The sequence below is a fragment of the Pelobates fuscus genome, chromosome 6 (assembly GCF_036172605.1).
Source record: "Pelobates fuscus isolate aPelFus1 chromosome 6, aPelFus1.pri, whole genome shotgun sequence".
NCBI lineage: Eukaryota > Metazoa > Chordata > Amphibia > Anura > Pelobatidae > Pelobates > Pelobates fuscus.
In genome coordinates this window covers 9217702-9361880 of record NC_086322.1, presented here as the reverse complement: position 1 = coordinate 9361880, position 144179 = coordinate 9217702, and positions in this window count along the sequence as shown.

Here is a 144179-nt window from a genome sequence, read left to right as displayed (position 1 = left end):
CCTTTTTTCTTTGTAAATGCACGCTATAGAGACAACAGATATGAGTGGCAATGTGCACTGGAACAGTACTGCAGAGCAGACACTGTAGGCCTGACAGAGCCGCTTGAAGGACACTGACTGGCTGCTATTAGCTTACACTGGAAACCTTTTTTCTTTGTAAAAGCACGCTATAGAGACACCAGATATGAGTGGCAATGTGCACTGGAACAGTTCTGCAGAGCACACACTGAAGTAAGGCCTGACAGAGCCGCTTGAAGGACACTGACTGGCTGCTATTAGCTTACACTGGAAACCTTTTTTCTTTGTAAAAGCACGCTACAGAGACACCAGATAACTGGCAATGTGCACTGGAACAGTTCTGCAGAGCACACGCTGAAGGAAGGCCTGACAGAGCCGCTTGAAGGACACTGACTGGCTGCTATTAGCTTACACTGGAAACCTTTTTTCTTTGTAAATGCACGCTATAGAGACACCAGATATGAGTGGCAATGTGCACTGGAACAGTTCTGCAGAGCACACACTGTAGGCCTGACAGAGCCGCTTGAAGGAAACTGACTGGCTGCTATTAGCTTACACTGGAAACCTTTTTTCTTTGTAAAAGCATGCTATAGAGACACCAGATATGAGTGGCAATGTGCACTGGAACAGTTCTGCAGAGCACACACTGTAGGCCTGACAGAGCCGCTTGAAGGACACTGACTGGCTGCTATGAGCTTACACTGAGAACCTTTTTTCTTTGTAAATGCACGCTATAGAGACACCAGATATGAGTGGCAATGTGCACTGGAACAGTTCTGCAGAGCACACACTGTAGGCCTGACAGAGCCGCTTGAAGGACACTGACTGGCTGCTATTAGCTTACACTGGAAACCTTTTTCTTTGTAAATGCACACTATAGAGACACCAGATTTGGGTGGCAATGTGCACTGGAACAGTTCTGCAGAGCACACACTGTAGGACTGACAGAGCCGCTTGAAGGACACTGACTGGCTGCTATTAGCTTACACTGGAAACCTTTGTTCTTTGTAAATGCACACTATAGAGACACCAGATATGAGTGGCAATGTGCACTGGAAATGTTCTGCAGAGCACACACTGTAGGCCTGACAGAGCCGCTTGAAGTACACTGACTGGCTGCTATTAGCTTACACTGGAAACCTTTTTTCTTTGTAAATGCACGCTATAGAGACAACAGATATGAGTGGCAATGTGCACTGGAACAGTACTGCAGAGCACACACTGTAGGCCTGACAGAGCCGCTTGAAGGACACTGACTGGCTGCTATTAGCTTACACTGGAAACCTTTTTTCTTTGTAAAAGCACGCTATAGAGACACCAGATATGAGTGGCAATGTGCACTGGAACAGTTCTGCAGAGCACACACTGAAGTAAGGCCTGACAGAGCCGCTTGAAGGACACTGACTGGCTGCTATTAGCTTACACTGGAAACCTTTTTTCTTTGTAAAAGCACGCTACAGAGACACCAGATAACTGGCAATGTGCACTGGAACAGTTCTGCAGAGCACACGCTGAAGGAAGGCCTGACAGAGCCGCTTGAAGGACACTGACTGGCTGCTATTAGCTTACACTGGAAACCTTTTTTCTTTGTAAATGCACGCTATAGAGACACCAGATATGAGTGGCAATGTGCACTGGAACAGTTCTGCAGAGCACACACTGTAGGCCTGACAGAGCTGCTTGAAGGACACTGACTGGCTGCTATTAGCTTACACTGGAAACCGTTTTTCTTTGTAAAAGCATGCTATAGAGACACCAGATATGAGTGGCAATGTGCACTGGAACAGTTCTGCAGAGCACACACTGTAGGCCTGACAGAGCCGCTTGAAGGACACTGACTGGCTGCTATGAGCTTACACTGGAAACCTTTTTTCTTTGTAAATGCACGCCATAGAGACACCAGATATGAGTGGCAATGTGCACTGGAACAGTTCTGCAGAGCACACACTGTAGGCCTGACAGAGCCGCTTGAAGGACACTGACTGACTGCTATTAGCTTACACTGGAAACCTTTTTTCTTTGTAAATGCACGCTATAGAGACACCAGATATGAGTGGCAATGTGCACTGGAACAGTTCTGCAGAGCACACGCTGAAGGAAGGCCTGACAGAGCCGCTTGAAGGACACTGACTGGCTGCTATTAGCTTACACTGGAAACCTTTTTTCTTTGTAAATGCACGCTATAGAGACACCAGATATGAGTGGCAATGTGCACTGGCACCGGTCTGCAGAGCACACACTGTAGGCCTGACAGAGCCGCTTGAAGGACACCTACTGGCTGCTTTTAGCTTACACTGGAAACCTTTTTTCCTTGTAAATGCACGCTATAGAGACACCAGATATGAGTGTCAATGTGCACTGGAACAGTTCTGCAGAGCACACACTGTAGGACTGACAGAGCCGCTTGAAGGACACTGACTGGCTGCTATTAGCTTACACTGGAAACCTTTTTTCTTTGTAAAAGCACGCTACAGAGACACCATATATGAGTGGCAATGTGCACTGGAACAGTTCTGCAGAGCACACGCTGAAGGAAGGCCTGACAGAGCCGCTTGAAGGACACTGACTGGCTGCTATTAGCTTACACTGGAAACCTTTTTTCTTTGTAAAAGCACGCTATAGAGACACCAGATATGAGTGGCAACTGTCAAAGTACGCTGGCAGGGTTGTGCAGGGCACACGCTGAAGGAAGGCCTGACAGAGCCGCTTGAAGGACACTGACTGGCTGCTATTAGCTTACACTGGAAACCTTTTTTCTTTGTAAAAGCACGCTACAGAGACACCAGATATGAGTGGCAACTGCCAAAGTACGCTAGCACAGGTCTGCAGAGCACACGCTGAAGGAGGCCTGACACCCAGACGCTTGCAGACAACTAACCGCTCTTCTATTTGTCAGGATCGGGACAGGGATCCAACACGCAGAGTACAAACAGTAGCCAGATACGTATACCGGACCTTAGAATGGCCGGACTCACGTAAGTAGTACAGTAGAGAATGGTCAAAGACAAGCCGAGGTCGAGGGTAAGAGAAGACAGGTAAGCGAGAGACAAGCCGAATCAAGGGTGACAGAGATAAGCAGAGTAGAGCAAACAAGCCGGGTCAAAACCAAAAGGAATAACTAGAATACACGAGCACTGAGTGACTAGAACAAGCTAGAACCACGACAGGGCAATGAGCTAATGAAAGCAGCACTGTTAAATGCCCTGTTCAGATAAGTAAACACACCTCCGAGGCGTCCTGATTGGTCCTGAAGCAATTGAGTGACAGGTCGTTCCGGGTTGGCGTCCTGACGTCGACTTCCGGACGTTAAGCTATAAAAGGGAGTCACTCCCTCGCGGCCGGCTTTGCATGACCGGATAGACCGCGAGGAAGGGGGAAATCACACCGTCCGGATGGATGAACGGCCAAGTCTCTACCTCTTTCGGAGGTAGAGACCTCAGGTACCCTGACAGTACCCCCCCTCTCAGATACGCCCACTGGGCGGAAGGCACCAGGACGAGAAGGGAAGCGAGAGTGAAATGCCCTGCGGAGACGGGGAGCATGAACCTCCTCCTGAGGTACCCAACTCTTCTCCTCAGGACCATATCCTTTCCAATCGACCAGATATTGTACTCTCCCCCGGGAGATCCGAGAATCGACGATGGAATTGACTTCATACTCCTCCTGACCCTCCACCTGAACAGAGCGAGGAGGGGCGATCGTGGAGGAGAATCTGTTACATACTAGTGGTTTTAGCAAGGAAACATGAAATGAGTTAGGAATGCGTAAGGCATTAGGCAAAGCTAGACGATACGCAACTGGGTTAATTTGAGTCAGTACCCTGTAAGGTCCAATATACCGAGGAGCGAACTTCATGGAAGGCACCTTTAACCGAATGTTTCTAGTACTTAACCATACTCTATCGCCTGGAACAAACACCGGTGCTGCCCTTCTACGTTTGTCAGCGTGTTTTTTAACCAGCATAGAATTGTGCAGAAGAATTTGTCGAGTCTGGTCCCATAACTTCCTTAAATTGGCAACATGGACATCCACCGACGGTACCCCTTGGGAAGAGGGCTCCGCAGGAAGAATGGAAGGATGAAAGCCATAATTCATGAAGAAGGGGCTAGAATGCGTAGAATCACAAACGAGATTGTTGTGTGCAAACTCCGCCCAAGGAATCAAACCGACCCAATCGTCCTGGTGTTCAGAAACAAAACAACGTAAATATTGTTCAATCTTTTGGTTGGTGCGTTCAGCAGCTCCATTGGACTGAGGATGGTAGGCAGAAGAGAAATTCAATTTGATGCCTAGTTGAGAGCAGAAGGATTTCCAAAAACGGGAAACAAATTGGGAACCTCTGTCAGATACAATTTGGGAAGGTATCCCATGTAAACGGAAAATCTCCCTAGCGAATATCTCCGCTAATTCGGGCGAAGATGGAAGTTTAGGTAAGGGAACGAAGTGAGCCATCTTAGTAAATCTGTCCACCACAGTGAGGATAACAGTCTGCTTTTTAGAGATAGGCAAATCAACAATGAAGTCCATAGCCAAACAGGACCATGGCTTTTCAGGAACCTCCAAAGGGTGCAGAAATCCGCATGGTAGCGAATGGGGTTGCTTGGTCTTGGTACAAACCTCACATGCCCCGATGAAATCTTTAATATCTTTACGTAACTCAGGCCACCAGAAATCTTTAGAGATCAGAGCATACGTCTTGCGAATGCCAGGATGTCCAGCCACCTTGCTGTTGTGGAAACAACGTAACACTTCTAGTTGGAGAGTGGCAGGAACGAAGTGTCGATCCCCAGGAGTCTGCTTGGGCGCAAGACGCTGAAATTTCATGATCTCGGCAAGCAACGGAGAGTGAATCCTGAGATTCGTGTTAGCGATGATATTACCCTTAGGAACTATGGAGGAAAGGACTGGCTCAGTTGTAGTGAACGGTTCATATTGACGAGACAAAGCATCGGCTTTAGAGTTCTTAGAACCAGGTCTATAAGTAAGTACATAATTAAAGTGAGTGAGGAACAAGGACCAACGAGCCTGCCTGGCGGATAAGCGCTTAGCCTCCCCAATATAAGACAAGTTCTTATGATCCGTTAAAATAGAAACAGGGTGTAATGTCCCTTCTAGTAAATGTCTCCACTCCTTTAAAGCCTTAATGACCGCTAACAGTTCCCTGTCGCCGATGTCATATCTGCTTTCAGGCCCAGATAATTTCTTAGAGAAGAACCCACAAGGGTGTAACGGTTTGTCCACCCCTAACCTTTGAGACAGAACAGCCCCAACTCCCGTCTCAGAAGCATCGACCTCGAGTAAGAACGGCAGAGTTGTATACGGGTGGACTAGAATGGGGGCAGAAGCAAAAAGTTCTTTGAGAGTCTTGAAAGCAACAAGAGCCTCCGTAGACCAGGTCCTAGTATCAGCCCCTTGTTTGGTCATATTGGTAATAGGCGCAATGATAGAAGAGTATCCCTTAATGAAGCGCTTATAGTAGTTGGAAAAACCAATAAACCTCTGAATAGCCTTGAGTCCTTTGGGCAAAGGCCAATCTAAAATAGATTGGAGTTTGTCAGGGTCCATTTTGAAACCTTCCCCAGAAATAACATAACCAAGAAAGTCTATCTGAGACTGGTCAAAGCTGCATTTCTCCAATTTACAGTATAGGCCATGTTGCAGAAGTTTGTGTAATACCTTTCTGACTTGTCTATGGTGAGTCTCAATCTCCCTAGAGTGTATCAGTATGTCGTCCAGGTAGACAATAACACAATCATGTTGAAACTCCCTAAGTACCTCATTAATCAAATCTTGAAATACTGCAGGAGCATTGCAAAGTCCAAACGGCATAACTGTGTATTCATAGTGGCCATACCGGGTATTGAACGCCGTCATCCACTCGTGTCCATGCTGGATTCTCACCAAATTATATGCCCCTCTGAGATCTAACTTGGTGAAGATTTTGGAGCCCTTAAGACGATCAAACAACTCGGTAATCAATGGGATAGGATAAGCATTTCTGATAGTTATTTTATTCAAACCTCGGTAATCAATACAAGGTCTCAGCGTGCCATCCTTTTTCTTAACGAAAAAGAACCCAGCCCCGGCAGGAGAAGAAGACCTCCTAATGAATCCTTTCTCTAAATTCTCACGAATATATTCCTCTAGAACAGAGTTCTCCTGAACAGATAAAGGATATACATTACCCCTCGGGGGCATAGTCCCAGGTAGAAGCTTAATTTTACAATCAAATGACCTGTGTGGAGGTAAAGAATCGGCATTCTTCTTGTCGAATACTGCCTTTAAGTCTTGGTACAGGAACGGTATCTGTTTCTCAGTGGACTGAGTAGGGCTACCAGATGTGTTAATATTAGCCAATGGAGAAACCTTGCGTAAACACCTCTCCTGGCAGCTCTGACCCCACGAGAGTATCTCCCCTAATTCCCAATCGATAATAGGGTTATGTCTCTTCAACCATGGATACCCCAGAACTATGGGAACAGAAGGGGACGAAATGAGCATAAGAGATAAATTCTCCACATGTAGGATACCAACATTTAAGTTAATGGGTATGGTCTCACGAAAGATAACAGGGTCCAGTAGTGGTCTACCATCTATGGCCTCAACGGCCAAAGGTGTCTCCCTTAACTGGGATGGGAAATTGTGTTTAGTGGCAAAAGCTTGATCGATAAAATTCTCAGCAGCTCCGGAATCTATCAATGCCATAGCCTTTACTACTTCCTTCTCCCACGTTAAGGAAACTGGTAGCAGAAGCCTGTGATCTTTATAATTAGGAGTAGAGGACAAAATAGAAACACCCAAGGCCTGTCCTCTAGAGAAACTTAGGTGCGAGCGTTTCCCGGGCGGTTAGAACAGTTCGAGAGTAAATGACCTCTGGCTCCACAATACATACATAACCCCTCCCTTCTCCTGTGCTGTCTCTCCTCCTCAGAGAGGCGGGTATACCCTATCTGCATAGGTTCAGGAAGCAGAGAGACCGTGGAGTCAGGGCTTGGAAATGCGGGAGCTAACCTAAAGGAAGATCTCCGGTTCCTCTCTTGAGTGTTCTGTCTCTCTCTTAAACGTTCATCTATACGAGAAATGAATGAAATTAAATCCTCTAAATCTTCAGGAAGTTCTCTAGTAGCAACCTCGTCAAGGATTACATCTGATAACCCATTCAAAAATACATCCATATACGCCTGCTCATTCCACTTGACTTCTGACGCCAGAGACCTGAACTCTAGTGCATAATCCACAAGTGTTCGGTTCTCCTGTCTCAGGCGCAACAGTGATCTGGCTGCGTTAACCTTTCTACCTGGAGGGTCAAACGTTCTTCTAAAAGCAGCTACAAATGCGTTATAGTTATATACTAACGGGTTATCTTTCTCCCATAGTGGGTTGGCCCATCTCAGAGCCTTCTCAATGAGTAAGGTGATAATAAATCCTACCTTTGCCCTATCTGTAGGATAGGAGCGAGGTTGCAATTCAAAGTGGATACTAATTTGGTTTAAAAAACCATGACATTTCTCAGGAGCCCCACCATAACGTACTGGTGGGGTAATGCGAGAAGAAGCACCTACTGTGGCTACCTCTAGGCCTGAACTTACAGGAGAGATGGGAGTAGTACGTATCTCCTCTGGTGGGTTATTGGCACGAGATAATAACGCCTGTAGCGCTAGCGCCATCTGATCCATTCTGTGATCCATGGCTTCAAACCTATGATCAGGAGAAGCAAGCTGACTGTTTGTACTTGCAGGATCCATTGGCCCTGTCGTAATGTCAGGATCGGGACAGGGATCCAACACGCAGAGTACAAACAGTAGCCAGATACGTATACCGGACCTTAGAATGGCCGGACTAACGTAAGTAGTACAGTAGAGAATGGTCAAAGACAAGCCGAGGTCGAGGGTAAGAGAAGACAGGTAAGCGAGAGACAAGCCGAATCAAGGGTGACAGAGATAAGCAGAGTAGAGCAAACAAGCCGGGTCAAAACCAAAAGGAATAACTAGAATACACGAGCACTGAGTGACTAGAACAAGCTAGAACCACGACAGGGCAATGAGCTAATGAAAGCAGCACTGTTAAATGCCCTGTTCAGATAAGTAAACACACCTCCGAGGCGTCCTGATTGGTCCTGAAGCAATTGAGTGACAGGTCGTTCCGGGTTGGCGTCCTGACGTCGACTTCCGGACGTTAAGCTATAAAAGGGAGTCACTCCCTCGCGGCCGGCTTTGCATGACCGGATAGACCGCGAGGAAGGGGGAAATCAGTCCGTCCGGATGGATGAACGGCCAAGTCTCTACCTCTTTCGGAGGTAGAGACCTCAGGTACCCTGACACTATTACAGTGAAATTTTTTTTTTTAAATCTAAAGCTTAAGCTATTGTGACAACAGATATGAGTGGTGGCACTGACTGTGCAAATGGGCAAAGCATCCACTGAGCCTGACACAGAAGCTGGCAGGCAGGAAACTGCTCTTCTATTACAGTGAATTTTTTTTTTTTTAAATCTAAAGATTAAGCTATTGTGACAACAAATATGAGTGGTGGCACTGACTGTGCAAATGGGCACAGCATACAGCCTGACACAGAAGATGGCAGGCAGGCAGGAAACTGCTCTTCTATTACAGTGATTTTTTTTTTTTTAAATCTAAAGATTAAGCTATTGTGACAACAGATATGAGTGGTGGCACTGACTGTGCAAATGGGCACAGCATACAGCCTGACACAGAAGCTGGCAGGCAGGCAACTGCAATTACATTACACAGAAAAAAAAAAGCAGACTGATGTTCTAGCCCTAAAAAGGGCTTTTTGGGGTGCTGTCCTTACAGCAGAGATCAGATGAGTCCTTCAGGATTGTAGTGGACACTGAATACCCTAGCCTAGCTATTAATTTCCCTATCTAATCAGCAGCAGCTACACTTTCCCTCCTCTCACTAAGCATGCAGCTTCAGAATGAATCGAAAATGGATGCTGGGAGGGAGGTGGGAGGGTCTGCTAGGGAGGGTGTGCTGCTGATTGGCTGGAATGTGTCTGCTGACCGAGAGGCACAGGGTCAAAGTTTGCTCAATGATGACGAATAGGGGGCGGATCGAACCGCGCATGTGTCCGCCCGCCGCGGCGAACGCGAACACGCTAAATTCGCCGAGAACTATTCGCCGGCGAACAGTTCGGTACATCACTAGACAGTAGTAGGAAGGGAGTGAAAGGATGAAAGGATTACAGATAAGACATAGGAATGAACGTCATAGGGAGAAGGGAAGAAGCAGAAAAAAATACAATAGTGCAACAGAGTACAAAATAATACATACATAATATGAAAGCGTGTGATATATATATATATGCTTACAATATTTAGAGCCTTTTGAATGGTATGACTCGGAACCTACATGTGTTTGTGTCCTTCTGGCGGCAACAATAACTCTGCTGTGAATCAAGGTCCTCCAGTAAGGTGCATGGAAAAAGTAAAATACAACGGGAGTTGTGACAAAAAGAGACTTTAATGTGTCACATGACACAAGATGCAGAGCCTCCCCCATGCTTAAATATCATTGCTGTTTGAAAATAAAGGTTGTGGCTGTTTGTACAAAGAAATAAGCTGTCTGTCTCTTTCCTTGCTGTAAATATCCAAGATCTGCTTTAATGTGAATTGTGGTGGATAAAGGAACTCCAAGCCCAGGCCCAACACTTAATATAGTGATCAGCTGTGCAAGTTAGTGGAAGTACCCACAGAGGATATTAGTCTGTATCATCACAGGAGTATATAATACGTGATATATAATACGTGTGGTTACACTTGACATTATGGTTAAACAGTCATACAGTCATATACAGCTCAAATTCTAGGTTTTGTTTTGGTCAGAACTTGTACAATTGCCTCTGTCCTTAAAAGGGCTAAAGCCCTCTACCTACACAGGCCACATTTTGTTTCACAGTGAATTAGTATACGTATAACATAGCACCAATAATATTTAATTATACATTATAAAATCGGAAAGTAAATAGTTGCATATGGATATGAGATATTTTAATCATAAGATATCGATAGCAAAATAAAATGTAGGTAATATTCCTATTCATGCTCATAAATAGGAAAATTACTATATGTGCTTATCATTCAGTGTGGGCATTATTCTTTGTGGGAAGTGGGGGGGAGGGGGTTATTCTGTGTGCAATTTTCATGTGGGCATTTGATGTGGGCTTTTCATGTGGGCTTTTCATGTGGGCTTTTTTCTGGTCACCGTAAAATACACAGGAGGCACCAGGCCTTTCCAGAACTACAGTTTCACAATCTGTTACATTTCATTTTCTTTTCTAGGCTCCAAAGTCTCGGTGCTCAAAAAGCTGTGTGCCCGGGTACCGAAAAGGGATTAGCACACATATCTGTTGTTATAACTGTTTTCAGTGTGCAGAAGGAGAAATATCCAATATATCAGGTACATGCTGTCATATTGTAATATTTTATTACTTTGAAGAATATGTGAAATAGTACATTTCTGTGGGGATAGCACTCCAGTGTCATGGAAAACAGATGCTCCCTATTATATAAATAGTAACTTCATTCAGTGTTCTTATTTATTCATCACTGTTACGGTTACCCCCAGGCTAGCTGAAGGCTGGACCGCTTGGATGTCCTGGTTTCCGAGTGTGAAGAGAGAGAAGCGCTGTTCCGGTCGGCAGACCACCAGAGTCCTGTGAACACAAAGCAATCCCACTAGCTCTAGTATAGCTAGAAAAAGCCGAGGCTGCGATTTGAGGGTCAAACACGAACTGGCTTTAATGGCACAGGGTTAGCGGTATTTATGCAAAAGCCCAGGTCCAGGGACAGCCCCTAAATAGAGAAAAAGGGGGCAGTAAGTGGGAAATAAAGTGCAAAGAACAGTGCAGGGACAGCCCCCTCTGGACCTGATGGGATACAGGGACAATACATACAGTTGACCAATGACAATACACTGCATCGTTTGAAATAGTCCCCGCCCAACTTGGAGATAATGATTCCAACGGTTATGGCAATGCAATTATCTCCAAGTGCACAGAATCCCACATGCATTTTCGACAGGTAATAACAGAATAAAATATATATTTATAACAATTTACACAATATCCCTGATATTCCACCATTCATTAGATAGCTCGGGTCTGAGCGCATTAGATAGATGAATAGCGCTCAGACCTCACGAACGGTAGGGCTAGTCTCTGTGTTATAAGTCTTTTCGTATCTCATTGTCCCAAACACGAGATGGCAGCCATCTTTTCCGCTCATGAATAGACGAGCAGGTCTCGGTTACAAAACTCCTGGAACTAACCACGGATGGCCAACGTCACGAATACCGCTCTCTGGCTGGTTGTCCCAACCCTTCGGGAACCGACCGTCGACTTCCCTGAAGGGACCAATTAGCCTGCGTTTAACCGCAGCCTCAGTGTATTAATTACGGACACACGCCGGGGTATAGGTGGGAGTTTGGATACGGTGAAAATAGTCAACGAACGAGGCCACCCTGAAGTAGTCAATTAAGGTTGTGGTTAACTGCAAACCGCAACCTCCCGGTGGTCCCCCGTTCGGTTGTTTCCGAGGTCAACAGGGTTAAGTGGCGGCATACGCCAGGGGCCGGGTGGTCCGAGTTCGTATGCACCAATTTATAATCCAAGGGGTTCGTGTGAAATGGGTAAAAACAATAGAAATACCGAAGGAACCGTCTTCGGTACTTTAACATAGGATAATCCAATAGGAGTTTGTGGAGTGTCCGTAACAGTGCTCCCTCCTAGTGGAACACTCTGGCAACACCGTCTGACCCCTCGCCGGGGCAAACTAAGGCTGACCAGACTGATGGGTAATGCTGGACTGAGATCTGTTTGTTGGGACAACCCGTCCGCATTCCCGTTCTGTTTTCCAGGTCGATACGTTATGGTGAAGTTAAATGGCTGTAAAGATAAGCTCCAACGTAAGAGTCTGCCCTTGTCTCCAGAGACTCGATTTAGCCACACCAGGGGGTTATGATCAGTTACCAATGTGAATTCTTGTCCATTTAGATAGGGAGTCAGTTTCTTTAATGCCCACACCAGGGCCAAACACTCATTTTCCACTGCGGCATAACTGACCTCGCATGGCAGGAGCTTTCGGGTGATGTAGGCAATCGGGTGCTCCCCTCCATCTTTGCCTACTTTGCTGAGGACTGCCTCCAGCCCGAACATGGAAGCGTCTGTGTGGACAATGAAACGTTTGTTAGGGGCTGGGGCAGCCAAGACAGGAGCATTCACAAGAGCAGTTTTGAGAGCTTGGAAAGCCGTTGCACAGTGGGGAGACACAGGACCTGTCGGGGAAAGTTTTTCTTAGTCAAGTCCGTCAGGGGCTTAGCTATGGTGCTGTAGTCGGGCACAAACCGCCTGTAGTATCCTGCAGAGCCCAGAAAGGCTAGCACCTGGGTCTTGGTGGTGGGGGTGGGCCAGTTGGCGACCACTTCTATTGTAGCCGGCTCGGGTCTCTTTTTCCCGCACCCCACATGGTGACCCAGGTACTGCACCTCAGCCATTCCAAAATGGCATTTCTCTGGCTTCAGAGTCAGGCCAGCGGCCGAATCTGATCCAGGACCATTCCAACATGAACTAAGTGTGGATCGCGATGTCGTCCAGGTATGCGCAGGCAAACTCCTGGAAGCCATTCAGGAGTCTATCCACCAAGTGCTGGAATGTAGCAGGGGCATTCTTCATCCCGAACGGCATTACCTTAAAGTGGTATAAACCTAACGGGGTGACGAATGCCGACTTGGGGATAGCTTCCTGAGCCAGGGGAATTTGCCAATAACCTTTACAGAGGTCAATGGTTGTTAGGTATTTTCCCCTGGCTATACGATCAAGTAGCTCATCAACTCTGGGCATCGGATAAGCGTCCGTTACCGTTTTGTCGTTGAGCCTCCGATAATCTACGCAAAATCGTGTGGTTCCATCTTTCTTAGGGACTAGAACCACCGGAGATGCCCAGGGACTGTCGGAGGGCTCAATCACCCCTAATCAATCTCAATCTCAGTTTTCATTCCAGCCCGTACGGCTTCAGGAATTCGGTAGGGTGTTTATCGTAGGGGTTGCTGCCCTGGAGTGTCTACCTGATGGGTGGTAAGGTGAGTGTATCCAGTTTCTTGGGAAAATGTAGTGCTTTTCATGTGGAGTAATTGGTTCAATTGCTCCCTCTCCTCCCCATTAAGTCTGTCTCCTATCTGGACCTGGGCCACTAAGTTGGAGTGGGGATTCCTTTCTAGTAGGTCTTGGATGGGAAGGTTGTCTGGGTCCTCGTGAGGGGGAATGCAGATGGCTGTCACTTTCTCAGGTTTCTATAGATACTCCTTGAGCATATTTATGTGAAACGTCTTTCGCAGGTTTTCCTTATGGCAACTAGCTATGATATAGGTAGTGTCCCCTTTCTTTTCCATTATCTGGTACGGTCCTTGCCAAGCAGCTTGGAGTTTGTCTGCTTTAACTGGCTTGAGTACCAGCACCTTCTGTCCTACGGTAAAACTCCTGGCTCGGGCGCCCCGGTCATACCATACTTTCTCCATTGGGCCGACTGGAGATTAGCCTGGACCGACCTGCCTAATTGTTCCATTCGGTCCCTTAGTTCCAGCACGTATGGTACAATAGGGACCCCGGCGTTCTCGGTCTCCCCCTCCCAGTGTTCTCGGATCAGGTTTAAGGGTCCCCTTACCTGGCGTCCATATAGCATTTCGAAGGGAGAGAACCCTGTCGTTTCCTGGGGCACCTCCCGGTATGCGAACAGGAGATGCGGTAGGAAACGTTCCCAGTCCCTATACTCCTGAGCGAAGGTTCTTAGCATCTGTTTAAGGGTTCCATTGAACCTCTCACAGAGCCCGTTCGTCTGAGGATGATAGGGGGTGCTGAGAAGCGATTTAACCTTGCACACATGCCAGAGCTGCTGAGTTAATTCGGCAGTAAACTGCGTGCCTCTGTCGGATAGGATTTCCTTGGGAAACCCTACCCGAGAGAATACCTGTACTAATGCGTTAGCTACAGTGTCTGCCTGAATGTTAGAGAGAGACACTGCTTCAGGATACCTAGTAGCATAGTCCACTACGGTCAGAATATACCATTTACCGGAGGGACTAGGGGTAGCCAGTGGCCCTACCAAATCAATAGCAACCCGGCTGAATGGCTCTTCTATAATGGGCATATTCATTAAACGTGCCTTAGGGTGGTCTCCCCTCCTCCCGATGCGTTGACACACATTGCATGTGCTGCAAAGGGTCCGCACATCTACGTGAACCCCCGGCCAGAAGAAGGTATGGGTAATACGGCTGTAACGGATCGCCTGGCACCCCGAATTGGTACCTCCGTTAATGGATGCTCCGAGTGCTTCCTGAGGACTCCAAGCACTCTGGCAGACACCACAATCACCGAATCCGAGAAACCTTTAAATTCTCCCAAGCATATGAATGCTGTAGACCATTGAATAGGAACCATACTCCTCCTCCCGCTGGGGAGGGAGGACGCTGCTCTCCTCTCCCTGCATTTCACACTGCCTTCCCGGCATATCACTCTGCTGCTGGGGGGTAGGACCAACTACCTCTGCCCCCTGTAACTCAGCCTGCCGCTGGGGAATGGAGACTGGGCTCCCAATTCCCTGCAATTCACACTGCCGCTGGGGAATGGAGACTGGGCTCCCAATTCCCAACAAATCACACTGCCGCTGGGGAGTGGAGACTGGGCTCCCAATTCCCAATAAATCACGCTGCTGCTGGGGGGTAGGACCCACTACCTCTGCCCCCTGTAACTCGGGCGCAGAGACCACGGTCCCATCTGCACTGGTGTGGGGCTTACTGTCTCCCCTTGGTGTGCTAAGCTGCCGCTGGGGAGAGGGGGTAACAAACTCCTCTCCCTTACACACTTTCAGCAGCTGGGGAGCAGGGCTGACCCTCTGTACTCCCTGTAGGCAGGGCGCAGAGACCACGGTCCCATCTGCGCTGGTGAGGGGTTTACTGTCTCCCCTTGGTGGGTTAGGTTGTCGGTGGGGAGAGGGGGTAACAAACTCCTCTCCCTTACACACCTTCAGCCGCTGGGGAGAGGGGATAACAGGTTCCTCTCCCTGAACCGTAGACTGCCGCTGGGGAGGAAGGACGACCCCTTCAGCTCTCTTTTTGTCTAAATCTGCTAGGCGCTGCAGGAAATCTGCCGTTGATTCCCTTATGAACTGCACAATTTTCTCAGAGGGGTTGGGTCCAAAGAAAGCCAGCCGTATGGCAATCTCTCTGTCCAACCGCTCCTGAGTGTAGCCAGGCGCCATGCTTGCTCTGCTGCAGTTGCTTCTTTTGTGGATAGGGACGCTGTACGGGTACTAGCGTTGTCCTCCCTTTGTAATCCAAACGACCTGTGTCTCCGAGCTGCTTTACCTCACACTAGGACGCCATCCCACCGCTTGCCACCAATGTAACGGATCACCTGGCACCCCGACTTGGTACCTCCGTTAATGGATGCTCCTAGTGCTTCCTGAGGACTCCAAGCACTCTGGCAGACACCACAATCACCGAATCCGAGAAACCTTTAAATTCTCCCAAGCATATGAATGCTGTAGACCATTGAATAGGAACCATACGAATAGGCTTGTACTCCTAGCAGTCAACTGGAACAGCATGCAATAAATCCTTCCCCCAATAATGAGACGACACATCACTTTGAGGGTAAAACAGGAACTCTGGACTGGCTCATCCAGCCTGGCTTTTATTACAATAATCCACATACAGGCCACACCCAGGGGGAGGCATAAAATAACCAATCACATACATGGTTCAGCCCACACATCCCCTCCCCTCAGATAACATTAAACCCAATTATCCGGTACACTTTTCCAGCCAAGTTCTGGATGTACCCCAAAAACAGGGGGTACACCTTTAAATCCAGCATCGCTGGATAGCCCTTATTCAGGGGGACAACATATCCAAAAATCAGTTCATTCGGATAAACGGTTCGGGAGATATGGGGTTCCAAAGATTTGACCGACCGCATGGGTAAAGTATCCGAAAACAGTTCCATGCATTTTGGCCCTGCGGTCGGTCACAAACAAGGGAATGAAAACAGACGAATTGCCTGTGTTATAGAGCCTGGAGAGGGTTTGAATGAATTCCCTTGTTTGTGGGGTTCTTTCTACCGAACGGCGGGTCATCCAAGAGCCTTAGTAACACAGGTAGAAACCTTTGTCCATGATCTCTGATTCAGGCTATATACCACAATTTAAAAGAACACATATAATGTGAGACATAGAAGACACAAAACATATGCAGTAGGCATATGAATGAAGCATGTGTTGGACCGCTGAAAATGTAAATGTTGCTCTCTTATTTACAAACAAAAATCATATTTAGTATGGATCCTTTGCAACAAACACACAGAGCAGGGAAGATGTGCTGATTGGTGTTCTATACAATTAATCCCATAAGGGGAATTAACTTTCAAATACTAATGAAATGACTTTTTGTCTCAGTATAAAATACTGAGCTCATCATGCAAATACACTATCCCATGTGTATAATTGATAGGATATTTTGGGATTCTGCTAGTGTACCTACAATAGAGGACAAAACATGCAAATATTCCTAAACACTATAAAACATCTGGTGATTAATATGCACTCGCATATTCCAAAAAGTTAAGCGTATTATGGGTGCCTCCCCTCGATGTAAATGGGGGGTTGTTTTCCTTTAATTATCCCTCCTCAAGTGATAAGGTATCCAGGTCAGCAAGGAGATCCACAGACTGCAGCCAAAAGGAATACTTCGAAGGCGATTTATTCACTTATAAAATCAGGAGGTATACAAATAAAAATTCATAAAAACAATATAGGAAAGAGATGCTGGTCCTACGCGTTTCGTCCTTATACAAAAGGACTTCCTCAGGGACCTCTTTCAGCAAAAATCAATCAACAAGTACAGAAATAAACAGCATCCTAAAAACACTAGCAATCAAATAATCTTATATAGGGCTAATCCCTTCAAGTCATTGGTGGAATAGTGGGTGTCTTCTCATCTTTCAGTTCCTATTCGTCCAGAGTTCCTTCTCACCAGGTGTGATCGCTTTGCCGGAATAAAATACCGGGTTTGTTCAATATTCAGCCACTTCCGCGTACGTCATACGTTACGCGTGCATCACGTGTTCAATTGTTCATCACATGATCGTCATGCGTTCCACGCTCGAGAGGAAACATGGCCGTGTGTTCCACAACATAGTGGCAGCCTAGAGCATCACCTTTCTTATACCTAGTAGTTATACACACATAACTGAAACTAAGGACTGTTAGGAATCATATTAAAAATCATATTAAAAATCATAATAATAATGATATGTCCTCTAAAAATAACTAACTAAACATTTTCTTAAAATGAATGTGAAACAACTTCCTATCTAAGTTGACCATTCATAATATCTGTCACAATATTGCAAAGATAATGATTAGTTATTGATAAATTCATATATTAACAGTGATATTTAATACACTGACATAGTAAACAAATCCATTAAAGTGACATGAGTGATTATATACTCAATTGCAAATCCATATTGTGTAAAGTGACATAAATATTTATATGCTCAATTACATATCCATATTGTGTAAAGTGGCATAAGTGGTTATATACTCAATATCATATTCAATGTAAATAAAATGACATGAATAATATACACTCAATTACAAATCCATGTTTTTTTTTTATTAATATTGATATATTATCACTTAATTAAAAAAACAAACAATATCCATATCCACATTCAACCCCCTTGGGGTAAGAGTGCGTAATCTGTGAATCCAATATGATTCTCTTTGTGCTAATCGTTTTTCTATATTACCCCCTCTCCAGTGGGATTGGATTTGTTCTATTCCTATACAACGCAATCCCTTCAGGGAAAAAATGGGCAACTGTTACAAGGGAGGGGGACTGAATGGGTGTCTAATTTTTTCTTTATATTATTTATATGTTCCAAAAGTCTCACTTTTAAACATCTCTTTGTACGGCCAACATATTGGCTGCCGCATGGGCACTGAAGCAAATACACTACACAGTCCAAGCGGCAGCCAATCTCTGATTTAATGGAGAACTGTTTCCCTGTGACAGAACTGCTGTATGATGTAACTTTATCTGTGTTCACTTGCAAACAGGCTTTACAACTTTTACAACCCCTAAAACCTTTTATCCCTTTTTTAATATTTCTAAATCCGTTTTTTAGAGCAGAACTTGGTGCTAATAAATTCTTAAGATTTTGTTTTTTCCTATAAATAATCTTTGGCCTTTTCGACAAATGTTCCCCCAAAATGGGGTCCTCCAACAATATTGGCCAATATTGATATAAACTCCTTTTAATTTTTGGATGGTCCACATTATATTGTGTAAAGAAGTCCTGTTTGAAATCTTCCCCCTTTTTCTTACTACTAGGGCCATCCATTAAAAACTCATTTATGCTTCTTTTAGACATCACATGGATTTCTCTCTTTATCTGTTTCTGATTATAACCCTTTTTAACTAATTTATCAGCTACATGTTGGGCCTGTATCTGAAAATCCTTAGTATGTGAACAATTCCTCCTTACTCGAGTAAGTTGTCCCTTAGTAATCCCCTTCAACCAAGGCTGATGGTGACAACTACGTTTATGAACATAGCTGTTCCCATCAGTTGGTTTGAAAAAACATTTAGTTTTAATCTCACTTTCCTCACAAAATAGGGTAAGATCTAAGAAGTTGATTTCTCTACGATCCCATACTGGAGAAAGTTTTAAATTGTATTCATTCTGATTAAGATGGTTAACAAAAGTCATAAATTCGGAATCCGACCCCTTCCAAATAATAATAACGTCATCTATATACCGCCGCCATAGGACCAGGTTCTCCACCCAGTCATGCCCCAACCATACGCAGAGGTCCTACCACCTGCGCATGTATATGTTGGCATAACTGGGGGCGAACCTGGTGCCCATGGCGCTTCCCACCAGTTGCAAATAAAAAGATTAATCAAAGAGGAAATAGTGTTTGTCATAGAAAATGTAGTGGGCTTATGGTATTAACCCCTTAACGATGAGTGACGGACGAGGTCCATCACTCAGGGGATTGCCATAAAGACGAGTGACGGACCTCGTCCGTCACCCATTAAAATTAACCCCAGATCGCCGCAATCGTGGCAATCGCGGGGTTAATGGTGCTCCGGTCTGCCTCTGCATTAGAGGCAGACCGGGAGCACCGACCTGTGCTGTCCCAGCACATGTGCCCGCTCTGACAGTATGTCAGAGCGAGCACATGTGCGGTGTATACTCACCTCCGCCTCCCTGCAGTTCCGGGTTCACTGTGAAGTGCAAGGAGATGGATCTTCACTGATCCTGCCCCCTGTAAATAAAAATAACGTTAAATTTAAAATCCCACCCCCCTTCACCCAGTTTAATAAAAAAATTAACCCCTTCCCTGCCAATTGATCACTGACTACAGTGATCAATTGGCAGGGTTTGCATTTTACTATGATCTGATATTTTTTTTAACCCCTGAGGGTTAATTCTTTTTTTTTTTAACCCTCAGGGGTTAAATTTATTTTATTAATTAATTTAAATATTTTAAAATTATAAATTTAGCTAGCTGGGTAGGGTGGAAGTTAGTGGGGAATTGGGGGATTTAGTGTTTGGCTAACTAGGGGTTAATGTTAAAAAAGTTTTAAAATAAGCTTTAAAAAGTTAAAAAATTAAGTTAAAAAAAGTTACAAATAAAAAAATAAACCCTTTACCCAGTCCAAATAAAAATTAACCCCTTCCCTGCCAGTCGATCACTGCCTACAATGATCAAAATACAGATCACAGTATTATTCTTTTATTTATTTTTTAACCCTCAGGGGTTACATTTATTTAATTAGCTAATTTAAGTTATGGGAAAATGGGGAATTTACTGTTAGTGCTGCCTACTGCTAGTTAGGGGTTAACGGTAAAAAAAAAAAGCTTAGAAAAATGTTAAATCATTAAAAAAAGTTTTAAGAAAGTTTAGGAAACTTTAAAAAAATTAATAAGCAAAACAAAAGTTTAAAAAATAGTTTGAAAAAGTAAAAAAAGTTTTAAAAAGTTAAAAAATACATTTAAAAATGCTCATTACCACTACACCTGGAACAAACTAGAGAAAACATTATCCCACGCCAAGGTTCAAAATATGCCTTTTGAATTACCCCAGGGTGTATTCTTTAATAAATAGTATGTGTTTGTGGGGAAGTTTCAATAACCAACCATCTAAACTACTCCAAATTGGAACATGGACACAGCATAAAACTTCAAAGTTAGAAAAAACTGAATGGCTGCGTCTCAAATGTGCCCCTTCAACATCCACATATACCTGGCAAAGGTACATACGGGGGTATTGCTGTACTCAGACCACATAGCTGAGCAACATATAAAGTATTATATAGTGGTAGCACACATAATGTTTGCAAAATATACTGTGCAAACTCACTTTGTGTGTCAAAAAGGCAGAAAAAACGCTTATTACCACTACACCTGGTACAAGCTAGCGGAAAAATTATCCCATGCTAAGGTTCAAAATATGCCTTTTGAAATACCCTGGGATGTCTTCTTTAAGAAATGGTATGGCTTTATGGGGTATTTGGATTATATAGCCTGGTAAAATACTCTAAAATGGGACATGGACACAGCGTAAAAATGTAAAGTTTGAAAAAAAATGGAATGGCTGTGTCCCAATTGTGCCCCTCCGATGTCCACATATACCTGGCAATGGTACATACAGGGCTATTGCTGTACTCAGACAACATAGCTGAGCAACATATGAAGTATTATACAGTGGTAGCACACATAAGGTTTGCAAAATATACTGTGCAAACTCACTTTGTGTGTCAAAAAGGCAGAAAAAAACGCTTATTACCACTACACCTGGTACAAGCTAGCGGACAAATTATCCCATGCTAAGGTTCAAAATATGCCTTTTGAAATACCCTGGGATGTCTTCTTTAAGAAATGGTATGGCTTTATGGGGTATTTGGATTATATAGCCTGGTAGAATTCTCTAAAATGGGACATGGGCACAGTGTAAAAATGTAAAGTTTGAAAAAAAAAATGGAATGGCTGTGTCCCAAATGTGCCCCTCCAATGTCCACATATACCTGGCAAAGGTACATACGGGGGTATTTTTGTACTCAGCAGACATAGCTGAGCAACATATGAAGTATTATACAATGGTAGTACACATAAGGTTTGCAAAATATACTGTGCAAACTCATTTTGTGTGTCAAAAAGGCAGAAAAACATGCTTATTACCACAACACTTGGTACAAGCTAGCGGAAAAATGATCCCACGCTAAGGTTCAAAATATGCCTTTTGAAATACCCTGGGGTGTCTTCTTTAAGAAATGGTAGCCTTTGTGGGCTAGTTTGAATTTAAAACCTGCGAAGATGCTTGGAAATTGCACATAGGCCCAGCGTCAAAATTCATAGTTCGGTAAAAACTGATATGGCTTGGTCTCCTATATGGCACTGTAGCTTCACGAAATAGTGCCAAAGACATTCATTGGGGGTGTCTTTTTACTCAGAAGACTTAGCTGAGCATAAGTTGGGGGATTTGAACTTAGTGGCACATATGAAATATACAAAATGCCCAGCACAAATGCAATCCGTATGTAAAAAAATGCCCAAAATAATTTTTTACCACATACTTTGGCATATATTGGTGGAAAAATCGGGGCATGCTAAGGCACAATATGCACCTTATGAGATACCCTGGAGTGTCTACTTTTACAAATGGTAGGCCTTTGTGTTTTTTTTGGAACAGTCAAACTGTTATAATACCCCAAATGGAAGCATAGGCTCATTAAATCCGTCTCTCAAAACTCTACTGTGATTACTGAAAAGGGCAGGTCCCCTGTATGGCACTGTAGCTTCACGAAATAGTGCCAAAGACATAAAATGGGGGTGTCCTTTTACTAAGAAGACGTGGCTGAGCATAATTTGGGGGGTTTGAACTTAGTGGCACATATGAAATATACAAAATGCCCAGCAAAAACGCAATCCGTATGTAAAAAATGCACAAAATTATTTTTTACCACATACTTTGGCATATATTGGTGAAATAATGGGGGCATGTTAAGGCACAATATGCACCTTATGAGATACCCTGGAGTGTCTATTTTTACAAATGGTAGGCCTTTGTGTTTTTTTTTTAGAACAGTCAAACTACTATAATACCCCAAATGGAAGCATATGCTCATTAAATCCATCTCTCAAAATTGAACTGTGAATACTGAAAAGGACAGGTCTCCTATATGGCACTGTAGCTTCACAAAATAGTGCCAAAGACATACAAATAAAACTTTGTACAGGAATAGCACACACCAACTTTACAAAATACACATGAGAAGTTCTTTGTTATAAGTTTGTGTGCCGAAACCCCCAAAAAACACAATTTTACTCCAATATTTAGCAGAGGTTGGCGGTGAAATGGCTACGTAGAAAGTGTCAAAACAACCTTAGGTAAATAGCCTGTGGTGTCTACTTTATATAAATATATACTTTTGTGTGGCAATTTTGTTTTCTTTTATGGCTATTAAGCTTACAAGGCAAACATATCAAATTCTAAAATCGCTCCACATTAAAAGTTTATTTTACTCCTTGTGCTTTGTGACCTGTAACTACCAAAAAAACTTAAAATCCCAGACACATTATATATTCTGTAAATCAGAACAACTAAATTAATTTATTTTTAATTACTTTCCTTAACCTGCACTACTTGTGCACACATTACTACTCACCGCAATGGCTTGGCTACAATCCCACTTCTTACACCAAGCTGAAAGGTAAATCTGCTACTCTGGTGACTCGGTCCCTCTGGTCACTATTCTCCAACCCTTGATTGTCAGCTAAATATTCAGGGAAGAATTATGGAAGCGTAATAACCAGACACACACTCTTTGCTTTCCAAAATCTTCTAATCATGTATTCAAGATGTTCTATATTTATACTGTACTTGTCACGAATATTGGTTACAGAAGGTTATAAAAAGGTTACACGAGATACATAAAAGAGGAAGTAGTTTCTGCTGTTACGTTCAATATTCAATAATCTATTCTTACAAAATATCACATGTACATTGTGGTTAAGCGCATCCTGTTACATAGGAACTGTTATAGCTTGTGACTTCCTTTCAGTTATGTTTTGTGAGCGGTTCTGCAAAAAGAGCTTGCTAATACATTTACAAAATAATTCAATTTATACAATACTGACAGATTAATGTTTAATATTCCTTCAGACGTGAGTCACAATGTTCATCAGCCAGCGTCGCTGCCTCCGTGAGAGTAGTGGGTCTACGATCACGGAGCCATTCCTTGCATTGTTGATCAACCCCATTGTAGAAATGTTCTAAAATAAATAATTGTAACACTTCCTCACCCGTTACGGCTCGGCACCCTTTCATCCAGTGATCGGTTGCTCTCCTCATCCGATGAGCCATTCGGTATGCGTATCGTTCGGCTTCTTTTTCGTGTTCCTGAATTGCCTACGATACGTATCGGGGGTTACTGCATACCTTTGTAGTAGCGTATCTTTAACCCGGTCATAATGTGTCACTTCCTCAGTAGACAGGGTGCGGAATGCATCTAGGGCTCAGTCTGATAGCTTCCCTGACAAGATAGTGGGCCAATCCTCGCTGGGTATCCGATGAAGCGCACATTGCCTCTCGAAATCGGCCAAATATTCATCGATCCCCATCTCATTCTCTAGGAACGGTCGGAATGCTGCATTGGGGAATCTTTGGCTTCCCAGACCTTTCTGCCAGGTCCCTTGCCATCCCCGCCGCGGGGTTTTGCTGTGGTGGATTTAAGCTCATCTCGTGTGCTCTGGCCTCTCGGATCTCTACATCGACCTATTAGTTCCATGGTCGGGTTCGGGCCGAACCAGGAGAGTCTCTTCCGAACAATCCGGTTCTTTTCCTCGCTAGCGGACAGCGGTGTCTCTGTCATGGTCAGGCTTTGATCCAGTTCTGTCAGCTCTGCGATCAGCTCCCTCCTAGGTCAGTTGCTAGCGTTCCCACCTCTGCTTTCTAATAAATCCTTCAACGTGGTGCGTTTCAGTTTGTCATAAGCGCTCTCCATTCACTCTGTATCTCTCCTAGGAACTCCAGGAAGATCCCGCCGCTGCCACCAATTGTTACGGTTACCCCCAGGCTAGCTGAAGGCTGGACCGCTTGGATGTCCTGGTTTCCGAGTGTGAAGAGAGAGAAGCGCTGTTCCGGTCGGCAGACCACCAGAGTCCTGTGAACACAAAGCAATCCCACTAGCTCTAGTATAGCTAGGATACCCTGGTTCCCAAAAAAACGAGTCGAGGCTGCGATTTGAGGATCAAACACGAACTGGCTTTAATGGCACAGGGTTAGCGGTATTTATGCAAAAGCCCAGGTCCAGGGACAACCCCCTCTGGACCTGATGGGATACAGGGACAATACATACAGTTGACCAATGACAATACACTGCATCGTTTGAAATAGTCCCCGCCCAACTTGGAGATAATGATTTCAACGGTTATGGCAATGCAATTATCTCCAAGTGCACAGAATCCCACGTGCATTTTCGACATGTAAAAACAGAATAAAATATATATTTATAACAATTTACACAATATCCCTAAATAGCACTCAGACCTCACGAACGGTAGGGCTAGTCTCTCTGTTATAAGTCTTTTCGTATCTCATTGTCCCGAACACGAGATGGCGGCCATCTTTTCCGCTCGTGAATAGGCGAGCGGGTCTCGGTTCCAAAACTCCTGGGACTAACCACAGATGGCCAGCGTCATGAATACCGCTCTCTGGCTGGTTGTCCCAACCCTTCGGGAACCGACCGTCGACTTCCCTGAAGGGACCAATTAGCCTGCGGTTAACCACAGCCTCAGCGTTCTAATTACGGACACACGCCTGGGTGTAGGTGGTCCTCGTTCGGGAGTTTGGATACGGTGAAAATAGTCGACGAACGAGGCCACCCTGAAGTAGTCAATTAAGGTTGTGGTTAACCGCAAACCGCAACCTCCCGGTGGTCCCCCATTCGGTATTTCCGAGGTCAACAGGGTAAAGTGGCGGCACACGCCAGAGGCTGGGTGGTCCGAGTTCGTATGCACAAATTTATAATCCAAGGGGTTCGTGTGAAATGGGTAAAAACAATAGAAATACCGAAGGAAACGTCTTCGGTACTTTAACATAGGATAATCCAATAGGAGTCTGTGGAGCGTCCGTAACAATCACCTCACGTAGCAAACTAACCTCATCCATTATACTAATACACAACATTAGGCTCTGCTCAAATCCCCACTACTCATGGGCTTCAGTAATGGCTATATTATTAATCAGCCAGAATGCATAGCTCAAAAGCAAAATATGCCAAATAGAAATGCACATTTAAAGAATAGCAGTATTAACTACTACTCCAATTGATACTTTAAGAGTAAGCTCACCTGCCCCATCAAGAAAATCCCACACTAACAATTCACCATGCTCCTTACAGCTAAAAGGTAAACTCTCTAAAGATAACTCTCACTTATTAAGCCTGGAGTGGGTGGCACACTGTAACATGGCTGTGTAATAGAAAAGCTGTGTAAAACAAAATACACAGAATAAAGCCCTGCACTCAAACTCCCACTAGTCCTGGGGGACAGCAATGGCTACAGTATAAACCAAAGGAAAAAAGACTTTCTTGTGCGCTATCCCAAATCCCTATGCACCTGAGTGTAAGCCCACATGCCACGTCAAAGCAAACATCATAGAGGAGTCCAACACTTACAATTCACTTTGCTTCTTTCAGCTCCAGGTAAACAAAAATCTTTAATGAGACAGAGAGGGGTATTTTTCCAACCCCTGCAAATGTATTAACCCTTAATAGGGAACACATGGGGTGGGCGGCAGCATTGTAACATGGCTGTGTGATACAAACGCAAGTATACAGAAATAAATCCCACTACTGCTGGGTGGCACCAATTACTATAGCACACAATACATACAATAACAAACAAAGAAAATAGTTACTTGCACACTATCCTAAATTCATATACAAAAATATGTTATGTCCTTTTAATTATTAGTAGCGCCTGCTTTAGTGTGTCCCTTTATTGTTGCTATGGAGAGGGAAAAAAAGCTTGGGTTGGGCATTTTTACCAACTCTAGCAACATTCTGTGAGAAGTTGTCTGCTGCTTGTCAATAAATTGTATTAGGACATCATAGAAGCTGCCCATAAAGACAGGTCAGCTTACTGAACTCTCACTGGCTGCTTACACAGGGGGTGGCATTGGCTGATCTCCACTTCCCCGTGATGCTAGGATATGTAACAGCATCCCCAGGCATAAAAGGATATGTAACAGCATCCCCAGGTTAAAAGCTGTTTAGTAGATCTTCCCTTCCAGAGAAACAGAGACACAGGCACAGCTACTGTAGACACCAATACACCGAACCGGAGAAGCATATGAATGCTCTCAAACATACGAATGCTGTAAACAGCCGAATAGGAAAAAACATACGAATAGGTTTACACTCCTAACAGTCAAACTGGAACAGCATACAATAAATCCCCCCAAGAACGAGACAAGGCTCCGTTTTGAGGGTCAAGCAGGAACAGACAGAGCTGTGGGTTTATTGTCCCTATATACACATTCTTACACATTAGTACCACCTACCGGGTTTTGGAAAAAAACCATTAAACACGTACAATACACTCAGATACTCCCACACAAAATCCTCCCCTCTGCCTGTGATACAATTACCTTACACAATGGGTAATGTAATTATCACAGGCAGAGAAATACAGTTTTTCCACATTATTCATAACTTTAAAAGTATGCATCACATTCACATAAAACGTACATTTTCATAATCAGCATACAAACATATGTCAAAATCATCCAAATTGGTCCATTGGTTCAAAAGATAGATAGAAGTCCTTTGTGACCAAATGAAGCATGACTTTTCTGCCCAAAACCAGTTCCACAGAGTCTTCTATCCTGGAGATAATTGAGAAGTAATCCAATTATCTCCAAGGACAGAGGCAAAACTCCATTAGCCACATGGTAGCAAAATACAGTAAAATACAATAAAATACACAAGGTTACATTTATTACATAAAATACAGACATGCAACATATCCCCAGATAGCTTAGGTCTGAGCGCACATTATTAATGAATGGTGCTAAGACACCAGACATACAGTTCAATTGCCATGGAGCTGTAACGGCTACCCCAGTGGAGAGGGGGTATCAGCCATTGGAGACATCCTTTTTCCCGGCAAGAGTCTGTGCAGTAATGGAGTAGCCTTCTTTCTATCAGCTGTATCCAAGTAGAGAGAGAGAGGTAGAGCTCTAAAAGAGCTAGTGATTAGCTGAGCAGGTTCCCTTTCAATAACGAGACAAAGCTACATTTTGAAGGGTAAAGTAGAAATGAGGTTTAATGACAGGTACTCTCCTTTTTTGTGTGCTCCCATGCAAGGGAGACACCCACAACCAATTAGAAGTTAACCAATCAAACAATGTTTACAACCCACAGATTCCCTCCGCTCTGCTTGTGAGATTATTGAGTTTCTTACTGTATCTACTCAATTATCTCCAAGCTAAAACTTATACTTTTTATGCATTTTTATACCTTTCTGATTTTCCATCACACAGGAATAAAACTTATATTTTTATGAACAACACAACTTGGGGAATAAAATATTCAAAATTCGTACAAATCCATTCAGGGGTTCCAGAAATATTAAAAAGTCTCTTTGGACCGACTGCACGCCCATGTCTTGCATGCCCAAAACAGTTCCACAGATTCAGGCTGTGCGGTCGGTCTATTTCTGCCCTTAAAAATAACAAAGTCCCATCCGAAGGCGGTGTTCGAATCGTCGAACGCACTTTGACTTCTGTCGAAGTGTCGAAGTGAAACCGGGGTTGCCTTTCAGTGGTGTTCAATTGTCTACTGGAGGTCTATTTTACACCAAAATGACAAAGTCCTGCTCGAACGTGTGTTCGAATCTTCGAACGGGACTTAGTCTCCTGCCGCAGTGTCAAAGGGTAGGGGAAGGTACAGGTCAATTTGACGGCACACACCGCTGACCGCGTTCGACTGGATTAAAATGGCCGCCTCCACGTGTTTGACTGTCTAATGGCGGCCACTTCGACTACTTCGGCACTTCGGCTGTATCCGAAGTCCCATATCGAACGTACCAAATCTTTGTACAAAACAGTTAAAGGGCCAGACATAGTCTTTGTTCTTTAGGTGCAGGCAATGTGGATGGTGATAAAAAACAAACAAAAGGTAGAGGTTCCCAGGCAACAAGGTAGGTGGTTGTTACAGGAGCCAAAGTATTTTATTACACGAATAGGCTCCATGGCATAGCTATCTGGGTTAAATGAGTTAATTCAGTAAATCCGAGAATCTACCGAATGCCAGGGCAGAAATACATGCATAGACCTTTCTGCATAGGAAATTAAACTATTTAAATGCAGGTCCATAGTCAAAAGGCAGCAGACAGGCAACCAGGCTCCTCCAATGCACAGTGGCGAGATTGGTCTCGTCACAGGATATTTATGGGGTTATGAATATTAAAAGAACATTTTCATAAAAATTGTCAAAAATTAATGTAATAATTTTCATTATATCAAAATTGATATATTGGCATGGTTCCCCTTGATTGTTAATTTAAAGCTGAAAATTAACCACTATTTCTAATTCTCATAGATCCTGGAGTACGTTTTATTAGAGGATTTTTAATTCACACAATAATAAAAAACTAATTATAAAAATATAATTTATTGTGACAATAATTAATAATAATAATAATAATAATAATAATAATAATAATATGTAAGATGCATGACAATATTCAGTGAATATTTAGGTCTAATGTATGTATACAATATGGCAGTGGTTTAACACAGTTTACAGACAGCTAAATAGCAACAGTTATATTGACAATTATGCAGTTTTCAACAAGATTTATGACAGTACACTTCACTTTGAAATCCGATTGCTAAACATTCCTTAACACACAACACAGCATCTCACAGCAGCACAGCGTAAAGCAATAAAAACTTTTGATGACAGTCAAATCACACTGAATCAACATGTTCCCTGCTGGCTACAATTCTCATAGCCAAGATCTCCTTTTACATTGTAATTTTTTACAAATACAGTATTTCTCATACCAGATCATTTGACCATTCCTATGTCCATCCAATAAGAATAATTCTAACCAGATTTTTACATTTGGCGAATTTTAACTTTCCTAATTAAGATTTACTATTTCTAAATTATTAAGGTAATCTATCTGGATAATTGCCTGGTATTCTATTTTTTAAAGTTAAAAGTGATATAAAGTTCAGTGGTTCACCTGCAGGATCATGACTCCTTAATGTTGGAATCACCAGCTTTTATCCAAGTATTTTCTGCCTTTTAGTAAAATCAATTAATTTAAATGAATTTAATATAATCAGTATAATTACTAGTGATGTCGCGTACATAAAATTTTCGGTTCGCAAACGGCGAACGCGAACTTTCGCAAATGTTCGCGAACCGGCAAACCGGGCGAACCGCCATTGACTTCAATGGGCAGGCGACGCACAGGGACTCTTTCTGGCCACAATAGTGATGGAAAAGTTGTTTCAAGGGGACTAACACCTGGACTGTGGCATGCCGGAGGGGTATCCATGGCAAAACTCCCATGGTAAATTACACAGTTGATGAAGAGTCTGGTTTTAATCCATAAAGGGCATACATGACCTAACATTCCTAAAGCACAATGGATATGGATTGACACTTGACATATGACATATTGACACCTTGACATATGGATTGACACTTGTCCTCAGAGACCCTGATACACACTGACACAGAGCAGAATAGGGACTGTTCCCCCTACATAGGGTCACTTGGCAGATATGGATTGACACCTGTCCTCAGGGACCCTGATAGAAACATAGAAACATAGAAACATAGAATGTGACGGCAGATAAGAACCATTCGGCCCATCTAGTCTGCCCAATTTTCTAAATACTTTCATTAGTCTCTGGCCTTATCTTATAGTTAGGATAGCCTTATGCCTATCCCACGCATGTTTAAACTCCTTTACTGTGTTAACCTCTACCACTTCAGCTGGAAGGCTATTCCATGCATCCACTACCCTCTCAGTAAAGTAATACTTCCTGATATTATTTTTAAGACATTAAAATGTCCTCTTGTTGTGGTAGTTTTTCTTCTTTTAAATATGGTCTCCTCCTTTACTGTGTTGATTCCCTTTATGTATTTAAATGTTTCTATCATATCCCCCCTGTCTCGTCTTTCCTCCAAGCTATACATGTTAAGATCCTTTAACCTTTCCTGGTAAGTTTTTTCTTGCAATCCATGAACCAGTTTAGTAGCCCTTCTCTGAACTCTCTCTAAGGTATCAATATCCTTCTGAAGATACAGTCTCCAGTATTGCGTACAATACTCCAAGTGAGGTCTCACCAGTGTTCTGTACAATGGCATGAGCACTTCCCTCTTTCTACTGCTAATACCTCTCCCTATACAACCAAGCATTCTGCTAGCATTTCCTGCTGCTCTATTACATTGTCTGCCTACCTTTAAGTCATTAGAAATAATCACCCCTAAATCCCTTTCCTCAGATGTTGAGGTTAGGACTCTATCAAATATTCTGTACTCTGCCCTTGGGTTTTTACGTCCAAGATGCATTATCTTGCACTTATCCACATTAAATGTCAGTTGCCACAACTCTGACCATTTTTCTAGTTTACCTAAATCATTTGCCATTTGGCTTATCCCTCCTGGAACATCAACCCTGTTACATATCTTAGTATCATCAGCAAAAAGACATACCTTACCATCAAGACCTTCTGCAATATCACTAATAAAAATATTAAAGAGAATGGGTCCAAGTACAGATCCCTGAGGTACCCCACTGGTGACAAGCCCAAGCTTCGAATATACTCCATTGACTACAACCCTCTGTTGCCTGTCACTCAGCCACTGCCTCACCCATTCAACAATATTGGAATCCAAACTTAAAGATTGCAGTTTATTGATAAGCCTTCTATGTGCAACAGTGTCAAAAGCCTTACTGAAATCTAGGTAAGCAATGTCTACTGCACCACCCTGATCTATAATTTTAGTTACCCAATCAAAAAAATCAATAAGATTAGTTTGGCATGATCTCCCTGAAGTAAACCCATCTTGTCTCTGATCTTGAAAACCATGTGTTTTTAGATGTTCAACAATCCTATCTTTTAACATGGTTTCCATCACTTTCCCCACTACTGAAGTAAGGCTTACTGGCCTATAGTTGCCCGACTCCTCCCTATTACCTTTCTTGTGAATGGGCACAACATTCGCTAACTTCCAATCTTCTGGGACTACTCCTGTTATCAATGATTGGTTAAATAAATCTGTTAATGGTTTTGCTAGTACACCACTAAGCTCTTTTAATAGCTTTGGGTGTATTCCATCAGGTCCCATTGACTTATTTGTCTTTACTTTTGACAGTTGAAGTAGAACCTCTTCCTCTGTAAACTCACGTGTAATACATCACTCATTTATCCTTTTTTTTAACTGAGGTCCCTCTCCATCATTTTCATCTGTAAATACCAAACAAAAATATTCATTGAGGCAGTCAGCTAGACCTTTATTCTCTTCTACATACCTTACTTCTTTTGTTTTTAATCTAACTAATCCTTGTTTTACTTTTCTTTTCTCATTTATGTATCTAAAAAAAGTTTTGTCCCCCTTTTTTACTGACTGTGCTATTTTCTCTTCTATGTGTTATTTGGAAACTCTTATAACTTGCTTAGCCTCTTTCTGCCTAATCTTATAAATCATTCTGTCTTCTTCACTCTGGTTTTTTTATAATTACTAAATGCTAACTTTTTGTTTTTTACACACTGATACACACTGACACAGAGCAGAATAGGGACTGTTCCCCCTACATAGGGTCACTTGGCAGATATGGATTGACACCTATCCTAATGATCCCTGATACACACTGACACAGAGCAGAATAGGGACTGTTACCTTTACATAGGGTCACTTGGCAGATATGGATTGACACCTATCCTCCGGATCCCTGATACACACTGACACAGAGCAGAATAGGGAATATTCACTAAATACCAAAGATTGTTATACAGGGGAATATTCAGTAAATAAGGATAAGGGGGGACCTACTGTCCTCCCCCAGGCCCCCACCCCTGCACGCTGGTTGGGGTCCATAAATCACAATGGGGGGGGGACCTACTGTCCTCCCGCCCGCCCCACACGTGAGCAGTTGGTGGGGGCCATAAAAATATTGAGGGGGGACCTACTGTTTGATGTTGTATCGATCAGGTAGTGTAAGGGTTATGCCCGCTTTACAGTGACAGACCAAACTCCCCGTTTAACGCACCGCAAACAACGGCAAACAGTCCATTTGCACAACCGCAAACTCCCCATTTGCACAAGGTTGGATACCAAGCTAGCCATGTCCCGTTCCTTGTCCTCACTGATGTCATTGAAGGTCTCTTCCTCCACCCAGCCACCTACAACACCAAGGGTCTCCCAAGAAGGAGATCTAAAACTGGCATAGGAAAAGGTTAGACAACTATAATAAAGTGATACCTACAAATCCTAGTGAGCATAGGTGTATAATAGAGGGAGAAAGGGAAAGCAGATTAATGCTTCCTAATACCGTGGTTAGTACCCTTTGTTAAAGTAAATTGAGTAATGGACAAAAGTCTTTCTTGTATCATTTATAAATAGCAAAGGGATACACATGCCTGAAAAATTAGTTATTGTTGCAGCCGCTGCTGTAACAGCGGGCAGAAAAAATGATGTTTGTTTCCCAGGCAGAAAGTGCCCTAAAACATTGCAGCTTGAACCCTAGTTGGTGGCGGATAAGTCACGCAAGTCAACCGGCATTCAGAGCTAAAATACAGCAGCGTGGGCCATTTTTAGCCCAAGGCAGCTCATCTCATCAGGCCTGTTTTTGTTGAATGTATCGCCCACTGTCAGTCCCTTTGGGATCCATCCCTCATTCATCTTAATAAAGGTGAGGTAATCTAGACTTTTGTGATCTAGGCGACTTCTCTTCTCAGTGACAATACCTCTTGCTGCACTGAAGGTCCTTTCTGACAGGACACTTGATGCGAGGTAGGCCAGAAGTTCTATCACAAATTGGGATAGCTCAGGCCATAGGTCAAGCCTGCACACCCAGTAGTGAAGGGGTTCATCGCTCCTCAGAGTGTCGATATCTGCAGTTAAGGCGAGGTAGTCTGCTACCTGTCGGTCGAGTGCTTCTCTGAGGGTGGATCCCGAAGTGCTGTGGCGATTCGTAGGACTTAAAAAGCTCTGCATGTCCTCCATCAACAACATGTCTGTAAAGCGCCCTGTCCTTGCCGGCGTGGTCATGGGAGGAGGAGGATTACTTTCACCTCTTCCCCTGTTAGATTCCTGTTGTGCTGTGACATCACCCTTATACGCTGTGTAAAGCATACTTTTTAATTTATTTTGCAAATGCTGCATCCTTTCCGACCTGTTTTAATTTGGTAACATTTCAGGCACTTTCTGCTTATACCGGGGTCTAGTAGCGTGGACACCCAGTACAGGTCATTCTCCTTCAGCCTTTTTATACGAGGGTCCCTCAACAGGCACGACAGCATGAAAGACACCATTTGCACAAGGTTGGATGCCGAGCTACTCATTTCCCATTCCTCCTCCTCAGTGATCTCAATGAAGGTATGTTCTTCCCCCCAGCCACGTACAACACCACGGGTACCAGATAGGTGACAACGAGCACCCTGGGATGCCTGTTGTGGTTGGTCTTCGTCCTCCTCCTCAAAGCCACATTCCTCCTCTGACTCCTCTTCCTCACAATCCTCTTCCAGCGTTGCAGCTGGTCCAGCAAGCGATGCTGATAAGGCTGTTTCTGGTGGTGATGGTGACCACAACTCTTCCTCTTCCTCTTCACGCTCATCTTCGGCCTGATCCAGCACTCTTCGCAGGGCACGCTCCAGGTAGAAAACAAAGGGTATGATGTCGTTGATGGTGCCTTCGGTGCGACTGACTAGGTTTGTCACCTCCTCAAAAGTACGCATGAGCCTACAGGCATTGCGCATGAGCGTCCAGTAACGTGACAAAAAAAATACCAGCTCCCCAGAGGCTGTCCTAGCACCCCGGTCATACAAATCTTCATTAACGGCTTTTTCTTGTGTTGAATTCCAACGTGTCGGGCTGTCGCAAATCAAGCGCCTCACTGGCATGTTGTTTCGCCGCTGGATATCTGCAAAGCGCGCCATGGCCATGTAGGAACGCCTGTAACACCTTTCTGGCCTGCTTCAGGACGTCCTGTAAGCCTGTGTACTTATGCACAAAGCGTTGTACGATCAGATTACACACATGTGCCATGCACGGCACATGTGTCAACTTGCCCAACTTCAATGCCGCCAACAAATTTGTTCCGTTGTCACAAACCACTTTGCCGATCTCCAGTTGCTGCGGAGTCAGACACTTTTTCACCTGTGCGTTCAGGGTGGACAGGAGTGCTTGTCCGGTGTGACTCTCTGCTTTCAAGCAAGTTAAACCCAAGACGGCGTGACACTGCCGTATCCGGGATGTGGAATAGTACCTGGGGAGCTGGGGGGGTGCCGTTGATGTGGAGCAAGACGCAGCAGCAGAAGAGGACTCAGCCTAGGTTATGGAAGAGGATGGAGTAGGAGGAGTAGAGGAGGTGGCAGCAGGCCTGCCTGCAAGTCGTGGCTGTGTCACTAACTCCTCTGTAGAGCCACGCATTCCATGCTTGGCAGCCATCAGCAGGTTTACCCAATGCGCAGTTTAGGTGATATACCTACCCTGACCATGCTTTGCAGACCAGGTATCAGTGGTCAGATGGACCTTTACCCCAACACTGTGTGCCAGACATGCCATTACTTCCTTTTGCACAATCGAGTACAGGGGATTGCCTTTTGTGAAAAGAAATTTCGTCCGGGTACCTTCCACTGCGGTGTCCCAATAGCTACAAATTTTTTTAACGCCTCAGACTCCACCAGCTTGTATGGTAAAAGCTGGCGGGCTAATAGTTCAGACAAGCCAGCTGTCAGACGCCGGGCAAGGGGTTGACTTTCTGACATTAGCTTCTTACGCTCAAACATGTCCTTGACAGACTCCTGACTGTGGGCAGATGAGCGGGAACTGCTCAACGCGAGAGACGGAGTGGCGGATGGTTGAGAGGGGGCAAGGAGGACAGCAGTGGTTGATGTGGCTGAAGATGCTGCACCAGGAGGAGGATGGCGGCTTTGAGTTTGTGTGCTGCTTGTACTCATGTGTTGATCCCATAGGCGTTTGTGATGTGCGATCATGTGGATATGCAAAGCAGTTGTACCTAGGTGGGTGTTGGACTTCCCACGACTCAGTTTCTTTTGGCACAGGTTGCAAATGGCATCGCTGTTGTCAGAGGCAGACACACAAAAAAAATTGCACACTGCTGGGCTCTGCAATGACGGCATTCTGGTGGTGGACACAGCATGTGTTGATTGGAGTGCTGTCGGGCTGACCCCTGGTGCCGATGCATGCTGTCTGACTGTGCCACTAGTTCCTTGCGACAACCTCCCCCTGCTTCAAACTCGTCTCCTCCTCCTCTCTGTCTCCCCATCTTAACTTTCGCCCTGTTCTTCTTCTTGCCGAGCGGGCACCCCCGTGACATCCATGGATGCATCGTCATCATCAACCGCTTCACTTGTATCTGACAACTCAGCAAAGGAAGCAGCAGCAGGTACAACATCATCATCATCACACCGTACGTCCATGTGTGTAATGCTGCCTGCCTGAGACATATCCCTGTTATCTACATCCTCTGGCAATAATGGTTGCGCATCACTCATTTCTTCAAACGGATGTGTAAATAACTCCTCTGACAGATAAAGTGAAGCGGCTGTGGTGCTAGTGTTGGTGGTGGTGGCAGGCGGGTTAGTGGTATCTTGAGAGGTGCCCGAAGCTAAGCTGGAGGAGGATGGTGCGTCAAGGTTCCGAGCGGAAGCTGTAGAAGATTGGGTTCCTGTGTTAGCCAGTCAACTATGTCCTCAGAACTTTTCAAGTTCAGGGTACGTGGCCTCTGAAAACTGGGCATTATTCTAGGGCAAAAGTGAATCACAGCACCAGGACCACGACGGCCCCTGCGGGGTGGCCTGCCTCTGCCTGTCATTTTTTTTTTAATTAGTGGTACTATGCGTGCAAGCTACTGTGACACCAGATATGAGTGACAATGTGCACTGGCAGAGGTTGGCAGAGTACACGCTGTAGGCCTGACACACCCGCTTGAAGATAACTAACTGCTATTCAATCTATAACAGTGAAAGAAGTTTTGGGGTTTTTAAATGCACGCTATTGTGACACCAGATATGAGTGGCACTGTGCACTGGCAGAGGTTGGCAGAGTAGACGCTGTAGGCCTAACACATCCGCTTGAAGACAACTAACTGCTATTCAATCTATAACAGTGAAAAAAGTTTTTTTTGTTTTTAAATGCACGCTATTGTGAGACCAGATATGAGTGGCACTGTGCAGTGGCAGAGGTTGGCAGAGTACACGCTGTAGGCCTGACACACACGCTTGAAGACAACTAACTGCTATTAAATCTATAACAGTGAAAAAAGTTTTTGCGTTTTTAAATGCACGCTATTGTGACAACAGATATGAGTGGCACTGTGCACTGGCAGCGGTTGGCAGAGTAGACGCTGTAGGCCTGACACACCCGCTTGAAGACAACTAACTGCTATTCAATCTATAACAGTGAAAAAAGTTTTTGGGTTTTAAATGCACACTATTGTGGCACCAGATATGAGTGGCAATGTGCACTGGCAGAGGTTGGCAGAGTAGACGCTGTAGGCCTGACACACCCGCTTGAAGACAACTAACTGCTATTCAATCTATAACAGTGAAAAAAGTTTTTTGCTTTTAAATGCATGCTATTGTGACAAACCACTTTGCCGATCTCCAGTTGCTGCGGAGTCAGACACTTTTTCACCTGTGCGTTCAGGGTGGACAGGAGTGCTTGTCCGGTGTGACTCTCTGCTTTCAAGCAAGTTAAACCCAAGACGGCGTGACACTGCCGTATCCGGGATGTGGAATAGTACCTGGGGAGCTGGGGGGGTGCCGTTGATGTGGAGCAAGACGCAGCAGAAGGGGACTCAGCCGAGGCGGTTATGGAAGAGGATGGAGTAGGAGGAGTAGAGGAGGTGGCAGCAGGCCTGCCTGCAAGTCGTGGCGGTGTCACCAACTCCTCTGTAGAGCCACGCATTCCATGCTTGGCAGCCATCAGCAGGTTTACCCAATGCGCAGTTTAGGTGATATACCTGCCCTGACCATGCTTTGCAGACCAGGTATCAGTGGTCAGATGGACCCTTACCCCAACACTGTGTGCCAGACATGCCATTACTTCCTTTTGCACAATCGAGTACAGGTTGGGGATTGCCTTTTGTGAAAAGAAATTTCGTCCGGGTACCTTCCACTGCGGTGTCCCAATAGCTACAAATTTTTTTAACGCCTCAGACTCCACCAGCTTGTATGGTAAAAGCTGGCGGGCTAATAGTTCAGACAAGCCAGCTGTCAGACGCCGGGCAAGGGGTTGACTTTGTGACATTAGCTTCTTACGCTCAAACATGTCCTTGACAGACTCCTGACTGTGGGCAGATGAGCGGGAACTGCTCAACGCGAGAGACGGAGTGGCGGATGGTTGAGAGGGGGCAAGGAGGACAGCAGTGGTTGATGTGGCTGAAGATGCTGCACCAGGAGGAGGATGGCGGCTTTGAGTTTGTGTGCTGCTTGTACTCATGTGTTGATCCCATAGGCGTTTGTGATGTGCGATCATGTGGATATGCAAAGCAGTTGTACCTAGGTGGGTGTTGGACTTCCCACGACTCAGTTTCTTTTGGCACAGGTTGCAAATGGCATCGCTGTTGTCAGAGGCAGACACACAAAAAAAATTGCACACTGCTGAGCTCTGCAATGACGGCATTCTGGTGGTGGACACAGCCAGGGCCGGCGCGTCCATAAGGCGGCACAGGCGGCCGCCTTAGGGCGCCAGAGAAGGGGGGCGCAAAAATCCGAATCCCCTGCCTCTGGCTGGAGACTCGGATTTGTAATCTCACCTCTCTCCCTGCAGCCAGCACACAGGAGCCTGGCAGTGAAGTCAGCCGTCCTCCTCTGATGATGTCAGAAGGGGGCGGGACTTCTACTGCTCCCAGACTCCCCAGCGGTCCTGATTGCAGCTCCAGCCTCCAGCCTCCAGTGCAGCCCATCCCATCCCATCCGACCACCAGGGGTAAGGTTCTCCCTCCTGGACCAAGGTAAGTCTCTGGGAGGGGGTGGGGGAAGAACTTGTAGCATTTTTTTTTTTTTTTTTTAATCAAAACGTTTTTTTTTTTCCAGCCCCTTTCTTCAGCCCCTGCCCCCACCATACTCCCCCCTGCCCCCACCATACTCCCCCTGCCCCCCACCATACTCCCCCTGCCCCCCACCATACTCCCCCTGCCCCCCACCATACTCCCCCCTGCCCCCACCATACTCCCCCTGCCCCCCACCATACTCCCCCCTGCCCCCACCATACTCCCCCTGCCCCCCACCATACTCCCCCTGCCCCCACCATACTCCCCCTGCCCCCACCATACTCCCCCTGCCCCCACCATACTATCCCTGCCCCCACTATACTATCCCTGCCCCCACTATACTATCCCTGCCCCACTATACTATCCCTGCCCCCACTATACTGCCCCTGCCCCCACTATACTGCCCCTGCCCCCACTATACTGCCCCTGCCCCACTATACTGCCCCCACTATACTGCCCCTGCCCCCACTATACTCCCCCTTCCCCCACTATACTCCCCCTGCCCCCACTATACTCCCCCTTCCCCCACTATACTCCCCCTGCCCCCACCATACTATCCCTGCCCCCACCATACTATCCCTGCCCCCACCATACACCCCCTGCCCCCACCATACTCCCCCTGCCCCCACCATACGGCCCCTGCCCCCACCATACGGCCCCTGCCCCCACCATACGGCCCCTGCCCCCACTATACTCCCCTGCCACCTCTATAGCCCCTGCCCCACTATACTCCCCTGCCACCTCTATAGCCCCTGCCCCACCATACTACCCCTGACACCTCTATAGTCCCTGCCCCCTCTACAGCCCCTACCTCTCCAAACTGCCCCACCATACTACCCCTGCCCCCTTTACAGCCCCTCTATAGCCCCTGCCCCACCATAGTGCCTCTGCCCCCTCTACTGCCCCATGTGCCCCTCTACAGCACTTCTATTTCCCTCTATAGACCCTGCCCCCACCATACTGCCCCCTTTACAGCCCCTGCCCCACTATACTCCCCCTGCCCCCACTATACTCCCCCTGCCCCCACTATACTCCCCCTGCCCCCACTATACTCCCCCTGCCCCCACTATACTCCCGCTGCCCCACAAAACTCCCGCTGCCCCACCATACTCCCGCTGCCCCACCATACTCCCCCCTGCCCCCACCATACCCCCCCCTGCCCCCACCATACCCCCCCCTGCCCCCACCATACTCCCCCTGCCCCCACCATACTACCCCTGCCACCTCTATAGCCCCTGCCCCCACCATACTACCCCTGCCACCTCTATAGCCCCTGACCCATCATACTACCCCTGCCCCCTTTACAGCCCCTCAATAGCCCCTGCCCCCTCTACTGCCCCATGTGCCCCTCTACAGCACTTCTATTTCCCTCTACAGCACTTCTATTTCCCTCTACAGCCCCTGCCCCCTGCCTCTGCCCCCCTTTCACACGCCTCTACTGCCCCTGTCTCCCCCCTCTACTTCCTCTACCCGCCTCAACAGCCCCTGTCCCCCCCTCTACTTCCCATTTACCCCCTACCATACTGTCCCTGTGACACCACTTTATTGCCTCAGTGTCCCTCGTTACAGCCTGTGCCCACACCATACTGCCCCTGTGTCCCCCCTCTACTGCCCATTTCCAACCACATTGCCCCTTTGCTCCCACCACAACCCCTATACTCCCGTCTACAGCCTCTAATTCCCTTACTTCACATCCCTTCCACTCCCTTTTACCCCATAGCTCCAGTACAGCCCCTATTCCCTTACTAGTCCATACCCCCACTACAGCCCCTCTCCCCCAAATTGCTGCCCATATCCCCCACACTACAGCCCCTGTTCCCACTTGCAGCCATCAACCTACTTCAGTCCCTAACCCCCTACTACAGCCCCAATTCCCCACTACATTTCCTAAGCCCCCAATTACAGCCCCTAACTCTCAACTACAGCCCCTGTCCCCCTACTACAGCCCTTAACTCCTTAATTAGAGCCCCTATTACCCCACTAAAACTCACTACCACCTCCCCCCCCCCCCACCCAAGATTAGGTTCTGGATCTGCCCCTGCTCTGTATACCTGTCTGCATGTCTCTGTATGACTGTCTGTCTGTGTCTGTATGTCTCTATATGACTGTGTCCGTGTGTTTCTGAATGTCCCTGTATGCCTGTATGTCGCTGTATGACTGTATCCATATGTCTCTGTATGCCTTGTTCTGTATATCTTTGTGTGACTGTCTGTGTATATATGTCTCTGTATGCCTGCATCTTCATGTCTCTGTATGTCTGTGTTTGTATAACTGTGTTTTTATTTATCTATATGCCAGTGTCTGCATGTCTGTGTGTGTGTGTCTGTATGACTGTATGTCTGTGTACCTGTATGTGTTGATTGTATGACTGTGTGCCTGTATGGCTGTGTTTGTTTGATTGTGTGCCTGCATATTTCTGTGACTATGTGCCTGTATGTGTGTGTGTAGCTATATATCTATGTCTATATGGCTTGGGAGGGAAAAGTTACACAAAGGAGCCTGAGGGGAAGAGGGACACACAAAAAACAGGCTGAGGGGAGAGACCCACAGAAAAGGGCTGTGGGAAAGAAAGACACACAAAGGGGCTGGGGGGGGAAAGGAGATACACATGGGGGTTGTAAGAGACATACAAGGGGTTGTAAGACACACTAAAGGGAGGTACAATACACTACATGGGGATTTCAAAAGGCTGGATATGAGACACCGCTAAAGATACATCTTATTTGTGTGTGGGGGGGCGGCAAAATTCATCTTCGCCTGTGTAGCCCAAAATCCTTGCACCGGCCCTGGACACAGCATGCGTTGATTGGAGTGCTGTCGGGCTGACCCCGGGTGGCGATGCATGCTGTCTGACTGTGCCACTAGTTCCTTGCGACAACCTCCCCCTGCTTCAAACTCGTCTCCTCCTCCTCTCTGTCTCCCCATCTTAACTTTCGCCCTGTTCTTCTTCTTGCCGAGCGGGCACCCACGTGACATCCATGGACGCATCGTCATCATCAACCGCTTCACTTGTATCTGACAACTCAGCAAAGGAAGCAGCAGCGGGTACAACATCATCATCATCACACCGTACGTCCATGTGTGTAATGCTGCCTGCCTGAGACATATCCCTGTTATCTACATCCTCTGGCAATAATGGTTGCGCATCACTCATTTCTTCAAACGGATGTGTAAATAACTCCTCTGACAGATAAAGTGAAGCGGCTGTGGTGCTAGTGTTGGTGGTGGTGGCAGGCGGGTGAGTGGTATCTTGAGAGGTGCCCGAAGCTAAGCTGGAGGAGGATGGTGCGTCAAGGTTCCGAGCGGAAGCTGTAGACGATTGGGTTCCTGTGTTAGCCAGTCAACTATGTCCTCAGAACTTTTCAAGTTCAGGGTACGTGGCCTCTGAAAACTGGGCATTATTCTAGGGCAAAAGTGAATCACAGCACCACGACCACGACGGCCCCTGCGGGGTGGCCTGCCTCTGCCTGTCATTTTTTTTTTAATTAGTGGTACTATGCGTGCAAGCTACTGTGACACCAGATATGAGTGACAATGTGCACTGGCAGAGGTTGGCAGAGTACACGCTGTAGGCCTGACACACCCGCTTGAAGATAACTAACTGCTATTCAATCTATAACAGTGAAAGAAGTTTTGGGGGTTTTAAATGCACGCTATTGTGACACCAGATATGAGTGGCACTGTGCACTGGCAGAGGTTGGCAGAGTAGACGCTGTAGGCCTGACACATCCGCTTGAAGACAACTAACTGCTATTCAATCTATAACAGTGAAAAAAGTTTTTTTGTTTTTAAATGCACGCTATTGTGAGACCAGATATGAGTGGCACTGTGCAGTGGCAGAGGTTGGCAGAGTACACGCTGTAGGCCTGAGACACACCTGCTTGAAGACAACTAACTGCTATTCAATCTATAACAGTGAAAACTGTTTTTTTGTTTTTAAATGCATGCTATTGTGAGACCAGATATGATTGGCACTGTGCAGTGGCAGAGGTTGGCAGAGTAGACGCTGTAGGCCTGACACACCCGCTTGAAGACAACTAACTGCTATTCAATCTATAACAGTGAAAAAAGTTTTTTGGTTTTAAATGCACACTATTGTGACACCAGATATGAGTGGCAATGTGCACTGGCAGAGGTTGGCAGAGTAGACGCTGTAGGCCTGACACACCCGCTTGAAGACAACTAACAGCTATTCAATCTATAACAGTGAAAAAAGTTTTTTGCTTTTAAATGCATGCTATTGTGACAAACCACTTTGCCGATCTCCAGTTGCTGCGGAGTCAGACACTTTTTCACCTGTGCGTTCAGGGTGGACAGGAGTGCTTGTCCGGTGTGACTCTCTGCTTTCAAGCAAGTTAAACCCAAGACGGCGTGACACTGCCATATCCGGGATGTGGAATAGTACCTGGGGAGCTGGGGGGGTGCCGTTGATGTGGAGCAAGACGCAGCAGCAGAAGAGGACTCAGCCGAGGTTATGGAAGAGGATGGAGTAGGAGGAGTAGAGGAGGTGGCAGCAGGCCTGCCTGCAAGTCGTGGCTGTGTCACCAACTCCTCTGTAGAGCCACGCATTCCATGCTTGGCAGCCATCAGCAGGTTTACCCAATGCGCAGTTTAGGTGATATACCTACCCTGACCATGCTTTGCAGACCAGGTATCAGTGGTCAGATGGACCCTTACCCCAACACTGTGTGCCAGACATGCCATTACTTCCTTTTGCACAATCGAGTACAGGGGATTGCCTTTTGTGAAAAGAAATTTCGTCCGGGTACCTTCCACTGCGGTGTCCCAATAGCTACAAATTTTTTTAATGCCTCAGACTCCACCAGCTTGTATGGTAAAAGCTGGCGGGCTAATAGTTCAGACAAGCCAGCTGTCAGACGCCGGGCAAGGGGTTGACTTTCTGACATTAGCTTCTTACGCTCAAACATGTCCTTGACAGACTCCTGACTGTGGGCAGATGAGCGGGAACTGCTCAACGCGAGAGACGGAGTGGCGGATGGTTGAGAGGGGGCAAGGAGGACAGCAGTGGTTGATGTGGCTGAAGATGCTGCACCAGGAGGAGGATGGCGGCTTTGAGTTTGTGTGCTGCTTGTACTCATGTGTTGATCCCATAGGCGTTTGTGATGTGCGATCATGTGGATATGCAAAGCAGTTGTACCTAGGTGGGTGTTGGACTTCCCACGACTCAGTTTCTTTTGGCACAGGTTGCAAATGGCATCGCTGTTGTCAGAAGCAGACACACAAAAAAAATTGCACACTGCTGAGCTCTGCAATGACGGCATTCAGGTGGTGGACACAGCATGCGTTGATTGGAGTGCTGTCGGGCTGACCCCGGGTGCCGATGCATGCTGTCTGACTGTGCCACTAGTTCCTTGCGACAACCTCCCCCTGCTTCAAACTCGTCTCCTCCTCCTCTCTGTCTCCCCATCTTAACTTTCGCCCTGTTCTTCTTCTTGCCGAGTGGGCACCCCCGTGACATCCATGGACGCATCGTCATCATCAACCGCTTCACTTGTATCTGACAACTCAGCAAAGGAAGCAGCAGCGGGTACAACATCATCATCATCACACCGTACGTCCATGTGTGTAATGCTGCCTGCCTGAGACATATCCCTGTTATCTACATCCTCTGGCAATAATGGTTGCGCATCACTCATTTCTTCAAACGGATGTGTAAATAACTCCTCTGACAGATAAAGTGAAGCGGCTGTGGTGCTAGTGTTGGTGGTGGTGGCAGGCGGGTGAGTGGTATCTTGAGAGGTGCCCGAAGCTAAGCTGGAGGAGGATGGTGCGTCAAGGTTCCGAGCGGAAGCTGTAGAAGAATGGGTTCCTGTGTTAGCCAGTCAATTATGTCCATAGAACTTTTCAAGTTCAGGGTACGTGGCCTCTGAAAACTGGGCATTATTCTAGGGCAAAAGTGAATCACAGCACCAGGACCACGACGGCCCCTGCGGGGTGGCCTGCCTCTGCCTGTCATTTTTTTTTTTTAATTAGTGGTACTATGCGTGCAAGCTACTGTGACACCAGATATGAGTGACAATGTGCACTGGCAGAGGTTGGCAGAGTACACGCTGTAGGCCTGACACACCCGCTTGAAGATAACTAACTGCTATTCAATCTATAACAGTGAAAGAAGTTTTGGGGTTTTTAAATGCACGCTATTGTGACACCAGATATGAGTGGCACTGTGCACTGGCAGAGGTTGGCAGAGTAGACGCTGTAGGCCTAACACATCCGCTTGAAGACAACTAACTGCTATTCAATCTATAACAGTGAAAAAAGTTTTTTTGTTTTTAAATGCACGCTATTGTGAGACCATATATGAGTGGCACTGTGCAGTGGCAGAGGTTGGCAGAGTACACGCTGTAGGCCTGACACACACGCTTGAAGACAACTAACTGCTATTCAATCTATAACAGTGAAAACAGTTTTTGCGTTTTTAAATGCACGCTATTGTGACAACAGATATGAGTGGCACTGTGCACTGGCAGCGGTTGGCAGAGTAGACGCTGTAGGCCTGACACACCCGCTTGAAGACAACTAACTGCTATTCAATCTATAACAGTGAAAAAAGTTTTTTGGTTTTAAATGCACACTATTGTGGCACCAGATATGAGTGGCAATGTGCACTGGCAGAGGTTGGCAGAGTAGACGCTGTAGGCCTGACACACCCGCTTGAAGACAACTAACTGCTATTCAATCTATAACAGTGAAAAAAGTTTTTTGCTTTTAAATGCATGCTATTGTGACAAACCACTTTGCCGATCTCCAGTTGCTGCGGAGTCAGACACTTTTTCACCTGTGCGTTCAGAGTGGACAGGAGTGCTTGTCCGGTGTGACTCTCTGCTTTCAAGCAAGTTAAACCCAAGACGGCGTGACACTGCCGTATCCGGTATGTGGAATAGTACCTGGGGAGCTGGGGGGGTGCCGTTGATGTGGAGCAAGACGCAGCAGCAGAAGAGGACTCAGCCGAGGAGGTTATGGAAGAGGATGGAGTAGGAGGAGTAGAGGAGGTGGCAGCAGGCCTGCCTGCAAGTCGTGGCGGTGTCACCAACTCCTCTGTAGAGCCACGCATTCCATGCTTGGCAGCCATCAGCAGGTTTACCCAATGCGCAGTTTAGGTGATATACCTGCCCTGACCATGCTTTGCAGACCAGGTATCAGTGGTCAGATGGACCCTTACCCCAACACTGTGTGCCAGACATGCCATTACTTCCTTTTGCACAATCGAGTACAGGTTGGGGATTGCCTTTTGTGAAAAGAAATTTCGTCCGGGTACCTTCCACTGCGGTGTCCCAATAGCTACAAATTTTTTTAATGCCTCAGACTCCACCAGCTTGTATGGTAAAAGCTGGCGGGCTAATAGTTCAGACAAGCCAGCTGTCAGACGCCGGGCAAGGGGTTGACTTTGTGACATTAGCTTCTTACGCTCAAACATGTCCTTGACAGACTCCTGACTGTGGGCAGATGAGCGGGAACTGCTCAACGCGAGAGACGGAGTGGCGGATGGTTGAGAGGGGGCAAGGAGGACAGCAGTGGTTGATGTGGCTGAAGATGCTGCACCAGGAGGAGGATGGCGGCTTTGAGTTTGTGTGCTGCTTGTACTCATGTGTTGATCCCATAGGCGTTTGTGATGTGCGATCAAGTGGATATGCAAAGCAGTTGTACCTAGGTGGGTGTTGGACTTCCCACGACTCAGTTTCTTTTGGCACAGGTTGCAAATGGCATCGCTGTTGTCAGAGGCAGACACACAAAAAAAATTGCACACTGCTGAGCTCTGCAATGATGGCATTCTGGTGGTGGACACAGCATGCGTTGATTGGAGTGCTGTCGGGCTGACCCCGGGTGCCGATGCATGCTGTCTGACTGTGCCACTAGTTCCTTGCGACAACCTCCCCCTGCTTCAAACTCGTCTCCTCCTCCTCTCTGTCTCCCCATCTTAACTTTCGCCCTGTTCTTCTTCTTGCCGAGCGGGCACCCACGTGACATCCATGGACGCATCGTCATCATCAACCGCTTCACTTGTATCTGACAACTCAGCAAAGGAAGCAGCAGCGGGTACAACATCATCATCATCACACCGTACGTCCATGTGTGTAATGCTGCCTGCCTGAGACATATCCCTGTTATCTACATCCTCTGGCAATAATGGTTGCGCATCACTCATTTCTTCAAACGGATGTGTAAATAACTCCTCTGACAGATAAAGTGAAGCGGCTGTGGTGCTAGTGTTGGTGGTGGTGGCAGGCGGGTGAGTGGTATCTTGAGAGGTGCCCGAAGCTAAGCTGGAGGAGGATGGTGCGTCAAGGTTCCGAGCGGAAGCTGTAGAAGATTGGGTTCCTGTGTTAGCCAGTCAACTATGTCCTCAGAACTTTTCCAGTTCAGGGTACGTGGCCTCTGAAAACTGGGCATTATTCTAGGGCAAAAGTGAATCACAGCACCATGACCACGACGGCCCCTGCGGGGTGGCCTGCCTCTGCCTGTCATTTTTTTTTTAATTAGTGGTACTATGCGTGCAAGCTACTGTGACACCAGATATGAGTGACAATGTGCACTGGCAGAGGTTGGCAGAGTACACGCTGTAGGCCTGACACACCCGCTTGAAGATAACTAACTGCTATTCAATCTATAACAGTGAAAGAAGTTTTGGGGTTTTTAAATGCACGCTATTGTGACACCAGATATGAGTGGCACTGTGCACTGGCAGAGGTTGACAGAGTAGACGCTGTAGGCCTAACACATCCGCTTGAAGACAACTAACTGCTATTCAATCTATAACAGTGAAAAAAGTTTTTTTGTTTTTAAATGCACGCTATTGTGAGACCAGATATGAGTGGCACTGTGCAGTGGCAGAGGTTGGCAGAGTACACGCTGTAGGCCTGACACACACGCTTGAAGACAACTAACTGCTATTCAATCTATAACAGTGAAAAAAAATTTTGCGTTTTTAAATGCACGCTATTGTGACAACAGATATGAGTGGCACTGTGCACTGGCAGCGGTTAGCAGAGTAGACGCTGTAGGCCTGACACACCCGCTTGAAGACAACTAACTGCTATTCAATCTATAACAGTGAAAAAAGTTTTTTGGTTTTAAATGCACACTATTGTGGCACCAGATATGAGTGGCAATGTGCACTGGCAGAGGTTGGCAGAGTAGACGCTGTAGGCCTGACACACCCGCTTGAAGACAACTAACTGCTATTCAATCTATAACAGTGAAAAAAGTTTTTTGCTTTTAAATGCATGCTATTGTGACAAACCACTTTGCCGATCTCCAGTTGCTGCGGAGTCAGACACTTTTTCACCTGTGCGTTCAGGGTGGACAGGAGTGCTTGTCCGGTGTGACTCTCTGCTTTCAAGCAAGTTAAACCCAAGACGGCGTGACACTGCCGTATCCGGTATGTGGAATAGTACCTGGGGAGCTGGGGGGGTGCCGTTGATGTGGAGCAAGACGCAGCAGCAGAAGAGGACTCAGCCGAGGAGGTTATGGAAGAGGATGGAGTAGGAGGAGTAGAGGAGGTGGCAGCAGGCCTGCCTGCAAGTCGTGGCGGTGTCACCAACTCCTCTGTAGAGCCACGCATTCCATGCTTGGCAGCCATCAGCAGGTTTACCCAATGCGCAGTTTAGGTGATATACCTGCCCTGACCATGCTTTGCAGACCAGGTATCAGTGGTCAGATGGACCCTTACCCCAACACTGTGTGCCAGACATGCCATTACTTCCTTTTGCACAATCGAGTACAGGTTGGGGATTGCCTTTTGTGAAAAGAAATTTCGTCCGGGTACCTTCCACTGCGGTGTCCCAATAGCTAAAAATTTTTTTAACGCCTCAGACTCCACCAGCTTGTATGGTAAAAGCTGGCGGGCTAATAGTTCAGACAAGCCAGCTGTCAGACGCCGGGCAAGGGGTTGACTTTGTGACATTAGCTTCTTACGCTCAAACATGTCCTTGACAGACTCCTGACTGTGGGCAGATGAGCGGGAACTGCTCAACGCGAGAGACGGAGTGGCGGATGGTTGAGAGGGGGCAAGGAGGACAGCAGTGGTTGATGTGGCTGAAGATGCTGCACCAGGAGGAGGATGGCGGCTTTGAGTTTGTGTGCTGCTTGTACTCATGTGTTGATCCCATAGGCGTTTGTGATGTGCGATCATGTGGATATGCAAAGCAGTTGTACCTAGGTGGGTGTTGGCCTCCCCACGACTCAGTTTCTTTTGGCACAGGTTGCAAATGGCATCGCTGTTGTCAGAGGCAGACACACAAAAAAAATTGCACACTGCTGAGCTCTGCAATGACGGCATTCTGGTGGTGGACACAGCATGCGTTGATTGGAGTGCTGTCGGGCTGACCCCGGGTGCCGATGCATGCTGTCTGACTGTGCCACTAGTACCTTGCGACAACCTCCCCCTGCTTCAAACTCGTCTCCTCCTCCTCTCTGTCTCCCCATCTTAACTTTCGCCCTGTTCTTCTTCTTGCCGAGCGGGCACCCACGTGACATCCATGGACGCATCGTCATCATCAACCGCTTCACTTGTATCTGACAACTCAGCAAAGGAAGCAGCAGCGGGTACAACATCATCATCATCACACCGTACGTCCATGTGTGTAATGCTGCCTGCCTGAGAAATATCCCTGTTATCTACATCCTCTGGCAATAATGGTTGCGCATCACTAATTTCTTCAAACGGATGTGTAAATACCTCCTCTGACAGATAAAGTGAAGCGGCTGTGGTGCTAGTGTTGGTGGTGGTGGCAGGCGGGTGAGTGGTATCTTGAGAGGTGCCCGAAGCTAAGCTGGAGGAGGATGGTGCGTCAAGGTTCCGAGCGGAAGCTGTAGACGATTGGGTTCCTGTGTTAGCCAGTCAACTATGTCCTCAGAACTTTTCAAGTTCAGGGTACGTGGCCTCTGAAAACTGGGCATTATTCTAGGGCAAAAGTGAATCACAGCACCACGACCACGACGGCCCCTGCGGGGTGGCCTGCCTCTGCCTGTCATTTTTTTTTTTAATTAGTGGTACTATGCGTGCAAGCTACTGTGACACCAGATATGAGTGACAATGTGCACTGGCAGAGGTTGGCAGAGTACACGCTGTAGGCCTGACACACCCGCTTGAAGATAACTAACTGCTATTCAATCTATAACAGTGAAAGAAGTTTTGGGGTTTTTAAATGAACGCTATTGTGACACCAGATATGAGTGGCACTGTGCAGTGGCAGAGGTTGGCAGAGTACACGCTGTAGGCCTGAGACACACCTGCTTGAAGACAACTAACTGCTATTCAATCTATAACAGTGAAAACTGTTTTTTTGTTTTTAAATGCATGCTATTGTGAGACCAGATATGATTGGCACTGTGCACTAGCAGAGGTTGGCAGAGTACACGCTGTAGGCCTGACACACACTTATGAATGACACTGACTGCTATTATATTACAATCAAAAAAGTTTTTGGGTTTTTAAATGTATGCTATTGTGACACCAGATAAGAGTGGCAATGTGCACTGGCAGAGGTTGGCAGAGTAGACGCTGTAGGCCTAACACACCCACTTGAAGACAACTAACTGCTATTCAATCTATAACAGTGAAAAAAAGTTTTGGGTTTTTATTTTATTTTTTTCATTCAAATTTTCCTTTATTTTGTTACGCATAAAAGATTACAACTTTGCTTGTATAGCCACAGCTCTAACAAGCGCGATGATCACAGAGTGTTAAACACATTTTAGTTATGTAAACGTTTCCTAGTATTGTTAACAGGTTTAACGGGAGACTTATAACAGTAAAGAGACATCAGCTTAAGGTCGAATGAGGTTGTAGCAAGTATGTGCCGTGAGAAACAGTGCACTGGTTGCGTAATTTGTACATACATTAGTGAAGGCAAATATGTGCATCAGGGATAATATGTAGTTTTACATTTCCATGGTAAAGCGTATTATATGACTGTAGAACAGAGAATACCCTAAGCTTACAGCACCAAATTTAATCAGGTGATGTCATTATGTATGTCAGTTCAAGTTGTAACGAAAATATAAGTTCCATCTTAAAAGAAGGGGGGGAGGGCGGCCTGTGGGCAGCAGGGAGATGTGGGTCGAGGTATCCCTCCAGTCGCGTTAGCTTGGCGCGTGAGAGAGTGGGCTCGGAGGTCATCGGGTTAGTAGGTCGTTTCGTGGTGCATGTCTGGGGGTCTGTCGCTGGAGGCCTGTAGTGTGTGTTTGCCATGAGTCCCTGACGGGGCCCCTGTAAGCCGCTTGGGTTGTGATATGTGGTGGCCTCGGCTAGGTGAGGGAGGGGGTCATGTGTGTCGGGTATTCAGAGAGGCTCTCTTTCTTCGAGTTGTCGCTCTGGTAGGGGGTTACGAGCGGTCAGGGGTAGTAGGGAGGGGGAGAGGGGGGAGTAGTGATGGTGGGGAATGGCAAGGGTTTAGGGTGGGTGGGCTGGGGTGTGAGAGGTGAGGTGTGGGCTTCAGGGGCACACGTCCGGGTCCGCGTCCCAGCTCCCCCCGTCCCCGGGTCCGGCAGCTGCATGTTCGTCCGAGCCTGTCTCCGGTGCTCCGTTGTTCTTGCTTGGTCCTGCCAGAGGGGAGGGCCTTTCGGCCGTTCCGGGGGGTTGTGTGTCGTCTCCGGTCCCGGCGGGGTAGGCGAGCCATCGGAGCCAGTGGTACCATGTGTCGAGGTAGCACTGCATGCGTCCCGCCGCCGAGAGGATCAGCTCCTCAATCTGCCTAATGTCCTCCACTCTGGTCAGCCATTCTCTCAGTGTCGGAGCCGTAGGTTTTTCCCAATGCGTCGGGATAAGACTACATGCCGCATTTAGGAGATGTGGTATCACTGATCTTTTGAATCCGGTTATGGGGATTGAGGTTAGTTGGAGCAAGTAGGTTTCCGGTATGAGTTGTATGTTCGCATCCGTTATGGTCACTATTACCGCATGGATCGCCATCCAAAAGGGTTTGATGAGTGGGCAAGTCCACCAGATGTGGAAGAGGGATCCCAGTTCCCTTCCGCACCTCCAGCATTCGGGTTCGCAGGTGGCTGTCATTACGGATAGCTTCACAGGTGTCCTGTACCAGTGCGATAGCATTTTATACCCAGTTTCCTTGAATTTGGTGGCTATGGATGCTTTGTGTACGAGCGTAAACACTGTGGTCCATTGTTCCGCTGGTAATGTGTGTCCTAGGTCCCTTTCCCAGTATTTAGTGAAGTAGGGGAGAGGTGTGTCGGTGGGTGGCGTAATCTGCATGCGGTAGAGAAACGATATTGCGTGCAGTGGGCTTTGGGGGTTCGTGCACACCGTCTCAAAGGTAGTGAGCGCACGGGCTGCTGAGTCCAGTCCTGGCGTGGTCTTCAGAAACCTCGTCAGTTGGTGGTATTTGAAGTGGAGTGTCCAGGTGTGTGGGTTATTCGGGACCAGGTCTCCCAGAGGCGTGATTGTGCCCTGTTTGTGCATGTCCTTCAACCTGCAGGGGGTTTGTAGTCCCAGCGCCGTAGTGTAGCGGGGGTCCTCCGCCAGGGAGAATCTTGGGTTGTGCGATGCGGGACAGAGAGGTGAGAGCTCCGGGGCCATGTCCTTTTGCAGTGCCAGTGGTCATTGTGACATTCAGTGTTGGGTGTTGCTTTGGCAGTTCACCTGACATTGCTTTTGGTAGCCACGGGAGGAGGGAGAGGGGTGTCCGCGAGAAGCTCGCCTCTATCGGGATCCACAGTTTGTCTTTCGGGTTATGTGTCCATTCTATCAGCCGTTGGAGGTGGATCGCCTGCCGGTATTTTGCCAGGTCTGGCAATCCTAGGCCCCCGTGCAATTTGGGTTTGGTGATAGTGGCAAAGTTCAGTCTCGCTCGTCTACGGTGCCACACGTATTCTGCCCTTGTCCTACGGACTTGTGCGAGAAAGGATTTGGAGATATGTACTGGTAGGGTCTGTAAGAGGTACAGGAGACGAGGGAGAATATTCATCTTGAGTACGCTGATCCTTCCCAGCCATGTGATGTGGGGGAGGTGCCAAGAATCCAGGTCTTTTGTGATCCGGTCAAGGAGGGGTGGAAAGTTGATGCGGAAGGTGTCCGCGAGGTCCGCCGATAGCCATGTCCCCAGGTATTTGATCGCCTCTGTGCACCATCGGAAGGGGAAGTCAGTCTGTAGGCTGGTCACCAGCGTTTGAGGGCATCCCACATTGAGAATCTCAGATTTAGTGAAGTTGATTTTTAAGTTTGACAAAGTGCCGTATGTGTCGAATTGCTGCATCAGCTCTCTTAGGGAGCGCCTTCGTTCGGTGACAGTGAACAGGAGGTCATCTGCATATGCGGAGACTTTGCTGACTCCCCAGCTGCCTCCGATTCCAGAGATACCGGGTTGGGCTCTCACGGCATTGAGGAACGGCTCCAGGCTGATGACAAAGAGCAGAGGTGACAATGGGCAGCCCTGTCTCGTGCCGTTTTTGATCTCAAACGGTTCGGAAAGGAGTCCGTTTACTTGTACCCGGGCAGTCGGGTTGGTGTACAGGGCCGATATCCAGGCCATCATGTGCGGGCCCAATCCGAGGTGTTCCAGTGTGGACTGCAGGAAGGACCAGTCGACCCTGTCGAAAGCCTTCTCCGCGTCCGTTAAGATCAGTAGGGCGGGCGAAGGACCCTGCTTTGCCGCGTGGATCAGGTTGAGCGCCTTGGTGGTATTGTCCCTGGCCTCCCAGCCCTCCACGAATCCTACCTGGTCTGGGTGGATTAGGTCTGGTAGTAGTGGTTGGATGCGGAGGGCCAGGATCTTGGCGAACAATTTGAGGTCAGTGTTCAGCAAGGAGATCGGCCGATAGCTAGCACATGAGGACGGGTCCTTCCCTTCCTTTGGTATTATCACGACATGGGCTCGAAGCGAGGCGGGGTCCAGTGAGCCTCCGTTTTGTATGGAGTTGTAGAGGGTGAGCAAGTGTGGGGTAAGAACGTCTGCGAACATCTTGTAATATTTTGCCGTGTATCCGTCCGGTCCCGGGCTCTTTCCCTGTTTAGCCTTTTTAATGGCTAAGCATACTTCTTCGCTCGTGATATCTTCTTCTAGGGCGGATATGGTTCCGGGTGGGAGCTTAGTTGTCATGTGTTGTGTCAGCGCCTTAAAGTGTGTGTAAAAGTTTGGTGAGTGGATCTGTGTCATGCTGGTGTAGGCCTATGTAGCAAAGGGTGAGTAGGTGGTTGTTTCTGTGTGTGATGTCTCATGGGGTGTGTGCGATTGGTGGTGTGTTTGTAGTGTCCGTGATCCCCTGTAATATACTTGCACCGTTGGTCACATTCTCCCATCGCATTCTCCGAGAGGGTGTTCGAGAGAGCGATGTTAGAGCAGCAGTCCACGGAGGTTCAGGAGTGCACCAGGTAGGAGCTCCAACGTGAGAATGGGGCTCAGTCTCCGGGCGTTTGTGCCCCAGCCCACCATGGGGAGCATGGGAAGAACCAGTAAAGTCATTGGTAGGGCAGTGGGCCGTCTAGAGGTGCTCGGTGTGGTGAGTCAGATGCCTATGTTGCAGGGCCCATTTGGGCAGTAGTGAGATCATCGGGGCAGTCCAGGTGGGGTGGGGGAGCAGGGTGAAGTCCAGCGGTGTGAGGCTACGGGGTGCCGACTGCACTCAGTCTCCAGGTGGATGAGTAGTGTCTAAAGGGTCAAGCAGAGGAGGCGGGAGAGGGGTCAGTAATAATGAAAAAGTCTTGGAAGTGGGGGGGCACTTTTATGTCTTTCGAAGGTAGGTAGGTCGGGCCCTTTGATGTGTAGCTCAAACATGGGTCTTGAGTGGAAGGGAGTAGGTAGTGCCCCCTTTATTCCTCAGGCGCTGCTTGCTGGGGGGGTGAAGTCGATGTCAGGGCCTTGTTGTATGATGCGGCGAACCGGTCTTCCTGCGGAGCGTTCTTTCACCGGGCAATTAGTCCAGTCCGGGATGGGAATTTGTGGGAGGCCAAGCGCCTCCTGAAAGGCCTGAGTGTCTTGCGGCGTGCGGATCGTGGCTTCAGTGTTGCCCCGGCGGGCCGTGAGGGCAAAGGGAAATTGCCATTGATACCGGATTTGGGCCTCTTGCAGCGTGGCGGTTATGGGCCGTAGTGCCCTCCGGGCCTGCAGGGTGAGGTGGGAGAGGTCGTTGTATAACTCGACCACCTGTCCCTCGTGCCTCCAGGAGCGTTCTGCGCGTGCTTTCCTCATGATGTCTTCCTTTAGTTGGAAGTCAGGTATATGGCAAATTATGTCCCTGGGGGGGGCGCCCGGGGGTGGTTTGGGCCTCAATGCCCTGTGAGCCCTGTCTATAGGAATGCGGCCTTCCCTGGGCTGGCCTAGGATGCGGTTGAAAAGTGGCACTAGGAGGGCGCTTGTATCCTCTGGGGCCTCTGATTCTCTGCAGCCTCTTACCCTGATGTTGTGCCTTCTGCCGCGGTTATCCAGGTCCTCAACGTGGAGACGCAGGTCCTGTAGTTGCTTGGCTTGTGCTGTAGTGGCAGTTAGTGCAGGACAGTGCAGGTCTGGGCCTTGGGTTTCAAGGGTCTGCACCCTTGCCTCCAGTGCCTTGAGGGAGGTGCCGAGGGCCGAAATTTCGGTGCGCAGAGTGGATCTAACCTCCTCAAGGAGGGCCTGGAAATCCTCCTTCTTCGGCAGGGATGTAAAGAGGGCATACCAGTCCGGTGCTTGTGGAGCCTTCCTCGCGTGCTGGGGCCGTCTTCCGACATCATGGAGCCTGGCGAGGAGGGTGCCATGTTGGAGTCCTCATCCTGTGGGAGCAGGTCGCCCGGCGTGTGGAGGTAACTCCTGATCGAGGGGTGGGAGCTGTTCCCCTGAGTTCTCGGAGTTGATGGGGGTCATTTGGGACCGTCTGGTGCGTCCCATGGGTGCCAGTTTGCATGGATAAATGGTGCTTTTTGGGCAGGCAGGAGCGGAGCGCGAGGATTAGGCGGCCATTCTCATCTGGCGCCAAGCCACGCCCACTCAAGTTTTGGGTTTTTAAATGCACGCTATTGTGACACCAGATATGAGTGGCACTGTGCACTGGCAGAGGTTGGCAGAGTACACGCTGTAGGCCTGACACACACTTGTGAAGGACACTGACTGCTATTATATTACAGTCAAAAACGTTTTTGTTTTTAAATGCATGCTATTGTGACACCAGATATGAGTGGCACTGTGCACTGGCAGAGGATGGCAGAGTACACGCTGTAGGCCTGACACCCGCTTGAAGGACACTGACTGCTATTAGATTACAGTCAACAACTTTTTTTTGTTTTTAAATTCATGCTATTGTGACACCAGATATGAGTGGCATTGTGCACTGGCAGAGGTTGGCAGAGTACACGCTGTAGGCCTGACACACACTTATGAAGGACACTGACTGCTATTATATTACAATCAAAAAAGATTTTTGGTTTTTAAATGCATGCTATTGTGACACCAGATAAGAGTGTCAATGTGCACTGGCAGAGGTTGGCAGAGTAGATGCTGTAGGCCTGACACACCCACTTGAAGACAACTAACTGCTATTCAATCTATAACAGTGAAAAAAAAGTTTTGGGTTTTTTAATGCACGCTATTGTGACACCAGATATGAGTGGCACTGTGCACTGGCAGAGGTTGGCAGAGTACATGCTGTAGGCCTGACACACACTTATGAAGGACACTGACTGCTATTACATTACAGTCAAAAAAGTTTCTGGTTTTTAAATGCATGCTATTGTGACACCAGATATGAGTGGCACTGTGCACTGGCAGAGGTTGGCAGAGTACACGCTGAAGGCCTGACACACACTTATGAAGGACACTGACTTCTATTATATTACAATCAAAAACTTTTTTTTTTAAATGCAAGTTATTGTGACACCAGATATGAGTAGCACTGTGCACTGGCAGAGGTTGGCAGAGTACACGCTGCAGGCCTGACACACACTTATGAAGGACACTGACTGCTATTATATTACAGTCAAAAACTTCTTCTGTTTTTAAATGCACGCTATTGTGACATCAGATATGAGTGGCACTGTGCACTGGCAGAGGTTGGCAGAGTACACGCTGTAGGCCTGCCACCCGCTTGAAGGACACTGACTGCTATTATATTACAGTCAAAAACTTTTTTGTTTTTAAATGCATGCTATTGTGACACCAGATATGAGTGGCACTGTGCACTGGCAGAGGATGGCAGAGTACACGCTGTAGGCCTGACACCCGCTTGAAGGACACTGACTGCTATTAGATTACAGTCAACAACTTTTTTTGTTTTTAAATTCACGCTATTGTGACACCAGATATGAGTGGCATTGTGCACTGGCAGAGGTTGGCAGAGTACACGCTGTAGGCCTGACACCCGCTTAAAGGACACTGACTGCTATTAGATTACAGTCAAAAACATTTTTTGCTTTTAAATGCACGCTATTGTGACACCAGATATGAGTGGCACTGTGCACTGGCAGAGGTTGGCAGAGTAGACGCTGTAGGCCTGAAACACACGCTTGAAGACAACTAACTGCTCTTCAATCTATAACAGTGAAAAACTTTTTTTGTTTTTAAATGCAAGCTATTGTGACACCAGATATGAGTGGCACAGTGCACTGGCAGAGGTTGGCAGAGTACACGCTGTAGGCCTGACACACAGACGCTTGCAGACAACTAACTGCTATTCAATATATTACAGTGAAAAAATTTTTTGTTTTTAAATGCAAGCTATTGTGACACCAGATATGAGTGGTGGCACTGGGCAAGTGGACACAGTATCCACTGTAAGCCTGACACAGAAGCTGGCAGGCAGGCAACTGCAATTACATTACACAGGAAAAAAAAAGCAGACTGATGTTCTAGCCCTAAAAAGGGCTTTTTGGGGTGCTGTCCTTCAGAGATCAGATGAGTCCTTCAGGACTGTAGTGGACACTGAATACACTAGCCTAGCTATCCATTTCCCTATTAAATCAGCAGCAGCTACACTTTCCCTCCTCTCACTAAGAATGCAGCTTCAGAATGAATCTAAAATGAATGTTGTACAAGAGGTGGGAGGGTCTGGAAGGGAGGGTCTTCTTCTGATTGGCTGGAATGTGTCTGCTGACTGTGGCACAGGGTCAAAGTTTACTCAATGATGACGAATAGGGGGCGGATCGAACCGCGCATATGTTCGCCCGCCGTGGCGAACACGCACACGCTATGTTCGCCATGAAATATTCGCCAGCGAACCGTTCGGTACACTAATAATTACTAGCTCTTGGTTGAATTTCTTTTTTTTTCAGGCTTGCAGATGTATTCTAAAAATGGTGAATGCAAGTATTATGAGAATTGTGAAAAATAGGAAAGTTTTGAATTTTAAAGAATCTCAAAGTTAAGTGTCAGTTGGAAAAGATAGAAATAATTAGGTGTGTCCAGCTTTAGCTCCAGATGTCAGATCTTAGATGTAAGATGTGAGTCCATTCTCCTTTCCTTTGTCCCTAATTTTCAAAGGAGAAGTTATATATACGTCACTAGTTGATAGTGACCAATAGAGTAAGATAGATGTTTCTTCCCTACAAACTATCATCTAGGTTTTGGTCAGTAGATGGCACAATTACATCACAGAAAATTCTAGTCAGGGGGTCTACTTTTTGTATAATGGGTTAACTAAATTTCATAATGCGTTAGACATCATCTTGGTTATATTTATGATACCTATTCATTAAAAAGCTGTCAATCTTCTAAGACTTTTCTTTGTTTTTTACCAGACAGAATGTCTGAATTAACCTCCCTATACAATGTAACTTTGTAAGATTCCATTAGTTTTTAAAAAGTGAAATTAATACTTTGTGTTATCTGTCAAATGTAATCCTGTGTCTGATTTTCTTGTGTGAAACTGTGTGTAGCACATAGTAATGTTACACATTTGATTTATACATGTCTATTACACATATTTCACTAACATTAGTAAATAATATGACATTTATTCATTGATATTATAACCATGAATATTCTATATTATTAACTTAGTACTATTTTTAAGATAATTATAGTTAGTTATATGTGGATAGTGTGTGTGTGTATATATATATATATATATATATATATATATATATATATATATATATATATATATATATATATATATATATTATTTATTTATTTAATTCATGATATCCCTAACCCCTTAAGGACACATGACATGTGTGACATGTCATGATTCCCTTTTATTCCAGAAGTTTGGTCCTTAAGGGGTTAAACACGCTTGCTGTTCGCATAAAATTCATACGTTTAAACTATTCGTCCCAGTTTCTGTTTCCCTTCACATTGGGTTTCCGTTTTCTTGCTATGTATTACGCATAAATCCTTTCGTGGATTACATTTCATCATTTCAATGGTATATACCATTCGGTTAACGATTTGCTTGATTAAATACAAGATTATTTCCATTACTGTTTAAAGGTATCAGTATTCTATCAATGTTCATAAAAAACTGCTAACTTATCTGTATGGATCATTTTGACTCCCACGCTTTCATGGGTCTTCCATACTTATCTATTTCTTTCAAGTTGGTTCAGCCTACATGTAACGGACCGTTTCAGCAGAGAAGGGGTTAAAATCCATTTAGGCGATATTCCCCTTTCAGATATAAAGGCAGCTCCTGCAGAACACCAAACTCCCGAATTGAATACCAGTGAAGGCACCAAACTCCTGAACTGCATACAAGGGAATAAGGTAGCACTCCAAACTCCCGAACCGGAACCTCACAAATAGCTGCTAGCAGACGAACAGGAAAAGCTCCCAAGCAGCTTACACTCCTGGCAATCAGTCTCTAACAGCATACCGTGAATCCCCCCAAGAATGAGACCAGGCTTGTGTTGAGGGTCAAGCAGTGGTCTGGTTTATTCAGGGCTACCCGCCCAGTATTTATGCAAGTCTCCCACCTGGTGGACACTCCCCTAGGGGACCAGATGGAAGACTGTAACACAGACAGACATGTATCACATTACAGACACACAGAAGTAAAACATCCCCAAAATGCATCCTAATTTCCCTCCCTCTATCCTGGAGATAATTGAGAAGTAATTCAATTATCTCCCAGGACAGAGGCAAAACTCCATTACACACGTGGGGACACAAAAACAGTAATATGCTTTAAAATACATAAAGTTACTTTTTACACATAATATACAGTTATTTCACATATCCCCAGAGAGCTGGGATCTGAGCGCACAAAACTAACCGAATAGCGCTCAGATCCTATACACACAGTTCAATTGCCATGGAGCCAAAGTCTTTAACTACACGAATGGGCTCCATGGCATAGCTATCTGGGTTAACACATTCACATAAAAAAACGTACCGAATAGACATGTATTCGTCAAGCTGTACGAACAGGATCCAGGCGGCAGACGGCTCAGCGGTGTTCGTGCAAATAAGTGTCCGTTTTTAGTTCCATAGTTTAAGTGCCGAACACCGCTGGCCGTACGGGACTGTTAAAATGGCCGCCGCCACATGTTCGGTAGACGAACAAAGACCACCCGCATTCGTCAATTAAGCTGCGGTCAACCGCAGCTTCAGGAAGGTAAATTGGCGGCACACTCCTGCTCCCAGGTGGTTGCTCCTTCGGTAGTCTGTTCGGTAGATAAAATCTACCGAACACCCTGGCAGAAAGGCACGAATAAGCCTTTCTGCAGGGAAAATAAGTCTTTTAACATCTGGCCCATAGTCCAAAGGCAGCAGGCGGGCAACCAGATTTCTCCAATGTAATGTGGCGAGATTGCTCTCGTCACACTACATTACAGGCCTCATTTCTGTGTTTTAATATACGACACATACATAAGGATACAGTTTTTCTTTTCCAAATAATGAATTCTCGGGTTGAATCACACGTACTGATCCACCCATCATACGTCTTTTACAGTACAGTAATATACATATATATAACTTTACATCATTTAAAGCATTGTGTTTTCCCTGCCACATTTGTTATTATATAACACATATATGCTGTTTAAACATAGGCCACGGCCTCCCTCATACATTCCCCACTGTTTTAGACAGAATTGTGTATTAAAGCCATGGCATCACTTTGCCTTGGTAACACATTTATATTACCATGGTATATGTGACAGATCCATCTGTACAAACTAAGATTGCTGGTTCGACTGTTTGCCTTTATTCCGTGTGATTTCCTGTCCGTATGCCCCTGTTCGTGTGTTTCCCCTTATACCGATTGAAACTACCGAACGGACGGCCACCCAGGAGAGGAGTGTGCTGCTGGTTAACCTCTTGGCCCCAATTAGAACGTTGTGGTTAACCGCAGACACCTCTCCATTCCATTCGTACGGGTGGTCATCGTTCGTATGCCGACCACGAGACGGCGGCCATTTTGAGACACGAGGAGAATCAGCGGTGTTCGGCGAGGATTCTATGGAACTAAAAGCGGAAACTTTATCTACCGAACACCGCTGGAAACTGCCGCCCGCCTTCTATTTTGTCGAGGCATACGAACACCGGTCCATTCGGGAGTTTTGTAACGTACGTATGGACTTCACCCAGATAGCCGTCCCATGGAGTCAATCGTATACCGAAAGACTTGTGAGAGACTTTGACTCCATGGCGATTGAACTGTGTACATCGGATCTGAGCGCTATTCGGTAGAAATATGCACTCAGATCCAGGCTATCTGGGGATATGTTACACGAACCATATGTATTTGGTATTTCTACACTTATGTATTTTACTGTATTTTTCCTGTTACATTTAAAATTGTGATTTGCCTCTATCCTTGGAGATAATTAGGTTTCTTCCCAATTATCTCCAGTTTAGAGAGGAAGGAATTATGGGTAAAATGGGGAGGGCTTATGTTGAAGCCACTGCGATTGGCTACTGTCCTATATGTTTTACAGTCTTCCACAAGGTCCCCTAGGGGAGTGTCCACCTTGTGGAGGACCTGCATAAATACCGGGCAGGTAGCCCTCAATAAACCAGAATCCTGTTTGACCCTCAAGACGGAGCTTGGTCTCGTTTGTGGGTTAATTTATTACTGGGAAGCGCTTTTCGGTACTTCTAGCTGAGTTCGGCTGATTGTATGGTCGGGAGTTTGCCGCGTTCACGAATTCTCCGTTCGGGAGATAGAACGGTCGGCTAGATGAGAACCTGCGTTACGGGAGAAGGGGATTATCTACTAAACGGCGGCTTCATCTATTTGGCGGTGAGTGTCGTAACAGTATATCACTACATTTCATTTATAAGTAATACGCCAGCAAGCCTTAAAAAACATCGCTGGTACAGGCTACACAGTCTACTTCTTTCCCACACAGTCCACACTCATTATACTACTCTCTTTTACCCGTTTCAGGCTGTCCAGGTTTAAATATATTTTCACCACACGTTTTTTCCTGTGAGATTTTCATACTACCAGGTACGTACACCTGCTCATATGGTATTCTACCATACATTTCATTTCTCCCCCCTAGGTTAGATTACTGGCAATAGGGTCATAGGCTTCCCAATAGGTATTTACCCCTTCTTGGCAATTGCCATCAGTTACTGGTCCCGCGAGGCCAACACCCCGCCTCAACGTTTCAGAGGCAAACACCCATTGGGACACACGGTAGCTAGTCGCCTCAGATGTTGCATAGAGAGGACCTCACCTGTCACTCCCTTCGCCTGTTTTTCTGTGTTACAGTCACTAAGAGGCCTAAAACTCCTGCCACTACGACGGGTGGCCTCAAATCCCCTCGCACCAATGCATAGATAGAGCCTCTCAAGCCACTTGGCAACTAGTAGGGCCTCACCTGTCACCAAACAAGTGTAATGTTTCGCCATCCGGCTTAGCTAGCCTGCCAGTACGATTTGGTGGTTTTCATACACTAATTAAATGTTTTGTTTGTAGTATGTCACAGGAAGGGGTTTCTCCCTGCCTAGCACCCCGGCTAGAGCTGTCACTCCCACACAAGGAGGAGAGGTAACTACGACCAGGCTCCAGGTTCCAGTAGGTGAACCTCTTCCTTCTGTAGAGCGAAGCAGGATCAGGAACAAGAGCTCTTACAAGAGCTCAGTAGCTAAGGGAGTATGAAGAGCATAGCAATCCCTGTAGTGATTATAGCTGTCCCCTACAAACATGAGTCAAGGCTGCAAGTTAGAGGGACAAGTCATTCTGTTTATTGGCACCAAAAGAACCTTCTTTTATGCAGGTTTCCCTTAGATAGGACCACCCACAGGGCGTTACTAAACAACCAATCACACACGTACATTACAGAAAACACTCCCAGCAATTACACACAAAATCCTCCCCTCTGCCTGTGATATAATTATGTTACACAATGGGTTAACATAATTATCACAAGCAGGAAAAATACAGTTTTTACACATACACTGTAACTTTAAAACCCTACATCCAATCTCCATAGATTTGGGGTGTGCGGCCAGTCAATTTCATGCAGAAAAACGACTAAGTCTCATTCGAACGTGCGTTCGAATCTTCGAACGGGACTTAGTCTCTGCAGCTGAAAGTTCAGTATGGGATAAGGTAAGGGTCAGTGGTGTTCGCGGAAATATGTAGCCAATTTTAGTTCCATGGATTTGGCTACACATACCGCTGACCTACCTCGTTTGAATGAACAAAGATGGCTGCCGCCACGTGTTCGCTTGCACTAACTGCGGCCACCCGGCGGTCGGCAATTAACCTGCAGTAACCTCACAGCCTGGGAGGTAAATTGCCTGCACACTTCCACTTCTGGGTGGTCCACCTGTGTGGTACTTGGTTCAGTATGCCCCATTTACTGAACCAAGTGGGAGAAAGCCAGGGACACAGTATATTAAAAGTTTGGGGACACCGTCTTAAAGGGGCATTGTTCAACATAATCACAAAATGTCCCCAGATGGTTCTTAAAGGGCCATACACACCCAATAAAAGTCCATAAGTTTTCAGGGGCACAATCTCCCAAGGGCCATAGTAATGAGGAAGGAGGCTGGCAAATAGACTTCTCCACAACCCAGGGAAGCAGGGCAATTTATCATTTAAAGGGCCAGTTACAAATGGCAGTTTGTAACAGTAACTAGTCCAGCATCGATCAGATCCTGGACGATCCCTCATATAACTACGGAATTGAGGAGACGGCAAATCCCCTACCCCGCTACAGCAAGGAAAGCAGAACTTTTCAAACTGCTACGCGCTTCAACAAACAACATGGATGCCGGGGAAGGACCTAGTCAGTCCAACCCAGGAGACATACATTCCATGTTGTCTTCACTCATGGTGTCCATGAGCAAGGTCAACTCCAGGCTGGAGAAACTTGAGTCGGTCACCACGGCCATTACTCTAGCAGGGCCACCCGCTGCTGCTTCGCAAGCACCAGCCGACTTGCTATTAGTTACTCCAGCCATCACCCTGGATTACCAGGAAGTTAGCCCTGCTCATATGATCCCTGAGCACATTAAAAGAGATATCCTGGAAGGTAAAGACGTCAACCTGGCTTCCCTGCTGATTGCCTCCCGAGATATTGTGGAAAATAAGACTTATGCTTATGATGATGGGTCTGTTGTTGTCAGATCTAGGGACACCCGCCTAAAGAAAACTGACTATCCCTGAGTTTGTACTGGCCTTTGGTATTTACCGGGATGTCATCTGTGCGGTCTATCCCAATAGAAGAGAGGAGTTTGATCTTTATATGCACAAGCTGGTAGACCTGGGCAACAAATATGGTTGTTCAGCCTTTTATGACTAACATAGGCCTTTTTCTGCAAAAGTGTCTGGAGCCTTCTCCCAGTATGGAACAAGATCCAACTGGGGAAGGATTGATACCGTCATATTTTGCAGACACTTTGCAGGTCTAAGAACACCGGCTTGTGCATACTGCTCCTCTACAGCCCATACGACAAATTTCTGTCCCAACACGGCAGATGAACATGCCTCCACGCAAGGAGCTAGTTCCTCTGGTGTTCCAGAGAAATTGTCAAGAGACAAACTGGGATGCCCAATCAAGTTTCTGGGCAAGTCCCAGATATGTAATAATTTCAATGTTGGGTCTTGTAATTATAGCGGTTGCAGATTATTGCACATCTGTTTAAAATGTTTTAGGGCACATGCAAAAACCATGTGTCCAAATAAAATGTACTCCAAGCCTTACCTAACGTCCATTAATATGCCGGTATTTACTGCATTTATGTCACATCACCCGTCTAGACACTTGGTAGACTTTCATATCTCTGGTTTAACAGAAGGCTTCCACACAGGTATTCTACACATACCATCCGGGACTCTGGAATGCCCTAATCTACAATCCGCGCAACACAACCCCACAGCGGTTGACACTCTCATTTTCTTATGGGGCCCTTTCAAAACTCCTCCATTCATAGAATGGCGCACTAACCCCATTGGTATTGTCACAGGGAAATCTTCCCTTAAACAGAGACTTATCGTTGACTTGTCGCACAACACTCATCGGCCAACCCCAGTCTTAACTCCCTCATACCCTCCGAGGAATTCTCCCTGCAATACACCACCATAAATCACGCCATTACAGCTATCATACAAGCAGGGGTCGAAGCCCGGCTTAGTAAGACCGATATTACTAATGCCTTTAAATTGCTGCCAATCCACCCCACACTGTGGCACCTGCATGGCATCAAGTGGGCCGGGAACTACTATTTTTTCTCCCGTTTAACTTTTAGGTCCAAAAGTAGCCCAGCTATTTTCGACACATTTGCCGAAGCATTGTGCTGGTTACTATTGAACATAGCCAGATGCCCTACGGTATTACATTACATGGACAATTTCTTACTGGTCGAGGAAAATACTTCCCCTCCTAGTAGCCTCAAAGCTACCACCAAGCTATTTGAGCAACTAGGTGTACCAATCTCCCCTAAGCCACCACCACTCCAACATTTCAACAACTAATACTGGACTAGACACGATCATGCATCATAGCAGGACACTGTCCCAATTGACACTATCAAAAAATACACACAAAACATACGACAGGGCTTTTTCCCTTTTCAAAAGATTCATTTTGGAACATAACATCATGCAACCATTTGTTATGACATCTTTTTTGGGTTTTGCTTCTTTTTGCCACCTTAAACTCAAAATGTCATATATCACCATCAAACTTTATCTCACAGGCATTCAACACCATATGCTAATCTTACAACCAAACAACACTAGTTTCATGGCCTCTCACCAGATTAAGACCATACTCAGAGGCATTCAGAAATCTGAACTCACACGTGCATCACAGAGGCTACCCATAGATAACCATATCTTCAAATCATTTTCTAACCTGCTTGATTTAAAACCTTTTGACAACACTACAAATTCTGTCATCAAAGCAGCAATATACATAGCTTTCTATGGATTCCTAAGACCTAGAGAGTTCAACACAACCAACACAACACAATCTACTCCTATTCTCCTCTATTCCCACTTAACAAAACACATGGATCATTACATCCTGACTCTACCTCACTCCAAAACCAGTCAGCACATACCAGTAAACATTCCATACTATCCCACGCACAACAGGTGGTGCCCCATCAGGGTTCTTGATGCATACATACAGCATCATAATTTACTACCATCACAACCATTACTACTATTACAAGGTTCGGTACTCACCACTACAACCTTCATGACCTACGTCAGGTATTTGCTCACTCAACTGGGCCTCAACGCAGCTAACTACTCATGGCACTCCTTCCACAGCCTCCAGTGTCAACATTCCAATTCATGTTATAAAAACACTGGGGCGCTGGAAGTCATCCGCTTACTCAGGGTACATACCGAACCCAGTACAAGAATTAAGGAATGCTTTCAAAAACATGTCTGGTTGATATATGTATCTGTATTGGTTGTCTGTAATAAATTTGATTACTTAATTTTTGCCCTCTTCTTTCTCAGGCCTACCTCATCGTCGGTTCCGGCACACCACAACTGACTTGCCCTTTTTACTATCCTACATTTAATTATGGTATTTCACTCTGTACTATCATAAGCACCTAACACAAGTATTAAGGCAATTTGGCCTGGATTTGTGGGAGGTGCTGGTATCCACTCCTAGCCTACTTAAGGCACACCCCTTACCTTGCTCCTTACCGTTCGAGGTCAGCGTTGAATGACCCTCCCACCACACCACATTTTAACATTTATTTCCTTTCTATTTCTTCTTCCTGAGTAGGCCCTCTTCTTTCTCATCGTTGGTTCTGGCACACCACAACCTACTTGCCCTTTTTACTATCCTACATTTAATTATGGTATTTCACTCTGTACTATCATAAACAACTAACACAAATGTATATATATAGATATATAGATATATATATATACAGGGCTCGAGTGCTGCAGGAACGCATGGGAACGGCGTTCCTGCACTTTTTCCAAAGCAGGAACGCCGTTCCCGCTAGGGATCCTGCAGGACCTGCCCAAGGGGCGCAATGTCGCTGTGCTGCCTCATTTCTCCCCGCCCACAATACACTGTGTGCTGTCAAGATGCAGGAGATGTGCCTGCTCACACTACTCTCCCCCGCGGTAGTTTACTGAGGAGTGAAGACTGCAGTGGGTGGGGCATTTAACTTCACTTCCTGTCAGGCCCTGCTAGAAGATTACCGAGCAGGGAGAGGAAAGATCATCTCTTTTCAGCTACTTACACCACCAACGGTAAGTAGCCATGTTTTATTTATTATTTCATTAAATCATTATATATCCAGCACAGAGCTCCACAGAGCTAAATCTTATCGTTTATGTGGAGCTCTGTGTTTTATTAGTCCAACAGTGCCACCTCACTTCTATTCCTCTTATGCTTCCTCTCCCCTAAACACTAACAGCCATCCCTCTCTCACCCCTATTACTAGCAGCCATTGTGGTGGAATCTCGGTAAAAATAAATTTAGTAGGCCGAGATTACCACGTGGCATGTGTACGTGCATATGCTGACGTATCGATCAGTTGGTTGCACGAGGCAAGATACGATCAGTAGTGTACGGAGCATGTGCAAGAATACAGGATGTAGTATTTCCCTCCTCCATTGTGCTGGACAAGCCATGCGGTTAAGCAGGAAGTTAATTCTTATTTGTATTGATTGGTCAAGAGAATGTGCGGGTGGAGCTTAATATGGGAGGAGTTATGTGCCTATATAAGGAGCCTGCACTATTGTCCGGGGCTCAGAACTTGCTGTATTTTGGTGACATTAGTCCCTCTGAGTCCCGATCGGTGATCCAATAAAGAATCTCTTCCTTCCTGAAGAAACCTGTGTCCATCTCTCTGTGCTTGGCTTCCGTCAGTTTCTCCGGTATCATTTGGTGCATTGGCCGGGAAGCTCATCGTTCAACGGTAGCTGAGAGGCAGAGGCGTGAGACGGTCTATCTTTGCCCACGTTCTCTACGGCTGCACCCCTGAACTTCTGCGTGGACCTCCCTTCGTCTCGGCGCCACTGGTCTGTTGTCCAGGAGATCATCGGCCTCTACGTAAGAAGTGCTGGGGTGTCCCCGTCGATGAGTGTGAACTCAGGTTCAGGAACAAGGAGGTAAGACGACCGCTGTATTAGACGTCGGACCCACTAGGGGTATACCGATTGTGCGGTAGGCCCATAAGGGGTTTAAATCTGTGTATGGAATCTGCCCCCTCTGTCGGAGGGAAGGAGCAAAGGCGCACCGCTCAATCGAACGCTCTTTAGTAAGACCGTTTGATTTGGTTTGGAGTCAGGCGGGGTTCTGGTGTAAATAGCCCTAGCCGGACACCGGTGTCTTGTCTAGACTAGCGTTCTAGGGTGTACAATTCGTTCGCTAGGTCGGAGGGACCGGGAGACTAAGCAGACTCTGATGTACATTATCGTTTGCTAGATCTCAACCTATCTTGGCTAAGTGGGAAGGCGTGTAAATTTGGAACCCACTAGACTATTGATAGAGTAGAAAGACTAAAAGGGTTCTGTTGTAAATTCCGCCCTCTAGTTCGCTATATGTGGTGCTTGGGCAGTGTGGCTAACCAAAACGGATGTAGATAGTTTTAGGTAGTCCATCAAGGTACTGGCCAATAGTTTAGTTGGGATTGTATATGTGTTAAAGATTGTTAGTAAAGTGTATATCTTGTTAGATAGCGCGAGCTCAGCCGTCTAGCGAGAGTGTTAATAGTGTGTTGCTGTATTATAGTGCACGGTACCATAACCCTGTATATTTACTGATATTGTATATAAGTACTAATCATTGTCATTGTCGTCTATTGCATGTTTAACACCATAACCACTAATAATTGTATTGTGACCTTAAATTGTGCTTTGACTTATGCTAACCGTACTGTAACCGCTGTTTGTAAAAGACGATGTTACTGGGGTGTGTTATAGACGGGTAATTCATATATAGAGAATTATAGCGTGGGTGACTGTATAGTTTCGCCAAAGGGCATAATATTGATTACTTAGTGACTGGTGTAACAGCTGTGCGTGTACGGGAATTCCCTGAGTGTTTTCATTGTGTTATTGTGTACGTTTCACTTGGTAACTGTACCACGTGGTGCTGTTGCCGGAAGAAACGGGTGTGACTGTTGAATAGAACGTGTGCATAGTATTCGTTATCAACGACGCTCCATTGATAAGTATGGGCGCGTCGGAGTCGACGATTTTGGATCCCTTAGGTTGTATGGTAAAGAATTTTAAAAAGGGATTTACAACATGTGATTTTGGGGTTAAAATGTCTCCTGAACGTTTGGTCACTTTGTGCACTAGGGAGTGGCCTACTTTGGTCGCGGCATGGCCGCCACGTGGCAGTTTGGATCCAACTCTGGTACAGCGTGTACACGTGGCTGTATCAGGTAGGCCTGAACTTTACGGACAGTTTCCATATATTGATTGTTGGAGACAGGCCGTAAACGACTCGCCAAGATGGATTCGGATATGCCACGAGGAGCAATGTCGCCTCATGGTGGCCAGAACTTGTTTGTCCACTAGGACTATGGTTAGGCCCATTTTGGACACGCCCCCTGAGTCCGAGATCCCTATGCCGCCCCCTTACTTCCCTGTAGAAGGAAGTGATACAAGTACAGGAAGTTCCACCCCCATTCCCCCATTGTCCCCATCCGCTTCCTCCTCCAGTTCAGAATCCACCCCCCGCCATACTAAACCTCCCCTTCCGGAACCAACCCCCGTTAGATCCCATTATCCTGATTTGGCGCCACTTCAAGTTTCCGGTCAGGCTTCTTCTATCCCGGGCCGGAATAATCTATTCACCGACCTTCCCCAAAATCAAGCTTCTACATCCTCATGTCTTACTACCCCCCGACCGGAACCCAAAACTGACGCCCCTCCACGTAGCCCTATACTAACCCGACAACTGACCGGTACCCAACAACCCAAACATTATCAGATGCCTCTTCGTTTGAATCCTGGGTCAGCCTATCTCGATGCCGCAGGTCAAATGGTATATGCTGACCCAGTCTTCGTATATGTCCCATTCACGACTACCGATCTCTTGAATTGGAAGACCCACAATTCCTCGTACACTGAGAAACCACAAGCTATGACTGATCTGTTCACCTCGATAGTTCAGACACATAATCCGACATGGGCTGATTGCCAGCAGTTATTAATGACATTGTTCAATAATGAGGAAAGGACTAGAATTAACCAATGGCCATTAAAGCGCTAGAGGAAGAAGCCCGTACTTTAAATCAAGCCAATCCAGCAGCATGGGCCGCAACGCATTATCCTAATACCGATCCCGAATGGAATGTTAATGGCGCAGATATGGTTCAACTAAAAGCCTATAGAGACGCTATAATTGCTGGCATGAAAGCCGGAGGGAAGAAAGCCATTAATATGTCGAAGACAGTTGAGGTGATTCAGAAAAGTGATGAAGCGCCCAGTGTCTTTTATGACCGATTATTGGAGGCATACTGCTTGTATACCCCCTTTAATCCGGAAGACGCTGATAATTCCCGAATGGTAAACTCTGCCTTTGTCAGCCAAGCTTACGGAGATATTAAGCGCAAGCTACAAAAGTTAGACGGGTTTGCAGGAATGTCCATCACCCAAATAATGGAGGTAGCAAATAAGGTGTACATGAATAGGGAATCAGAAAGTAAGAAAGAGGAAGAGCGCAAGATGCGTAAAAAGGCTGATATGCTAGCGGTAGCGATCGCAGGCGTAGATAGACGGGGCCCAGATAGAGGCGATAGTAGGTGGAATAGGGAGCCCATGAGTAGGAATCAGTGCGCGTATTGCAGGGAAGAAGGGCATTGGAGAAGCGAGTGTCCGCAAAGAGAGCAGTACGAGAGAGACCCACCCAGGGCAGGTTATGGAAACTTTAGAGGCAGAGCGAGAGGTAGAGGAGGCCCCGGAGGGAGTAATGGTAATAGAGGAAGTAATGGAAATAGAGGAAGTGTAACAGAGGATAGGTACTATCCAGCAGCGCAAAGGTCCCGCGATAGAGAAGGTAGGGACTTTGTAGGATTGGCAGACACGGTCATGGAGGACTATTGATACCGACCGGGCTCCATCCCCCTTGGTCGAGCGGAGCCTATGGTCGATGTATCAATAGGGGGAAAAAGGAGTGCGTTCATGATCGACACTGGTGCTGAACATTCGGTGGTGACTAACCTAGTTGCTCCTCCATCTGGAAGAACTATTACCGTAATAGGAGCAACTGGAAGAAGTGCTGCAAAACCGGTTCTTAAAAGTCGACTCTGTACATTGGGAGGCCACGTAGTAAAACATCAATTCCTTTACATGCCTGAATGTCCAGTCCAATTGTTGGGACGTGATTTGCTTTCCAAATTACAAGCACAGATTACGTTCCTACCAAACGGAACAACATCCTTAAAGTTTAATGGACCTTCAGGTATTATGACATTATCCGTACCAAAGGAAGAAGAGTGGCGACTTTATACAGCGTTGACTAGCCAAAACCCTAGGAGTGATGAATCCTTATTCAACATACCAGGAGTTTGGGCAGAGAACAACCCACCAGGACTGGCCCGCAATATTCCACCTATTAAGATCGAACTAAAACTTGGGGTTTATCCAGTAAGCCTACGACAATATCACATCCCGCAGAAGGCTAAGAAGAACATTCAATCTTATCTGGATAAGTTCATACGGTATGGTATCCTAAAATTCTGTACTTCCCCCTGGAACACCCCATTACTGCCTGTTCAAAAGCCCGGTACAGATGAGTATCGACCTGTGCAGGACTTGAGAGCAGTCAATGATGCGGTTGTTAGTATACATCCAGTTGTACCCAATCCGTATAACCTGCTTGCTTTAATTCCGGGCGGGGCAACCTATTTTACAGTCTTAGACCTCAAAGATGCCTTCTTTTGCCTCCGAATTGCCGCAGAAAGCCAATGTATCTTCGCTTTCCAATGGGAAAACGCTGTGACGGGCTCAAAACGCCAGATGACTTGGACAAGACTGCCTCAAGGGTTTAAAAATTCACCTACCCTGCTCGGTTCAGCCCTAAGTCAAGATCTACTGGATTTCGAGTCCATCCCAGGAGAGTGTGTACTATTACAATATGTAGACGACTTGTTGATAGCAGCAGTTACAAAGGAAATATGTCAGTAAGCAACACACGATCTACTCCACATTCTCTGGAAGGCAGGATACAAGGTGTCTAGAAAGAAGGCTCAGTTGTGTTTGCCAACTGTCAAATATCTGGGATTCCATATCTCTGAAGGTCAAAGAATTATGGGGCCAGAGAGAAAAGAAGCTGTGTGCCAAATACCAATACCCAAGAATAGAAGACAAGTGCGAGAATTCTTGGGGGCAGCAGGCTTCTGTAGGATATGGATTCCCAGTTACGCGATACTGGCAAAACCTCCGGATGCAGCTATCAAAGGTACAGAGCACGACCCCTTCCTATGGACTCAAGAACAGCAAACGGCATTTGAAGATGTGAAGAAGGCTTTGATGAGTGCCCCAGCATTAGGTCTACCTGATCACACACGACCATTCTACCTGTATGTACATGAGCAAAGAAGAATGGCTGTGGGAGTATTGACACAGTACTTTGGATCATGGCAAAGACCTGTTGCCTATATGTCTAAGCAATTGGATGCAGTGGCCAGCGGACTTCCACCTTGTCTAAGAGCCGTAGCTGCAGCCGCCCTGCTGGTAGCTGAAGCCAATAAATTCACTCTGGGTCAAGAACTTTATGTACGAGTCCCACATGCGGTACAGACGTTGTTGGATTACAAAGAAAATCGTTGGTTTAGTAACAGCCGTATGACCAAGTATAAAGCAATGTTGTGTGAAAACCCAAGAGTAAATTTAGAGACTGTAAATACCTTAAATCCAGCTACCCTTTTGTCCACAACCTACTGAAAGTCAACATGATTGTTTGGAAGTGATGGATGAAGTATTTTCAAGTAGACCAGATCTTCGTGATTTTCCCATCCAGAACCCCGATGTTCAATATTACACCGACGGCAGTAGTTATGTGAAAGAAGGGATCCGCTATGCAGGATATGCAGTAACAAAAATAGACAAGGTGATAGAAGCTCGGCCACTGGCAAAAGGAACATCAGCACAGAAAGCAGAATTGATAGCACTGACACGAGCGTTACAATTGGCTGAAGGTTTAAGAGTAAACATCTACACGGACTCCAAGTATGCGTTTTTTACCACTCACGCCCACGGAGCTTTGTATAAAGAAAGAGGACTATTGAATTCAGAAGGCAAAGAAATCAAGTACGCAGCTGAAATCCTACAACTAATGGAAGCAGTATGGGAACCGAAAGAAGTCGGTATTATACATTGTCGAGCGCATCTGAGAGGAGATGGTGATGTAACCAAAGGAAATCGGATGGCAGATAATGCAGCTAAGCGTGCCGCTGAATCAGAAAGACAGGAATATGTGGAGCATATAGCTGCTCTATATACCAACTCCACTGTCTCAATGGACTCCAGTTTATACAGCTCAAGAAGAGGAGTGGTTAAAGACTGAACCTGGAAAGTATTTGGAGAACAAATGGTATCAGTTAGAAGATGGGAGAATAGTTATTCCAGCATCACTAGCGGTAGAAATTGTCCAAAACTATCACAGCGGGACACATTCTGGGAGAGACAGCACAGAAGAATCTCTCAGAAAACATTTCTACATACCAAGATTGTCCAATTTGACTCAAGCCATTGTACGAAGATGTGTAACGTGTGCTAAAAATAATGCAAGGCAAGGACCAGTAAAGCCACCAGGAGTTCAGTTTATGGGGGGACTCCCCATGTCCGATCTACAGATTGACTATACAGTAATGCCTAAATCTGGTGGACATCGCTACCTACTAGTAGTTGTGTGCACCTATTCAGGCTGAGTAGAAGCATGTCCTACTCGTACAGAGAAAGCAGGAGAAGTTGTGAGATTCCTGTTACGAGAAATAATACCCCGATATGGACTACCCTGCTCTATAGGATCGGACAATGGTCCAGCTTTTGTTCATCAGTGCCTACAACAACTGACTCATATGCTTGATATAAAGTGGAGGCTTCATACGGCATATAGACCCCAGAGTTCTGGTAAAGTAGAGAGAATGAATATAACTATTCAGAACCAGTTGGCAAAAATGTGTCAGGAAACCCAACTTAAGTGGAACGTTCTCTTGCCCATAGCTCTATTGCGAATCCGCAGTACACCTACCAGAAGGATGGGCCTCTCTCCTTTTGAAATCAAACCTCCCGTACTTGGTAACTTATGGGGGGATTTGAGTCAGTTGGGAGAAGGAATTACCCGGCAGCAGGTTGTAGAGTTGGGTAAGACTATGGAGGAGGTACAGAAATGGGTACAGAAATGGGTACAAGATAGATTACCTGTGAATATTTATCCCCCAGTTCATAGTTACCACCCAGGAGACCAAGTGTGGATTAAAGAGTGGAATAATGTACCGTTAGGGCCCAAGTGGAGAGGTCCTTATATTGTTCTTTTGTCTACCCCTACAGCGATAAAAGTGGCCGAAGTGACTCCGTGGATACATCACTCCAGGGTTAAACCAGCAGCAGTCGTTTCTTGGCAAGCTACAGTAGATCCAGAGAATCCCTGCAAGATCCGGTTAAAGCGCACGACTCAGTCGGAGTGATGAGGAACCTTGTGGATTACAAATTTTATTGTTTCAGAGATTGGTAAGTGAGTGAGAAGGCCATAATAAAGCCTGTCCGCTCACCAACGAGTAGTTTAAAAGCCAGGAAAGTCTCGAAGGGACCCCTGTGAAGACGAGCAGAACTCCATTCCCTGCAGCCCTTACATCCTGGAAGCTGAGGTGCCATCGCACGGACGAAGACTGAGGATGACGACGAAAGATGTGTTTCTTATAATGTTTTTATATATGTATTTTATATTCAGGAAGGTAGAGGTACCGACACTCCTAGCTGTGAGGTATGCATTAAGACTACAAGAACAGGTAACCATATTTCCCAGACCCTAATTTGGCATTCGCAATACGAATGTAAAGGAGATGTATCAAGATGTAGATACTTAAATATAGAATATAGTGTGTGCCATTTAGGAGTAGGAGAACCTAAGTGCTTCAGTCCAGAGTATCAACCCCGTACAATTTGGTTGACACTCAGGAATGGAGATCCTCAGGGGACCCTAATTAACAAAACGGTATTAGAATCCGTACATTCTTCGGGTGTTCTGCTATTTGATGCATGTAAGGCGATATCAAGTGGTAGAAAGCCGTGGAATGTATGTGGGGATCTTAGATGGGAGAGAACGCATGGGTCTAACGATAAATATATTTGTCCCAGCAGTAAAAATAAGTATGTGAGTCCTAGATGCCCAAATAGAGATTATAACTTTTGCCCATATTGGTCTTGTGTGGGGTGGGCAACTTGGGGACAGACAGCAGACAAGGACATGATTGTGACTAAGTTGCCTACCAATCCATACTGTAAGTCTATGGAATGCAATCCAGTCCATATTCTTATCAATAACCCTGATAAGTTCTTAGATAAATATGGTAATTTATTTGGGTTTCAAATATATGGGACGGGTTTAGACCCTGGGACAGTATTGTTTATAGTTGCCACAGGACTGGGAAGGGGCATGTGTGTTGGGTATGCTCAAACCATCCTTCTTCTTGTTACCTATTGAAACAGGTGAGACTTTAGGTGTTAAAGTGTATGATGTGAATCATAGGAGGAAAAGGGGACCCATAGAGATAGGCGCCTGGGAAGATGATGAATGGCCTCCCCAGCGTATTATAGATTGCTATGGGCCTGCCACGTGGGCAGAGGATGGTACCTTTGGTTATAGAACCCCAATTTATATGCTCAACCGTATTATAAGATTACAGGCGGTGGTTGAGATCATTACTAATGAGACCTCACAAGCGCTCAATCTTCTAGCGAAGCATAATACCAGGATGAGGACAGCAGTGTACCAAAATAGATTAGCCTTGGATTACCTATTGGCAGTAGAGGGAGGTGTATGTGGGAAGTTTAACCTGAGCAATTGCTGTCTTCAAATAGATGACGAAGGGCAAGCAATAGCTGAGCTTACTAGCCATATGGTTAAACTAGCGCATGTGCCTACTCAGGTATGGAAAGGGTATAATCCAAGTAGTTGGTTTGGTAGCTGGTATGAGCAGTTTGGAGGGCTTAAGGCATTGGTAGGTGGAGTCCTACTGATTTTAATGTTGTGTCTACTCCTGCCATGTTGTCAGGATCGGGACAGGGATCCAACACGCAGAGTACAAACAGTAGCCAGATACGTATACCGGACCTTAGAATGGCCGGACTAACGTAAGTATTACAGTATAGAATGGTCAAAGACAAGCCGAGGTCGAGGGTAACAGAAGACAGGTAAGCGAGAGACAAGCCGAATCAAGGGTAACAGAGATAAGCAGAGTAAGGTAAACAAGCCGGGTCAAAACCAAAAGGGATAATAGAATACACAAGCACTGAGTGACTAGAACAAGCTAGAACCACGACAGGGCAATGAGCTAATGAAAAAAGCTCTGTTAAATACCCTGTTCAGAGCAGTAACCACGCCTCCGAGGCGTCCTGATTGGTCCTGCAGCAATTGAGTGACAGGTCGTTCCGGAGGAGTGTCCTGATGACAATTTCCTGCCTAGATGCTGTAAAAGGCAGTCACTCCCTCGCGGCCGGCCTTGCATGACCGGATAGACCGTGGGAAAGGGAGCCATCAGGCCGTCTGGATGGAGGAACAGCTAAGTCTCTACCTCTTTCGGAGGTAGAGACCGCAGGTACCCTGACAGTACCCCCCTCTCAGATACGCCCACCGGGCGGAATACACCAGGGCGAGATGGAATCGAGAGTAAAACGCCCTGCGGAGACGGGGAGCATGCACCTCCTCCTGAGGTACCCAACTTCTCTCCTCAGGACCATAAACCTTCCAATCGACCAGATATTGCAGTTTCCCCCGGGAGATTCGAGAATCAACGATGGAATTGACCTCATACTCCTCCTGACCCTCCACCTGAACTGAGCGGGGAGGGGCGATCGTGGAGGAGAACCTGTTACATATTAATGGTTTTAGCAAGGAAACATGAAATGAATTAGGAATGCGTAAGGCAGTAGGCAACGCTAAAAGGGAATGAAGTGAGCCATTTTAGTAAATCTGTCTACCACAGTGAGGATGACAGTCTGCTTTTTAGAGATAGGCAAATCAACAATGAAGTCCATTGCCAGGCAGGACCAAGGCTTTTCAGGAACCTCTAAAGGGTGCAGAAATCCGCATGGAAGCGAATGGGGTAGCTTGGTCTTGGTACAAACTTCACATGCCCCGATGAATTCTTTAATATCCTTGCGTAAGTCAGGCCACCAAAAATCTTTAGAGACCAGCGCATAGGTCTTGCGGATGCCAGGATGCCCAGCCACCTTGCTGTTATGGAGACAGCGTAGCACCTCCAGTTGGAGAGCGGCAGGAACGAAGTGTCGATCCCCAGGAGTCTGTTTGGGTGCCAAATGCTGAAACTTCATGATCTCAGAAAGCAATGGAGAGTGAATCCTGAGATTCGTGTTCGCGATGATATTCCCCTTAGGAACTATGGAGGACAGAAGTGGTTCAGTTATAGTGGATGGTTCATATTGACGAGACAAAGCATCGGCTTTAGAGTTCTTAGAACCAGGTCTATACGTAAGTACATAATTAAAGTGAGTGAGGAACAAAGCCCAGCGAGCCTGCCTGGCGGACAAGCGCTTAGCCTCCCCAATATAAGACAAGTTCTTATGATCCGTTAGGATAGTAACAGGGTGTAGTGTCTGTAACGGAATGCAATCTATCAGCATACGATATCCGTTGGTACATCTAGGAAATCCACAGTCAGAGTAGGAAGCAAGACAATATTCCCAATCCTCCCAATAACCGGACGAAACACAGTTTGGGAGTCAACTAACTCGGTTTATTCACAGGCAGCATATTTATACAGTTCCCCATGCAAGGGGTTTCCAGACAGTAATTCCAGGGGATTTCTCCCAACATGCACTGTGACTTTCCCAACAGGCCTTGCTGCACGAGAAAGATACTCCCACTAAAATGGACGCTTAAGTGGATTATCTCCTCGTGCAGCAAAACCGACAATTGACATTAAAATACACAATTCACACAATATTCGGTACTTTATAATAATTGAACGTTCGGTAGATAGCTGGGGTCGGAGCGCACACTTTGGGAGAATACCGCTCTGATCCCAGCTGAATTGACCGAACGCCGCACAGAATACAGTAAAACATTAAAGAGGGTTTAAAAGTACCGAATAAGCACGGGACATATAATGTACCGAACGCGGGACTCCCGAACGCTCTGGAAGTCCAGCGGTGTTCAAATCATTGAGTAGCCGTTTTCCATTCCAGGCTCTCGACGACCGAACACCGCTGCAGAGACAAGGGATCCAAGATGGCCGACCGCCGCATGGTCGGTAGTCGAACGACGGCCACCTAAGAGAGCCCTTAATTACCGATTGCAACAATGTTGCAATCGGTTAATTGGTGCCACACGACCTGTGAATGTGTGGTCTACCTGGGGAGTCCACATTCGTACGGCGAACGGCCAGGATAGCCGTGTTTCGTCGTTATGAATGCTTTGTATGCTGGCAGCATACGGCTGCCAGCATGCGAACGGCCATAGAGCAATACACATACATTTAACGTTATACATTATATTTTCAGCCTACGGACAACCGGTACTGTATGTAATTCAGAAGTGGCTAGTTTTGCCACAATGCTCCCCCAGAACCAAGCCGGCATACACAGTCTGATCCCAACGGATCGGCTTGGGGATGTCCGGGAGAGTACTCACAGATCACTTCTCGAGTTCAGTTTGTCTGGATAACCCGTCAGCGTTACCGTTTTGTTTTCCTGGCCGGTAATGGATAGTAAAGTCAAAGGGCTGCAGCGCCAAGCTCCAGCGCAGCAGCCTGGCATTGTCTCCAGACACACGGTTTAGCCACACTAACGGGTTGTGATCTGTGAGTAAGGAAAAAGGTTGTCCGTACAAATAGGGCTGTAACTTTTTAAGGGCCCACACCACGGCCAGGCATTCTTTCTCGATGGCGGCGTAGCTCACTTCACGAGGCAGCAATTTGCGGCTTAAATATGCTACGGGGTGTTCTCCGCCATCGGCTCCCACTTGGCTCAGTACTGCCCCCAATCCAAACATTGAAGCGTCTGTGTGAACAAGAAATCTTTTAGTTGGATCAGGAGCAGTTAACACAGGAGCATTGGTGAGAGCAGTCTTGAGTTGTTGGAATGCCTGCTCACACTCTGGGGCCCAGACAACCAGTCGGGGAAGGTTCTTTTTCGTCAGGTCGGTTAGGGGTTTGGCGAGGGTGCTATAGTCAGGGACAAATTTTCTGTAATAGCCGGCTGTCCCTAAGAACGCCAGCACCTGGGTCTTAGTCCTGGGGGTAGGCCACTTGGCTACGGCCTCAATCTTGGCTGGCTCGGGTCTCTGCTGCCCACACCCTACACGGTGGCCCAGATACTGCACCTCGGCCATACCTATGTGGCACTTGCTAGGTTTTAGGGTTAACCCAGCCTCCCCAATGCGATCTAGGATCGCCCCTATGTGGTGTATGTGGTCTTCCCAGGTCTGACTAAAAATGGCTATATCATCGAGATAGGCACAGGCATACTCCTGAAAACCATCCAGTAGCCGATCTACCATCCGCTGAAAGGTAGCCGGAGCGTTTTTCATTCCGAAAGGCATGACCTTGAACTGGTACAGGCCAAACGGAGTGACAAACGCCGACTTAGGGATGGCATCATCGGCTAGGGGAATTTGCCAGTATCCCTTACACAAGTCAATGGTGGTGAGATACTGGCCCCGTGCCATCTTGTCTAACAGCTCGTCTATCCGGGGCATCGGGTAGGCGTCAGACACCGTCTTGTCATTTAGCCTCCGGTAGTCAACACAGAATCGGGTGGTGCCATCCTTTTTAGGTACCAGGACTACCGGCGATGCCCAGGGGCTATCGGAGGGTTCGATAACCCCTAGCTGCAACATTTCGTCTAGCTCGGCTTTCATATGGGTACGGACGGATTCTGGAACCCGATATGGAGCCTGGCGCATAGGGAGCTGCCCCGGGGTCTCCACTCGGTGGGTGGCTAGCGGAGTGTATCCAGGTAAATTGGAGAAGGTAGTCCCCTTGGCGACAATCAGCGCCTGTACCTGGGCACGCTCCTGGGGGCTTAGCCGCTCCCCCAGCTGAACTCCCCGGGAGGGCTCTATCTGCTCCTCGGGTTCTAGTAGGTCGGGTAAGGGTAAATTTTCCTGATCCTCTAAGGAGGAGGCACAGATTGCCGTCACATCCTCTATCCTCTCATGGTAGGGCTTGAGCATGTTCACGTGAAGCATGCGTCTCTTCCCTACCCCTGAGCAGGGGCCGATCACATAGGTAGTGTCGCATCGCTGCTCCACTACCTGGTATGGGCCTTGCCAGATGGCCTGCAGCTTATCTGTGCGGACGGGTTTTAAGATCAAAACCTTCTGTCCCACCTGAAAGCTGCGGTCCCTGGCTCCTCTATCGTACCAGCGTCGCTGGCGTTGCTGGGCCGCCTGGAGGTTGGTGTGTACAGCCTGAGTCAGCGCCTCCAGACGGTCCCGGAACTCCAGGACGTATGATACGATAGGGGTTTCGCTGGTGGTACTCTCTCCCTCCCAGTGTTCCCTAATCAAGTTCAAGGGTCCTCGCACCCTCCTCCCAAACAATAGCTCAAACGGGGAGAAGCCTGTCGACTCCTGGGGGACCTCTCTATAGGCAAAGAGTAGGTGAGGCAGAAACCTCTCCCAGTCCTTGTGGGTTTCCCCGAACGTCCGAAGCATCTGCTTCAGCGTCCCGTTGAACCGCTCACATAGTCCATTGGACTGGGGGTGGTAGGCGGAATTAACGATTGGCTTAATGCCACACACCTTCCACATATGTTGAGTAACTTCGGCCGTAAATTGGGTACCTCGGTCCGAGATTATCTCTTGGGGAAAACCTACTCGGGAAAATACCTTCATTAATGCTTCGGCTACGGTCTCAGCGTGAATATTAGAGAGGGCCACGGCTTCGGGGTATCTGGTGGCGTAGTCCACTACAGTGAGGATATACCTCTTGCCAGAGGGGCTGGGTTTTGGCAGGGGTCCTACGATATCCACTGCTACTCGGCTGAAGGGTTCGGCTATGATGGGCAGGGGGCATAGTCTGGCTTTGTGGCGATCCCCTCGCTTACCTACCCACTGGCAGACGTCGCAGGAGGTGCAATATTGGCGCACGTCCTGAGAGATCCCGGGCCAGAAGAAGGCATGGGTCAAACGGTACCGGGTACGGGTCATCCCTAAGTGTCCTGACAAGGGGATGTCATGAGAAATTCGCAGCAGCTCCTGTCTATACTTCTGGGGTACCACTAGTTGCTTATTAGTTAAGGTGACAGACCCCCCCACATCTTTGGCCGTGACATGGTATAGCAGCTCTCTCTCCCAGATGAACCGCTCCCCCTCTAACCCTGCTTGGTCGGTTTGTGCCCGGTCCCTATATATTTGGAGAGTGGGATCGGTCTGGACTTCAGTCGCAAAGGTAGTCGGGGTATCCCAGGACATGGGGGTCAGTTGGGGAACATGGTCTCTTACCTGAGCCTCAGAGTGCGTTGGTGTAGCCGTGGTGCGAGCCTGTTGCCGGGTGGTTACGGGAAGGGCCTCCTGGTACGGAGTCTGGGGAATAAAAGCAGAAGTCATTTGGCCCAAGTCATTCCCCAGTACAACATCGGCAGGTAAATTCTGCATCAGCCCTACTTCTACGGTCCCCTCTCCCACACCCCAATCCAAATGAACTTTGGCAGTAGGCAGCCGGTATACTGCTCCCCCGGCCACCCGTACTGCCACGGAGCCGCCAGTGTGGGTTGCGCCTGGTACCAAATGTGGTGCAACCAAAGTTAAAGTGGCTCCCGAATCCCGGAGCCCTTGCACCTCCTTTCCCTCCAGGGTCACTAGCTGCCGATGGTGCTGTCGGTTGTCGGTGGCTCGGACTGACATGACTTCGTGCAGCACCCCTAGAGGCTCCTCAATTTGAGCGCTCAGCACGTCTTGGGTGGCGGGTGCTACCTGATAATGGTGCGCAGCAGCCCTGGGTGCCAAATTTTGTCGCACCTGATTCCAAGCTTGCCAGCTCCGGTTTTGGGTGCACTCTGGGGAAATGTGCCCCCACTGCTTGCAGGTGTGACACTGAATGTTAGCCCTGCCGTTGTATCGGGAGGGGGCTGGTGGAGTATTCAGTGCCGGCCTGTGCAGGGGTGCGGTGGGGCCGGTAGGGGTAAAATTATTGGGTGGCCCTGTAATCCGAGGGAGAGCCTTATTTTGGGCCCCGTGATGTCTCCTGGCATCAAAATGCTGATCCGCCAATTTAGCGGCTTCGGGTAGGGTGAGTGGTTTCCGGTCTCTCACCCATTCTTGTGCTTCTGGGGACAAACCATTAAAAAATTGTTCCAGCAGCATTAACTGCCTCAACTCCTCCATGTTAGTGGCGTTGCTGGCCTGTATCCAGCCTAGCGATGCTTGGTCCAGCTTGTGCGCCCATTCTGCATGAGAATCTTTCTCAGGCTTGCGCAAGCCCCGGAATTTCCGCCGGTATGCCTCTGGGGTAATAGCATACCTCTCCAAGATTGCCCTCTTTACTTTAGGGTAATCCTTACTGTCCTCTCGGGGTACAGCACGGTAGGCTTCAGCTGCCCTACCCGATAATTTGCCTGCCAGCAGCGGCACCCATACTGCGGGCTCCAAATCGTGCAGATCGCACAGCCGCTCAAAGTCCTGCAAATACCCATCGATTTCGTCCTTTTCTTCACAAAACGCTTTAAAGGCGTGATGTGGGACTTTGGGTTTGACCTGTCCGTAGGTGGAGGCAGTAACAGACTCTGCCCTAGGCGGGGTTGCTGGTGTGCTGGTCGCCATCAGATAATCCTGTACATCTGATACCATCACGGTCAGTATTTCCAGCGGTACTGGTTGTGGTAAAAACTCCAACCTGGTTCGCAGCTCTTTTTGGAATGGGGTCTCTTCCTTGGCTGGTGGGGGTGTAGCGCTGCGGGCTCGGTCTCCCTCCATCAGTTCAGCGATCAGCACAGCCTTAGACTTGTTGCTGGCTATCTTACCCCTGGCTTCCAGTAGCTCTTTTAAAGTTTGTCGTTTTAGTATGGTATAATCAATCTCCATACGAATTGCCCTTGCTTTCCTTGTTCGGTCGTTCCAGTTTCCACGAACGCTGCTTTTTCGGCTGTAAGGTTCGGATCCCGTCGCTTGCCACCAATTGTAACGGAATGCAATGTATCAGCATACGATATCCATTGGTACATCTAGGAAATCCACAGTCAGAGTAGGAAGCAAGGCAATATTCCCAATCCTCCCAATAACCGGACGAAACACAGTTTGGGAGTCAACTAACTCGGTTTATTCACAGGCAGCATATTTATACAGTTCCCCATGCAAGGGGTTTCCAGACAGTAATTCCAGGGGATTTCTCCCAACATGCACTGTGACTTTCCCAACAGGCCTTGCTGCACGAGAAAGATACTCCCACTAAAATGGACGCTTAAGTGGATTATCTCCTCGTGCAGCAAAACCGACAATTGACATTAAAATACACAATTCACACAATATTCGGTACTTTATAATAATTGAACGTTCGGTAGATAGCTGGGGTCGGAGCGCACACTTTGGGAGAATACCGCTCTGATCCCAGCTGAATTGACCGAACGCCGCACAGAATACAGTAAAACATTAAAGAGGGTTTAAAAGTACCGAATAAGCACGGGACATATAATGTACCGAACGCGGGACTCCCGAACGCTCTGGAAGTCCAGCGGTGTTCAAATCATTGAGTAGCCGTTTTCCATTCCAGGCTCTCGACGACCGAACACCGCTGCAGAGACAAGGGATCCAAGATGGCCGACCGCCGCATGGTCGGTAGTCGAACGACGGCCACCTAAGAGAGCCCTTAATTACCGATTGCAACAATGTTGCAATCGGTTAATTGGTGCCACACGACCTGTGAATGTGTGGTCTACCTGGGGAGTCCACATTCGTACGGCGAACGGCCAGGATAGCCGTGTTTCGTCGTTATGAATGCTTTGTATGCTGGCAGCATACGGCTGCCAGCATGCGAACGGCCATAGAGCAATACACATACATTTAACGTTATACATTATATTTTCAGCCTACGGACAACCGGTACTGTATGTAATTCAGAAGTGGCTAGTTTTGCCACAGTGTCCCTTCCAGTAAATGTCTCCACTCCTTTAAAGCCTTAATGACCGCTAACAGTTCCCTCTCCCTGATGTCATATCTGCTCTCAGGCCCAGAAATTTTTTTAGAGAAGAAACCACAAGGGTGTAACGGTTTATCCACCCCTAACCTTTGAGACAGAACAGCCCCAACTCCTGTCTCAGAAGCATCGACCTCGAGCAAGAAAGGCAGAGTCGTATCAGGATGAACTAGAATGGGAGCTGAGGCAAAAAGGTCCTTGAGAGTCTTAAAAGCAACAAGAGCTTCCTCAGACCAGAACTTAGTATCAGCCCCTTGTTTGGTCATATTGGTAATAGGCGCAATGATAGAGGAGTAACCCTTAATGAAGCGCCTATAGTAGTTGGAAAAACCAATAAACCTTTGGATAGCCTTGAGTCCTTTGGGCAAAGGCCAGTCTAAAATAGATTGGAGTTTACCATGATCCATTTTAAAACCTTCCCCAGAAATCACGTACCCAAGAAAGTCTACCTGAGACTGATCAAAACTGCACTTTTCCAATTTGCAGTATAGACCATGTTGCAGAAGTTTGTGTAACACCTTTCTGACCTGTCTATGGTGAGTCTCAATCTCCTTAGAGTGTATTAGTATGTCGTCCAGGTAAACAATAACACAATCATGCTGAAACTCCCTAAGTACCTCATTAATCAACTCTTGAAATACTGCAGGAGCATTGCATAGTCCAAATGGCATAACAGTGTATTCGTAATGGCCATACCGGGTATTGAATGCCGTCATCCACTCGTGACCTTGCTGGATTCTCACCAAATTGTAAGCCCCTCTGAGATCTAACTTGGTGAAGATTTTGGAGCCCTTAAGACGATCAAATAACTCGGTAATCAGTGGGATAGGATAGGCATTTCTGACAGTTATTTTATTCAAGCCTCGGTAATCGATACAAGGTCTCAGCGTGCCATCCTTCTTCTTAATGAAAAAGAACCCCGCCCAGGCCGGAGAAGAAGACCTCCTGATGAATCCCTTTTCTAAATTCTCCTGAATATACTCCTCGAGAACCGAGTTTTCCTGAACAGACAAAGGATATACATGGCCTCATGGAGGCATAGTCCCGGGTAGAAGCTTAATTTTACAGTCAAATGACCTGTGTGGCGGCAAAGAATTGGCATTCTTCTTGTCAAACACTGCCCTTAAGTCTAGGTAAAGGTCTGGTATTTGTCTTTCTGTGGACTGAGTAGGATTCTCCTGTATGTTAATATTAGCTAATGGAGAAACCTTGCACAAACACCGATCCTGGCAACCCTGGCCCCACGAGAGTATCTCCCCTAACTCCCAATCAATAATAGGGTTATGTTCTTTCAACCATGGGTACCCCAGAACTATGGGAACGGAAGGAGACGAAATGTGCAGAAGAGATAAATTCTCCACGTGTAGGATACCAACATTTAACTCAATGGGTATGGTCTCACAAAAGATAACAGGGTCTAGTAGTGGTCTACCATCTATGGCCTCAACGGCCAAGGGTGTCTCCCTTAGCTGGGATGGGAAATTGTTTTTACTAGCAAAGGCTTGGTCGATAAAATTCTCAGCAGCACCGGAATCTATCAAAGCCATAGCCCTTACTACTTCCCTCCCGCAAGTTAAGGAAACTGGTAGCAGAAGCCTGTGATCTTTATAATTAGGAGTAGAGGACAAAATAGAAACACCCAAGGCCTGTCCTCTAGAGAGACTTAGGTGGGAGCGTTTCCCGGGCGGTTAGAACAGTTCGAGAGTAAATGACCCTTAGCTCCACAATACATACACAAACTCTCTCTTCTCCTGTACTGTCTTTCCTCCTCAGAGAGGCGGGTATACCCTATCTGCATAGGTTTAGGAAGCAAAGATACCGTGGAGTCAGGACTTGGAAAAGCGGGGGCTAACCTAAAAGAAGGTCTCCGGTTCCTCTCTCGAGTGTTCTGTCTCTCTCTTAAACGTTCTTCTATATGAGAGATGAACGAAATTAAATCCTCTAAATTCTCAGGGAGTTCTCTGGTAGCAACCTCATCAAGGATTACTTCAGATAAGCCATTCAAAAATACATCCATATACGCCTGCTCATTCCACTTGACCTCTGACGCCAGAGACCTGAACTCTAGTGCATAATCCACCAGTGTTTGGTTCTCCTGTCTCAGACGCAACAGTAATCTGGCTGCATTAACCTTTCTACCTGGAGGGTCAAATGTTCTTCTAAAAGCAGCTACAAAGGCGTTATAGTTATAAACTAATAGGTTATCGTTCTCCCATAATGGGTTGGCCCATCTCAGAGCTTTCTCAATAAGTAGGGTGATAATAAATCCTACCTTTGCCCTATCTGTAGGATAAGAGCGAGGTTGCAATTCAAAATGGATACTAATTTGGTTTAAGAAATCACGACACTTCTCAGGAGCCCCACCATAGCGTACTGGGGGGGTACTGCGAGAAGAAGCACCCACTGTGGCTACCTCTAGACCTGAACCGACAGGAGAAACAGGGGTATTACGTATCTCCTCTGGTGGGTTATTGGCACGAGATAATAGAGCCTGTAGCGCAAGCGCCATCTGATCCATTCTGTGATCCATGGCTTCAAACCTAGGATCAGGAGAGGCAAGCTGACTGTTTGTACTCGCAGGATCCATTGGCCCTGTCGTAATGTCAGGATCAGGACAGGGATCCAACACGCAGAGTACAAACAGTAGCCAGATACGTATACCGGACCTTAGAATGGCCGGACTAACGTAAGTAGTACAGTATAGAATGGTCAAAGACAAGCCGAGGTCGAGGGTAACAGAAGACAAGTAAGCGAGAGACAAGCCGAATCAAGGGTAACAGAGATAAGCAGAGTAAGGTAAACAAGCCGGGTCAAAACCAAAAGGGATAATAGAATACACAAGCACTGAGTGACTAGAACAAGCTAGAACCACGACAGGGCAATGAGCTAATGAAAGAAGCTCTGTTAAATACCCTGTTCAGAGCAGTAACCACGCCTCCGAGGCGTCCTGATTGGTCCTGCAGCAATTGAGTGACAGGTCGTTCCGGAGGAGTGTAATGATGACAATTTCCTGCCTAGATGCTGTAAAAGGCAGTCACTCCCTCGCGGCCGGCCTTGCATGACCGGATAGACCGTGGGAAAGGGAGATCAGGCCGTCTGGATGGAGGAACAGCTAAGTCTCTACCTCTTTCGGAGGTAGAGACCGCAGGTACCCTGACACATGTCTTATCCCCTTAGTAGTTAGGTCTGTGCAAAGCCTGATAGAAAATATAGCAGAGAGGAAGGCGGCAGCACAGATAATGGCAATTTATAAAGATAAGGCTCTAGATCAGGGAGAACCAATGCAGGAAGATGAGTGTTGAGGGATTCACATCATAGACAAGTCTGGTCTGGTTCATGGTAACTTGCGGTGTATGCAAACCAAGGTTAAGTGATGCCTCAAGTAATTGTGAAATATCGAGAGGCATCAAAGGGGGGAATGTGGTGGAATCTCGGTAAAAATAAATTTACTAGGCCGAGATTACCACGTGGCATGTGTACGTGCATATGCTGACGTATCGATCAGTTGGTTGCACGAGGCAAGATACGATCAGTAGTGTACGGAGCATGTGCAAGAATACAGGATGTAGTATTTCCCTCCTCCATTGTGCTGGACAAGCCATGCGGTCAAGCAGGAAGTTCATTCTTATTTGTATTGATTGGTCAAGAGAATGTGCGGGTGGAGCTTAATATGGGAGGAGTTATGTGCCTGTTACAGGAACACTAGTTCGAATTATGTGCCTTTCAATTACTTGGGAACAGCATTGCAATAGTTGATCCGGCACTTCAAATAACGCCGAAGTGCCGGAACCGTCGAAATCCCTGAGGTAGTCGAAGCGGCCGCCATTACAGTCGAACACGTGGCGGCGGCCATTTTAATGCAGTCGAATGCGGTCATCGGTAACCAGTGTCTCCTCCGACACTTCGACACGAGCCGAAGTACGTTCGAATATTCAAACCCCGGCTTCGGATGGAACTTTACCGATTTTCCGGCCGAACATCAACCGACCACACAGCCTGACTCTGTGGAACTGGTTCTGGACTTGCAAACAGGCGTGCGGTCGGTCCAAAAAGGACTTTTTAATATCTTTTGAACTACTGGACGGATTCACACGAAATTTGAGTATGTTGTTCCCCACTGTATGTTGTTCACAAAAATACAATAAAATATAGTTTTATTAATGTGCTAGGTAAAATAAGAAAGTTATAAAAATGTATAAAAATGTATAAGTTTTAGCTTGGAGATAATTGAGTAGATACAGTAGGAAACTCAATTATCTCCCAAGCAGAGGGGAGGGCATCAGGGGGCTGTACTATGCTGTTATTGGTTATTTTATACCTCCCCCTGGGAGGGGTCTGTGTGTACCTGACTGTAATAAAAAGCAGGCTGGGTGTTCCAGACCTCAGTTCTTACTTGACCCTCAAATCGCTGCTTTGACTCGTTTTGTGGGCAGAAAGGTATCCTAGCTATGCTATAGCTAGTGGGATGATTCTACACTTACAGGACTCATATGGAATACTATGGAAATCGGCTCTCCCCCTCTTCAGCAACTAGGAATCCAGACGTCCAAACGGTCCAGCTCTCAGCAAGCCTAAGGGTAACCGTAACATTTGGTGGCAGCGGTGGGATGATTCTGGATATCCTAGGAGAGGCACGGAACGGATGGAGAGCACCTACACGAAATTGAAACGTACAACCCTGAAAGATTTACTGGAAAACAGAGGAGGGCACGCCAGCAACCGGCCAAAGAGGGAACTAATCGCAGAATTGACAAAACTGGATCAAAGCTCCACAATGGCGGAAACCCCAATCACGGATGATGATGCAAAGGCAAGGATTGTTCGGGGAAGGCTTCCCTTATACGGGCCAAACCCCTCTATAGAACTGATACAGCAATTGATGGTGGAGGCAGACGCGGATTTACAAAAGACCCGGGCCTACAACATTGAAATGGCCAACGCACAACGCAATGCTGAAACCCCGCAGGTAATCGTTCCTGTTGAAAATGCTGGGAAGCCTAAAATACCCTTTGCGGCATTCCGATCCTTCCTAGAGAGCGAGACAGGGATTGATGAGTACTTGGCGGACTTCGAAAGGCAATGCGCCCTGCACCAGATTCCCACCAGAGAGTGGCCCACGATCCTGTCCGGGAAACTATCCGGGCGAGCCCTGCAAGCTTTTCGTACCTTGGGTGCTGAGGAAGTGACACAGTATGAACGAGTTAAAGAGACTCTGCTAAGACGATACGCGGTAACTCCAGACACGTATCGCCGGCAGTTTCGGGACACGAAAAAGAAGCCTAACGATACACATATGGAATGGGCGCACCGAATGCGGAGAGCGGCAAATCACTGGATGAGCGGGAGTAAAGCGGTGACTGGTGAGGAAATTTTACAATTATTCCTCTTAGAACATTTTTATGATGGCCTGGAACAAACGGGGAAGGAGTGGCTGCGAGACAGGCGACCTTCCACCCTAGAAGAAGCGGCCAAATTAGCTGATGAACACTATGATTCACGTCTTCACGAGTCAGCAAAATACCGGACTCCAGCACGGGTTGAGCCCAGAGAGGTTTACCGTGCACCTCCTCGTATGGAGTTCCGAGCCCCGGTACCCGCCGGGCCCCCCAGACACTCAGGGTCACCTAATAACAATTTTGATCGTTCCAGACCCACTTGCCACCGATGCAAGCAACCAGGGCATTTCATGGCTAACTGCCCTCTTAGCCTGCACCAGACGCCCAGGAATTACAATTACCCCTCTGGGCCATACCGTCCGGCCCGAGCCCTCTGTGTTAACCAGGAGGTCCCTATGGAGGAATATTTGGGGCCGCTTCACGAGGCAGACCCTGTATATGCGGCTTCGGATAACCGCCAGCACCATCGGCAGAAGGTATGGCTCGAAGGGCGATCTACCGAGGGGTTGAGAGACACAGGGGCTACCATAACACTGGTACAGAGTCATTTGGTGCCAGAACACAGGCGGTCAGGGCAGACCGTAGCCGTCAGAGTGGCGGGGGGGGATGTGTACAAAGTTCCGACCGCTAAAGTACATCTTGATTGGGGAGCGGGGAAAGGGGCTGTGAACGTGGGTATAATGGACCATTTACCTGCTGAAGTACTACTGGGCAACGATTTGGGCCCCATGACTTCTGCCTATGCTCCAGCATATAACAACGAAGCGAACCCAGTGACTACCCGAGCACAAGCCCGGACGGACCGAGAGCCCTCACCAGTGCGGGAGACCCAGGTAAGACCAACCCAGACTTCTCTTGACCTGTTAGGCCCCATACCCTGGGACACCCCAGTTACTTTCGAGACCGAGTCTAGGACTGACCCGACGTTACAAAAATACCGGGAACGAGCAGAGACCGGGGGGAGCGGGGCAGATAACGAAACTTTTCTGTGGGAAAAAGGGAAACTATACCGCTTGACAGAGAAAAAGGGACAACGTAGGCGACAGCTGGTAGTACCCCACAAATACCGTCGGGAAATCCTCAAAATAGGACACGACATCCCCTTGGCAGGTCACTTAGCTATAACACGTACGCTACACCGCATTACCCACACATTCTTTTGGCCAGGAGTACACGCTGATGTTAAGAATTACTGTAATACTTGCGATGTATGTCAACGAGTAGGAAGGCGAGGCGATCACCCTAAAGCCCATCTAGTCAATATGCCCATTGTAGAGGAACCCTTCAGCAGGGTTGCTATTGACCTAGTAGGGCCACTGGCCACCCCTAGTCCCTCCGGTAAGCGCTACATCCTTACCGTAGTAGACTACGCTACCAGGTACCCCGAGGCAGTCGCCCTATCCAACATCCAAGCGGATACGGTGGCGAATGCACTAGTACAAGTGTTCTCCCGGGTAGGATTTCCAAAAGAAATTCTGTCTGACCGAGGCACCCAATTCACAGCAGAATTGACCCAACAACTCTGGCAGGTTTGCAAAATTAAATCCCTCCTGAGCTCCCCCTATCACCCCCAAACGAACGGACTTTGTGAGAGGTTCAACGGAACCCTTAAACAAATGCTCAAAACGTTCACGCAGGAGTACCGAGATTGGGAACGTTTCCTGCCGCATCTCCTATTTGCGTATCGGGAGGTGCCCCAGGAAACGACAGGGTTCTCTCCCTTTGAGTTGCTCTACGGACGAAAGGTACGGGGCCCCCTAAACCTGATCCGGGAGCACTGGGAGGGAGAGACGGAAACGGACGGTGTCCCCATTGTACCATACGTATTGGAACTCAGAGACCGCATGGAGCAGCTAGCCAAATCAGTGCAGGCTAACCTCCAGTCGGCCGAGAGAAGACAGAAGGTATGGTACGATAGGGGAGCCCGAAGGAGAATCTTTACCATAGGACAAAAGGTGTTAGTACTTAAGCCGGTGAAGACAGACAAATTACAAGCGTCATGGCAGGGCCCATACCAGATCGTAGAAAAAAGGGGCGACACCACTTATGTTATAGCCAGTTGTCACGACAACAACCTTAGGAAGACATTCCACGTAAACATGCTCAAAGAGTACTTGGAGCGACCCGAGAACGTGACCGCCGTATGTTGTCCTCCCCAGGAAGACCCCGACAGTCTACCCATTCCTGACCTACTAGAAAAGAGTCCACCCACAGGGGTAGTAACCCAGGTCCAGATAGGAGACCGACTTAGCCCCACTGAAAGGGAGCAGCTCAATACCCTCCTCCAGTCCAAGCACCTCACTTTCTCTCAGAAACCGGGGTACACCACCTTAACTACCCACCAGGTCGATACCCCCGGACAAACACCCTTACGCCAACCCCCGTATCGCATCCCCGAGGCAGTTAGAACCGGAATGAAGAAAGAGATAGATGAGATGCTCCAACTCAGGGTGATTGAGCCCTCCGATAGTCCCTGGGCCTCCCCGGTTGTCCTGGTACCCAAGAAAGATGGGACAACCCGGTTCTGTGTAGACTATCGGAGACTCAATGAAAAAACAGTGACAGACGCATACCCTATGCCCAGGGTAGACGAGCTACTCGATCGTATAGCCAGGGGAAATTACCTGACCACTATCGACCTCTGTAAGGGTTACTGGCAGATTCCCCTGGCCCCGGAGGCTATCCCCAAGTCGGCGTTCGTCACCCCATTCGGCTTATACCAGTTTAAGGTAATGCCGTTTGGGATGAAGAACGCCCCAGCTACCTTCCAGCGCTTGGTGGATAGACTCCTGGATGGCTTCCAGAGTTTTGCCTGTGCATACCTGGACGACATAGCGATTCACAGTGAGTCCTGGGAGGATCACTTAGCTCATGTAGGGATGGTTCTAGATCAGATCCGGGCGGCTGGCCTGACTCTGAAACCAGAAAAATGTCACTTTGGGATGGCCGAGGTACAGTACCTGGGTCATCGGGTGGGGTGCGGAAAACAGCGACCAGAGCCAGCCAAGATAGAAGCTGTTGCCAACTGGCCCACCCCCATCACTAAAACACAGGTTTTAGCCTTTCTGGGCACGGCAGGGTACTACAGACGATTTGTACCCGACTACAGCACACTTGCCAAACCCCTGACTGACTTGACCAAGAAAAACTTACCTCGACAGGTCCTGTGGTCTCCCCACTGTGAAACGGCTTTCCAGGCCCTCAAAAATGCTTTGGTTAATGCTCCTGTCTTGGCGGCCCCAGCCCTTAATAAACGTTTTATCGTCCATACAGACGCTTCCATGTTCGGGCTGGGAGCCGTCCTTAGCCAAGTAGGTGAAGATGGAGGGGAGCATCCAGTGGCCTACATCAGCCGGGAGCTCCTGCCCCGTGAAGTCAGTTATGCAGCGGTCGAAAAGGAGTGTTTGGCCTTGGTATGGGCATTAAAGAAATTGACTCCCTATTTATATGGACAAGAGTTCACTCTGGTCACCCACCATAACCCGTTGGTGTGGCTAAACCGGGTCTCTGGAGATAACGGCAGGTTATTACGTTGGAGCTTATCATTGCAACCCTTCAATTTCACCATTTCCTACCGACCCGGGCAACAGAATGGCAATGCGGACGGGTTGTCCAGACAAACGGACCTAAGCCCAGCATAACCCGCGGTCTGGACAGCCTTAGTCTGCCCCGAAAAGGGGTCAGACGGTGTCTGCCAGAGTGTTCCACAAAAAGGGAGCACTGTTACAGGAACACTAGTTCGAATTATGTGCCTTTCAATTACTTGGGAACAGCATTGCAATAGTTGATCCGGCACTTCAAATAACGCCGAAGTGCCGGAACCGTCGAAATCCCTGAGGTAGTCGAAGCGGCCGCCATTACAGTCGAACACGTGGCGGCGGCCATTTTAATGCAGTCGAATGCGGTCATCGGTAACCAGTGTCTCCTCCGACACTTCGACACGAGCCGAAGTACGTTCGAATATTCAAACCCCGGCTTCGGATGGAACTTTACCGATTTTCCGGCCGAACATCAACCGACCACACAGCCTGACTCTGTGGAACTGGTTCTGGACTTGCAAACAGGCGTGCGGTCGGTCCAAAAAGGACTTTTTAATATCTTTTGAACTACTGGACGGATTCACACGAAATTTGAGTATGTTGTTCCCCACTGTATGTTGTTCACAAAAATACAAGTTTTATTAATGTGCTAGGTAAAATAAGAAAGTTATAACAATGTATAAAAATGTATAAGTTTTAGCTTGGAGATAATTGAGTAGATACAGTAGGAAACTCAATTATCTCCCAAGCAGAGGGGAGGGCATCAGGGGGCTGTACTATGCTGTTATTGGTTATTTTATACCTCCCCCTGGGAGGGGTCTGTGTGTACCTGACTGTAATAAAAAGCAGGCTGGGTGTTCCAGACCTCAGTTCTTACTTGACCCTCAAATCGCTGCTTTGACTCGTTTTGTGGGCAGAAAGGTATCCTAGCTATGCTATAGCTAGTGGGATGATTCTACACTTACAGGACTTATATGGAATACTATGGAAATCGGCTCTCCCCCTCTTCAGCAACTAGGAATCCAGACGTCCAAACGGTCCAGCTCTCAGCAAGCCTAAGGGTAACCGTAACAGTGCCTATATAAGGAGCCTGCACTATTGTCCGGGGCTCAGAACTTGCTGTATTTTGGTGACATTAGTCCCTCTGAGTCCCGATCGGTGAACCGAATAAAGAATCTCTTCCTTCCTGAAGAAACCTGTGTCCATCTCTCTGTGCTTGGCTTCCGTCAGTTTCTCCGGTATCACCATCCCCTTCTCCCCATCACTAGCAGCCATCCCTCACTCACCCCTATCCCTCACTCACCCCTACTCACCCCTACTAGCAGCCATCCTCCTCTGCCCTATCATTAGCAGCCAATCCCTTTCTCCCCCATCACTAGCAGCCATCCCTCACTCACCCCTATCACTAGCAGCCATCCCTCACTCACCCCTATCACTAGCAGCCATCCTCCTCTGCCCTATCATTAGCAGCCAATCCCTTTCTCCCCCATCACTAGCAGCCATCCCTCACTCACCCCTATCACCAGCAGCCATCCCCTTCTCCTCCCATCACTAGCAGCCACCACTCTCTCACCCCTATCACTAGCAGCAATCCTCCTCTCTCTGTTACTAACAGCTATCATCCTCTCTCCCTCCCATCACTTGCAGCCATTCCTTATCTCCCTCCCACCACTAGCAGCCATCCCTTATCCCCCCTATCACTAGCAGCCATCCCTCTCCTCCTCTCATCACTAGCAGTATATGTCTGTTTATGTATGTCTCTGTATGCCTTTCGTCTGTTTGTCTCTGTATGACTGTGTGTAAATCTCTGAATGACTGTGTCTCTATGCCTTGTTCTGTATGTCACTGTATGACTGTATCTTTGTCACTGTATGACTGTGTCTTCATGTCTCTGTATGAATGTGTCTTCATGTCTTTGTATGACTGTCTGCGTGTCTCTGTATGACCGTCTGTGTGTCCCTATATGACCGGTTGCCTGTATGTCTGTGTATGACTGTCTGTGTGTCTGTGCATGACTGGTTGCTTGTATGACTGTGTTTGTTTGTGTTCCTTTTATGACTATGTGTCTGTATGGTTGTGCCTTTGTGCATGTATGTATTTGTACCTGTATATCTATGTCTGTATGGTTTGGGAGGAAAAAGCCAGGCAAAGGGGCTTGTGGTGGGAGAAAGAGACACAGAAAGTGGTGGGGCAAAGAAAGAGACACACAAAGGGGCTGGGGGGAAGAAAGAGACTCAAAAGGGCTGTGAGGAGAAAAGAGACACACAAAAGGGGCTGATGAGAAAGTAAGAGAAACACAAAGGTTGTGGTAGGAAGAAAGAGATATACAAAGGGCCTGGAGAGGGAACACAGAGTGTGCTGGGCCCCCTGTGTGCAGCGGCTGGCTCTCTCCACCATACCACCGGACCACCAGGTGATCTCCCCCCTCCCTGGCAAGGTAAGAAGCAGGGAAGGGGGAATAAAAAAATATGAACACATAAATTAAAAAAAAAATGCTTCCCCCTATCATCCAGCACACACAGGTCATTCAGCACACACACATCATCCCGCACACAATCATCTTCCAGCACACACACACACTGCATTCATCACACACAATCTGCACTTACTACAAACACACTACATTCATTATACACACTCTGCACTCACTAAACACACTGCATTCAATATACACACTCTGCACTCACTACAAACACACTACATTCACTATACACACTCTGCACTCACTACATTCACTATACACACTCTGCACTCACTACAAACACACTACATTCACTACACACACTGCATTCATTCTACACACTCTACACACACTGCATTAATTATACACACTCTGCACTCATTACAAACACACTACATTCACTACACACACTGCATTCACTATACACACTCTGCACTCACTACAAACACACTACATTTATTATACACACTGCACTCACTACAAACACACTACATTCATTATACACACTCTGCACTCACTACAAACACACTACATTCATTATACACACTATGCACTCACTGCATTCACTATACACACTCGGCATTCATTATGCACACTCTGCACTCACTACAAACACACTACATTTACTACACACACTGCATTCATTCTACACACTCTGCACTCACTACACACACTGCATTAATTATACACACTCTGCACTCATTACAAATACACTACATTCACTATACACACTCTGCACTCACTACAAACACACTACATTTATTATACACACTGCACTCACTACAAACACACTACATTCATTATACACACTGCACTCACTACAAACACACTACATGCATTATACACACTCTGCACTCACTACATTCACTATACACACTCGGCATTCATTATGCACACTCTGCACTCACTACAAACATACTACATTCACTACACACACTGCGTTCAATATACACACTGCATTAATTACACACACTCTGCACTCATTACAAACACACTACATTCACTACACACACTCTGCACTCATTACAAACACACTACACCCACTACACACACTGCATTCATTATACACACTTTGCACTAACTACAAACACACTGCATTGACTATACACACTCTGCACTCACTACAAACACACTACATTCATTATACACACTGCACTCACTACACATTACATTTATTATACACACTGCACTCACTACAAACACACTACATTCATTATACACACTCTGCACTCACTACAAACACACTACATTCATTATACACAATCTGCACTCACTGCAAACACAGTACATTTATTATACACACTGCACTCACTACAAACACACTGCATTCATTATACACACTCTGCACTCACTACAAACACACTACATACATTATTCATACTCTGCATTCACTACAAACACACTACATGCATTATACACACCCTGCACTGCACTATATGCATAGGAGTGTAAATTATTGAATTTTTTTGGGGGGGGGATGCGGGTATCTTGGGTGAGTTCCCACACTTTTTTCCCCAGGACTTGACCCCTGTATATATATATTTTTTTCCCTCTGGGTTGTTGTATTCAACCCCCCTTTCTGCATACATCATGTCTTATCTCTGCCAATGTTTACATTAGTCATATTCCTTAGCTCAGGCTTGAGTGACTAGAGTACAAAGAAAAAAAGTATCTGTTTTTTTGTATTCTTTTATAAAATGGAGTCACTTTTCTGATGATGATTTACAGTATATGCTTTTAATTTCTGTCTTAACACAAAATGTCTGCCAGTATAAATATACTGACAAGGGACAGAGCCAAATCTGTGTTTCCTGTCTGGCTCGCCACCAGCTTGGAATGTCACCAGCCAGAACTGGATGATAGATGCAGCAGTTCAGGTCTGGATCTAAAGTCAGGGACCAGATACCCTATTTCTGTTAAATTCACCCCTCCCGACTAACCTGAATACCCCCCCCACTAAACCTATAAAGCTCATGTTATACATAGACTACTACCAGTACCCTCATCCACCCCAACTATCCCAATTAACCCTCACAATTGTCACTAATCTCATCTAACTTCTCACTAGCCTCACTGAACTCATACAATACTTATTCCAGTTTCCTCATCCAGCTCCGTGAAATCATCCACCCCTACTAACACAATTTATCATATGGACTACTTTTAAACTTCCACTAATCTCAACCAACCCTGTATTAATCCATTTAACTCCACCCTTTATACTGATTACTACCACTACCATCAGCGACTAACATCAATGACTGTGGCAAACCATTTAAGGGAGTTTACCATGAGTTCTTGGAGGGGGCTGCTTGCCCGCCTCCTGCCCTGTGACTGTGGCCCCTGGGAGATTGGGCACTTTAAAAACAGCATTTGGGCTATTGGACTATTATTGGACTGTGCTGGCCCTTTAAGTACCGTTTAGGGACATATTGAGACTTTGTAGGACAATACCCCTTTAAGACAGTGTCCCCAGTGTCCCCAAACTTTAATATACTGTGTTCCTGACTTTCTCCCACTTGGTTTAGTAAATGGGGCTTACTGAACCAAGTATTACACAGGTGGACCACCCAGAATTGGAAGCGTGCAGGCAATTTACCTCCCAGGCTGTGAGCCTGCTGTAGGTAAATTGCTGACCGCTGGGTGGCCGCCGTTCATACAAACGAACATGTGGCGGTGGCCATCTTTATTTTGCCGAACGCGGTCAGCGGTGTGTGTAGCCAAATTCATGGAACTGAAATCGGCTACACATTTCAACGAACACCGCTGACCCTTACCTTCTCTGCCACTGAGTTTGCAGCCACAGAGACTAAGTCCCGTTTTCAGTGTGAAATAAACCGACCACACAGCCCAAATCTATGGAACTGTTTTGGGCATGAAAATGTGCTTGCGGTTGGTCACAAAGGACTTCCAGCTAACTTTTTAACCCCTTGAAGGAATTGGCTGAATTTTGGATATGTGTGTAATTAAAGTGTGCTGAGTATTAATATGTAACCTTTATGAAGATTGAATGCATATTTTTAAAATTACAGTACATGTGTAAAAAGTGTATTTTTCCTGCAGAGGGGAGGATTTGTGTGTAATTGCTGGGAATGTTTTACTATAATGTACGTATTTTATTGGTTGATTTACAAAACCCTGTGAGCAGTACTATGAGTGTAAAATGGGCATAAAAGCAGAGTGTTTCATTAAAAGCTTCAGTTCTACTGCACCCTCAATTTGTAGTGCCGTCTCTTATTGGGGGAATCTGCTACAAGGGATTGCTATGTTAGTCATACTCTCTTGCTATATCACTGCTAAGCTCTTGTAAGAACTTGTTCCTGTCTTGCTCTCTGAAGGAGTCCACGGTGGTTATGGTGTCGGCTGGAGTGCTTGGCGCCCTCAAGAAGCGCTAGGAGCATCCATCAACGGAGGTACCCAGTCGGGGTGCCCGTCGATCCGTTACAATGATCACCCATGAAACTCATTAATCTCATTCAATTACTAATTACTCCCTTTGCCATTATGGCAGTAAGCATCATGGGACTTGCAGTTCTGTAACATAGAGACACAATTGTATCCCCAGCTGCTGCAGATTCCCACTTCTTCGAGTACCCTCATCACCCCTTCATTAACCACACTAACCCCACATATTTTCACTTAGAAAGCAGACCTCATACAGGATTTGGAGAATGCACAGAACCCCCATCCACATCTTAAAATCAAAAGAGAATGATCTTAATACATAGGGGCAGAAAGTATACAGGATCCATTGCCACAATGCAATATTAGTATTGTTGTTATTATTATTATTATTATTATTATTATTATTTTATTTTATTTATTGTTACGGACACTCCACAGACCCGTATTGGATTACACTATGTTAAGTTACCGAAGTCAGTTCTTTCGGTATTATTGTTACCTATACCCTATTTACACGAACAACTAGGATTACATATTCGTGCATACGAACTCAGACCACCCGGCCCCTGGCGTGTGCCGCCACTTAACCTTTTTCACCTCGGAAACAACCGAACGGACGACCACCGGGAAGCTGCGGTTTGCAGTTAACCACAACCTTAATTGACTGCCTCAGAGTGGAACCTACGCCACGGCGTGTGTCTGCAATTAGAACGTTGAGGCTGCGGTTAACCGCGGGCTAATTGACCCCTTTAGGGCGATCTACGTTCAGTTCACGAAGGGTTGGGACAACCAGCCAGAGAGTGGTATTCGTACAGCATGCTACCCGTTTTTCGCTCCAGGGGTTTTGAAGCAGAGAACCGCTCGTCTATTCACAAAGGGAAAATGTATTCCTAATGGAATAGTGTTCCTTAAAGGTATTTCATGGTGACAGTATATCCAATATCCTGACTATTGTTAAGGTAATAAAGATAGTTTTAATTTGATGTTATAGAAACAAAATCGTGTTAATAATGTTACCTTATTTTGTATCCTTTTTAAATTGAAATCTACCTTAATTGTGAAAATCACGTTGCCATAAATGGTTTTTAACTTGAGACTTTTTTTGTTTTGTTTGTTATTTGCAGATAGTGAAAAATGTATAAAATGCCCTGATACTGAATGGCCCAATATGAAAAAGAATCAGTGTTTTCCAAAACTGGAGGAATTTCTATCGTACAGCAATGATGTACTTTCTGTGATCTTTTTCTCTATATCGTCACTTTTTATTGTTATAACTGTAGTTACATTAGTTATTTTTATTTATTATCACAACACACCTGTTGTAAAAACCAATAACAAGAGTCTAAGTTTCATCCTCCTTATCTCCATCTTATTGAGCTTCTTCTATGTGTTCTTGTTCCTCGGTCGCCCGGTGGATATAACCTGCATTCTGCGTCAGACCTCTTTTGGAATCATCTTCTCGATAGCTGTCTCCTGTATTTTAACCAAGACAATCATGGTTTTCATTGCTTTCAGTGCCACCAAACCTGGAAGCTCCTGGAAAAGATGTATTGTTGCCAATCTGTCTAATCTGTTTGTAGCAATGTTTTTATCCATCCAAGTTCTAATTAATACAATGTGGTTAATGAATTATCCACCCTTTCTGGAACTGGACTCCCATTCTTATCCAGGCAAGATCATCATTCAGTGTAATGAAGGTTCTGTTATTGCCTTCTACTCTGTCCTGGGTTATATGGGCCTTTTGGCAGCTGTTAGTTTTATTTTAGCATTGTTGGCCAGGACATTACCAGACAGTTTTAATGAGGCCACGTGCATTACCTTCAGCATGCTGGTGTTCTGCAGTGTTTGGATTGCAATGATCCCGGCCTACCTGAGCAACAAACGGAAAGATATGGTGGCTCTGGAAATTTCTTCCATTTTGATATCAAGTGGTGGACTTTTAAGTTGCATATTTTTCCCAAAATTGTACATAATAATATGTAAACCTAAAATGAATACAAAAAATGCTTGTTCAATAAGTGAAACTTAGAGTTACTTACATATATTGATATCTTCAAAAGACACCTCAATCTGATTGACCTAGTTTGAAAAATTTTAACTGCTGCATATTGATCAAAGCTTCATCAGTTTAGAGTTTCATGTGTCCTTCTTTGCTAAGTAAAAGGAAATCCTTTTTTTCGTGCAGTGTTTTTCACTAAAAAGTTAAAAATGAAAAACCTTTCCTTTAGCATTGCTACGACGGCAGCGGAACTTATCACCAATGCACCCTGCTCCTAGAGTATGCATGACTTAGTTCTGGTGGTAAAAGGGTCACTATTTGTTTGCCCTAGACCGGAAATAATGATAAAAATTATTAACACCACACACATTTAATCACAATAATATAAATATTACTATTTATAATGCTGTCACCACCAATAAAATTTATAAATGGGGTGCCTGATCCCACAGGTAAATTAGACTAAAAACCCACCAAATACAATTAAGCACAAAACAAATGACGATAAACAAATAACTTACAAAAAACAACAGATAAAAACAAAAAGACTAAATTAACATAAGTCCTAATCACTTACTCACTCAGGTTTTAAAAATAAACCAGGGGGTCTCTGGCAAAGAAAGATGGTGACTCACTCAAACTTAGATTTTGGGCCCAAGCAAGTACAATAGACATTTACATATCATTGCATATATACCCTCTTGATTAATTTCATGTTTCCAAGCCTGGCCCAGAGGTGGAAATAAAGGTGTATCTATAGAAACTATAAGTGACCACCCCCTTGTTTTCCAGACCAACATCAATCCAAGTAGAAACGTTTGATGTTAGCTCCTCTTATATGCTTGCCACCGAAATAATAAAAAAAACTAATATAAAGTGTGCTGTGCCTTTAAGATTGTACTTACAAAAAATATTGTGCATTGCAATCAACCTCAGCAAGTAAAATATTTCAATGCAACAAAGTGCTTGTGATCAAGATAAAACTGTAATTCCTTGTGCAGGAAACCAGTATTTTGTGCAATATGTTTGTGCAAACAAACTACAAGATATATGTGTAAATATTATTGCACCATTCCACATTAAAGTGCATAAATATCAAAAGTGCATTATAAACGTTGTGTGGGTCAATACTTAAGACCAATGTGCTATATCACTCACAAACTTTGTTCACAGAGATTTGATTTTTCCACATGTAAATAAATACATAAAAACAAAATAGTGTGATATTGCAAACACAATTGTATAATTAAAATGAGGTAGATTATCACACTCACAAACAAAGAGCAGGTAAAGAGAATGCTCAGGGTATTTGCCCTTTTTCACTGTATCCCAGTGTACCCAGGAATTACTTCCTTGACAAGTTGAATGCATGGCCAAGAATAAAATGTAACTTTAACAACTTTATTCCACTCAAATAAAAAACAGCAAGCTCTAAATGAGGGTCCTTCTTATCACCGACAACATAGTAATACAGAAATAATAATTGCATCTATGAATGTGTTATCATATTTCCATTCCATAGATATGTCACACTTCTTACTTGTGACTTAATATGTCTGACTTCGTAATTCCTTCTAAACGACTTATGTCTCCATCCCCAGATTTACATTCTAATCGAACAATTTGTTTTCCTTGTTCTAAATATGCACAACATGAGGTATGATTATTAATCCGAAAGTTACTATTCCTGTTTCTTTGGGATATGACACTGATATGATAATAGAACACAAGGTTTCTTTGATATGTTAATTAACATATCAAGGAAATCCACTATCAATTAAAAAGTACAAGCTATATGGTCGAAGTCAGTTAGTTGACATTGAAACTAGACATACAGGCAATGGAGAGGCAACCTGTCACACTTTGCAGAAGCCTTGGTTGATCAAAAGAGCAATTCACTTCATACCTTGTAGAAGCATTGGTTGATCAAAAGAGCAATTTAGTTGTAAACCATCTGACCTCTATCACATTCCTATATAATTCATCTTAACCCTTTCTATCATCTGTCCTCTACCAATTCATGTATGCACTACACAAGTTACATTAAATAGCAATATTCTGTAGTGCAACAATGAATTGTGCACCCTTGCCATGACAGAACGCACCCAAACATTGTGTGGACATAGCCTACTTTATTCATCCTGCTGTGATACAAATGGTGATGCATGTTTTTTGTGTATTTGTAGAAAGGAAATAATTTTCTATATTTGTTGTGTGCCGTCCAGTGTGTGCTTTATTATTATATTATTATTATAGCAATTTATATAGCGCCAACAGATTCCGTAGCGCTTTACAATATTATGAGAAGGGATTTAACTATAAATAGGACAATTACAAATAAACTTACAGGAACAATAGGTTGAAGAGGACCCTGCTCGATCGAGCTTACATTCCATAGGAGGTGGGTGTAAAACACATTAGGACAGGAATTTGCAATCAAATAAGGTGGACTGCCCTTTAGGAGAGGGCAAGAGACAGGTATGTGAGGTAAGGGTTAGTCTTGGAGGCCATATGCTTTCCTAAAGAGATGGGTTTTAAGGCACTTCTTAAAAGATGCAAGACTAGGGGAGAGTCTGATGGCAGTAGGCAGGCTATTCCATAGGAAGGGAGCCGCCCGCGAGAAGTCCTGCAAGCGCGAGTTGGCCGTACGAGTGCGGACAACGGACAGGAGGTGGTCACGGGCAGAGCGGAGAGACCGAGAAGGGACATACCTATGGATCTGTGAGGAGATATAAGAGGGGCTAGAGTTGTTCAGTGCTTTATAGGTGTGAGTTAGTACCTTGAATTGACTCCTATAGCATACAGGAAGCCAATGTAAGGACTGGCAGAGGGGTGAGTTGTGAGAGAAACGACTAGAGAGGAAAATCAGTCTAGCAGCAGCGTTCATTACGGACTGTAGGGGTGCAGTACGGCTTTTGGGAAGACCAATCAGGAGAGGGTTACAGTAATCCATGCGGGAAATTACCAGAGCATGGACAAGCTCCTTGGTAGTATCTGGTGCAAGAAAGGGGCGGATGCGGGCTATGTTTCTAAGATGGAATCTACAGGATTTGGCAACATGCTGGATGTGAGGCTCAAAGGTGAGACCAGAGTCAAGTATGACGCCAAGACAGCGCGCTTGCAAAGATGGACTGATGTTGGTACCACAAACTTGAAGGGAGAGTGAAAGAGGAGGATCAGTATTAGGAGGAGGAAAGACAAGGAGCTCAGTTTTTGAGAGATTGAGTTTCAGAAAGCGGGAGGACATCCAGTCAGAGATGGAAGAAAGGCAAGCAGTGACACGTTGCAGGACGGCAGGGGAGAGGTCCGGGGAGGAGAGATATAGCTGGGTGTCATCAGCATACAGGTGGTAGTGGAATCCAAAAGAGGTAATAAGTTTGCCAAGAGAGGCAGTATAAAGAGAAAATAGAAGGGGACCAAGGACGGAGCCTTGGGGGACTCCAACCGAGACAGGGCGAGGGGAGGAGGTATCATTAGAAAAGGAGACACTGAATGAGCGTTGGGAGAGATAAGAGGAAAACCATGAGAGGACAGAGTCACAGAGACCAAGCGATTGAAGAGTTTGAAGAAGGAGAGCATGATCAACGGTGTCAAAGGCCGCTGAGAGGTCAAGAAGAATAGTATGGAGTAGTGGCCTTTGGATTTAGCTGCGATTAGGTCGTTAGTGACTTTGATAAGGGCAGTCTCTGTAGAGTGGAGAGGGCGGAAGCCAGATTGAAGGGGGTCAAGGAGAGAGTTGGAATTGAGGAAATGAGACACACGGGTAAAGACAAGCCTTTCCAGAAGCTTTGAGGAAAAAGGGAGCAGGGATATGGGACGGTAGTTAGAGAGGGTGGATGAGTTGAGGGATGGTTTTTTTAGTATAGGTACTACAGTGGCATGTTTAAGGTCAGCAGGGACGATGCCAGAAGAGAGCGAGCAGTTGAAGATGTGTGTAACGGATCGCCTGGCACCCCGACTTGGTACCTCCGTTAATGGATGCTCCTAGTGCTTCCTGAGGACTCCAAGCACTCTGGCAGACACCACAATCACCGAATCCGAGAAACCTTTAAATTCTCCCAAGCATATGAATGCTGTAGACCATTGAATAGGAACCATACGAATAGGCTTGTACTCCTAGCAGTCAACTGGAACAGCATACAATAAATCCTTCCCCCCAATAATGAGACGACACATCACTTTGAGGGTAAAACAGGAACTCTGGACTGGCTCATCCAGCCTGGCTTTTATTTCCAACTCACACATACAGGCCACACCCAGGGGGAGGCATAAAAGAACCAATGACATAGATGTTACCTCCCACACATCCCCTCCCCTTAGTGTGACACATAATCCCATTATGCATACAGTGTAAAATATACTTTTACACAACTTTCATAACTTTAAAACCATACATCACATTCACATAAAAATACATATCCACAATCAATCCATTCAGGGGAACAACATATTAAAAAATGGCATGAATCCGACCAGGGGTTCAAAAGTTACTAAAAGTATCTTTTGTTCCTTTCTAGCTGGCAGAAAAACATCCCCACAATGCACCCTGGTTTCCTCCCTTCTGCCCTGGAGTTAATTGGAGAAGTAATCCAATTACCCAGGACTAAAGGCAGACTCCATTAACCACATGGTTGCAAAACAACATAAAACACTTTAAAATACATAAAGTCACATTTACACATAACACACAGACATTTCACCTATCCCCAGATAGCTGGGATCTGCACGCACAAAACTACCGAATCGCGCGCAGATCCTACTCACACAGTACAATTGCCATGGAGCTAAAGTCTTTCCCATAGTCTTTCATTATATGAATAGGCTCCATGGTATGGCTATCTGGGGTATCACATTCCCATAAAGTCTGGTCCATAGTCCAAAGGCAAGAGGCGGGCAATCAGCCCCCTCCAAGGACACGTGGCGAGGTCGGTTTCGCCACAATGTGTGTTAGAGAAGGCACGAGACAAGTGGAGAGAGATCTGATAAGGTGAGATGGGACAGGATCGAGCGGGCAAGTGGTGGGGCGAGAGGAGCAAAGAAGAGCAGCCACCTCTTGGTCAGTAGCTGGGGAGAATGTCTGAAGGGTAGGAAAGGCATGATCTATGTGTGATTGAGAAACAGAAAGGCAAGGAGGGGAGAATTCTTTCCTTAGCTGTTCAATCTTGTCAGTGAAGTAACATGCAAAGTTATCAGAAGTAAGGTTAGTTTTGGGGGTGGCCACAGCAGGGCGAAGAAGAGAATTAAAGGTGTCAAAGAGACGCCTGGGGTTGCGGGAACATGAACTAATGAGAGAAGAAAAATAGGACTGTTTGGCAAGGGCAAGGGCTGCACTGTATGAACACAATATGAATCTATAATGGAGAAAGTCTGATTGGGTACGAGACTTCCTCCAGGAGCGTTCAGCACAACGGGAGCATCTTTGCAGGTAGCGCGTTGATTTAGTATGCCATGGTTGGGGGCGGGTCCTCCTTGAGGTGCTTGTTTGGAGTGGCGCTGCAGTGTTCAAGGCAGATGTAAGAGTAGAGTTATATATGGAGATGGCCAGTGAAGGACAGGAGAGGGAAGGGATGGACAGCAGTTGTGAATCAATGTCAGCTGACAACTGTTGGAGATCCAGAGAATTAAGGTCCCTCCTGAGTTGAGGGGGGTTAGGCTGAGGTTGTTGGATGAGGGGGTATGCAAGAGCAAATGATAAGAGGTGGTGATCAGAGAGTGGATATGGAGTGTTGCAGATATTAGTTACTGTACATGCATAAGTGAAGATTAGGTCAAGGGTATTGCCAGCTACATGGGTGCAAGAACTGTGCCCTGTGTGCTGTATGCAGTGTAGTTTTTTTCTTAAAGTCAAACACAAACATGTTACAGTAGCAAATTCACCAAGCAGAAGCCCATTTTATTGTAATCATGAAAACAATCCCACCATCATCCATTTTACATCCTAATCCTAAGAAATAATTGAAAGAGGGAATGGATAGGAAAAAGTTGTCTGCTCCCTTATCCACTACCAGTAGTACAATGAGCTCTGAGAGTTTGAACAGTTCTTCCTCAGCCATAAGGACTGCTGACACCACCACCACCCACTATTAGTAATATGCATCCTCAGGATAGTGGGATTAACAGCATGTTCTTTACGTGTAATTCAACACCCACTGGCCCTGATGCATATTCTACTAGAACTAGTTCAAACATTATTGAAACCACACCAAGAATAAACTAAGGAAAAGAACAGTGGAGTATACACCAGAGCCAATATTTACGGAAGAGGTAAAGCAGAGTACCAAAAAGTGTCCTCAATGTCTGGTCTTGGTTGTGGTGGGGATGGTGATGAATACTGTGATGATAATTCAGTTTACCCCACAGCCACTGGTGTATTTTGGATCTGTGTTGCCCTTGACATGATGGAACTTGAGCACCCCTTAAATTAAATTTGCCCCACCCCTTCCTTAAAGGCCACACCTCTTCTTAAAGACGAACACACACTTTGACTGACAAACACACTTGCCCAGATACACTAACATACACACACACTCACTGATTTTTCACAATCTGACAGACACACACACACACACACACACACATTCACAGACAGACACACACTCACTCACTCACTCACAGACACACACTGACAGACAGACACACATACTCAAGCACACTGTCAGGATTCCGCGGGCGGCTGTTAGGGGAGGCTGCAAGCCGCTCGCAGTACTCACCCTTGGTTCTTTGCCACCCGCGGTCTCCCCCTCCTGTGTATGTCGGCGAGCGGCGTCCTCACTGCCTCGCACGCCGCTCGCATCCTCCTTCTCGTCCCCCGGCGGCAGCGTGTATAACGCTGCACGCTGGGAGACAGCACATTTATGCAAATGCCGGGGTCAGACACGTGACCCGGCGTTAAAGTCACAGTATGACAATCACAGTGGGAGGTATAGATATCTCCCACGTGTGATTGTTAATTCTGATTGGAAGTTATCCAATCAGAATTAACCACAGGGTTTATATACTTACCATCCCTGCCCCTCAGTGCCCTGTTGTGGTCTTTGATACCTGTATTGCTGTTTGCTTGTATTTCTCTCTGGTTGACAATTATTTGGCTTGTTTCTCCGACTCTCCTGTATTCTCCATCCCTTTGACCTCGGCTTGTTTCTCGTTCTCCTGTTTTCTGGCTCCCCTTACTCGGCTTGTCTCCTGACTATTCTTGGTGTGCTTAACCCGGCCATTCTAAGGACCGGTACGGCACCTTTTCCTCTCTGTGACTTGTTAGCGTGTTAGGTTCCCCGAATCGTAACACACAATCACAGACACATTCACTCACATACACACACAATGATGCAGACACACACACACTCCCTCACTGAAAGACACACACCCACCCACTGACAGACACACACACACAATGAGAGTCATACACAATCACTCAGACACACACACACCTAAACACACACATTCACTGACAGACACACTCATACACACTCACTCACATACACACACAATCACTCAGACACACAGGCTTCCTCACCGACACACACTGACAGACACTCACAATCACTGGCAGACACACACACTCACAGACACACACAGTCACTCAGACACACAGGCTACCTCACGGACACACACTGACAGACATACACTGTAACGGCACCCCCAAGGCATAAAGGAGTTAAACCGCCATTTAGGAGATCTTCCCCTAAAAAAATACATAACTTCTATCATACTGAATTGAAATGGCCCAATCTCCCAGGGCCATAGTCCAAAGGCAGCAGGCGGGCAACCAGGCTTCTCCAATGCAATGTGGCGAGATTGCTCTCGTCACATCTCTCCCCTTTTCCAAACAGACTAACAGGGTATCTGACCTCCTGCCGGTCAGTGCCCTGGTTAGTCCAGCAGCCCACCCACAAAACAGAAACAGCAGTACAGCCCACCCACAATAACTGGTTACTACACCTGAATAAGGGATAAACTTGTCCATGTCCAGGTGCCTCACCATGGCTGTGTGGGAGACTGGTAGGCTGCCTTGGTGGGTAGCTGAGTGGGCAGAGACCAGCGGTACTCTGCCCTGGTGACAGCGCTACCACGGAAGTAGCCTGGTTGGAGCCTGGTTGCTGGAGACCGACTGTCTCCCCTTTGGATACACAACTCTGCTGCTTGAGACCGACTGTCTCCCCTTTCGATGCACCGCTCTGCTGCCGGAGGGGGAGACCGACTGTCTCCCCTTTGGCTAAACAGCCCTGTCGATGGGGGGCAGGACCGACTGTCCCTACCCCCTATGCTGTAAGTGCAGAGACCACGGTCCCATCTGCACGGTTGTGGGGCTTACTGTCTTCCCCTGGTATGTTAAGCTGCCGCTGGGGAGAGAGGGTAACAAGCTCCTCTCCCATATATACTTCCAGCTGCTGGGGAGGGAGACCGACTGTCTCTACTCCCAATACAGAGTCCTGCTGCTGGGGAAAGGAGACTGGACTCTCTATTACCTGTAGGATACTCTGCCGCTGGGGAATGGAGACTGGACTCCCAATTCCCTGCTGTATCTCCCGCTGGGGAATGGACACTGGGCTCCCAATTCCCTGGAATTCATTCTGCTGCTGGGAAATGGAGAATGGGCTCCCAATTCCCAAAAAATAATGCTGCTGCTGGGGATCTGAGCCGACTGCCCATTATCCCTGTAGCTTACCCTGCCGCTGGGGAGGGAGGACACTGCTCTCCTCTCCCTTTACTTCACACTGCCTTCCCGGCATACCACTCTGCTGCTGGAGTGCAGGAACAACTACCTCTGCCCCCTGTAACTCAGCCTGCCACTGAGGAGGGAGGACGCTGCTCTCCTCTCCCTGCACTTCACACTGCCTTCCCGGCATACCACTCTGCTGCTGGAGGGCAGGAACAACTACCTCTGCCCCCTGTAACTCAGCCTGCTGCTGGGGAGGGAGGACGCTGCTCTCCTCTCCCTGCACTTCACACTGCCGCTGGGGAATGGAGACTGGGCTCCCAATTCCTGGCATATCACACTGCCGCTGGGGAATGGAGACTGGGTTCCCAATTCCCTGCAGGACCAGTGGAGAGACCTCTGTCCCATCTCTACCGGCCACCTGGGGTTCTTCCCAGTAATACTCTGCCATCTCATCCCCGCTGAATGGGTCTGGCCCTGGGTCTGTCATGCTGCTCTCCTGCTGAGCCTTCTCACTGTATTGGAACAGCTGCTGGTAGCCCTGTTCTAGCTCCATCTCCCAGGTCACCAGGTGGACCAGGTCTTGCTCCATCTCGTGAGTGTCATCCCAGTCATACCTGCTCTCCCTCCACTCCAAGAGGTCACTGAACCGGGCTTGTGTAGGGCTCCCAAATTCGAGCTCTGGAAAAGACTCCCATAACAAGCCAGGACCATCAAACTCCTCTCCCTCTGGCTTGTCATGCTCGACTGTCCGGGGTAGGTACTGAGCTTCATACCACCAGAGCGCCTGGTAGGCATCCTCCAGCCACATCTCCCGCCTTACCAGGTACTTCAGATCTTCTACCCACTCTTCCAGGGGCTGCTCTCCCAGGAAAGGCATCCGCAGGGCTAGTCACTTCTGCTGTCGCTGCTTGTCCTTGGGGAGCCTCTTGTCCCGCAGATATTCCACAATACCCAGTGCCTGGTACCAGATGCCTTTGCGGACTGCATCTCGGTCATCCATGACACCCTCATCGTACTCCACTGCTGGTTCCATCCCGGTGCTGTCAGGTTTGCTGTACTGGGACATGCGTTGCCTTCAAATTGTAAATTCCACAGAATGGTGTCTCCTGTAGCTGGCCTTCTGGCTGTAGGAACGATTCCGCTGCTTGCCACCAATTGTAATGGTAACTCAGGCATAAAGGGGTTAAACCGCCGTTTAAGAGATCTTCCCTTTCCAGAGATACAGGCAAAGCTACTGCAGAACAACAAACTCCCGAACTGGATACAAAATAGCACTCCACCTCCCGAACTGGAACCTCACAAATAGCTGCTAGCAGACGAACAGGAAAATCAGCTTACACTCCTGGCAATCAGTCTCCAACAGCATACAGTAAATCCCTCCGGGAATGAGACAAGGCTCCGTGTTGAGGGTCAAGCAGTGGTCTGTTTTAATTAACACTCACATACTTTTATGCAATTCCCCATGCAAGGGGACATCCCACAGGGAGGGACAACATGTAACCAATCCCGTACAGTAAAACATAAAACACACCCAGCACAAACACATAACATCCTCCCCTCTGCCTGTGATATAATTACTGAACACAATGGGTTAATGTAATTTATCACAGGCAGGAAAAATACAGTTTGTACAGCATATTCATAATTTCTAAAATATACATCATATTCACATAAAAAGGGGAACAACATATCAAAAAACGGCATGAATCAGACCAGGGGTTCAGAAGTTAGTAAAGTATCTTTTGGGGCCTGACTGGCAGCATGGCTATCTGGCCCAAAACGGTTTTACAGAGCCCTCTATCCTGGAGACAATGGGGAAAATAATCCAATTATATCCAGGGATAGAGGCAGACTCCATTGAGCACATGTTACCAGTAAAACACAAAAGGATACAAAAATACATAACTCCTATCATACTGAATTGAAAGGGCCCAATCTCCAAGAGCCATAGTCCAAAGGCAGCAGGCGGGCAACCAGGCTTTTCCAATGCAATGTGGCGAGATTACTCTCGTCACATACACATATACTCACTCCCAGAGACACACTGACAGATACTCAGACACACACTGATAGACATGCATTCACCCACAGACACACTGACAGACATACACACATTCACTCACAGACACACACTGACAGATATACGCACACAGATCCACTGACAGACAGACACACACACTGACATATTTTCCCCCAATACTCACAGATTATTTTTTTATTTTAATTAAAATCCTCCAGCCTCCCTACCTTTGGGTCTGCTGGACAAACTGTTTGGGCAGGAAGGCAGGCGTGCAGGCAGGCGGGCAATCAGTTGAGGTCCAGACGGGTAGAGAGGGAGCACTGATTTGTGAGTGCTCCCTGCTCAGCTCCCTTGCGAGCCACAGATGCCGGAAACCGGTATGTGATGTCATTTTGACAGCATCACTTTGCGGAGCTGAGCAGGATGAGCTCACAAATCAGCGCTCCCTCGTCGCCCAACTGGAGCTACTCAACTATAAATATGATATAACTCTGGGCTAGGAGCTACTCAACTATAAATATGATAAGCTAGAGGAATTAGAGTCTGGTGAGGACCGACAGCAGCCCAGTATTGTCTCCAGCAGCTAGAGTGAACTCACCCCTAAATCTTCTGTATGTATCTTAATTGGAATTTACTCATCTAATAGAGCAATATTATCAGCTGCCACACTACCAGTGGCACAAGTAGCTTACCCACTGTCATTGTTACCATCACCATTAATGCCACATCCAACACGAATACCACCAACATAAACATTTTCATTAGCATTAATCCCTTTATGATGCATCATGGAATTATTCCATCATCGATGACCTTCCCTACATAATCCATAATAGGGATGTGCATGGGACAAAAAATTTGGTTCGGTTTGAACTTCCAAAATTCGGGACGTCAGCAATCGGGAATTGTGCAATTCGAGACTTTGGTTCGGTACTTCTAAAATTCGGGACTTTGGCAATTCGGCACTTCGGTTCGGCACTTCAGAAATTCGTGAATTTGGCAATTTGGGACTTCGGCACTTCAGCACTTCGGGAGTTCAGAACTTCAGAAATTCCTGAATTTGGGACTCCGGCAGTTCCCTAACCCTACTCCTAAACCTAACCCTTCCCCTAACCAGGGGCAGATCCAGAACCAAATCTCAGGAGGGGAACTGGTGATGGGCTAGAGCGGGGTGAAAAGGAGGACTAGGGGACTCTTGTTTTGGGGGTAGGAGGCTGTACACAGGCACACACAGTGATATGGAAACACACTGGCGCACACACACCCCTACACATACACAAAATGAAACACATACCTTCGCATACACACAGGTACAAGGTAATAGAATATACAGGTACTGAAGGTGTATTTATTGAAGGGTAGAACACCTTAAAGTGCAAACATGTGACGTTTCGGCCCTAGAGGGCCTTAAACATGTTTAAGTCCCTCTAGGGCTGAAAAGTTGCACTTTTATGTGGTGTTCTACCCTCCAATAAATACACATTCAGTGCCTGGAGTGTTGCCTGTATATTCTATTACCTTGTATTGTTGGACGGATTAGCAGTGTCTGTCTGATGCAGAGCACATCTGAGGCTGTGGGCCGGAGTAAAAAGTTTAACGTGAGTGCAGTGGACTACGTTGTCTGTAGTACACACAGATAGACACACATACATACTCACAGATACACACTAACACTCACAGATGCACACACTGACACACAGATACACACTGACACATACAGATACACACTAATACTCACAGATACACATTGACACACACTGACACACACAGATGCACACTGACACTCACAGATACACACTGACATACACAGATGTACACATACCTAAACATACACACTGGCACACACACAAATTGCAGCTTCCACAATGTTAAGCACCCCCTGCTTCCATACGTTTTGATTGCAGGGAGGTGACTTCCTGGGGCTGGCTGATCCTGATGGGAGTCTGAAGGTGCAGAGATTTCTCTCCTCCCTCCTCCTTCTCTCTCAGCTGTGTCTTCTCAGCCCGCACGGTCTGTAAGCTGGGAGAATGTAACAGTCACTTCCTCCCAGCACTCCCTGCGACTTTAAAGGGGCCTGGTCTGCCAAAGGGCTCCAACACCCGATCGAGCCCCTAATGAGGTAGCTCAACCAATGGCAGCTGCACTATTTTCTCGATCCGCCACTGCCCCTAACCCTACCCCTAAACCTACCCCTTACCCACCCCAACTCTAACCCTAGCCCTAACCCCACCTCTAACCCCTAACCCAACCCTAACCCTAACCCCACCCCAACCCATACCCTACTGTACCCCTAACCCTACTGTACCACTATCCCTACTGTACCCCTAACCCTAACCCTACCCCTAACCCTAACCTCACACCTAACCCTACTGTTAACTCTACCTCAACTCTTCCCAACTCTAAACCTACCCCAACCCTAACCCCACCCCTAAATCCTAACCTACCCCAACCCGTAACCCAACCCTCAGCCTAAACCTCACACCTAACCTCACACCTAACCCTACTGTTAACTCTACGCCAACTCTTCCCAACCCTAAACCTACCCCAACCCTAACCCCACCCCTAAATCCTAACCCTAACCTCACACCTAACCCTACTGTTAACTCTACCCCAACTCTTCCCAACCCTAAACCTACCCCAACCCTAACCCCACCCCTAAATCCTAACCCTACCCCAACCCCTAACCCAACCCTAAGCCTAAAACCTAACCCTACCCTATCCCTACCCCTAACCCTAACCATAACGCCACCCCTAACCCCTTATCATAACCCCACCCCTAACCCTAACCCCACACCTAACCCTAACCCCTAACCCTACCCTTAACTCCTAACCCAACCCCTTACCACACCTAAGCCTAAACCCTAAACCTAACCCCACCCCTAACCCTACTCCAACCCTAACCTTACCCCTAACCCTAACCCCACACCTAACCCTACTCCAACCCTAACTCTACCCCAACCCTAATCCTAACTCCACCGCTAACCCCACCTCTAGCCCTACCCAACCCTGCCCAAACCCTAACTCTACCCCTACCCCTACCCCTAACCCCATAAACCTAACCCTACCCCAACCCTAGTAGGGTTAGGGATAGGGTTAGATTGCTGTCATCATTCCTTTAATGTTCCCTCCCTCTCCTGTTTTGCCACTTTTCAGAAATATGACGCACTTCTTTTTAGACACTTCCCAGACCAGTCCCTGTATTCTATCACATCCCTAGGCAGTGCAGAGCAAGTACATAATTAGATATACTCATGCTGTGTGGTGGGCATTGGGACCATGCAGAGCTGGGAGGCTAGCAACCTGGCATGCTTGATACCACATTGACACCTCTTTTCAGGGTGCTATATTCACACAGCCTGAATGGCCACCCCCCTGTCCTAAATCTATAACTCCCAATGCTAGGAAGAATGCATATTCCTGGCACTTCGGAAATTCAGCACTTAAAAAATTCGGTTCTTTTCGGCACTTATGAAATTCGGCACTTTGGAAATTCGCCAATTCGGCACTTCGCAATTCGGACATTCGGAAGCTCCTGAATTGCCGAAATTCATCCGAATTTAAATTCTGACCAAAACAAATTGCACGTGTCTAACCCATAATTTAATAATCCCACCATGTGGTATTTAAGCAATAAGGGCGCCTTCCCTCCTCTCTGTCAGCTGAAGCCAGAATTAGAGGCCTTACACTATCCACTGAGCTGTATGCAGTGCTCATTCTTTAACCCCTTAAGGACCAAACTTCAGCAATAAAAGGGAATCATGACATGTCACACATGTCATGTGTCCTTAAGGGGTTAAATGGGGATTTAAGAAATCTCCTAATGCTACAACTTGGTGTAAGCAGGGTTTAAGCCCTCCTCTCACCAGTAAGACACAAGTATCAATAAATATATCAGGCTGCCTCTGTTAGCTGGTGTCATATGTAGTGGCTCCATACACACAGATTAGTTGCTTATAATACTCAAAATGAGAGTAGCATGCAACTCTTTAAATAGGGATTTAAATTTGCTCTCCATTTGTTGCACTGCAATGTGAGCAGGGTATTAATCAATACCTGTGTCTCCCCTCTGACAGCTGGGGTCACTAATAGTGTATATAAACTGACAGATGAGCTGTATGCAGTGCTGTAGTGCTGCATGATGTCCTTTAAATAAATTGCAATCACTCTCATCACATATACCAAGCCGATTCAGGACTTGCAGCTTCACTTTGGGATGGTCTCCCTGCATTTCCTCAAGTCAAATTGTATAGTGACACAAAGGGTTAAAGTAGGGGAATTAAATAGTTTGTTAGAGAAGGGTTTATTGAGTGCTTGGTATGTCATTTTTGACAGTTGCAGGAAAGGAGTCATGGGGTGGGGGATGAGAAGCCTGCTGACAGTTGAATTGATACGCTTTAATGAAGAAGTGAGTTTTCAAAGATTTTTTGAAGGAGTGGAGGCTGGGTGAAAGTCTGATTGAGGAGGGAAGGGAGTTCCACAGAATAGGTGCAGCCCTAGAGAAAAAATGGGAAATAGGTTAGCGCTAATAATACAATAAATAGGCAGCAACCTTACAAAGGGTCACCCTCTAACCCTCTGGAGTGAGAATATATAAGAAAAAAGAGAGGTAAAGGCTGCGCCAATAAAATAAATAAATAAATAAATAAAATACAGTAAAATTAGTCCCAATGTGATAAGATAAATAAATGATAAAATGTCTGTATAATAAAATGTCTATATCACACGTTCCACTGGTAGAGTGTTCTTTCCTTCTATGATAATTCGGATCCTCCCGTGATATGGAAAACACAAAAGAGAAAATGACCAATTGTGCAGAGTGTATGGGATACGTGGCAGAAAAGTAATGAGATGTAATACATGAGCTATAGCCAGCTCAAGGGTAACAGGTGTTCAGCAGTATAATCCCTGCTTATAGGATATGACGTATTCTTGTCCACTTTGGGTCTGGTGCTGTCCAATTCTCAGGAGAAGGGAACAAAAAATTGGGACAGCAGATAGTGCTCTCTGATGGTAAAATGTCGTATAGTTAAAAAGAGGAAGAAATATACCGTATATACTCGAGTATAAGCCGAGTTTTTCAGCACATTTTTTGTGCTGAAAAAACCCAACTCGGCTTATACTCGAGTCAGAGTCTGTATTATGGCAATTTGCATTGCCATAATACAGACCGGGGGAGAGGGGTGCTGGCAGAGCTGTACTTACCTGTCCTGCAGCTCCTGTCAGCTCTCTCCTCCTCCGCGCCGTCCGTTCAGCACCTCGGCCAGCTCCCAGTGTAAGTCTCGCGAGAGCCGCGGCTCTCGCGAGACTTACACTGGGAGCTGACAGAGGGAGCTGCACAGACCGCGCGGAGGAGGAGGAAGCTGACAGGAGCTGCAGGACAGGTAAGTACAGCTCTGCCAGCCCCCCTCTCCCCCCCACTGAACTGCCAATGACACTGGACCACCAGAGAAGGAGCCCCCCTCCCTGCTATGTATCAAGCAGGGAGGGGGGACGAAAAAAAAAATATAAAAAAATAATAATAATAATAATTCAATTAAATAATAAATAATAATAAAAAAATATAATAATATAAAAAAATAAAAAAAAATATTAATAAAATAATTAATAATATATCAAAATGCCCACCCCCACCAACACATACACAAACACACACTGCATCACACACACTCACACTTCATTCATATACACACACTGCACTCATACACACTGCACTCATACACACACACTGCACTCATACACACACACTGCACTCATACACACACTGCATTCATACACACACACTGCACTCATACACACACACTGCACTCATACACACACACTGCATTCATACACACACTGCACTCATACACACACTGCACTCATACACACACTGCACTCATACACACACACTGCACTCATACACACACAATGCACTCATACACACACACTGCACTCATACACACACACTGCATTCATACACACACTGCATTCATTCACGCACACTGCATTCATACACGCACTGCATTCATACACGCACTGCACTCATACACTGCACTCATACGCACACACTGCATTCATACACACACACTGCATTCATTATATACACACACTGTAAATAAATATTCAATTAATATAATTTTTTTAGGATCTAATTTTATTTAGAAATTTACCAGTAGCTGCTGCATTTCCCGCCCTAGTCTTATACTCGAGGTAATAAGTTTTCCCAGTTTTTTGGGGTAAAATTAGGGGCCTCGGCTTATATTCGGGTCGGCTTATACTCGAGTATATACGGTACTCACAATTTAAAGTGCAGATGACACTGCACTTGAGATATAGCGTGGGCGGTAAAATCCCCACCTCAGGATATATAAAATGCCAGGAAAGGAAATAAAAAAGGTGGTAATAATAAAAGTGATAATAATAATAATATGAATGGCATAAAAGTATAGCCAAACTAGATTTATTATTTAAAATACACAATAAAATCCATTAACGCGTTTCACCACTGGGGTTTTATCAAAATGGAATAACATTAAAACCTGGCAAGAATAAAATATATATAGGTGCACTATTACTTTAAAAATGGCGCCAAAAGTAGCATCAATTCGTGAAAGCCAATCAGAGTTGAGCATAATACATGTTAAACATAAAACATTACATTGATATTCAAAATAGATATAGCAGTTTATAAAATGAAAGTCTGGTATGTACCAGACATGATGTGTAAGGTATAAATAAAAAACGAAGCTTTTAGCTTAAATGGTGTGGAATTGAAATTTTAAATTATAAAATCGCGCGTCACGTGACCCGCGCGGAATTGTGGGAAATGTAGTGCGCGGGTCACGTGCGCGCATTCGCATATATTATATGACCGTCCTAGGTGGGCGGTATCTACAAGCGCCGCGTCACGTGATCCGCATCACACAGGGGCAGTGTGACAAGAGGGTCACGTGATCGGCGCTAGAGAGCTTGGAAATTGTAGTAGAAAACCCGAAATGGGTTTAACATGATAATAGCTGCTTGGAACTACATGGCAGCAGCAGAAAACATATGAAAAACTTTTTTACTAAGCATATAATCCAGGAGGTAGAAGTAATGCATATCAGTAAGTGCATAGATATGAAAGGGAAAGACAAAATAAACATAATATTGGGAAATAAATACATAACAATAGTGATAGTGAGATACAATAGCAGCATAATTAATAATCACTTCAATAGTGCATATTATCATGACAGCATAATATTTTATACTGAGAGATAGAACATCTTAAAGGGCAACAAATAGCATATAAAAAACAGAATAAAATATTGAAAGGATAAAAAATAAATATCAGAATAAAAATATCAGAATGTCTACTAAGTGGTCATACTGGGGGCACCCCAGGTCATAATGCCGTAGGTAACAACTATGAGTGGGATAGCCCCAAGATGACCACAAAGAGGTAGATAAACAGCATATAGTATTTATAAAAAAGTTGAATAAATCAAAGTCTAAGTTTAAGCCTTGAGGGGCTAGGGTCTGTAGGTTAAATACCCATTCCATCTCGTTTCTACCTAGGATGTTTTTAATGTTGCCACCTCTCCAGGGGACTTTGCATTTTTTTATTCCAATGCAGTTAAGTAGTTTTGGGTCTCGATTGTGTTTTTCAAAATGTTTTGATACGGAGTGATTGGCATACCCATTTTTTATATTGCGGCAGTGTTCTGCTAGTCTCGTTTTGAGGCATCTGGTAGTCATACCAACATATTGGAGGCATTATATTAATATAACTCTTGTTGGTTGTATTCGATTTAAAACTAGTAATTTTAGACTGGATAGTGGGATTAGTACTCTTACATACAATACAGCGTTTGCACTTATAAAAACCCGTCATACCATTTAAAAAAGTAGATTGTGTGTTTGTTACTTCTCTAGTGTAGTTATTAGTTAAAATCGATCTAAAATTTGGTGCACCTCTAAAGACAATTTTAGGCTGTGTCGGTAATATTTCTTACCGAAGGAGGTCATCTTGTCTTAGGACAAAAGTGGTTTTATTAAAAAAAACGATTAAGAAACACTGGCACCTCCTAAGACAAGATGACCTCCTTAAAGAAATACTACCGACACAGCCTGTTGTTGGAGACAACAGGAGTAGCAGCACTTGAGGGAGGAAAAACTAGAAGTTCTGTTCTGTACAGGTTGAGTTTAAGGAAGTGAGCAGCCATCCAGTTGGAAATAGCAGAGAGGCAGTCAGAAACACGAGTCAAGGTGGGCGGAGAGAGATCAGGGGAGGACAGGTAGATTTGCGTGTCATCTGCATATAAATGATATTGGAAACCAAAGGAGCTGATGAGTTTACCAAGGGAGGCAGTATAGATAGAGAACAATAGGGGGCCGAGGACAGATCCTTGGGGGATGCCGACAGAGAGGAGTTGGGGAGAGTAGGCAGAACCAGAGAAAGAAACACTGAAAGAGTGCTGAGAGAGGTAGAAGGAGCACCAGGAGAGAGCAGTATCCCATAGACCAAAGTTACGAAGAATGTGAAGAAGCTGTTGATGATCAACAGTGTAAAATGCGGCAAAAAGATCAAGGAGGATTAGGATAGAGTATTGGCCGTGAGATTTAGCAGCAATTAAATCGTTGGATACTTTTGTCACAGCAGTTTCAACAGAGTGACCAGCGCGGAATCCAGACTGAAGGGGGTCAAGCAGAGAGTTGGATTTGAGAAAGTCTGTCAATCTGGCGTACACAACTCTCTCGAGGATCTTGGCGGCAAATGGCAGTAGCGAGATAGGGCGGTAGTTGGATGGGGAGTTGGGATCAAGGTTGGGCTTTTACAGAATCGGGGTTACGGTTGCATGTTTGAAGGGTGAGGGAAATGTGCCAGAGGAAAGGGAGAGATTGAAAATGCTAGCGAGAGGAAGAGCAAGAGAGGGAGACAAAATGTGGATGAGATGCGAGGGAATAGGATCGAGCGAGCAGGTGGTGGGGCAGGAGGACAGGTACCGCACTCCCTCTAGCATGTAAGCTCATTGATCAGGGCCCTCAACCCCCAGAAGAAGTCAGCAACGTCAATAATACAAGTAGGTTCATGGGTTGGAGAGGTCAGCAAGGTCAGCAAGGAATACAGTCCAACTCGGTACATGATAATAACAATAGGTAGGAGCTCAGTATTTTTTCTGGACGAGCATTTTAACTAAGTGATTCGCATTTGGTGTGGCTTCCATATAAGGGGGGGAAGACTCGCATCATACATGTGGGAGGAGTTCCAAAAGGCAAAACCCCTGTGGCAAACCTAGCCACTTCTGAACTATAATATGGGAAGGTTGTCTGTAGGCTGTAATGTGTGCCGTGTATATTTGTTGTGTGTATATTATGCTATGGTGATTCGCATGCTGGCAGCCATAAGCTACCAGCATACAAGTACTTCGTTCGGCGAACAGCGGCGATCTAAGCCGTTCGCCGAACGAATGTGGGCCCCCCTGATAGATCACACACTTAGGGTCGTGTGGCACTTGTTAACCGATTGCAACAATGTTGCAATCGGTAATTATAGACTATCCTGGGTGGCCGTCGTTCGACTACCGACCATGCGGCGGTCGGCCATCTTGGATTCGTCTATTTCGCAGCAGTGTTTGGTCGTCGAGTGCCTGGAACTAAAAACGGCTACTCGATGATGCGAACACCGCTGCACTTCCAGGCCATTCGGGAGCCCGGTTTTCGGTAGAATCGTTCCCCTAGATACGTTCGACAGATTGAGGGGAACTTCTATGCAAAACTGTATTTGTGCGGCGTTCGGTCATTTCAGCTGGGATCTGAGCGGTATTCGCACAAAAGGTGCGCTCAGACCCCAGCTATCTACCAAACGTTTGGTCATCGCAATGTACCGAATATTGTGTAAAATGTCTATTTTAAAGTAAATTGTCGGTTCTGCTGCACGAGGGGATAATCCACTTAATCGTCCATTTTAGTGGGAGTATCCCTCTCGTGCAGCAATGCCTGTTGGGAGAAGAACAATGCATGTTGGGAGAAATCCCCTGGATTATCTGTATGGAAACCCCTTGCATGGGGAACTGCTTAAATATGCCAGCTTGTGAATAAAGATAGTTAGTTGACTCCCAAACTGTGTTTCGTCCGGTTATTGGGAGGATTTGGGGACTTGTCTTACTTTTCAGCGCTGACTGTGGATTTACTCGTGGAACCAGCGGAGATCGTGGTCTTTAATACTGCCCTCCGCTACAATTGGTGGCAAGCGACGGGATCCGGCCTTACAGCCGAAAGAGCGCAATTCGTGCAAATTGTAACTGCCGAATGAGAAAAGGGAATGGCAAGCAGAATCCAACAAAAGAACCGACTACCGAAGTGAATGGAGATGGATTATGCAAAATTAAAGAGACAGACGTTAAAGGAACTACTGGAAGCCAGGGGTAAAGTAGCCAGCAGCAAAACTAAGGCTGTACTAATTGCCGAGCTGATGGAGGGAGACCAAGCCCGCAGCGCTACACCCCCAGCAGTCATGGAAGAAACTCTCTACGAGAGAGAAATGAGGACCAGGCTGGCATTTTTACCACAGCCTATATCAGTGGACATGTTGAACGTAGTAATGGCGAATGTGCAGGAGTACGTGATGGCACACAGCCCGCAGTATACAGCATCTCGAGCAGAGGCCGCGACGGAGTCATCCCACAGCCAGGTAAAACCCAAAATTCCTTATCAAGCATTTAAAATATTCTGCGAGGAAAAGGAGGAAATCGATGGGTTTTTACAAGATTTTGAGAGGCTGTGTGATTTACATGACTTAGCACGGACCACATGGGTCCCTCTGCTGGCAAGTAGACTAGCAGGGCGGGCAGCTGACGCATACCGCGCTGTACCCAGCGAGGACAGCAAGGACTATGAGAAAGTGAAACAAGCGATACTGGAAAGGTATGCCATCACCCCAGAGGCATACCGACGGAAATTTAGAAACCTGAAGAAACCAGATAAAGACTCACATGCCGAGTGGGCACACAAGCTGGACCAAGCATCCCAAGGGTGGATACAAGCGAGCCAAGCCACTACCATGGAAGGATTGCGACAGTTAATGCTGTTGGAGCAATTTTTCGACGGGTTAGCTCCAGTGACCCAAGAATGGGTGCGAGACAGGAAACCTCTCACCCTAACCGAGGCGGCACAATTAGCCGACCAGCATTTTGATGCAAGAAGGCATCAGATAACCCTCTCCAAGAGTTACACGCGACCCACAGGGTCACCCAGCGTTCCCGTTTCCCCGGGTCCCACTGCAACCCCTATTCGCACGGCCCCAGGGAATATACCACCCGCCTCCCGGTACAATGGACGTGCCAATATCCAGTGCCACTCTTGCAAACAGTGGGGGCATATAGCCCGGGAATGCACCCAAAATCGGGCCAGACCCACCTGGAACCAAGCCCGACCGAATCCCGCACCAAGGGCTGCAGCCCACTATTATCAGCGGGAACCAGCGGCCCAAGAGATGTGGAGTGTTCAACCCGAGGAACCACTAGGCGTATTGCACGAGGTGATGTCGGTCAGAGCCACTGACAACAGGCAGCATCATCGCCAGCTGGTGACGCTGGAGGGGAAAGAATTACAAGGGCTTCGCGATTCCGGAGCCACACTCACCTTGATTGCACCCCACCTAGTCCCCGGGACCGCTCACACTGGTGGATCAGTGGCCGTGAGGGTAGCAGGGGGAGCAGTGTACCGTTTGCCCACTGCTAAAGTGCATTTGGATTGGGATGTGGGGGAGGGGGTTGTGGAAGTAGGTCTCATGCAAAACCTACCTGCAGATGTGGTACTGGGGAATGACTTGGGCCAGATGACATCTGCTTTTGTCCCACAGGCTCCCTACCAAGAAGCCCAGCCGGTCACCACCCGGCAACAAGCCCGCACCACGGCTCCACCTACACACTCTGAGGCTCAGGTAAGAGACCAAGACCCTCACCCGACACGTATGTCCTGGGATACCCCAGCTAAGTTTGAAGCCGAGGTAAAGGCAGACCCCACATTGCAGGTGTATAGAGATAGGGTACACACTAACCAAGCGGGAACAGAGGGGGAGCGGTATACTTGGGAGAAGGGGCTACTATATCGCACGGCAGAACGGGGAGTGGGGGGGTCCGCCACAGTGACCACCAAACAGTTAGTGGTTCCCCAGAAGTACCGTCCCGAGCTCCTTAGGATTGCTCACGATATTCCCTTATCCGGACATTTAGGAATGACTCGTACCCGATATAGATTGACCCATGCATTTTTCTGGCCAGGGATTTCTAAAGATGTAAGACAATACTGCACATCCTGTGCTATATGTCAGCGAGTAGGCAAGCGAGGTGACCATCACAAAGCGAAATGATGTCCCCTCCCGATTATTTCAGAACCGTTCAGTAGGGTGGCCGTCGACATAGTGGGGCCACTACCCAAACCCAGTCCCTCCGGTAAACGGTTCATCTTAACCGTAGTAGACTATGCCACCCGATATCCCGAGGCCATAGCTATCTCGAACATCCATGCCGAGACGGTAGCCGAGGCATTGATGAAAATATTCTCCCGGGTGGGGTTTCCCCAAGAAATAATATCCGATAGGGGCACCCAATTCACCGCCGAGGTCACCCAGCAACTATGGAAAATATGTGGCATTAAGCCAATAATAAATTCCGCATACCACCCCCAGTCCAATGGCTTATGCGAGAGATTTAACGCTACGCTGAAACAGATGCTCCGTACGTTTGGAGAGGCCCACCGAGACTGGGAACGCTTTCTGCCCCATTTACTTTTCGCCTATAGAGAGGTACCCCAAGAGTCCACAGGATTTTCCCCGTTTGAATTGCTGTTTGGGAGAAGGGTACGGGGACCGTTAGATCTCATTAGAGAACATTGGGAGGGAGAGAGTAGCCCAGATGGAACCCCTATTGTATCATACGTACTGGAATTCCGGGACCGTCTGGAGGCACTGACTCAGGAAGTGCGCACCAACCTCCAGGCGGCCCAGCAACGCCAGCGCCGTTGGTACGATAAGGGAGCCAGAGACCGCAGCTTTCAGGTAGGGCAGAAGGTTTTGATTTTAAAACCTGTCCGCACAGACAAGCTGCAGGCCATCTGGCAAGGCCCATACCAGGTGGTGGAGCAGAAGTGTGACACCACCTACGTGATTGATCCCTGCTCAGGGGTAGGGAAGAGACGCATGCTCCATGTGAACATGCTCAAACCCTACCATGAGAGGATAGAGGACGTGGCGGCGATATGCGCCTCAGCCTCGGAGGATCAAGAGAATTTACCCCTACCTGACCTGTTGGAACAGGAGGAGCAGACCAAGCCCTCCAAGGGGGTTCAGCTGGGGGAGCGGCTAAGCCCACAGGAGCGTGCCCAGGTACAAGAGCTGATCGTAGCTAAAGGGGCTACCTTCTCCAATTTGCCTGGGTACACTCCGCTAGCCACCCACCGAGTTGAAACCCCGGGACAGCTACCCATGCGGCAGACTCCGTACCGCGTCCCTGAAGCAGTCAGGACCCACATGGAAAAAGAAATAGCGGAGATGTTGCAGCTAGGGGTTATCGAACACTCCGATAGCCCCTGGGCATCGCCGGTAGTGCTGGTACCCAAAAAGGACGTCACGACACGTTTCTGTGTCGACTACCGGAGGCTAAATGACAAAACGGTGTCTGATGCCTATCCGATGCCCCGGATAGACGAGCTGCTGGATAAGATTGCACGGGGCCGTTATCTCACTACCATAGATTTATGTAAGGGATACTGGCTGATTCCACTAGCCGAGGATGCCATCCCCAAGTCGGCGTTTGTCACCCCGTTTGGCTTGTATCAATTTCGAGTCATGCCATTCGGGATGAAAAACGCTCCGGCGACATTTCAGCGGATGGTAGATCGGTTACTGGACGGATTCCAGGACTACGCCTGTGCCTACTTAGACGATATAGCTATATTCAGTCAGACCTGGGCCGAGCATCTACAACACATAGGGGCCATACTAGACCGCATTGGAGAGGCAGGGTTGACAATGAAACCCAGTAAATGTCATATAGGGATGGCAGAGGTGCAGTACTTGGGCCACCGGGTGGGAAGCGGGAGACAGAAACCCGAACCAGCTAAAGTGGAAGCGGTAGCTAAATGGCCGACCCCTAGAACGAAAACCCAGGTGTTAGCATTTCTGGGTACCGCCGGGTACTATAGAAAGTTTGTACCCAATTATAGCGCCCTGGCCAAACCCCTGACTGACTTGACCCGTAAGAACCTTCCTCGACAGGTTGTCTGGGCCCCAGAGTGTGAACAGGCATTCCAACAACTAAAAACTGCACTAATTAATGCTCCAGTACTTGCTGCTCCTGATCCAACTAAACGATTTCTTGTCCACACAGACGCTTCAATGTTTGGATTGGGGGCAGTGCTGAGCCAAGTTGGAACTGATGGTGGCGAACATCCCGTAGCTTACTTGAGCCGAAAGTTATTGCCCCGAGAAGTAAGCTCCGCCGCCATTGAGAAGGAGTGCCTGGCCGTGGTGTGGGCCCTTAAGAAACTACAGCCCTACTTATATGGACAACCTTTCTCCCTACTCACAGATCACAATGTGGCTTAACCGTGTAGCAGGAGACAACGACCGGCTGCTGCGCTGGAGTTTGGCGCTGCAGCCCTTCGACTTTACAATACACTATCGCCCAGGGAAGCAAAACGGTAACGCCGACGGGTTATCTAGACAAACTGAACTTGAAAAGTGATCTGTGAGTACTTTCCCGGACCTCCCCAAGCCGAACCGTTGGGATCAGACTGTGTATGCCGGCTTGATTCTGGGGGAGCATTGTGGCAAACCTAGCCACTTCTGAACTATAATATGGGAAGGTTGTCTGTAGGCTGTAATGTGTGCCGTGTATATTTGCTGTGTGTATATTATGCTATGGTGATTCGCATGCTGGCAGCCGTAAGCTACCAGCATACAAGTACTTCGTTCGGCGAACAGTGGCGATCTAAGCCGTTCGCCGAACGAATGCGGCCCCCCCTGATAGATCACACACTTAGGGTCGTGTGGCACTTGTTAACCGATTGCAACAATGTTGCAATCGGTAATTATAGACTATCCTGGGTGGCCGTCGTTCGACTACCGACCATGCGGCGGTCGGCCATCTTGGATTCGTCTATTTCGCAGCGGTGTTTGGTCGTCGAGTGCCTGGAACTAAAAACGGCTACTCGATGATGCGAACACCGCTGCACTTCCAGGCCATTCAGGAGCCCGGTTTTCGGTAGAATCGTTCCCCTAGATACGTTCGACAGATTGAGGGGAACTTCTATGCAAAACTGTATTTGTGCGGCGTTCGGTCATTTCAGCTGGGATCTGAGCGGTATTCGCACAAAAGGTGCGCTCAGACCCCAGCTATCTACCGAACGTTCGGTCATTGCAATGTACCGAATATTGTGTAAAATGTCTATTTTAAAGTAAATTGTCGGTTCTGCTGCACGAGGGGATAATCCACTTAATCGTCCATTTTAGTGGGAGTATCCCTCTCGTGCAGCAATGCCTGTTGGGAGAAGAACAATGCATGTTGGGAGAAATCCCCTGGATTATCTGTATGGAAACCCCTTGCATGGGGAACTGCTTAAATATGCCAGCTTGTGAATAAAGATAGTTAGTTGACTCCCAAACTGTGTTTCTTCCGGTTATTGGGAGGATTTGGGGACTTGTCTTACTTTTCAGCGCTGACTGTGGATTTACTCGTGGAACCAGCGGAGATCGTGGTCTTTAATACTGCCCTCCGCTACAACCCCTAATACACAATTTTTTATAAAAATAAATAACAGAGTACTAAAAAGAGTGATATTAATTCTTCTCAAATACAATTAAAAAAAACATAAAGGGACCTGACCGCTCGAGGAGAGAGTCCTCAGCACCCTGAGAGAGTCCGTCTTATACTGCGATTTGACGAGCAATAAGTGAAAGTTTTCAACCCTGAACTATCGGAAGACTCACCCATCAAGATGGCACAACGGTCCATGAAAAAAACAAAACTGAAACCAGCATCCCTGCAGGTTACTGTGCACAAGATAGCGCTGACAGGCCTATCTCTCCTGCATCGAGCTCCAGACGGAGCGATGAAACATCCATCTCCGCCAAGGCTATTCCAGCCACAGACTCTTCAATCGAGAGGATGTTGGATGCATTACAGACCTCACTACAGGCTGACTTTGCCAAATTGGCTAAAGAAATCAGGGCAGACGTGCAGGCCCTTGGGAAACGCACAAATTACCTCAAAATTAAAACAGAAGAAATAATTACCGTCAACAATAATGTAGCTGCTGCCTATGAGACCATGGACGTCAAGTTAAACTCCATACTCAACAAACTTGTGGACCATGAAGATAGAGACAGATGGAATAATATCCGCATCCGCGGCATCCCTGAAGACATAAGCCCTGCTAACCTGGGGATATTCACATAAGCGCTATTCACAGCAATAGTTTAAGATATCCCAGAGCCTGCACTCCTGATAGAAAGAATCCACCAGCTGCCTAGGCCAAAGCATCTCCCAGCAACTGCATTAAGGGATGCCATCATCAGAGTGCACTACAATACCACAAAAGAAGCTATCATGCAATCTGCCAGAAAACTTCTGACACTCCCAGGAGACTACAAAAATATCCAGCTGTTTACTGACCTATCTGCGGCCACGTTGGCGACAAGGCAAGCCTTCCTCCAAGTAAATGGGGCTTCCCGGCGAGACTCATCGTGCGACGCAACAGCACCAAACACTGGAAAAGCTACTAGCAGAATCTAGGATATCGGAAGATACGAACAATCCTGAGCTACCCGCTAAACAGGGTACCTCTCTGATGAAGCTGTCACATGACTGGAAGACATCTGCCACAGCTAAGTGAATGTTTTCTGACACAGATTCAGGTCACACTTAACCCTTGAGCTACTCAAGGTTCCCACAACCTTTCTATATGTGCCATTATTGTTATTATTTGTTATCATTATTACTTTTTTATTGTTTGAATACTAGTCTTACCCGATATCAGTAATGTAGCGGCACCCCGGAGTAGTAGGGGTTTACGCCGCCAAGAAGGTGTCCTTTCCCCCAAGATGAAGTCAGCTGTAACAACCACGTTCCAAGAGAATACGAATCAACGTAATAAGTATCCCCTCCAAGCACGAGACGAGACTCTGTGTTGAGGGTCAAAACAGGAATAATCTTTATTCTGCAGTTCGGGCTTTTATGCCGTACAAAAACTCCTCCCCATATCCTGAGGAGATAATACATTTACAGTGGGAATCCCTCCCACTGTACCGGGCAGAATATTTCACAATTATTATACTTTTAATAACACACACAATATTTAACTGAAATACAATATACTGCGTGTATTAGCGAACGGGGATCTAGGGGAACAATATATGTGAAAATCCCCTAGATCGGTTGGGCCGTTCGCTAGATACACGTTTGCATCATTTATACTAAAACCATATTACATAAACAAAATCTCTCTTGTGGATCTGGTGTCTCTGGTTCGGTACTCTGGACATGTCGAACAGCATGGGCGTAAGTTACCGGGAAGGTCGAAATTCACCGTGTGGAAAGTTCCATAGTGTTCGGTCATTAGTTTGTGCGGTCAAAATGGCCTCGACCCATTGTTCTCCCCACGTGGCTGCGTATACTGTACAGTTCCAGAAGTACCCGAAGTCCACAACAAACAAGGTAACAGGCAATTCTCCGGGATGGTATCTCTCACCCCAAAGGGGTCTGTCACAAGTAAAATATGCTTGCTATATATTATGGTCTCCTTACATATCTGTCACCAACATGCAGAGCCCGACTTATTGCTCAGCCATAAGCAGAGGCAGACTGTAACGGATCACCTTCCGTTAATGGACGCTTCCTAGCTTGCGCCGAGGACCACAAGCACCGCACTGGACACCACAACCCCCGCAGACTCCACAACCGCCGTAGCTTAACTGGAGCCGCGCCGTCTTTCGTCCACCCTGAATGAAAATCCACCATTCAGGACCGTGTGGGAAAGACCCCTCCTCCAGGAGAGGGTATCAGAAACAAGAAGAAAGAGATTAAAGCTCCAGGGAATATGCAGAGCATAGCAATCCCCAGCGTGATACAGCAATTCCCTGAGGTGCTGGCACACCCAGGCTGGTTTTTATTACAGTTGTTGCAAATACAGGTCCGCCCACAGGGAGGTATAAAACATCCAATCACATCACAGTTACATCCCACATATTCCCTCCCCTTATCCTGAGAGGAAACTCAATTACACATACAGTTAAAACATACTTTCTACCCAAGTTTCATAACTCTAAAACCATACATCACATTCACATAAAAATACATATCCACAATCAATCCATTCAGGGGAACAACATATTAAAAAAATGGCATGAATCAGACCAGGGGTTCAAAAGTTAGTAAAGTATCTTTTAAAAAACCCTGCCAGCATGGCTTTCCGGCTCAGACCGGTTTTACAGAGCCCTCTCTCCTGGAGACAATGGAGAAGTAATCCAATTACCTCCCAGGACAGAGACAGACTCCATTGAGCACATGGTTGCAAAAAGACATAAAACACTTTAAAATACATAAAGTCACCTTTTACACATAACACACAGACATTTCACATATCCCCAGATAGCTGGGATCTGAGCGCACAAAACTACCGAATATCGCTCAGATCCTATTCACACAGTTCAATTGCCATGGAGCCGAAGTCTTTAACTACACGAATGGGCTCCATGGCATAGCTATCTGGGTTAACACTGCTCACACAGGGCAAGTACCGAATGACCCCACTGTATTTAAAGGGCCAGAATCAGCATACAAACATCCATTGGGCCCAAATGCAGTTCTCGAAGAGTAATATGTCCCGGGGCCATAGTCGTAGGGCAGGAGGCTAGCCATAAGTTTTCTACAATGCCCAGTGGCAAATGGCGGTTTGTCACACATCTCCCCTTTGGGGGGAAGACTAACCAGGCACCTGACCTTCTGTCGGTCAGTGCCTCCGTTAGTCGATCAACCAACCCACAGTAACCAAATGCCCGAGTAGCCCACCCACAACAAACAGGTACAAGGTTGACCCACCCACAAGAAACAGTTACTGCACCTGGGTATTTTGCTGTGGTGATGGGGCAACATGTTGTGAGGACTTGAGGGAGGGCAGAGGCCGACTGCACTCTGCCCAGCTGCCAGCTCTTCTGCTGGGGTGCTGGGACCATAGTCCGTCTCAGCAGCCAGGGAAGCATTGGAGTCAGTAGGGGTTAACATCGCGTCTGTTAACCCTGAGGCCACGTTAGGAGTTAACTGGGGAGGGGAATTTGTACTTACCCCCTCCTCCTGTTGTCCTGGTGAGGGTAGTGGGGGATCTGGGCAGGCTGTCCAGCATCCCGGTAGGTCAGGCACAGAGACCACGGTCCCATCTGCGCCGTCTGGGAGATTGGTGTCTCCCCTTGTTATGGTAAGCTGCCGCTGGGGAGAGAGGGTGCTGCACTCCTCTCCCTGAAACACAGGCTGCCGCTGGGGAGGAAGGATGACACCTTCAGCTCCCTGGGGTACACACTGCCGCTGGGGGGAAAGGACGACACCTTCGGCCCCCTGGGGTACACACTGCCGCTGGGGAGGAAGGACGACACCTTCAGCTCCCTGGGGTACACACTGCCACTGGGGAGGAAGGATGGCACCTTCAGCTCCCTGGGGTACACACTGCCGCTGGGGGGAAAGGACGACACCTTCGGCCCCCTGGGGTACACACTGCCGCTGGGGAGGAAGGACGACACCTTCAGCTCCCTGGGGTACACACTGCCACTGGGGAGGAAGGACGGCACCTTCAGCTCCCTGGGGTTCACACTGCCACTGGGGGGGAAGGACGACACCTTCGGCCTCCTGGGGTACACACTGCAGCTGGGGAGGAAGGACAACACCTTCAGCTCCCTGGGGTACACACTGCCACTGGGGAGGAAGGACGACACCTTCAGCTCCCTGGGGTACACCCTTCCGCTGGGGAGGAAGGACGACACCTTCGGCCCCCTGGGGTACACACTGCCGCTGGGGAGGAAGGATGACACCTTCAGCTCCCTGGGGTACACACTGCCGCTGGGGAGGAAGGATGGCACCTTCAGCTCCCTGGGGTTCACACTGCTGCTGGGGGGAAAGGACGACACCTTCGGCCCCCTGGGGTACACACTGCCGCTGGGGAGGAAGGACAACACCTACAGCTCCCTGTAACACACACTGCCGCTGGGGAGGAAGGATGACACCTTCAGCTCCCTGGGGTTCACACTGCCGCTGGGGAGGAAGGACGGCACCTTCAGCTCCCTGGGATTCACACTGCCGCTGGGGGGGAAGGACAACACCTTCGGCCTCCTGGGGTACACACTGCTGCTGGGGGGGAAGGATGACCTCTTCGGCCCCCTGTAACTCATGCTTTTGCTGGGGTGCAGGGACGGAATACTTTGCTATCTCTGCCCGATATTCTGCTTCCCCCTGCAGATGCTCCGCCAGTTCTCTCCTCACTTCCTGTAGGTGGGGCCCGTAGATAGCCAAACGCCTCTTCAGTATAGCGTCAAACCGTACGTGACTATACCAATATTCCAGTTTGGCTTGGTGTTCCCAGGATGCTGCTCCTCGCACTAGGGAAGCCATCCCACCGTTGCCACCGATGTAACGGATCACCTTCCGTTAATGGACGCTTCCTAGCTTGTGCCGAGGACCACAAGCACCGCACTGGACACCACAACCACCGCAGACTCCACAACCGCCGTAGCTTAACTGGAGCCGCGCCGTCTTTCGTCCACCTTGAATGAACATCCACCATTCAGGACCATGTGGGAAAGACCCCTCCTCCAGGAAAGGGTATCAGGAACAAGAAGAAAGAGATTAAAGCTCCAGGGAATATGCAGAGCATAGCAATCCCCAGCGTGATACAGCAATTCCCTGAGGTGCTGGCACACCCAGGCTGGTTTTTATTACAGTTGTTGCAAATACAGGTCCGCCCACAGGGAGGTATAAAACAACCAATCACATCACAGTTACATCCCACATATTCCGTCCCCTTATCCTGAGAGGAAACTCAATTACACATACAGTTAAAACATACTTTCTACCCAAGTTTCATAACTCTAAAACCATACATCACATTCACATAAAAATACATATCCACAATCAATCCATTCAGGGGAACAACATATTAAAAAAATGGCATGAATCAGACCAGGGGTTCAAAAGTTAGTAAAGTATATTTTAAAAACCCCTGCCAGCATGGCTTTCCGGCTCAGACCGGTTTTACAGAGCCCTCTCTCCTGGAGACAATGGAGAAGTAATCCAATTACCTCCCAGGACAGAGACAGACTCCATTGAGCACATGGTTGCAAAAAGACATAAAACACTTTAAAATACATCAAGTCACCTTTTACACATAACACACAGACATTTCACATATCCCCAGATACCTGGGATCTGAGCGCACAAAACTACCGAATAGCGCTCAAATCCTATTCACACAGTTCAATTGCCATGGAGCCGAATGGGCTCCATGGCATAGCTATCTGGGTAACACTGCTCACACAGGGCAAGTACCAAATGTACTCCACTGTATTTAAAGGGCCAGAATCAGCATACAAGCATCCATTGGGCCCAAATTCAGTTCTTGAAGAGTAATATGTCCCGGGGCCATAGTTGTAGGGCAGGACGCTAGCCTTAAGTTTTCTACAATGCCCAGTGGCAAATGGCAGTTTGTAACACAGACCCTTGCAGGAAACCACCCTACTCTTAGCAAGTACATGAGATGTACCTTTCTCCCTCATGATACTAAGGAAGGACTCTCCCCCCACGTGGGCTTAACTCCCTGATGGAAACTATTACGACCAGGTCCCACTGTAGAGGCCATACCTATGTAAATAGTTTGTTTTAAGGTTTTTTGTTCCAACCTTACCTATGATTTCTCTGTTACCTCGACAACACATTGCCAACGTAACACAACCTTTCACCCCCTACATGACTGTACTACTAATTAAGGTCTAATTCATTTATTGACATGGGCCTAAATGCCTGAGATAACACAATTGGTGCCCAAGCAGCCACTTAACCAGGTATGTCTCTTTAAGGCCCATATGCTCCCAAGCAACTTTGAGATCTTTCAGCGACCTGCACCTAGTATCGTAACCCTATCTCATGTCACTTAACATCCTTTCCCTAAACGTTAAAGGATTAAACTCACCTCACAAATGGACGTCAGCACTTATGGAGGCGAAAAAACCCGATGCACATGTAGCGTTTTATCAGGAGAACCATTTCCAAATGGCAAAACAACCAAAGTTCTCCTCCAAACACTTTCCCATAAGTTACCACTGTTGGGGATAAAATCAGCCCAGGACCCTCTGTGGATGATGGATATTTGCCAACTCTAAATATCAGAGCTCTGGAAGTTGGAAATGAAAAGCAGAGACGTGTTCAATAGCCAATTCAAATTCCTTTATTAAGTTATATTTATACACCATTTTCATAGCAGGATGGGAGGGTGAAAATGAGCGTGGGCGTGACAATGATGACAATGACATAGATTGTTTTTCACAAGTTATAAGCATCTGTTTCTTGTTATATCCTATGTTATATTACACACGTATATTTGATAAAAAAAAACAGATGTTTACAAATACCAAAATCTTGGACAATTAACAAGAACATTTCGAAATCAGTCTGGTCATTCTCGTAAAAGATATTAGAAAAATTCTTCCCAGAATCGAAGATACAATTTCAAATTAACCCTTATATGAACAGTTAGGATAGATAGTGAAATGGATATTCGCATCTACAACCACAGTACACATAGGACTAAAAAACGAGGTGTTACAACATTGATTAGCAAGGACGTATCCTTCAAACTGATAAAAAAGATAAGTGACAAGGAAGGGAGATACGTTATATCACAATGTATAATTAACAATGCTCAATACATGCTGGTCAATGTCTATGGACTGCATAATGATCAACACACCTTCCTAGACAAGGTGCTTACCCTAACCAATGCCCATAAATTTGGAGATATCATTATCGCAGGTGATACGAAGTTCCTTCTGAACCCAATCTTAGATACCACCTCTTCATCACAGGTTAGACAAACCACTACAGATCAAAGGGAACGCTCAACTAAACTCTTAGGGAACACCCTTCTTGACAAGGGTACATTGACATATGGCGAACCCTACACCCCTTAGATAGAGATTATACACACCACTCCCTGGTACATACATCGTACTCACGGATAGACCATTTCATTGTACCCATAACAGCACGGGTCAGCAAAGCCCATATAGGGACCATCTCATGGTCTGACCACGCACTTATCACACTGACGGTAGCGTCACAGCACCCGACTTACGGCAAATACACATGGCGCCTCAACGACTCATTACTAATTTATCACACCTTGATCTCACAGATTACCAAAGACATGGAGACATATTTCTCCACCAATGACACGGGGGAGGTAGGAGTAGAAACTTTATGGCAAGCGCACAAGGCAGTCCTCAGGGGCCAACTTATTAAGCACTCTAGCTATCATAAAAAAGACGCATGTCAGCGTACACAGACACCCTTACCAAACATACAGTGCTTACTCAGACCAACAAACCCACACCAAACCCACGCCAAACCCACGCCAAACCCACGCCACTACCAAGCAAATCCTCCAACTCCAGGCTCAACTGAGAGACATGGAATTGGCTAAAATTACATACCTCCTGACTAAGGTGAAAGAAAGGAACAGAGCTGGCAAATTTCTAGCATCCCAACTCAAAGCACGAACTCTATCCTCAAAAATAGCATTCCTCCATACGAAAAATGGCCGCAAAATAACTAACCCACAAAACATATTGGAAGAGTTCGGCAAATACTACAGTGAACTGTACAATTTGAATCAAGATAGCCAAACGCATACACCTCAACAGGCAGACATCGATGCCTTTTTACAAAACGTCGACTTGCCAAGCCTCACACCTGAAGAATGCCAAACACTGACACAACCGTTTATGACTCAAGAAGTTTTACAGACCATCAAACAGCTGCCAAAACACAAATCACCCGGTCCTGATGGTTTCACCAACCTCTATTACCATACATTTAAAAACATACTGGCACCCCGTATGACAGTCCTTTTTAACCATTGTTTTCAAACTGGTACCATGCCCACTGAGATGCTGAAGGCCCATATATCTACACTACCAAAACCAGGGAAACCACCCACCCATTGTCCGAACTTCAGACCCATCTCCTTACTAAATTGTGACACCAAGATCTATGCCAAACTCATAGCGAACTGATTTGCTACAATACTACCGCGCATAGTACACAATGATCAATACGGCTTTATAAAAGGTAGACAGGGGTCTGACAACACTAGAAAAATCCTAAACATACTTTCACACATAGAGAGAAGGGGCACAGAGAGCCTGTTCTTAGCCTTAGATGCAGAAAAGGCCTTTGATCGGCTTAATTGGAACTATATGTCCTCAGTTCTAACTAAATACAAATTCCCACCGGGATTATTACAAGGGATTATGGCACTGTATAGGAAACCTTCATCTCTCACTCTGGCTTTCGTCTTGTCATCTTTTAGCCTCACCAATGAAACGAGACAGGGATGCCCATTATCCCCCCCTTCTATTTATACTATCGCTGGAACCACTGGCCCACAAAATTAGGCAAGACCCGCTTATCACGGGAATCCAAATCAACAACACAAATTATCGCCTAGCCATGTTCGCTGACGACATTCTGTTATCTTTGAGTAACCCTGTGACTTCTCTACCATGACTCCTGACCTTACTAGACAGTTATACTCATGTATCTTACTATAGGCTAAATAAGTCTAAAACGCAAGCACTACCGATCAACTTACCGGCACAACACGCCCACAAACCACGCCTCACACACAAGTTTGACTGAATACAAAAATATATTACTTATCTAAGGGTAAAATTAGTTTTGCACAGAGTGTGCTATCTCTTAACTATGCCCCAATTGTCCCTTTGCTACAAAACACTATTAGATAAGGCTTCACCCCGCTCCTTCTCATACGTAACCCAATTGGAAAAAGAGAGTATGCCCAGACTCACAGATGACCAGTGGCTCAAATCCCTCTCTGTGCTCCAAGTCACCACATGCTTTTCCCACATAGAGGCCCACAGGAAAGTTGTCTATAAGTGGTACCTTACTCCGCACCACTTGAATAAGATATATCCCAGTGTAAATCCTCAGTGCTGGAGATGCGGGGCTTCAGAGGGGACCATGACCCACATATTGAATGGAAAGCGAAGACATCACACCCCTACGGTCACACGTTCAAACAATGCTAAATATATTATGGCCTACTACTCACCTCATTACACCTATGGCAGGATCCCTGTTACTATTCCCAGATACATGGAAATTGGAAACCAGGAAGATTGACACCCTAATCCTATTAACAGCCAGGAACCGCTTAGTACTGCATTGGAAGGATACCTACTGCCCATCCAACAAGCAATTAATAGAAAAAGTACATCAATACTACAGATACGAAGTGCTCTCCTCTGACTCATACATGAAAATAAAGAAGACAGAAGAACTGTGTAAACCTTGGCTTGCCCTTAACAGCTACAAAAACCCCTATGGAGACATACCACAAACTCGAGTGACGCTCTCCCCGGAGAAGACAAGATACCGGACAACCGATCCACAGGGCAGACTGAACCCATCATAGCTACAGGAAACCATATACAGGAATCGCCCTGCCCAGCATCCCTGTAGGGCTGGTAGAGAGACTGCGGTCCCATCTCCACCTGCCTGCTGGGGGTCCTCCAAGGACCAGTCTATGAGGCCCGCTACCTCAGGTACCTCTGGTTGAGGTTGGGGAAGGAGACCGGTTGTCTCTTCCCTCTGCATGGTGCACTTCCGCTGGGGAGGGAGGTCGCTGCTCTCCTCTCCCTGTAACTCAGGCTGCCGCTGGGGAGGGAGGTCGCTGCTCTCCGCTCCCTGTAACTCACTTTCTCGCTGGAGACGGGGTGTCCATACCCTCAAACCCCACAGTAGGCGCTCAAAGGCTCGTGCCGCTTCGTTCTCCGCCCTCAACTGGCGCATCACTTGATGGACCACCTCGTTTGAAGGGTTTGGGCCATACAAGACCAGCCGCTGCTTTACCTCTGGAATGTAATCAGCGCCAGTAAATGTCATATAGGGATGGCAGAGGTGCAGTACTTGGGCCACCGGGTGGGAAGCGGGAGACAGAAACCCGAACCAGCTAAAGTGGAAGCGGTAGCTAAATGGCCGACCCCTAGAACGAAAACCCAGGTGTTAGCATTTCTGGGTACCGCCGGGTACTATAGAAAGTTTGTACCCAATTATAGCGCCCTGGCCAAACCCCTGACTGACTTGACCCGTAAGAACCTTCCTCGACAGGTTGTCTGGGCCCCAGAGTGTGAACAGGCATTCCAACAACTAAAAACTGCACTAATTAATGCTCCAGTACTTGCTGCTCCTGATCCAACTAAACGATTTCTTGTCCACACAGACGCTTCAATGTTTGGATTGGGGGCAGTGCTGAGCCAAGTTGGAACTGATGGTGGCGAACATCCCGTAGCTTACTTGAGCCGAAAGTTATTGCCCCGAGAAGTAAGCTCCGCCGCCATTGAGAAGGAGTGCCTGGCCGTGGTGTGGGCCCTTAAGAAACTACAGCCCTACTTATATGGACAACCTTTCTCCCTACTCACAGATCACAATGTGGCTTAACCGTGTAGCAGGAGACAACGACCGGCTGCTGCGCTGGAGTTTGGCGCTGCAGCCCTTCGACTTTACAATACACTATCGCCCAGGGAAGCAAAACGGTAACGCCGACGGGTTATCTAGACAAACTGAACTTGAAAAGTGATCTGTGAGTACTTTCCCGGACCTCCCCAAGCCGAACCGTTGGGATCAGACTGTGTATGCCGGCTTGATTCTGGGGGAGCATTGTGGCAAACCTAGCCACTTCTGAACTATAATATGGGAAGGTTGTCTGTAGGCTGTAATGTGTGCCGTGTATATTTGCTGTGTGTATATTATGCTATGGTGATTCGCATGCTGGCAGCCGTAAGCTACCAGCATACAAGTACTTCGTTCGGCGAACAGTGGCGATCTAAGCCGTTCGCCGAACGAATGCGGCCCCCCCTGATAGATCACACACTTAGGGTCGTGTGGCACTTGTTAACCGATTGCAACAATGTTGCAATCGGTAATTATAGACTATCCTGGGTGGCCGTCGTTCGACTACCGACCATGCGGCGGTCGGCCATCTTGGATTCGTCTATTTCGCAGCGGTGTTTGGTCGTCGAGTGCCTGGAACTAAAAACGGCTACTCGATGATGCGAACACCGCTGCACTTCCAGGCCATTCAGGAGCCCGGTTTTCGGTAGAATCGTTCCCCTAGATACGTTCGACAGATTGAGGGGAACTTCTATGCAAAACTGTATTTGTGCGGCGTTCGGTCATTTCAGCTGGGATCTGAGCGGTATTCGCACAAAAGGTGCGCTCAGACCCCAGCTATCTACCGAACGTTCGGTCATTGCAATGTACCGAATATTGTGTAAAATGTCTATTTTAAAGTAAATTGTCGGTTCTGCTGCACGAGGGGATAATCCACTTAATCGTCCATTTTAGTGGGAGTATCCCTCTCGTGCAGCAATGCCTGTTGGGAGAAGAACAATGCATGTTGGGAGAAATCCCCTGGATTATCTGTATGGAAACCCCTTGCATGGGGAACTGCTTAAATATGCCAGCTTGTGAATAAAGATAGTTAGTTGACTCCCAAACTGTGTTTCTTCCGGTTATTGGGAGGATTTGGGGACTTGTCTTACTTTTCAGCGCTGACTGTGGATTTACTCGTGGAACCAGCGGAGATCGTGGTCTTTAATACTGCCCTCCGCTACAACCCCTAATACACAATTTTTTATAAAAATAAATAACAGAGTACTAAAAAGAGTGATATTAATTCTTCTCAAATACAATTAAAAAAAACATAAAGGGACCTGACCGCTCGAGGAGAGAGTCCTCAGCACCCTGAGAGAGTCCGTCTTATACTGCGATTTGACGAGCAATAAGTGAAAGTTTTCAACCCTGAACTATCGGAAGACTCACCCATCAAGATGGCACAACGGTCCATGAAAAAAACAAAACTGAAACCAGCATCCCTGCAGGTTACTGTGCACAAGATAGCGCTGACAGGCCTATCTCTCCTGCATCGAGCTCCAGACGGAGCGATGAAACATCCATCTCCGCCAAGGCTATTCCAGCCACAGACTCTTCAATCGAGAGGATGTTGGATGCATTACAGACCTCACTACAGGCTGACTTTGCCAAATTGGCTAAAGAAATCAGGGCAGACGTGCAGGCCCTTGGGAAACGCACAAATTACCTCAAAATTAAAACAGAAGAAATAATTACCGTCAACAATAATGTAGCTGCTGCCTATGAGACCATGGACGTCAAGTTAAACTCCATACTCAACAAACTTGTGGACCATGAAGATAGAGACAGATGGAATAATATCCGCATCCGCGGCATCCCTGAAGACATAAGCCCTGCTAACCTGGGGATATTCACATAAGCGCTATTCACAGCAATAGTTTAAGATATCCCAGAGCCTGCACTCCTGATAGAAAGAATCCACCAGCTGCCTAGGCCAAAGCATCTCCCAGCAACTGCATTAAGGGATGCCATCATCAGAGTGCACTACAATACCACAAAAGAAGCTATCATGCAATCTGCCAGAAAACTTCTGACACTCCCAGGAGACTACAAAAATATCCAGCTGTTTACTGACCTATCTGCGGCCACGTTGGCGACAAGGCAAGCCTTCCTCCAAGTAAATGGGGCTTCCCGGCGAGACTCATCGTGCGACGCAACAGCACCAAACACTGGAAAAGCTACTAGCAGAATCTAGGATATCGGAAGATACGAACAATCCTGAGCTACCCGCTAAACAGGGTACCTCTCTGATGAAGCTGTCACATGACTGGAAGACATCTGCCACAGCTAAGTGAATGTTTTCTGACACAGATTCAGGTCACACTTAACCCTTGAGCTACTCAAGGTTCCCACAACCTTTCTATATGTGCCATTATTGTTATTATTTGTTATCATTATTACTTTTTTATTGTTTGAATACTAGTCTTACCCGATATCAGTAATGTAGCGGCACCCCGGAGGAGTAGGGGTTTACGCCGCCAAGAAGGTGTCCTTTCCCCCAAGATGAAGTCAGCTGTAACAACCACGTTCCAAGAGAATACGAATCAACGTAATAAGTATCCCCTCCAAGCACGAGACGAGACTCTGTGTTGAGGGTCAAAACAGGAATAATCTTTATTCTGCAGTTCGGGCTTTTATGCCGTACAAAAACTCCTCCCCATATCCTGAGGAGATAATACATTTACAGTGGGAATCCCTCCCACTGTACCGGGCAGAATATTTCACAATTATTATACTTTTAATAACACACACAATATTTAACTGAAATACAATATACTGCGTGTATTAGCGAACGGGGATCTAGGGGAACAATATATGTGAAAATCCCCTAGATCGGTTGGGCCGTTCGCTAGATACACGTTTGCATCATTTATACTAAAACCATATTACATAAACAAAATCTCTCTTGTGGATCTGGTGTCTCTGGTTCGGTACTCTGGACATGTCGAACAGCATGGGCGTAAGTTACCGGGAAGGTCGAAATTCACCGTGTGGAAAGTTCCATAGTGTTCGGTCATTAGTTTGTGCGGTCAAAATGGCCTCGACCCATTGTTCTCCCCACGTGGCTGCGTATACTGTACAGTTCCAGAAGTACCCGAAGTCCACAACAAACAAGGTAACAGGCAATTCTCCGGGATGGTATCTCTCACCCCAAAGGGGTCTGTCACAAGTAAAATATGCTTGCTATATATTATGGTCTCCTTACATATCTGTCACCAACATGCAGAGCCCGACTTATTGCTCAGCCATAAGCAGAGGCAGACTGTAACGGATCACCTTCCGTTAATGGACGCTTCCTAGCTTGCGCCGAGGACCACAAGCACCGCACTGGACACCACAACCCCCGCAGACTCCACAACCGCCGTAGCTTAACTGGAGCCGCGCCGTCTTTCGTCCACCCTGAATGAAAATCCACCATTCAGGACCGTGTGGGAAAGACCCCTCCTCCAGGAGAGGGTATCAGAAACAAGAAGAAAGAGATTAAAGCTCCAGGGAATATGCAGAGCATAGCAATCCCCAGCGTGATACAGCAATTCCCTGAGGTGCTGGCACACCCAGGCTGGTTTTTATTACAGTTGTTGCAAATACAGGTCCGCCCACAGGGAGGTATAAAACATCCAATCACATCACAGTTACATCCCACATATTCCCTCCCCTTATCCTGAGAGGAAACTCAATTACACATACAGTTAAAACATACTTTCTACCCAAGTTTCATAACTCTAAAACCATACATCACATTCACATAAAAATACATATCCACAATCAATCCATTCAGGGGAACAACATATTAAAAAAATGGCATGAATCAGACCAGGGGTTCAAAAGTTAGTAAAGTATCTTTTAAAAAACCCTGCCAGCATGGCTTTCCGGCTCAGACCGGTTTTACAGAGCCCTCTCTCCTGGAGACAATGGAGAAGTAATCCAATTACCTCCCAGGACAGAGACAGACTCCATTGAGCACATGGTTGCAAAAAGACATAAAACACTTTAAAATACATAAAGTCACCTTTTACACATAACACACAGACATTTCACATATCCCCAGATAGCTGGGATCTGAGCGCACAAAACTACCGAATATCGCTCAGATCCTATTCACACAGTTCAATTGCCATGGAGCCGAAGTCTTTAACTACACGAATGGGCTCCATGGCATAGCTATCTGGGTTAACACTGCTCACACAGGGCAAGTACCGAATGACCCCACTGTATTTAAAGGGCCAGAATCAGCATACAAACATCCATTGGGCCCAAATGCAGTTCTCGAAGAGTAATATGTCCCGGGGCCATAGTCGTAGGGCAGGAGGCTAGCCATAAGTTTTCTACAATGCCCAGTGGCAAATGGCGGTTTGTCACACATCTCCCCTTTGGGGGGAAGACTAACCAGGCACCTGACCTTCTGTCGGTCAGTGCCTCCGTTAGTCGATCAACCAACCCACAGTAACCAAATGCCCGAGTAGCCCACCCACAACAAACAGGTACAAGGTTGACCCACCCACAAGAAACAGTTACTGCACCTGGGTATTTTGCTGTGGTGATGGGGCAACATGTTGTGAGGACTTGAGGGAGGGCAGAGGCCGACTGCACTCTGCCCAGCTGCCAGCTCTTCTGCTGGGGTGCTGGGACCATAGTCCGTCTCAGCAGCCAGGGAAGCATTGGAGTCAGTAGGGGTTAACATCGCGTCTGTTAACCCTGAGGCCACGTTAGGAGTTAACTGGGGAGGGGAATTTGTACTTACCCCCTCCTCCTGTTGTCCTGGTGAGGGTAGTGGGGGATCTGGGCAGGCTGTCCAGCATCCCGGTAGGTCAGGCACAGAGACCACGGTCCCATCTGCGCCGTCTGGGAGATTGGTGTCTCCCCTTGTTATGGTAAGCTGCCGCTGGGGAGAGAGGGTGCTGCACTCCTCTCCCTGAAACACAGGCTGCCGCTGGGGAGGAAGGATGACACCTTCAGCTCCCTGGGGTACACACTGCCGCTGGGGGGAAAGGACGACACCTTCGGCCCCCTGGGGTACACACTGCCGCTGGGGAGGAAGGACGACACCTTCAGCTCCCTGGGGTACACACTGCCACTGGGGAGGAAGGATGGCACCTTCAGCTCCCTGGGGTACACACTGCCGCTGGGGGGAAAGGACGACACCTTCGGCCCCCTGGGGTACACACTGCCGCTGGGGAGGAAGGACGACACCTTCAGCTCCCTGGGGTACACACTGCCACTGGGGAGGAAGGACGGCACCTTCAGCTCCCTGGGGTTCACACTGCCACTGGGGGGGAAGGACGACACCTTCGGCCTCCTGGGGTACACACTGCAGCTGGGGAGGAAGGACAACACCTTCAGCTCCCTGGGGTACACACTGCCACTGGGGAGGAAGGACGACACCTTCAGCTCCCTGGGGTACACCCTTCCGCTGGGGAGGAAGGACGACACCTTCGGCCCCCTGGGGTACACACTGCCGCTGGGGAGGAAGGATGACACCTTCAGCTCCCTGGGGTACACACTGCCGCTGGGGAGGAAGGATGGCACCTTCAGCTCCCTGGGGTTCACACTGCTGCTGGGGGGAAAGGACGACACCTTCGGCCCCCTGGGGTACACACTGCCGCTGGGGAGGAAGGACAACACCTACAGCTCCCTGTAACACACACTGCCGCTGGGGAGGAAGGATGACACCTTCAGCTCCCTGGGGTTCACACTGCCGCTGGGGAGGAAGGACGGCACCTTCAGCTCCCTGGGATTCACACTGCCGCTGGGGGGGAAGGACAACACCTTCGGCCTCCTGGGGTACACACTGCTGCTGGGGGGGAAGGATGACCTCTTCGGCCCCCTGTAACTCATGCTTTTGCTGGGGTGCAGGGACGGAATACTTTGCTATCTCTGCCCGATATTCTGCTTCCCCCTGCAGATGCTCCGCCAGTTCTCTCCTCACTTCCTGTAGGTGGGG